The sequence below is a fragment of the Panthera leo genome, chromosome B2 (assembly GCF_018350215.1).
Source record: "Panthera leo isolate Ple1 chromosome B2, P.leo_Ple1_pat1.1, whole genome shotgun sequence".
NCBI classification, from domain to species: Eukaryota; Metazoa; Chordata; class Mammalia; order Carnivora; family Felidae; genus Panthera; species Panthera leo.
In genome coordinates this window covers 57,077,858-57,184,762 of record NC_056683.1, presented here as the reverse complement: position 1 = coordinate 57,184,762, position 106,905 = coordinate 57,077,858, and the positions used below count along the sequence as shown (strand labels likewise).

The following is a 106,905-nucleotide window of genomic DNA, read 5'->3' as shown; positions in this document are numbered from 1 at the left end:
AACAGGGTTGCTGGAGGGGAGGGTGGGCAGGGAGATGGGCTAAATGGGTGATGGGCATTAAGGCGGGGAACCTGCTGGGATGAGCACTGGGTGTTACAGGTGATGAATCACTAAATTCTCCTGAAACCATTATTACACTATATGTTAACTTGATTTAAATAAAAAAATTAAGGCAATGTTTATCTTTTAAAAGATTCAACAAAGTTGCTGCAAAAAATTGACTTGGGGACAGAGGAGGGAAGTATTCTCTTTTAAAATAAGGAATATTTTTAATTTACAGCTTGGGCAGATATGTCCATACACACACTGAATTACTTCACAGAAAAAGGTATTTAGGGATATTGGTAGTTATATTGAATTCACTGCCTCTTCTTTAAGTACTCCGGTTTCCCCCACCCAAAGACTCTGTTCTGCATCTATAAAGTAGACTCGTGTTTTCAAGACCTTTCTAGCTCTTAACCTAAAATTTCTTGCTCTATACATGAATTACTGAAATTCTTTATGAAACAGGAATCAAAGAATCAGGGTTGACACCTTTTTAAAAGTAGTAACCAATTCTATTCAAGATTTGCCTTGGGAGACAAATGTCAATAGTTGATTACAAATATTGTCCTTTGTAGTCATTAGTTAAGTGGTAACTTGACCAGTGTTTTAAAGGGATCTGAGCAGACTGAAATAGTGCAACTGGTATATTTAAATGTTAAAATTACGTAAACTATTCGCTTTAATAAAATCTGGTTCATTAGCAAGCTCTCATAATGCATTTTAACTTGATTCATATCCTTCTTTAAAAACATAGCTACAATTAAAAACTAAGACCATACCTGATTAGAAATTTAGCAGTTAACTAGTTTTATATAGCCAAGTGGTTTAACTGTCACTCCATTTTCTTATCTATTGTTGGTATTTTTCTTAACTTTTAAACATATTTACTATGATCCTAGATGTGTTTTAACTCCAAAAACTTAGTTCACCCACAACTAAGTTACAATCAGCAAGTCAAGAATTGTGGTAAATAGAATGGTCCCTTAAAGCTGTCTACATCCTAATCCCTGGTACCTATAAATAGGTTATATGGCAAGAGGGAATTGAGGTCTCAAATGGAACTCAAGTTCCTCATCAGCGACCTTAAAATAGGAAGGTTATCCTGGATTACCTGGGTGGGCCTAATATATCACAAGGGCCCCTTAAAAGTGGATGAGGGAATCAGAAGGATCAGAGGTGGCTTTGAATTGAAGGAAGGGACCTTGAGGCAAGGAAAGTGAGTGGCCTCTAAAAGCTGGAAAAGACAAGGGGAATGGATTTTTCTCCTAAGGCCTCCAGAGAAGGACACATTGATCTCAACCTGAGATCTGCATCAGACTTCTGATCTATAGAAACGTACGATAATAAAGTGTGGTTTTAGGCCACTAACTTTTTAATAATTTGTCACAGCACCAATAGAGAATAAAAGAGAACTTGAGAATTAGGATTTGAAACGAAGATAAACTTTGCAGATCTATACAAGGGAACCCACACTTTTCATCTTCCTGCTCACTTTGAGGAGTTGGGCTATTCACCACAGACAGGCTGGTGGAATAGAGAGGAAAAGGGCTACGAAAGGCATATACGGTAATCAGGCTTTTGTCCCTCTCTCCTGTTCTCAATTCTCATACAACTGGCATGCAGACTTTGAAGAAAAGTGGAACTGAGCTAAATTCCAGTTCTGACAATAGCAGTCTAACCTTGGGCACTTTTTTTTTTCCTTTCCCCCTAAGTACAAGTTTCCTCAAGAGACCTCTGAGGTAAGTCAGTCTTCACCTTTCAGGCTGCCCAAGGTTTATATAAAGTGCTCCACACAACGTCTGACATAACAGAGGGCTCACAGAGGCTTTCTTATTGCAAGGATGACAAAAGGTGGACTTTTTGGTATTGAGACACCCTGGTACATTTTACTTAAGAGAGGTATGTAGAATCTGTCTGAAGATGGTTCTAAATTTTAAAAAGCATCAAATTTTTTGAAGATTAAGCTGTCCTTAAGACAGGAGAAACAAAGAGGAACCTCATTTAACTCACATTTGTGTTAAGGCTGGTTTGTAGGTAAGACTTTAAAAGACTGAGAATGGCTTTGGATCCACTACTCACTGAAAATTTTTCTCATTTCCCTTCCCTCCCAAGTTAAAACCTCAGTCAAAATGCCTATACTCCCCCTAATCACCACAATGTTTCAGTCAACAAGGGTAAGAGACCTGGTTTTAACACTTAGTAGCCCTGTAATCTCAGGAGATGGCCACCACTAATAGGAGCCTCTATGAGATCAAGCTCCAATGAAATATGAAAGCATCACAATATATATAAGAAACTACTGGCTAAGAAGTAATAAAAAACTAACTTAAAGGCTTTCTTCCATTGGTTAACCCATTTTTACCTTACCAAACAAACAAACAAAAATTCAATGTCTACTCAACTCCCCCACCACCACCCCTATCAGATTAATCAGGGGAAGCAGACTTACTAACATACATAGTTGAAATCAAAAAGGTAATTTTTTTTGGTTTGAGGGATTTGTTTTTGGTTTTTGTTGTTTTTTAAGTAAAACCCTGAACAATTTCTTCATAATGCTGCAAAAGATGACCAACCTTAAGTTTTGTTTGCAAACTGACTAGTTTTCTAACAAGTTAATTTCCAAAAGAAAAGTAGACCAAAATTAAACAAACTTTATTTAAATACAAGTCCTCTGTTTCAGAACTTTTATGATCATTAATTTCAGAGGATAAGGATGACAAAAAAAAGGGTTGCAAGTTATTGCAAGTTAGACAAAATGTTTGGTTTTGAATTTCAGCTCCTTTTCTCTCCAGTGAGAACACCAAAGCTGACTCATTTTCAAAACCTATTTTTAACTGTAATCTTTATACTTTTTAAGAAAATCAACTTTATCTTTTTAATTCTGTAAAGTCATTTATATTTTTCTTCATTAATACAGAGGAGCAAAAATACTGTTTTTTCTTTTTTGGCCTCAAGTGCTAGTAACTTTTGGTAGCTATTGGTTTAAATTATAGCAATCAATACAGTAGGTAATTTAGGGTGTAAGTAAATTTAAATTTGGATTAACAACAGCCTCCAGGTGTTTTCTATTTCAAGAAGTACTAGCATACAAAACTGTAGTTATCCCCTCTCCTCCACCAACAAATTACACATGTTCCAAAGAGATTCACATGTTTCTCTAAAATAAAAGTTCTGAAATGATTAGTCAGTGTACCAAATTTTGATGGTATACAAGTTTTCAGAAACATACCTATAAAGTGAGCTATAGCTACAACAGTTTTTCATTAGTTCTTAATCCATAGCCTCTTTAGAACTACATGATTTACCTCAATAGCCTGTAATCTATGGTACAGAAATCGTTTTTTCCCTCATCTATTGCCTGATTTAGAGAGCTATGGCTCTATGCCCTTGGTGGAGTAAGGGTTTAGCATCTGATGATAATTAAAGCTTTAAAGAATACTTTGACTACTGAATTTCAAATCACACACACAAAATAGGTGAGAAATTCTTTTATCATATTTAGAATCAAAATATCCCTTAAAATATTTACATTTTACAGTAAAAAGGATAGCAAAACACAAGATCATGTACAAGCTTAAGTATTCAAGTTTCCAAAGAGCCAAAAATGAAAAGGAAAGAAATGGCCTACCACAAAGTTGTAGTAATGGTAATAAATGCCTTCAATGAGTGCAGATTAAAGCAAGAAATGTACTCCTTGGGCGTCTGATTCTTGGTCAAAAACTGCTCAACTAAATGATTAATATAATCTGATTATGAAGTTGCTTGGCGTTCTGTTTCTCCTCTACAGTTTCTTTAAAAACAGTGCAATTTAAACAAACTTACAGAGCACACATTACTCTCAAATTAGTCATTATATAAAGGACATTCACTAGAGGCAGTAAATATACTCCATAGTTAACCATATTTACCAAGTAAGGAATAAAACTAAAATTTCTAAGCCTTTATTGCATATTAATAAAACAAATCTTTGAATATACAGCAATGTAAAACTTTTAAAAATATTAAATTCCTAGAACTAGGGACAGTTGGTATGAAGAAGGGATGATGAGCACTGGTACAGAGAGCACTCTGCACCAACACACAGATTTTATTGTTCTGCAAACCACCAATATTAAAAATTTAAAAGATGGCACAATCCTAGCAGGCAATCATAAAGTTTTTAAGATACAACATTTAAGTTATTTAAATGTAATCTTGAAGCAGCCTGCAAATTTTACCTTTTGCTTTTAGCTCTGTCAGTGTGGTCCCTATCTTTGTGGTACCTATCTCTGTCCTTTTCTCCTTCTCTATGTTTACTTTTCTCTCGTTCTTTGTCCTTTTCATGGTCTTCACTTTTAGGTTTATCTGGTTTCTTGTCTACATTCCTACTATCCCGGCTTGCTTTTCCATCTGCTCCTCGATCACCATGTGACAACCGTGCCCTCTCTTTATCTTTGTGCCCTTCCTCCCTTTTTCTGTCTCTGTCCTTGTCTTGGGTTCTGTCTCTGCGTCTATGCCTTTCAGACTCTTGCTCCCATTCCTTTTCATGTCGCTCTCTTTTCAAATGGTGTGAATCACTATAAAATCTCTGTCGATCCCCTTTACCCCTATTAAATGGCCTATCCAGTTGCTGTTGGTCTTGCCTACCCCAAGGGTCACTATGGCGCCTTTCTGGTCTTCGAATGTCTTTAACCTGGTAAAAATTTTGTGGGCCTATATACCTTGATGTTTGTGAAAGGGGACCCATCATACGTTGTGGTTGGCCTGTCAGGTGAACAACAGGTGGCCAGGGAACCATGGGATTTTGAGCAAAGCCAAAGCCTGGAGGGGGAAGTAAAGGAGGTGGTAAATGTGGTGGAAATCCAAACATGCTTTGTGGGGGAAAATTAGGAGGTCCTGGAAATGGAAATCCAGGGGGGCTAGACTTGAGATGCTGAAGGTTGGGCTGCTGTGGCCTCATGGGTGAAAAGTTTGCACTTGTTCTGGGGCTGGTGCTTCTGGAAGTAAAGTTGATGCTTTTAGAAGGAAATTCTGATTGACATGTGTTTCCACCTTCAAAATGAGATGTTGTCGCTGTGGATCCTCTTCGAAATGGGTGCACAGTTTCGATATTTTGCATTAAAATATCCTCCTGTAAGGGTTTTGTTTGTTCTACTTGAGAAGTGTGTATGTTTTCTACTGACGGTGAGTTTTGTGCAACCCCTGAATTATCACCCTGCTGAACACACGAGCTCTTCTCTACAGAAGACAACTTTTCCTCTACATTGATTTGTTCTGTTAAGTGCTCCTTGTGTGACAGACCAGGCAGGGTGTGTTTTTCTCCATTCCGGCAAATATCTCCATCTTTGTTTTCTGAAGCAGTTATCTGCTGACTTCGTCCTGCTGCTTGTCTAGGATCCCGTTTCAAGTTGATAAACTGTGGGGACCTTGTTGTATTAGCAACAAGGTTTTCACTGCAACTGACATTACTATCTATGTTTCCTTTTCCTACATTAGACCTGCATGGAGAACTAGTATTTGAAGTCCGATTATCTTGCAAATTATTCTCTTGATCTTGCAGCAGCTGCCTTTTTAACGTTCTCTCTTTATTCTCCACAGTTTCTTCCTGTTTCGACTGAATTGATAAATTTGTTAAGAATGCTTCTGTAGAAACATCTGGTGGTTTACCTCTGAGGCTAAGACTCGTCAAAGGTCCAGGAGAAATGGAAGAAGAACCCATTACTGATGTTTCTTCTCCTACTACTGAATTACCTGTAGACTCTGAAAGATCATCTACTTTGACCTTTACCTCCTTGGCTTCACCATCAGTTACTTCCACTTTATCTACTTTCTCTGCTTTGGGGTCAGCTTGCTCACTTAGAAAAGGAATTTCTTTAAGAGTGTTTTGTTCTATCACTGATTGAGTCTGTTCATATACCTGACCAGTAGTGCCCAAAAGGCTCTGAAGTATATCATCCACAGGAAGAGGTTTATTTGCTAATTCCAGAGTAGAAGGCTGATTTTCCCAGCCAATCAATACCCCAGGAAGGAATCTTAAAGGTTTTGGTGGCTCTTGTTTGGTGACTTCCACTAAAGGTTCAATTACTGTTGGAAGGTCTTCCTGAAGAGTTTGCTGAGGTTTATTTCTCTGCTTGTGTAATACAGTTGTAAAAGAATTAAAAAAGTCATTTTCTTCCTCTGGTGTTTCTTCTGTGGAAACTTCCATCTTACTTTTTTTGTCAGGTGGCAATGCCACTGGTATGCTTTCAGAAGTCTCGGCTGTATGACTAGTGCTAACACTAGCACTATGTTGCCGCTTCAGTTTTTGACGAATAATTAAGCCCAACAACAGATTGGGTCTATGCAGTTCAAGCCCTGTATAAAATAAAAAACATCAATGAATAGTCATTTTCAACCATTACAACACAGGGTACATTTCTGCATCTAGCTTATTACAGCCTATTAGGTGGGTGCCTGTCCCTGTGAAGTCAGCTCCAGAGGGCTGAAACCCAAGAATGCAAGCAGAGTCTGTCTTCTCACTCTGGTCTCACCTCCCACTTTTTTTTATTCATACTCTTATTATTAAAATGTATACCTACCAGGTCCATCAAAAGGCACAAGAGGGTGTGGAATTTTATCAGCGGCACCCAAAGGAATAAGGTACATATCCTTAACCTGCTTCATGTTGTTAGCAGCTACTCCATAGCGCTTTCTGCTACTGAAGTATGCAAACAGCAAAGTATAAGAAATCTGATCTTCTTCAGTTACAGGTGTGAAGCGAACCACACAAATTTCCTATTCAAGAAAATCATAAATGACTGTTTAAAATAATAACCTAAATAATAGCTGGGTTTTAAATATCATTTCTCAACTAGTAATAATCCAGTAAATTTTATAATGATGATTACTGAAAAACATGATTTGCCAACTTAAATGCAGATAAAAATAGTAAAAGGAAGGAACTCTTAGGAAAAGATGTTTGCTGACCCACTGACAGATCTGTTTTATCTGAAGGTGTCCCATAAGACACTGAGTCCCACAGTAATTAATTTGCTCAAGGTGACACAATTGTCAGTAACAGAGAAGGTATTTAAACCCGAGTCCTTTGATATCTACACTACATCCTTATTTCCTATCTCATAATCTCCACAAATGGTTGCCTGTGTTTTCAGTATACTGAAAATTAATATCACCTACCACCACCCTGCCATGTACACATACACAAAAAAACTCAAATCCAGTGAAAATCCAGAATGGAGACTGGGTGAAAAGAACTGAAATACATAAAAGCCATACGTTTTATGAAATCATTTGGTTTACTCAGGAACTTATTTGTTTGCCTCTAGGTTCTAGAATTTGTTTCCAATAGAAAAGAGAATCCCAATGTAGTATCAATTTGGTAGTGTAAAAAAATGAGATGTCTTTTCATGAACATACATAGTCAAAATGAAGAGAGACAGACCTGCTACAAAGCCTAAATTGATAGAAGTTCCTATACAGAACATGTAAATGAGCTAAACTACAGCTCTCTTATAAAAGGTCTGTCATCTAAACTGTCCTCTTTTAGGGGTGTGTTTCAGTCAGTTCAGGAAGGAGGCATATTATAAAATACTGGGCAGAAGTATATGGGTAGGCCAAGAATGATTCCCAAAATATCCAAGGGAATACCTCCCCAATGCTTTCTTATGACTTTTACTATCATGAGAAAGTGATAGCAAATAAGTGTTGTAACTTTTCTACAATGCTTCAAAGTTTCTTTGTATTCTAATACTGTATTAATTTAAATTCTAAAACCTATATTGAAAAATATATATTCATAACGCCTGGGTGGCTCAGTTGGTTAAGCGTCTGACCCTTGTATCAGGTCAGATCATGATCTCACAGTTCGGGAGTTCGAGACCCACGTCAGGCTCTGCACTGACAGTGTGGAGCTTGCATGAAATTCTCTTTCCCTCTCTCTCTGCCCCTACCCCACTCATGCTCTCTCTCAGAATAAATAAACTTTAAAATTTTTTAAGCAAACAAACTTCAGGGGGTGCCTGGGTGGCTCAGTTGGTTGAGCATCTGATTCTTGGTTTCGGCTCAGGTCATGAGCTCACGGTCATGAGTTAGAGCCCCAAGTCAGGCTCTGCACTGACAGTGAGGGACCTGCTTGAGATTCTCTCTCACTCCCTCTCTTTCTGACCCTCCCCTTCCCCCCTCCCCACTCTCTCAAAATAAATAAATAAACTTTTAAAATTAAATAGGGGCGCCTGGGTGGCTCAGTTGGTTAAGCATCCGACTTTGGCTCAGGTCATGATTTCATGGTTCATGGGTTTGAGTCCCACGTCAGACTCTGCTGACAGCTCTGAGCCTGGAGCCTGCTTTACATTCTCTTTGTCCCTCCCCTGCTCACGCTCTGTCGCTCTCACTCTCCCTCTCTTTCTCTCTCAAAAATAAATAAACATTAAAAAAAATTTTAATAAAAATAAACTTCTATATACTTAGAGCCACTATATTTTTAGGGTCTCTTTGTTGCCACTATATTTTAAGGTCTCTTAGCCTATGCCCTAACTAAACAAATGTCTATAATCAAAGCAAGGCACAATCCCAGGAGGAATCTCAATACTTACTTTAAAACATTTCTTTCAAAACACTGACAGAAATCACTAAGAAAGCATACCAGAAGGAAAGAAAAACCCACAGGAAGAATGCTGAGCTGTTCTGAGCTTTAGCAAATGGCTTTAGTTCAGTTTTGTCAAGCACACTATGTAGATTCAGAATTTGTAGTGGCTCCTACCCCCTAGGGTTCCCTGCATAAGAACTCTCATGATTTACTTTTCAAGTGCTCTCTCATGCAGGTGTAACAAAAGAAATTTTCCTTACCTTGGTTCCTGATGCTTTAATTTTTTCAACATAATCCCAAACTGTCTGAGGTGATATCCTGCCACCTACTTGAATACTATCTGGTAGATCCTATAGTAAAAAATGAAGGTGATCAGTATATACAGAATATCTTTACTGTAATATTCATAATTTACTCTAAGAGTAATTTAAAATTGGTAATAAAAAACAAGTAAATAAAAAGATTTGCATCATAGAACATAAAAAAGTACAGGGATAGATAGCAATCAGGATTTACCTCAAATGTCAACCTCAAATAACCAAGCTGGGTGCCTCAATTGTCAACCTCAAATAACCAAGGTTGGTGCCCAAGATACATGTGAGATAGAATCTGAGGTCATGTCAGTTCCCAGTAGGAAAAACAGGCACAGGAAAGTGAAGCAGTGGCAAGCAAACGACACACCGACAATCCAGGAAGAGTACAACAGATTTCAGAATATTAGAGATTGTTTTTCTATTCCGCCCACTCCTACCCCCTCACCCCTTTTTTGGTGGTAGTGGGCAAGGATATCATTTAATCATTAACAGCTGGATTTCAGAAGTTACCAACTATAATTATAGAGTGTACTTCTCCATGGTACAGAACACTGTAATACTGCAAGTTCATTTTTTTTTAACAGTAGAATTTTCTGAAAACAGATGACTATACCTAAATGAAGTGAAGAACTATGTAACTGAAAATATTTAAAACTTTAATCAGTGTATTTCTATTTTTCTATGAAGCTGAAAAAATTCATAGAAAGCATAATTAATTGATAGTAAATTTGATTTAAGTGTATTTAAATTATTAATTGCTTTAATATTTTATTTGGGACTTTAGTCCTAAACTAAAAGTAGTAAAAAGCAGAGGTGGAATTCTGGAAAGCAACCTTAGAAACTAAGAAAGGAGAATAGTTTTGTTTAAATTCAAATTCCATAATTCAGGACTTCTTTCCAATTTAAAAGAAGAGTTCTCTTCACCACGGACTGATCAAAGACTAAATTTCTAAAGAGATTTGTTCAAAAAGAAAAGCATCATGGGTCCATTTAATTTTCCTCTTATAAAATCAACATTTCTAAAATATTATTTGCCAAGCAAACTAAATGTAGAGGTAATAATTAGGTTGTTTATTAAAACACAATGCTAAACAAATAAACTGATCAACGTTAGGCACCATTACACTTAAACTAATTTCAGCCTAATATAAAGAAAAGTTTGTTAGTCTTTAAAGAAAAATAGGCATATATACAATTTAAGACTTTTGAAATACTGGAAAGAATTTTTTTTTTCTTTTTTAATTTTTGCCTTCATGATCAGGAGACTGAGAATGGATGCAACAGTTTAGATACAAACATAACAGAAAATACAATCTCAACAAAAATACAGTACATGTACTGAATTATTTTCCTACTTCCTAAAACAAAAGAAAAACACAACTTTTCAAAATAGTTCAAAAATGTCATACTTTCTCATTTTTCATAATATAATACTGTAACTGCTTATTTTCCATAAATGTTGCATGACAGTTCCATCCAATTCTTTCAGGTATAAAACCAACCAAGGGTACCTGGAGCAACTATGATCATTGGGTCTCATGGGACTGTCACCTTACTGTAATGTTTCAACTATCACCTACATCTCATTCACAGATAGAGGCAGAAAAGAGCTGTAGTCATGCAGTAGGGGAAACATAAGCAACAGGAGAATTAGACTTGTTAACATGGAAAAAAATCTTCTTGACAGGCTAACACCTTCGAAGTCCATACTAAGTAGGTCAATCCTTTAAAGAAAAACTCATGATATCCATGCAGACTCTCATTAATTTTTAATTCTCTGACATACATCTTACAGTACAGGATTTGTAGGGTGAAAACTTTCAGAATACAATTATCTACAGTTCAAAAACTTCAGTTGTGAACTCAAAATTTCATTAATTGAATGGTTCTAAGCATCACTGTCAACATACTTATGAATGAAATAAAACATTATTATTTATAATATCATTTTCTCTCCTACTTCTTTTGGAAGCACGTATGTCAACCCAAGCAGAAAACGGCAAGAAAAGTTCACAGTACCTCTGTCAAATACTCAGGGGAACCAGATACTGGGTAGGCTTTGGTAACAAATTTTGCTACAGAAGGCATGTTGATAAAACCTTTCCAGATAAAGTTCAATCGAGCCAGGAAGGTAGACTCAACTTCAACAGTTCCAGGCATCTCTGGTCTAAAACAGGACATTAGAAATTTTCAGCCTAAAGATATGGTCATGAATAAATACATTTTCTACTAAGTCATCAATTATTTCTATTTTAGCATGTCAAGAAAGCCAAAATACATAAAGGCTATTGATTAAAGATGAAAGTACGTTCATATTTACATAGTCATGACTTACAATATCCTTCACGGGTGGCTCAGATGAAGGTACAGAGAGGTGCAAGCAATTTTTATTTAATGACCTATCTCCCACCTCTTGGGACCAACATAATTAAAAGGAATTTTAAAGTCAAGTCCCCACACACAGACTCAAATCTCTAAATTAATTTTAAGTCTTATTCTTTTATCTCAATTAGTTTAATGTTTAAGAAGGTACAGTTCTTTTCTCAAAAGAAAGGTTCCTAAGAAATATGTCACTTTTCCATATTTGAAGACATCCAAGTATAATTTGGCAAAGATCTATAATAATTATTGAAGTTACAGCTAAGAGAAAATTACCGTGGGGCAGGAGAGAATGTTGATTTCGGAGACTCTTGTTTTTCCTCTTCAAAGAATTCAGAAGCCAAGATGTTTGAGGTTGAAGACAGTGCATCTGCTATACTTTCTGCTTCATTATCTGAATGTTTACGAGATACTCCAACAACAACTTTAACTTTTTTTGGAGAAAGATCATCTACAGGTGGTGCCATTCGACCTAACATCAGATGACACCAAACAAACCATTTTTGTAAACTGAAATTCCTGTAACTTCATCCATTTCACTTCAAGAGTTATTCAGTGTTTCTGATGGAATTGTTGCATAACCTTAGATTTCCTGGGGTAATTTTTAACTATCATCATTTCTCATGCTGTGTTATATTACATCTCTCTAATTGATGTGAAAAATTAGGGAAAAAGGATATTAAGCAACTTAGATAAGCTGAAATGGAAACATTATAACTAGAATCTAAAATAAGTTTCTTGGGATACCTGGGTGGCTCAGTCGGTTAAGCATCTGACTCTTGCTTTCGGCTCAGGTCACGATCTCACGGTTTCTGAGATGGAGCCCCATACCGGGCTCTGTGCTGACAACATGGAGCCTGCTTGGGATTCTCTCTCCCTCTCTGTCTCTGCCCTTCCTCTGCTTGTGCTATCGCTATCTCTCTCAAAATAAATAAACAAACATTTTTAAACTAAGTTTCTTGATTCCCTAGCAATTTTTCTTTTTTTTTTATTTAGAGAGAGAAAAGGCAAGCAGGGGAGGGGGTCAGGGGGGAGAGAGAGAGAATCCAGGCAGGCTCCACACTCAGCGTAGAACCAGATGCAGGGCTTAATCCCACAATACTGGGAACATGACCCCGAGCTGAAATCAAAAGTCAGATGCTCAACAAACTGAGCCACCCAGGTGACCCCCTACCAATTTTAAACTAAATTAGACCAAATTCCAAGAGAAGTTACTTGAAAAAGAACTGAGTAAAAAAAAATCTGTATCCTACTTTGTGTTACATATAGCAGCACCTCATAACATAAATGCATAGTACAGTTACTAAACATGAAAAATGTTAGTAAAGTTTAAAAAATGACACTGGTTTTAGGCTATAGCACCAAGAAGGAAACAAATCACTCAAACTTTCTGAAAATAGGTTAGGTCTAGTAGTGTTTAACAAATGTTTTTGTGTGCTAACATTACATTTACTAAAATATTACCATGGAAATTATTAAAGTTAATAGAAATCACTAAGTATTTTTTATTAAGATAGAACTACATGGGTGAACTTAAAAATACTATTAGACCATGGATAGCTTTCTTTAAGAATAGTAACGTCTTGGGGAACTTAGGTGGCTTAGTCGGTTAAGCATCCGACTCTTGATTTCAGCTCAGGTCATGATCTCCTGGGTTTTCGTGGGTTCGATCCCCATGTCAGGCTCCAAGCTGACAGTGAGGAGCCTGTCTCCCTCTCTTGCTACCTCTTCCCCCACTTGAGCCATCTCTGTCTCTCTCAAATAAATAAACTTAAAAAAAAGAACAACAAAGTCTAAAAACATTCTCTCTGCCCTTTAAGTCTTTAATCTTGTACAGACGGTAAAATATATAAACACGATTTTGAGAAGATATGATTAAATATAATTTAAATTCTTCCTTATACATCCCTATTTCTTATGCCCTAAATCTAGCCCATCTCTAGCATCTATCAATATTACCTAACGTGATTATCTCAAAGCCTCCACTTACTTCCATCTCCAATTACTGCTCTAATCACTCTAATTAAAACCATCTTCATCTCACATTGGACTAGTGCAGAGGCTTCCTATCGAGTTTCCCTCCTTCCTCCCTTGGCTTCTCCCACTGTAATACCTTCTCACCACAGTCAGAGAGATCTTCATAAAATTCCAATTTGATCATGCCATTCCCTTGCTAAAAAACCCTTCAATCAGTATCCACTGCTCTTAGATAAAAGACCAAAATCTTAAATGTGGCTGTAAAAGTAGATTTTCAGTATTCTGATCATGATCTGTAAAGTCATATTTTATCTCATGATCCATTACTTATACACACACACACACTCAACACATCTGTGTATGTGTGTGTATATACACGTGTGTGTATGTGTGTATTATTTTGGTTATATATAAATAACCAGAATTAAAGTTTCACAAAATGGTACACATCTTTATAAGAGTAATTCACTGTGGTATTTCATATTGTTTTTGTTTTTGAAATGCTAGTAACTACTTACTAACTTGATTTCACTAAGAAGTCACAATCTGAAGTTCGAAAGGCAATAATACAAAATGTGATCCCTAAAGTATCTCTTCAAACAAATCACATGCCTCTCTCCTCTTCTTGAATTCAATTCAAGCTCATGCCATTCCCAGTATTCAGAATGGTCTTCCCCTTTCAGTCTTCATGTCTCAGCTTAAATATCAATTCAAGTCTCCCCAATGCCTCACTCTAGGCTAAGTCTTCCCGCTAGCTAAAGACACTTATGACTGTACTTCTACTCAAATCATCACCTGCCTGTCTTTCCCACTAGGCTTTATGGTTTCTCTTAAAGCCTGTATAATATCTGACTCGTTCACTGCACCAGAAAGTGCTCGGCAAAAAAGATTTCAGTAAATATTTACTGAATGAATGGCCAGATATAAGAATACTAGAGAAAAGATATTTTGGGATTTGTTTCATTTGTTATATATAATAATAAAATATGAATGCTGTTTTATTCCTTCACCTAGTAAATGACAATACCATCACAACTGTGCAACAGTTCTGATGCCTACTCTAATGCTTAAATTCTAGTCTTTTGACTCTGAGTTGGTTAAGTTCAGATCTTACATAATACAATTAATTCTAGTTAGCAAACTATATGATAGTATCAAACTATACCTCAACTCTGAAGAGCAGTCACTCTAAAACTGTGCTACTCCTCAAAAGGAGTGAGCAGGTACCCCACCACCAGTACAGAGAAAACAAAAACCTATTTAGATTACAAATACAAGTATCCCCCTTTCAAAGTGAAAGCAACATTTCAGAATGAAAAATTTCCAAGAGTGCCTCAGTGGCTCAGTCAGTTGAGCATCCAACTCCGGCTCAGGTCATGATCTCACTGTTCCTGAGTTTGAGCCCCATGTTGGGCTGTGCTGATGGCTCAGAGCCTGGAGCCTGCTTCAGATTCTGTGTCTCCCTCTCTCTACCCCTCCCCCCCCAAACTCGTACTGTCTCTCTCTCTCTCTCTAAAATAAACACTAAAAAAAAAGAAGAAAGGAAAAATTTCCAATTACCTATGCAAATTTTACAGTTAAGATCAAAAAGATGTTGTCTATGTTGACTAGTGGTATCTTTAGACATAGAATCAATCTCTTCTTTCTGTTTTTCAGATCCTTCTGTCTTCTCCAATGACTTGTTAGCTGTAGGTTCCTAAAAAAGGAATAAAAAGTTTCAGCAGACAAAATTTTGTCCCGATTATTAAAAATCAACTTATATTTCATATTGATACATGAAAGCTATTCCATTCACAGGTTGTTTTTCACTATTTCTTTATAAAATAAATGCTAGATATTAATTATGACTTAAAGTAGAGCAAAAACTCAAGACATTCTTCAGTCTTCATTCTTTAAGGCCTCTAACAAGATTTCCTATTATTTTCTCACTGATATTTGAAAACAAGAAAAGCTGTACTACACTCTCAAACCAGTCTAAGAAGCACCTACAGATTTATAGGCCTACTGAAGAATTCGCGAAGTCCTACAGATCCTGAGAATCTACATTTAAACAAGTGTTTAAGAGATGCCTGTGATGCAGATAGCCTGCACTTTACATACAGAGAAACAATACTGTAAACACTCTCAAAAAAACCATGAAACCAATGAAATAAACTACTTTAAAATATATATATTTTTAAAAATCTTCTTTCAACTTAAAGAACATCTGAGGCAAATAAATCACTGAATGAATCTTCATGTTTTGAGCACTACAAACATGACACTATTATAATTTTTACCTGAATCTCCATGGCTGCTTCCTGTTCCTTCATTGGGGCATCACTCTCAATTTCTATTTCACCTTTATGAGTTATTTTTGTGATTGGCCGTCTTTCCACTTCTCTCTGCTCTTTCTCAATCATCTCTATGGTCTAAAGGAAATATTTTAAAGAAACATTTCACAATTGAAATATACATATTTCCAAATGTACAACTTTAAATAGTAAGAGCTTATCTAAAAATGAAAAAAATCATCATAGATGATTTTTAATCTTTAGGTGGTCTCTCAAACAACAAATATACACTGAGTACTTACAAATGTCAGAGACTGTTTTAAGTGCTGGGTTTATAAGCCATGAGAAGTTCACACATAAATTAACCAGAAGGAGCTAAAGTGCAATGTAATTTGCAAAGGGTTGAAACATGATATTTACCTGCTTTCTGATTTAGTATAGTAGCAGCTGCCACAGGGAAATGGGAATTATTTTCCTCAGATTCCTAACTTGATGTTCTTAACACTCCCCCAAATAGTGGAAGTTTATTCAAATACCAAAAATTATCAGGTAGTCCCCTATCAGTTTTCTCCTGACCAAGCTTACTTTGTGACGATGAACAAGCCTGGCAACACAATAATAAGCAAGTGTAGCAAAAACTAGTATAGTAAAAAGTAGCTGAGAGTGGAACAGGTTAAGAAAGGTAAAGATGGTCATTTATTTTGCCTGTTATATGCAAATCATCCTTTAAAGAAAGAAATCAGATACATGGCCTAAAGGAAGAACAAGCTGGTCTCCAAAGCAGGTAATACTTGCAGCCACATTTCAATGCAGAAGAGAGGCGTGTACATATTTGGGACATGGAGAGAAAGATGAGGTGATACTATTTTCAAATTAAGAGGAAAAATTACACAGGGTGAAAGTGAAGAAACATGTGAATAAGTGTAATATATGAAATCAAGGCCGGGGTGCCTGGGTGGCTCAGTCGGTTAAGCGGCCGACTTCGGCTCAGGTCATGATCTCGTGGTCCGTGAGTTCAAGCCCCGCGTCGGGCTCTGTGCTGACAGCTCAGAGCCTGGAGCCTGTTTCAGATTCTGTGTCTCCCTCTCTCTGACCTTCCCCCGTTCATGCTCTGTCTCTCTCTGTCTCAAAAATAAATAAACGTTAAAAAAAAATTAAAAAAAAAAAAAAAAAGAAATCAAGGCCCTGTGCTTCAAACTAGATTTAGCAGAAGATCCACATGGAGGCTTAATACCTGAGATGCAAGTATTATGGAAAAAAGAATCAGGTAAATCATGTAGAATTCCTATGAACTGTAAATAACCAATACTTTCTAGAATGAAAAGCTAACATTCTAGGGCACCTGAGTGGCTCAGTCGGTTGAGCCTACAACTCGTGATTTTGCTCAGATCATGGGATCAAGCCCCACGTCAGGCTCTGCACTAAGCATGGAGCCTGCTTACTATTCTCTCTCTCTCTCTGCCCCTCTCCCCTGCTCATGCTCTTTCTCTCTCAAAAATAAAAAATAAGTAAATTTTAAAAAGCCAATATTCTGAGGCCACTGTAATCAAACTAGTAGATAATGTGGTCATCCCACTGCCACAATAACCCTAAGTCACACATTCACTTAATGAATCTTTAAAGGTTATTTCAAGTTCACAACACCTAAATGAAAACTCCTGGCACTGGTGACTTTCAGAACTTTCTAATTTTAAAAATGGACTATGCTGCACATACTATTTATGTTACGTAACACCTCAGTCAGACCTGGGACAGAGCTACTTAAGCCTAAAACATTTCTGTAAATAAGAGCATTCATATGTGACAATTTGGGTCAGGTTTTATCAATAAATGTGTTAAGGGAAAAAAATCCTTGTTTTTCTGACCTTTTGGTGTTTGAAATTTGAATGATAAGGGATTATAAACCTGTAAAATTTTCATTTTGACTTAATCTAGCACTACAAATTACCAATATTCATTATACCTTCAAATCGTGCTTCTGAAAAGTATAGACGTGATTAAGAAAAAATGTGCCTAATTTCCCATCTTTCTGATTTATGAAATATAACAAAACACAAGTTAATTATGTAACCTTCTAACTGAAGAAAATGAGAAAAAAGCAGCAGAGATAGGGAAAACAAAAGATTAAATTTAAGAACTCAGTTAATGGAAGATAAGTAACTTAGAAGAAGCATAGAACAGGAAGTGTGTATTACTGCGCACTCTGTTAAATTACCTCTGTGTATATATATAATTTCTCCCCTATGGCTGAAAAATACAGGTTCTGATATAGCCAAACACATATTCATAGATAATCTTACATGTCTGTTTTCTCTCCGTCTCCAAGCAGCTAACTCTTTAGAAGCTAGTTCTTCTGGACTCATTCTTATAAGATGATCAGGGGTTACTTCTCCTTTCAGTACTTTTTTAAATAATATCTGGAAATATTTAAAAATGGGAATAAAAGGGGAAGAAAACATTTTTAAAAGAAATTGGAACTGCTGTATAAAAATTTGTAATAAATAAAGATGCAATATTTAAACCGGATTTACAAATGTCTATTTATAAATCATCTACTACAAAGAGATTTACTGACAACCTTGTATTCTAGGAACTTCTCATCTAAGGTAACAAACACACCTTTCATATAAAAAATCAACACAGGGGCACCTGCGTAGCTCAGCTGGTTAAACATCTGACTCTTGATTTCAGCTCAGGTCACGATTTCTTGGTTCGTGGGATCACAAACTGCGTTAACAATGCAGAGCTTGCTTGGGATTCTCTCTCTCACTTTCTCTTTCTGACCCTCCCCACTCACACTCCCTCTGTCTCTCTCAAAATAAATAAATAAACATTTAAAAAATAAATGTAAAAATATCAACACATAGTGAAGAAACAGGTACAGTAGAACCATTACAACATCTATCCAAAAATTGTATTAAAACTGTTCCCCTACTCCCACCCTCCCCCAAAAGAAGATTCTGTCTCAGAGCATTCCCAGTGATACACTCTGTCATAATAGCCAACCTGTAGTAAATAGCAAGGTACCACATAAAAGAATTTTATTGAATGTGAGGTCTTTCATATTTTTAAGATTTCATAGTTTAAATTTTAACAGGCTTGGGAGGGACTCCAGAGCAAAGAACCAACTGCAAGAAAGAAACCCAATGGAAATAAATGTTTACTTACTGAAGAAAAGCTTCCAGACTATATAATTCAAGAAGTATCTGATCCCCTGGACTATGATGACAGATTATACAATGTAGATTTCTCTTAAGTAGCTGTTAGTATATACTTTAAGAAAATACCTCATATCACATACTATTGCAACTATCATTATACAAATTGACAAACTGTTATCACTTATGTGAAAATCTTATAAAACTTAAGCAAATACGTAAGGAGTTTGCATTCATATACATAGCTTTTAGATTTCCTCTAAGTCTCGAACAAGAAATGCCAGAAAATGATTAACAGTTCAATTAATATTTGCCTCACTGCTAAAAGATATTTAGAATTAAAGTCTTATTTGAATTAACAAAATGTTTTTTTTTAATGTTTATTTTTGAGAGATAGAGACAGAGTACGAGTGGGGGAGGGGCAGAGAGAGAGAGAGAGAGAGCGAGAGAGAGAGGGGCAGAATCTGAAGCAGGCTCCAGGCTCTGAGCTGTCAGCACAGAGCCCAACACAGCGTTGGAACTTGTGAACTGTGAAATCATGATCCGAGCTGAAGTAAGAAGCTCAGCTGACTGAGGCACCCAGATGCCCCAACGAAACGTTTTAAAATAGTGTTTTTTACATAATTTTTTTTTTAAGTACTGCTGCTCTGTTTTTAGATTCAAATCAGAAGTACCATTATAGTGGGGCGCCTGGGTGGCTCAATAAGTTAAGCATCCAACTCCTGGTGTCAGCTCAGGTCATGATCTCACAATTCCTGAGTTCAGCTGACCGCTCAGAGACTGCTTGGGATTCTCTCTCCCTCTCACCCTGACCCTTCCCCTACCCTCAAAAATAAACAAACAAACAAACAAAAAGAAGTACCATTACAGTATTTGTTATGAATTTTAGCTTAACAGAGTTTTTAAAGAATACATTTGAGTAAATTTTTAATAAATTGGATTAAATAAGGGACATAACGGAAAGAAAATTCACATAAATCAGGTTAAGACAGACTTAGCAGTTTACATTTTAATAGACTCATTATAGAACACTAGTTACCACTATTCAGAATTCATAATTCAGTGCAGTAGCGAAAGACTATTAAAACGACACAGTCTCGGGGCACCTGGGTGGCTCAGTTAAGTGTCCAACTTCACCTCAGGTCATGATTTCACAGTTCATGAGTTTGAGTCCCGTGTCGGGCTCTGTGATGACAGCTCGGAGCCTGGAGCCTGCTTCGAATTCTGTGTCTCCTTCTCTCTCTGCCCCTCACCCATTCATACTCTGTCTCTCTCAAAAATAAATACTGAAAAAAATTTTTTAAAACAATGACACAGTCTCAAGGTGCCAGGGTGGCAGTTAAGTGTTGGACTTCAGCTCAGAGCTCATGCTCTCTCTAGCTCTCAAAACATAAAAAAATGTTAAAAAAATATTTTTTTAAATAAAAAATAATAAATAAAATAAAATGACACATTCTCACTTTAAGAAATAAATTATAGATCTGTTGTATTATAATCTTAAAATTCCAATATATTCAGGAAAGCTGGAAGCTTAAACAGGTATAGACATGAACAAAACATACTTACATTGTTTTTAGGATCTTTCAGATTAAACATCAAACTTCTGTATTTGTTCTTATATTTAGCATCTGTGTCCCGAAAAAAAGAGAAAAGCTCTTTTTCAATTTTTGTGGCAACTTTTGCTGCTTTTTCCTCTGGCACCTTCAAATTGGACTCTGTAAGTCTTAAAATTAGAATAATTCAATTATTCTTCAAATACAATAATAAGCATATAGTAAGCATATGTGATTCAATCCTCTACAATAATAACGTGTGTTACCTTTTCATAAGAATGTCTTTAAGAGAATGTCTGACGCTTTGTCTGATCTGATCTGCAGAAGGCTTGGAAGTAGAAGTAGCAGGAGGATGCACATTAGGCACTCCCTTTTCAATTTTCTTCTTTCTTATCTCTTGCTTCTCATGAGCCCCTAATTTAAACAAATAACAAAATTCATTAAACTGTTTTTAAAAAGATATCTTCCTTTTTAGTGCATACTGTTAAGCTTCTAAACAAAATTGACTGATTAAAAAATCACTATTTAGAAATAAGATCAGGGGGTACCTGGGTGGCTCAATCGGTTAAGCATCTGACCCTTAACTTGGTTCAGGTCATGACCTCATCGTTGGTGAGACTGAGCCCCACAACAGGCTCTGCTCTGACAGCACAGAGCCTGCTTAGGATTCTCTCTCCCTTTTTCTGCCCCTCCCCCGCTTGTGCACATGTACGTGCGCACTCTCTCTCAAAATAAACATTTTTTAAAAAATAGAAATAACATCAGAACCCATATTGAAATATTCCTGACATTAAAATTCTATTCTACATATGGTGACATGTTAACTAGACTTATCGTGACCATTCTGCAATACATACAAATATCAAATTATTGTCATATGCTGGAAACTAATGTTATATGCCAATTATACCTCACCAAAAAAATTCTAATTTAAATGAATTTTAATTATAAATTAAGTGACTAAAAAGTGGCCCTATGAAGTGCATATGCCCTTTACCCATTTTATTTTTTTAATTTAAGTAATCTCTATACCCCATGTGGGGCTCAAACTCACAACCTTGAGATCAAGAGTCACACACTATTCTGACTGAGCCAGCCAAGCACCCCCACCTTTTCCCATTTTAGATAATGGTTTTTAGAGCTAGTTTCTTTTCACATAATATAATATTAAGGGGCTCCAGGCTGGCTCAGTCAGTGGAGCGTGAGACTCTTGATCTTGGGGTTGTGAGTTGGAGCCCCACGTTGGGTGTAGAGACTACTTAAAAATAAAATCTTCAAAAACAAAAATTTTAAAAATTATTTAGAAAATATGATCTGAATTTATTAGGTGAGCAGATAATTTAATGATTTTTCCAGTACCACAAAATTGATGAATCTCTGGTTTTAAAACAATTGTGCTTGATATTGTTAATTTGACATGTTAAGCTTTTCAAATGATTTTTCATTCCAACATTACTAATTCATGTAACATCTCCAAAGTCTCTATGTGAAACATCTCAGTACTCTAACCTTCTACCATACCGACTTATTTATTCTAGAATCTCTTCATTCCAACAGTTCTTTTTTTTTTTTTAGATTTTATTTTTTAAGTAATCTTTACACATGGAGCTTAAATTCACAACCCCAAGATCAAGAGTCGCATGCTCTTCTACTGAGCCAAGGTGCCCCAACTTAAATCTATCATTTTTTACCATTTGTGTCCTCATTTTCCCACATAACCAACTTTAATTAAACAGTCCAACATTGTTACCACACCCTTGCATTCAAAACACCTTTATCCTCTCTGCTTTAAACATCTGTATTTGCAAAACCACAACCTGGTGAAAGCCAGCCTTAACCTTCACCCAAACAGCCTACAAACAGTTGAAGGCAACTGGAGAAAAAACACTGATGCTAACAGATCTCCCTATAAATTCATAACCACAAAACTGAAGTAGATAACTCAATCTGCTGCCCTAATCCTATTAAGTTTTCCTGGTAAACTTGTTTTCCCACTTCCCCAAACATTATTTTACACTTTTTCTCCTCTCTTCACAATCCAACAATACCTCCTTCACCAACTTCAACCTCATTTGATTTTTTTCAAAATCAAAATTCTTTACCCCAATACTATATTTTTTCTTCATAGTGCCTAAATGCCGTGATAGAGCACACCATCTGTCTTCTACTATTCGTATTTAAGAGCCATGAGGGTGGGGTCTTATTAAATTCATTTGTACTTCCCAGAATTTAGAGCAATAGTTTTTAATTTCAAGAAAGGTAAATCACATATTTTTGTTGTCATTAAAATATTAAAATGGTTAAATTTCCCTAAATATACTAATTGATAGTGTATAAAATAAATATAGCTTTATTAGTGTATAATAATTTTTATTAATCTTACTACCTTGTTTGGAACCTTTTTCTCCTGTACAAATAACAGTTGAAGGTTCTTTTGGTATTTTTTCACTTTTTTCTTCTGAGGATCTCCGAGGTAAAACCGGTTGTCCCATCTTTCGAAGAGGAGCTAGCTGCCATTTTTTTATTTCACTATCTCTACAGTCTGATGAGTTTTTGCCTTCACCAGATTCCTGGGGGGGGAAAAAGTATTTAATTCATTAGAATGAAAATTACTAAAGCAAGGCTCAAGAGTATATTGATAAAAAAAAAAAAAAATTAAACCTAATTAGTATTACAATCCATTAAGATAGCAAATATTATATTCTTTTTTTTTTTTAAGTTTATTTATTCTTGAGAAAGAGAGAAAGTGTGAATGGGGGAGGGGCAGAAAGAGAAAGGAAGAGAGAAAACCAGCAGGCTCCACACCATCAACACAGAGCCTGATACAGGGCTCAAAACCACGGACCATGAGATCATGTCCTGAATGGAAGTCAGACGCTTAACTAAGTCACCCAGGCACCCCAGCAAACATTATATTCTTTAGCCCAATACTTAAAAGGTTATTTTTAAAGATGTACACAAATAACTCTCAATTAGTAGCAAAAAGGAGATTTTCCCTTTCATTCAAAATCCATTTGTCAAGCACCTATTTTCTGCAGAACACATAATAGCCTATAAAGGAAAACTTAAAAAACATGGATATCACTTTCCAGGTAGTGATATTAGCAAGAAAATTAGATACAAGATAATAAGAGTTCTCTTAGCTGTGGATATGGAAAAAGGAGGGAGAGATTGTGGAGAAATAGGTATCTATGTTCTTCACCACTTTCTAAAACAAATGAAATCACATCCATCTACAGCAAGTGTTCAATTTTTTTTCATTGTATCTATTAGCAATTTTAGCTCCCATAAAGTAGAACAAACCATCAGGATACCTGCTATTCTCATCCTGATTATAGCCCACAAAGAACTACTACAGAACTAGAATTCTAAAACCCTTTAAAGTAATTAATCACATCATGGTAGTGTTTGAAAGACAGGGAGAAGAACCCTGTGTATAGGCATATATAATCATAGGTTTTAATTAGAGTACATACAAAAAAAAACACTAATTTTCTCTAGACTAGGAATCCTCTCATTTTTTATTTACTCATTTTCTATCTTTCCAACTAGAATTACTTGAGACCAGGAACATATCTTAATCAGTGCTATACACCCAAGCCTGGTACCACACTTGGCACACAATAGGAACTCAACACATGGTTCAACATAAAATCTAGGGATAGGAAGTGATAACTTAAAAAGCAGATTCCAGAAACTAAAATCAGACAAGTGCAAACAAAATTCAACAGAGTTCATCAGTAAAAAGAAAAGGAAGCAGTAATAACCTGAAGGGCACATGTATTTACAAAATCAGACCAACCTCAACTTCTTTTCTGACACAGAGAGTGGACAGAGTGGTCTCTCAAAACATTTACAATGTTTTATGTCTTTTTAGACAGGATGGAAATAACTTAGCTAAATGACAAAACAATGAGCTATATTTCTAAATGGTCAAAATATTATATCCAAGAAGTGATGATTAATAGTTAATGATTAACAGAAGTTTTCCAAAGATGTGCTATAAACTATTCTCAATGGAGTTCTCAATTCTATACCATCAGTGACTTTGGCGCTCATCAAATCAACAGAGAAAGCAATAGCAAATGCCAGAAGGACATAATCTGATTCTCAAAAAGTCTGGTCAGACAGAAATTGCTGGGTGCTACAAGTACTGGCAAACTGCAACTTAATCCAGTTTTGTTATATAAAGAATGTCTCAAAAAACTGAGTTTGTAAATAATGGAGATGACTTTGGAGAAAACATGCTTATATTCTTCAATCTAAATGGCTGAACTAAAAGATTTCCAAACTTCCTTCTTAACTCTCCAATTCATGTTCACTGTCTTTTGGATTATTATAGTTGACTATCCACATATATATGTTGCCACTGTACTCTTCGCTAGCATTATAAAACAACAAATTTCTATAAGAATAGAAAATTCATAGGTAACAAAAAGGCAGACAATAAAACATAAAAATTCAATCAGATATAGCACTGAATCTTTTATACATTTCTCCTGTAATAGATTAAATATCTTGAAATTTCTATTTAGGAAATACTTTCAGAAATCAGTTAAAAATATAAGATTAGGGAAAACTGACAACTCTAAGATAGAAATTCTTAAGTGAAGGTTCCAAGCAAACACTGGGACAATGTCAAAAGAATTAAGTTTACTTTTCCTTACAGAGACAAAATAACTCTTCTACCTGAAGACAATGTCAAATATAGTTTAAGAATTAGTAGATAGATATTTATGAGCTGGAAAACTTTTTTTAAAAAGCTTATTAGCAAGTACACTGTAGAGCTTATTACCACTTAATGCCACAAGATCACATACACATCCTACCACAGAAAATCCAAGTACCAAACTAGAGACTAGAAACTGCATAAGACACTGTTAGAAATAAAATCTATGTGTTTTGATGATTTCACCACCTGGTTTCATCAAGACTGCCAAAATATTTTAAATAAAATTCCATTCATTTTTATGGAAAAATAAATTTGAAAAGGTACTCTTAGAACAATGAAACCCAAAGAGAAATTTATTTGAGAGAACGAGCACGTGCGAGAGAGTGAGAGGGCAGGGAAAAGGGACAGTGGGGAGATGGAGGAAGAATCCCATCCAGGCTCCATACTCAGCATGGAGCCCAATGCGGGGTTTGATCCCAAGATCCTGGAATCATGACCTCAGCCAAAATCAAGAATCAGATGCTCAACGAACTGAGCCATCCAGGAGACCCCAAAGAAATTTCCAATTGTCAGTCCATACAAAGTTCTTAAATAAAAAGAATGCATTAATGAGCACCTTACCCGCTTTAAAATTTTGACCTTGTGCTTCACTGTATCTTCTATGTATTTGGTTTTTTCATTTGTTGGTGTGTGCTTTGATAACCCAAGCTTTTCATATTCCATTGTCCTATCTTCACTATGGACTTCAACTTTAGCCTGGTTTTCCAAAATATCTGCATCTACTATTTCAGTCTTTTTATCTTCTTCAGCACAACATTTCACACACACGTATTCTTTGTCTTCCTCTCCCATTTGTTGTGCTTGGCAAAGACTTAAACCAACACAATCACCATGAAACCAGTCATCACATCTCCCACAGCCAACCATAAACCTGGGGGAAGGGAAAAAACTTTGATTTAATACATTTTTTAAAAACCCAATGTCAAAAATGCCCAAGTTAAATAGTTAATCATTTTCTGACATTGTTTTTCACTCTGTCAGTTCAACATGGAGCAAGTTTTCAAAGAATATTCTATGAAAATGGAACTTTTAAGAAGTCAAATACATCCCCACTTGTATGAATGAGAAAATACAAAAAACCATAATGGTTAAATCAAGTGCAACTGAACTTTGTTAGCATACTACACAGAATAACAAAGCATAGAGTAACGTTTCTCCACTGAGAAGGGTGGTAAGATCTGTGATAGTGTGATCACAGACAATCCATCAAAGTTACCATTACATTTACCCCACACACCTGATATATATAAAACTCAAGAATCATTCATCCAATGAATCATACTGAAATGACAAAAAGAGATAGCAACAAATATAAAACTCAAAAACTAACATAATGGAGACTCTTGCACTGTTTATTAACCACCTTAACTATGTAACTATACTTTGAGGTCAAAATATTCTGGTTTCATGGTATAACAGTGATTATATTAAGCTGAAGAATCTTGTATGTACTTTTGAGTGTGGACTTCCTTACTACACTTGTTTTTCCAAATAAAGATCATTGTTCTTAACATGAAGATATTAATATTCAGGCTGAATTTTTTAAAGTTTCCAATCGACTTACAAGTTTGCCTTTACGGATTTTTATCTAACTTCACTAACCAACGAAAAAGCCTATGGATGGATACAAGATTAAGGACTCTAAAAACCTTGTTTTTCTAACTTGGAAATATCTGGAATTACTTCTGAATGGTAAATCAGATGTACAAACAGCAATTTGAGAGAGAAATTATCTTTTTAAAATACTTTTTACCCCACTGTCAGGAAAACCAGAGAACTCACTTAATCATGTTTAACATTTTCCTTTCTTCTTCAAGTTGGTAATTCATGATATGTTTGAAAGCTTACGATAAAGAGATTTAGGTCTATTCTTTAATGAATTAAAGACTTTCTGCTGATTTTGGTAACAGTGGCACCAACAATGTCAAACCCATTTTAAAAACCTGTGGACCAACAGGAAGATGTTTTAAGGTAATTCAACGGGTGGTACAGCCAACTCTCAAAATATACCAGAGGTTCTGTTTGAAGGTTGAAACTATACAAACAACATTTAATCCTTACAAGAGGTCTTGAAAAAAGTCACAGCAAATATTCATTCCTCAAATGCAGCACATTTTTCTCTTCTTTGTATCCCTTTCTATTGTGTATCAGGCTACTGCTGTCCATTAAGGAAACCTGACTTCTTCCTATGATTCACCATTCTTTACCCTAACTGGTAATGTCTGTGCTATCTTTATCAAATAAGTCATTATCTCCCCAACATGACAAGGGAAAAAACAGAAACAAGAAAACCTTCTGTTTTATGTTAAAATAAAACAAAACACAATGTTTTGGATTCATAAGCCAACAACAAAACTTTCAAACAATGTGTTATTTGTTTGCAAGATAGAAATGGTCTGTCTGTCTAGGCTTGGGGAGATTTTAGATGGGTCCATGTTTCAATGATACAGATCTTCCAGCCAACAGAATAAATAAGTTTGAAAAATCCAAGTGCATAGCTTTTCTACTTCAGGTTTCAAAGTCATAAGAACTATTTCTTGAAAGCAGGTAATATGTCTGTGAAATAGCGAAGGAAAGCTAGTAGTCATTTCCCTTTATTTCCACTATCAGAGCAACATTAGCAAGTCTAGACTAAGTTTCAATGAGACTACTTAAAAAACCTACACACTATGACCATGACTATGCTTTTACCCCAAATTCAACTCTTAAATATTATAAAGCATGGATTTTAAATTTCAAATTTTTATTTCATCAGGGAACTTATTTTATGGTTACAAAACTTATTAACTAATTGTATTTCATTACGCCTCATTTCAAGTCTGTTTTGGAAAGGTCTCCTCAAATGTGAGTCTCTGAAAAGCAAATCTCTAGCGCCATCTACAGATTATCTTAATAGTTTAGGATTTTATATAGAAAAATAAATAAAATTCTAAAAAGTCATTGATAAAAATAATTTCCACATGTTCTAGGGAAAAAATAAATTAACTCACTTGAAAGTAAAACTGATTTTACAAAAATGTAAATCTGGATCATTTTTAGGTCTGAAACTTAGAGGAGTACTACAAATTTTATGGGTATTTATATTGGGGAAAATTTATATTGGGGGGAAAAGGTCTATCACAAAAAGAGAGTATTACTTTCTTCCCTTTTTGTATTATTCCTCATGATTTAAAAATGTGAGGGATAGGGGAGAGAGTATGAATCACATAGCTAACAGAATTACTACCCATCTTCTGTTCTAGCCTTGAATTTCTGATTATTAATAGGCAAAATCACTTACAGAAAAGACTATATAACCTGAATGTTAAATATTTCATTAAAAATAAACAAATAAATAAATAAATAAATACTGTATGGAGTTTACCTCTGGATCAATTAAGTAAACCAAGTAGGCATGCATCAGTTAAATGGATGAGTTCAGAAATATTTGTTTTATCTCCTATTGTTAAATATTCATACACAAAGTTTAAAAGTAAAAAGCTAAACTAGACTTAGTGTAAGATAAAAAACAATTTAAAATTCTAACCTTTTTGGCATAAGCCAAAATATATTCTTAGAAAAGTTTAAAGTTTCTTTAAAGTAAATGAGAGGCAAGCAACAATGAAAACTGTTCTCAGCATGTTCATGTTACAATTACCAACAACGGAGCTGTTACAAGATGGGTCTTCAGTTCTGATTAAGTATTTAAGTGACAATCTAGACCATATTACTATAAATGTATATGTACTCACTCTTTTCTAAAATGATTCTATTCCACATAAATATTAAATCAGTTTTTGTCACTAACAATCTTATCTGCAGATGAAAATACTTATCTGTCAATCTCTTAAAATCTTGAGAAAAACAATCTTATTCTGGAAGAAAATTTCCTTCTCACAAAAACAATTTGAGTATAAAGCCATCATGCTATGGAGATTTTTTGTTTTTAAATTTCATCCAATGTATTAATCATCTATTGCTGGGCAAGAAAATGCAATACAAACTAAAAATACAAACACCTGGAGACGTAGGAAAAAACTAGAAACTACAGGATAGATACTATGAAAAGACTAACACTTCTTCCTTCCAAAATGCCAACTGGTTTATGTAAACACAAGTGCAAAGATGATTTTTTTAAAGGGAGTATTAAGTAGTCCGGTTTTTAAAATAATGAATATGCTTGTGTTGTAAGGCTGATGAAAATAAATGGAAGCAAAAACAACAGTTTGATGTGTAAATTGTTAAGTCAATACCTACTGTCTTTAGGATATGTATAGTGTTGCCTATGGTCAAATATTCATTACATTTGGTGATGTCATGTACAAATCCATACTTAAAAATATAATTTCCAACTGGAAGCACACACAGGAAGCTAACTTTAGTTGTAATACATGTAAAATGCTTAAGAGTTATAAAACAGTCCTTAGAAGCAAAGCTGTCACAAGTGCAAGAAAATGTCATATTAACAAATAGCTTTCCATATGGCTACTGCATGAAATGGACAAAAATTATTTCCAGATATGCCCTTCCTAATAAATTCATAATCTTATTTATACATGGATTAAAATAGGAAAATTACATGCTGTATGACAGGTACATTTTTTGAGTAAAAATGTATACAAGCATGATGTATCAAAAAAAGTAGTGAAGGCTAGTTAATATGTGAAGAAAAAACAATTACTTAGGCTTGCTTCTTTATTCACAAAATGTAATGTGAAATGTTGCTTCCCAATTGTTTCCAATGTCATTATATATTATGCATGTTAATTACATAAAGTAAACTCAAAATCCCTACATATGTATTATTCTAAGTCATTTTCCACACTGAGGCAAAGAAACTCTAGGTTTTATAGAAGAGATACAGAAGGTGGCATTAGGTTAAAAACAAAAAAACAGTAGGATTTAACATTAACACTTAATGTTCATTTTAGGAAAATAACTGTTGATGTTGGTAAAGTGAGCCATCATTAAAAAGCCTTGGCAAACTCCTGAGGGCCAAACCATCAGAAGAGTAGCTTATCTGCAACAAAGCTACACTGTAACACACTTAACACTGTTTGTAACTCTAGGCTCAAGTTTCATTTTAGAAACTCCTTCAAGCTAAGGCTCCTCTTGCATTACTCAGACCACATGTCAGCATGTAATGATTTTTAAAAGATTCTGGCAGAGAAAAAAGTGCTGGCCTAAAAGAACACTTAAAAGCACCACCCAGCCCTTAATTCTGAAAATTTAGCAAGCCCACTTTAGAATATCTGAATAAGGTGTTTTCTATTAAATTTAATTTAATTAAAAAAAAAAAAAAAACTACAACACATATGTGAGGACAAATGTAGCACAATATCCAAAGACACAATTTTTAAAAACTGGAATATGTGGTTATAAAGAATAACCGCCGACACTAAAAATAGGACATGGACTGAATCACAAATAAAGGCATGAAAGTTTGTTATGTCTTTGACATAACAGTTCGACATAAAACTTTAAGTTTTTTACAGAATAGCTCCAACAACTCCCACCCACTCTGCCCAACCACCACCTCCCACACCAAAATAATTACACAACATACTTTACTAAACTGTCCCTACCTAAAAAGCTTCATTTTAATGTAACCTGATAGTGCTGGGAAAACTCATCCTAATATTTACTTTCATGAATGAGTGAGGATAATATTACAAAGTGCAAGTTATAATGTTCTTTCATCATGTCAGTGTTGATAGAAGTTCCAACAGCAATCTCAACACGAACAGGACAATCTTGCAGCTGCAAACTCCACTTCATCTCCTGTTTTCTTAAAACACTAGCAAATAAAAAATACATGGTGGGGGGAGGGGGTCTGGCAGTGTCAAAAAGCTATAAAACACTGAATCCTAAAATCACTTCTATCGGAATTCACGAGAAATCCTTCAAATCACTAAAACATTCAAAAGAGAAATACAGGTTTTCACTCCGTTCCATGTTACATACACAATCTACCCAGGTAATTTTAACAGTTGTTTTAGCTATCAAACTTCATTCCAAGGTCAAGTTTGATAGTTATGAAGTGATGGTGTGCTTGATTTACTAGAATTTTTTATATCTTCAAAAGAAAAATAGAATTTCCATTATGACCTTTACATTTTATTACTAGTTCTTCTCAAGCCAAATAAAATAAAACTTACAGACCCAAAGCAGTGTTAACAATTTTTTGATCAGGAAGTTTTTTTTCTCTTTCAGATGCAACAACTAAATCACACACTCTAACTGGTTACAATGACAAAACATTTCTGTATATACCAGCAGTTGGTCAGGCTACGCTTTTTTTTTTTTTTTTAATGTTCTAGGATGACATATTTATAAATTCAGTAGCTCCATCTATTATTTATCCAGGATTGATGAGGGGTTTTTTTGTTTCTGCAAAAGTCTTTGTATATTAAATAATTTCTTTCTATAAAAAAGTTCTCAAATAACCCTACCTTAAAAAGCAATTTCTCTTTAATGCACATATCACACACACATACACACACACCTGTTGCCATGTGGTTTTTTGCAAAACCCACACTGCTTGCTGGGAGTCCACATATATTTGCTTTCAAATGAAGAGCTATGGTCTGAACCTTCTTTTTTTATAGTAGCTATGTTGTCTGGAATGAACAATGGTGGCTCATCCAAAGAAAAACTTTTGCTGCTTCTTCTCTGGCGGGGTTGTAGGTTCTTCTCAGGTTTTTTTAGTTTCAGTTTATCTTCCTCCTTAAAATGCTCTACACCACCTGCATGTTCAAGCTCTTCCTTCACATGGCTATTGGTTTTCATCCCTGCAGCCAGCTGCTGGGGCTTATGGCATTGTTTCTGGCTGGAATGTAATAAATGTCCAGTTTGTGCAGGATGATGGGGTTCTTTAGAGCCACCAGGGTGACCATGAGGTTTATCACTCAGAGAATGAGTTAAGGGTTTGGAAACCTGCACTAAATTTTGATCCTGTGATGTTTTTTTCAATATAGAATGAGCTTGATTTTTCACAGATTTAACCCCAGAATTGCAACTCTGAATTTTTGAATCCTTATCAACTTGTTTTTTTCTCACTTTGACTGGCCTATGAAAATTTTGCTGAGTTTCTGGTTCATCAACATTTCGTTTCACGCTTTTGACATTAACCTTAGTTTTGTTATGCATTAGTTCATGCTTTGCTGCAACAATTTTTTTCAGAGTATCTGTGGTCATGTTTTGCTTAGAATGAATTACAGGTTTTGTTTGTTTGGATTTTATGTTTTTTGACTCTAAGCAAGAAACACTACTTGACTGGCTGCTTCTGTCATCCTGAAGGTTTGCTATTTCATGAGACTCCATTTTAATACTTTCAACAACATTCAACTGTTCTGAATTTTGGTCAGGTGCATCACAAATAGCATTTTCTAAAATATTACTTTCTGGTTCAAAAGCATTAGCATCAACCATCTCTAAGTTTGATTTATTAAATTCTGTACTCTCCAACTGCTTATCGTTAGACTCTGTGTCATTACAATAACCCAAAGATTCTATTTCATTTCTTTGAAAGGAGTTCTTCGCTTTATCAGCAACTTCCAGGGTATTCTTCAATTCCATATTACATTCATTTACTTCATCCACAGAACCAGACAAACCTGTAAGGTTCTTTTCTGTTTTATTTGGATTTGTACAAGCAGCAGCATCAGAAGGAGAGGCAGAAGATGCAGGCTCCTCAATAATTTGGTCATCTTTACGAGATAATTTTACTGTCTCATTTGATTCTTGTTCAACTTTTCCTTTTTCCCTCCCTTCTTCAACAACAGTGCCATCCATCTTAACTGAAATAGAATCATCCTGTTCTTCTTTATCTGAAAACTTAAACAGTGGGCTACTAACAGTTTTGACTTTACAGTCCATCAGAGCTTCATTCTTCTTCTCTTCAATACTAACACAAGTCTCTGAAAGGAGTGAACAATTTAATTCATGAGATGGCACATTTGCTTCTCCCTGATTATCACACTTCTGCTTAGAATCTAATCCAGCTTCATCCTTCATTTCAAGACAAGACGACACTGAAGAATGACTTGAAGACACTGATACTTCTGGTACCACGTCAATTTGTCCAATATGTCGGCTGCTCCTTCTGCTCTCTTTATGGTATTCAGGTTTTGGTGATACAGAAACTTCTTTAATCTGACACCTTTCTGGATGTTTCACCCCTGCTTTGGGGGCAGATACAGTCTTCCCAGATGCCTTTTTTGTGCTATTTAAAGGTGCTGCATTTGAACGCTTGGCAATAGTGCTTTGTCGCAAACTTCTTACTTGTTCTATCACAAGGGAAAAAAACAAATAAAAATAACTTAGCTATTTTGCCATGTGTTTTTATTTCAATACAATTTAGAATACATCACTTCTTTATTCTGAGCTATAAATTTGCTCATTTCAGTGAAAATGTACTGAAAGTTACTCATGATGATCATATATATATATATATATATATATATATATATATATATATATATATGTATATGTATGTATATATCTCCATGTTAAATTTTACATTTATCAAAGTTCTATAAATTCTGACAGGAGAAAAAACTTCTAGAAAATTCAGACTGATATTATACTTTACTATAAGACAAGAATGTTTTCATCAAGTTTCTTTTCTATAATAAATAAGCAGGGAGCAAAATAAATGAGTTTCCTTTGCATTAATGCCCATCATAAAGCAAGACTGTCATACAGTTTTAAACATTAAGTATCTTTAAATAAAGAATACCAAACAAATTCAGGTGCCAATATAATAAGAACTAAACCACCTATAACAAACAGGATCTGTGTGAGTTTCAAAACACAGCCTCACAACTCAAACTCCTTTATGAATGTGCTTCACTTATATCACCATTTTAGCATATAAGCTATTCCTAAGAAATGAAGTATATGCTATAGTACCACAGATAAAGAGAAATTACAACTAAAGAAGTTTAAGCCAGGAAAATATACCATAAAAGAAAATGGGGAAAGTATGAAAATAATTGAACAAAGCTTCCCACCTTTAACAATATTCCTAACAAAGAATCTACTATTTGAGTTTTTCCTCTTTTCCCTATCTGAATACACCTCCAAGAAAAGGAACACATATGGAGTGCAAGGAAAACAGAAAGAAAGAGAACTAAAGTAGATTCACTAATCAGAAAAACAACCCACAAAATGAAATAGAAAATAAACTATTTCCAAGCCTATGCATATCCAATACCTCCAAATAAACACCATGAAAATTAAATACTATCAATTACCAAAAATAAAGACTCCTTCCTACTCTTCAGTGCAAAACACCACTATGCACCAATACTTAAACACTGCTTATTTGTCATATACCACTTTTACTTTTTTTAATATTTATTTTTGAGAGAGAGAGAGAGAGAACACGAGTGGGGAAGGGATAGAGAGAGAGGGAGTCAAAGGATCTGAAGCAGGCTCTGAGCTGATAGCAGAGGGCTCGATGCGGGGTTTGAACTCACGAACCATGAGATTATGACCTGAGCCGAAGTCAGGCACTTAACCGACAGCCACCCAGGTACCCCTACCACTAAACTTTTAAAGAAGGTATCAGGTGTCTTCACTTGTCTTTAACAGTCCTTGGTGATGCCTACTGTCTTGATGTGATTATTAATAGTACATTCTTTTATTCTCAAAAGTGTCCTAGTTTGAACAAAAAACTATCTGGTTGTCCCAATCTTAGAGACCCTTTCTAATTCCCCCAGGACTCAGCACAGTATTTCTTCATTAGGTAAGCACCCAACAATTTTTAAAAATTTTGTGGATTATTGTGTGGATTACTAACTGTTCACCACATGCTCAGATATATAACATTTTTAAATAACTAAGAACTTAATGGTTCATTATCAATATCTGGATAAGATTTTTATGTATTTTATGCATTTTAAGCTTTGAAGACAGCTTGTAATAGTTTACACTTCTACTTTATTCATCTGCCTTGAAATAAAGTAAAGGAACTTTTAACACCCATTACCTACGTTGTCACAAATAAATAGCATATTCAACCATAAAGGTAATTAAGATTAAAAAAACGTTTTTCAGGGGCGCCTGGGTGGTTCAGTCAGTTATGCATCCAACTTCGACTCAGGTCATAATCTTGCGGCTTGTGAGTTCAAGCACCACGTAGGGCTGTGCTGACAATTCAGAGCTTCAAGCCTGCTTCAGATTCTGTGTCTCCCACTCTCTCTGCCCCTCCCCCGCTCACTCTCGCTCTCTCTTAAACATTAAAAAAAAAAAAAGTTTTCCAATAGTAACTGATTTATTGAGCCAAAGATCAAGTTGTTTTTTTCTCCTCTAAATATAAACTGCCTTAGTTGGAATCCTGGCTGTATAGGCCAAACATTATCATTACCTGTCCATACTGTTCATCCTATTCTTTTCATTGCTTTAAGTTACAAGTATTACCAAATAATTGATTTTAAAAACTGATTAAAAATATATATTGAGGAAAAGATGATAAAAGTAAATAACATGCATCTAACTTAATCCACTTCTCAAAACACCACACTAAAACTATACAAAAGGCATGAATCTAAAATGAATGGAAGAACAGGAGAAAACCTGAATTTTGGAAGCCAAACAAGAGATGATCAAGAAGTGACCCAAAGGAGATAAACCCTAAGATGGCAACGTGGGCAAGAACCAATAGCATTAATACCTCAAAAGGGTTAGGAACTGGTGACCCCAGATGATTCTAAAATGAGGATGAAGACAGGTAGTTAAAATGAAGAGGAGTTAAAAGCTGTTTTAAGAAGCAGTCAGACCACTAGCTCCCTCTCCCTGACTCCATCTGCCAGGCAACTGCCCTTTCCTGGTCCTAATCCAAGATTTGGAGGCTTGCTCTCTGGAAGAGTATAAATCAGGGTTTCTAGACTAAGGAACATCAGGCACAGATAAAAGTGGCAGGAAAGTACACTGAAATGTATGATATTAAGTGAAGTTATATACCTGAGACACCCTGTCAGCTTCCTTGAAGGACTCCCATTACACAATCTAATTGAGCCTAAAGGAATAAATAACCTCAATTCTGACAACAGGGGTTCCTCAAAATAAAAAAATAATAATAATAAAAATAAAAAGCATAGCCAGATAACCACACAGTGAAGCTCACAGTAGACAAAACCCAACCCACACACTCTTGAGTGTTAACCTCTTCAACATGAGCAAGCAATCAAGGATCAGACATTTTAGAAAAGTCCCTAACATGAAAGATGGAGAGAGGGAAAAAAAAAGACAACATGGAGAAAAAAGAAACTATAACTATGAAAGGAGACCAAAAACACCTTTTAAAACACTTTTTAAAGCACAAGTACCTTAGAAAAGACAGAAGATACTGCATCCACAAAACAAGACCACAATGCTACGAAAAGGACTATCCCGAAACAAAAAAAAGAACATTCAAAAATTAGAAATGTAAAATTTGACGGAAAAGTTGGAGGATAAACATGTGAAAATTTCACCAAGGAGAGGAAAAAGATAAAGAGATAGAAAGTAGGCAAGATCAAGAAAATGGAAGGATCAGTCCTTTCTAACACTTGAATAATAAGGAGTTCAAGAAAGCAAGAACTAAGAAAATAGAGGGATTACCAATGAATAATACAAAAAGTTTTCCCAGAATTGAATAATAGTCCTTTTCAGACTAAAAGGAAATATGGAGTACCCAGAGTTCAATATATAAAATACACTTACCCTAAGACACATTATCAGAAATATCAAAACACTAGAGCTGAAGAGAAAGACTCCACAAACTTCCAAAAGAAAGTAGGTAACACTCTACTTAAAAGAAATTAAGGAATTCCTTAAAAGGAATCAGAATAAACTTCTCAACAGCACTGAAATTAGAAGAAAATAGAGGAAAACTTTCAAATTTCTGAAGGAAAACTATGTTCAACCTTGAATCCTACATTCAACCAGACTGTAATTCCAATAGAAGACCAGATTAAATATATCTGCAGACATACAGTTTTAAAATAATATGTCTCCATGTTCTTTTTCCACACAAAACTACTGGAAAAAGTGTCACCAAAATGAAGTAGGCAAGCCAAAAAAGGAGGAAATAAGAACTATAACACCAAACAGAATCCTCAGAAGAATAGAAAAGGGAGATCCCTGGATAACAGCTATGCATCAGGCTTATACAGTGCACATGGGAGCAGATCAGAAAGCTCCAGTTTCTTCAATAAAATGAAAATGACAGAACATCTGATATGCACAAGTATTTTTAGGAAAGATTTAGACACCAGCAGAGTAGGTGAGGTATTACTGATATGTACAAAGAAAGCTATGTACAAATATACAAAACTATAAAGCAAATGAACAACAAAAACAACTATTAAGTCAGAAAGACAAAAAGTTGTATAGGAAAAGTAACCTCAGTTTATTAAAATCGATCATCTCTAACAGCATACAGAGTCACAATAACATAATTACTAGTGACATAACAAAATTAGAGAATGTACTTTTGTGTGATGAGAACAAGAGGAAAAAAAACACTAAATTCATCATCCAGAGTGGGAAGTCAATAAAAATACTTATATCAGAATAATCAAAAAGTAGTAATATGTTACTTAGAGACATGAAACTAAATACCAAAAAATTAATAATACCAGCTGAAAGAATGATTTCCTCTGGGGAAAAAGAAGTATTAGAAACTTACAGAATTAGTGAACCCTTTAAATTTTGTAAATATAGGGGTGCCTGGGTAGCTCAGTCAGTTAAGCATCCAACTTCAGCTCAGGTCATGAGCTCACGGTTTGTGAATTTGAGCTCCGTGTCGAGCTCTGTGCTGGACTCTGTGCTGACAGCTCAGAGCCTAGAGCCTGCTTTGGAGTCTGTGTGTGTCTCTCTCTCTCTGCCCCTCCCCCAACTCGTGCTGTGTTTCTGTCTGTCAAAAATGAATAAACTAAACTAAAATAAACTAAAATAAAATAAACTAAAATTAAATTAAATTAAAATTAAATTAAACTAAACTAAAATTAAATAAATTTTGTAAATATATAATTTCAATGAAAATTCTAAAAACTATACCAACAAATTGATATAATCTCAAAATTGATTATTATCAAAATGCTGAGATTAGCAAGCACCATGAAAATATATCTCTGCTTAGCAAGGTCATGACCTATCACATCTGTCTCTATACCTTTGATTTTCTAGCTAGAACCTCTCTGGAAGGATTACCTTGTGCCATTAAACGAGGTGATTTTCTTGGTGACCTCACTGAATTTTCTTCTACTTTGTCCCTCAAATTCCTGTTAGGTAAAATCAGTTCTTCTTCATCAATGGTATCATTGCCACTTTCTTTAACAACACCTTCGTCCATAATATCGTCAAGACCAACAACTAGAAAAAAAAATAAAAACAAGAAGAAAATTAATTTTAAAAATATCGAGGACCTTAAGTATATAAAGGCAGTACAGAAAACACTGTGAGACAGTTTAATGCAATACTACCCTATAGGGTCATGAAAACTTAGTTCTATTCCTATTGTGTGATATTGCCACTATCAAGCTCCCAATTCAATTTTACAAACTTTTACCTTATGAGGTAACTAGTGTAGAATAGCTACAATTGTTCTTGATTTGGCCTGTGCCGTCACTCTCACTTAATATTCACTGTACCTCTGTGACTATCATAAGCACCTATACCTGAAAACTCAATTATCCCAATTTTGGTTAAAGTAGTACAAAAGTTTAATGCTCTGAAAAGCTTGTGATTCTGAGTTCATGCTAGATGCAAAAGATTCTAGTTCTAAGTGTAATTCTATTCAAGACTTTATGCTGGATGTGTGAAAGTAATATAGGTATACCTTTGAGAGGTAGCGAAAAAATATACACAGAGAAATGAAAAATATAACTTTCCCCTCTCTCAAATGCCAGGTAAAATTGTAGGGGGTTAATATAGCTATATAATTAAATTACCTTCTAGTCAAAAGAGAGAGCATTTCATTTAATGGGAAGGGGGAGATATGGAAAAGGACTGGAGGACACTGAAGAAAATATAAACACTGTATATTCTGAATTATAATAACAAATTTACTTCACTTAACTGGCTGACATATAGCAATTCTAAATGTGCAGTTGAATGAAATCTTGTAAAAAGAATGTGATTATTTAGATCAGAAGGCCTGGATTCAAATCCCAACTAAAACACTTAAATAAAACTTGACCAAGTCACTTAACCTCTCTATCAGTTTCTTTATCTCTAAAATGAGAATAACAATACCTGTCCTACCTACCTCACAGGGCTGTTGTGAGGATCAAGTGAGATGATGTATGAGAACTCACTTTGTAAACTTTAGAGCACTACACAAATGTTAGTTATTATCTTCATCCTAGGGGTTAGAAGGAACCTCAAGAAGTTATCTAGTCCTCATCTTTGTATCCAAGAAGAACTTCAATTAAAAGAGCTCAACAAGATAGTGGTCTATCCTAAAATTTAAAGAGAACAAAATTCTTTATAAATATACTTTCAAATGGTACAATCTTTTTGAAGAGCACTTTGACAACAAACAGAACAATGAAACTGCTTATATACTTTGATCAATAAATTATAAAAAGAATAAATTATGAAAAAAAGCTGGCTAGAAAACAGTGTGATCTTTGTTAGTAAAAAAAAAAAAAACGAAATGCATGTGCATGTACATTCAGACAAACAAAAAAAGATTAGCAAAAAGATGAAAATCATAATAATGGTTATTCTATAAAATATATTTATTTCCTGTTTTCCACATTTCCTGCTATATGCATGTTATCACTCTCAAAAATAGTCTATGCTTTAATCACTATTCCTATGCACTAAAACCTTAAAGAACATACTTTAGGAAAATTCACCAGGACTCATTTAAGATATAATTAGGGGAGAAACGGGTAGGGAGTTCAGTTTAGAAGGCTATTCCATCATGATGAAATACTTGTGTTGCCACAAATTCACACACATTCTCAAAAATGTTTTAACATTCATTTAAAAAAACAAAATGTAAGACGTTTCATCCCAATTTTATATAAAAGCATGTATACAATTTATGCATTACAAATATGCATAGATAGAAATGGACAGGTTGGGGGGGGGGGAAGCACTGGAGTATTACCAGTGATTAGGTCTAGTGGTAAGGTAGATAAGGAATTTAGGTTTTTTACATCATTGTCACGCTGTCTCTTTGTTTTCCAACATTTTCTACAATCAGCATGTATTCTGTATTGTAATCAGGAGAGAAAGAAAAAGTTCAAAAGATAAAAATAGTCCAACAGAAAAGCAAATAAAACCCGATTAACAGTGTTTATTGGCAGGGAGCGAAAACTTATGTTCTGAAATTTAGAGCTATATATTGCAATGCAGAATCAATGGGATTTAGCAAGCCCAATCCAAAAGTCAATTATTACGTTTTCTCTTGCTCCATCTGCTAGTAGCTTCTGACCCAGCTGACCCATCTCCCCTTCCTGAATCCCTTTCCCCTCACTTCACTTGTGAACATCACACTTCTTCCCATCTCACTAGCCACTTCTTAATATCCTTTGACAGAGCCTCTTCTTCTTGCAGATGTCTACGTGCTGGAGGACTTAAGAGTCAATCCTCCCACCTCTCATCTTTATCTACATTCAAACCTCCCCAAGTGCTCTCATCCAGTACCATCTACATTTGTATGACTCCCAAAATTATTTTCTCCAGCCCCAAGTTCACATTTAACCTCTGGAAGAGGATAATTTGACATCTCCACACGAGGTTGTCTAACAGATACCTCAAGCTTAACATACTGAAAATAAACACTGCTTCCACCCATTCCCCCTCTCCCCTAAATAAAACTGCCCCTCCTAAAGTATTTCTGGTAATGGAACCTCCATTCACCCAGTTGTTCAAACCCCAAACTCCTGAACTATCCTTAGCTCTTCTCTCCTCATATACCACATCCAAGTGATCAGCATATCCTGCTAATTCTATCTATAAAACATATTACTCATCTGACCATTTACCATCTCCACAACTAACATTCTACTCCAAATTACCATCATTTCTCATCAAGACCATACTGTAATAGTGTCCCAGGTTCTTCTACTGCCACACACCACCACCACCCCCCCCCACCACCCCATACACATACAGTTTACTCCCCACACAGTCATCACGGTGATCCTTCAAAAATATGAAGTCTTATCTTGTTACCATTCTTCTCTTCAAGACCCTCCAAACTCTTGCCACCACACCACCACACTTAGATTTATGCCCAAAATCCTAACCAGGGCCCACAGGATCCTAAGATCTTCCCCAGCCAACTTCTCTGACTTTTCACCTATCACTCTATAACTCACCCCACTCCAGTCACACAAACCTTTCTTAATACAGGAAAGTATAAGATCTCAGGGTTTCTATTACTTGTTATTCCCTCTGGCTAGGATGCTATTCTCCCAGATATCCATATGGCTCCCTCTCTTGCTTCTTTCGAGTTTTACTCAAATATCACCTTCTCAGAGAAACTTTTCCTAACAATCTTACCCAACACTCTCATCACTGCCTAAAGACCCTTAGTGTACTTTATCCTTTAAAACATGTTTCACACTACCTGATTAATATCTGTTTAATAACTATCTTCTCCACTAGAATGTAAGTCTACAAGTCAGAACTCTCTCTCTCTCTCGTTCAATGCTGAAACTCCAGAACATAGAATAATGACCTGGTATACAAGATGTACTCCAGAAATATTGGTTGAGCAAAAGAATTAGGGAAAAGAAGAGGCCAGGAAAATTTAAATGTTGATAAGTGAGAAAAGGTTTTCACTAACCAGAAGACAGAAGTTGGAAAGAACAAATTTGGAAGTGAAGTAGTGACTTCACTTTTTGGATATACTGATGACATTAAAAAGAGCAGGCAAAGAAGCATCAAGGTAATAAAACATCACAAAAAAAAGGGTAAGGAAAATTTCAATGAAGTAGGGATCAGGAAGGTTAATGCTACAAGAGAAAACAAAGGAAGGAAGAAAATCCACTAATTTGACACACAGAAACAGAGGACCAGATGACAAAGGTTAAAAAGTGAATGAATAAAGAATGACAACTGCAGTCTTTTATTTTTAAGAAGTGTAATGGTAAAAGACAGAAAAGGAGGACAATCAACTAAAGGAAGTTAAAGGGACAAAAAAGACGATTTCTCTATTTAAGTGACAAATGGGGAAGGGAAATGTAAGGAGGTGAGGTAGGGAGAATTACCTTTACAAAAGGAGATGCGGAATGGGAAGGGAAAGAGAATGCGGCAAGAAGGAAGGAAGGAAGGAAGGAAGGAAGGAAGGAAGGAAGGAGAAAAAGGGAAAGAAAGAAAGAAAGAAAGAGAGAAAGGAAGAAAGAAAGAGGGAGAAGAGGAAGAAAGGAGATGGAGAGAGGAAGGGGAGGAGGGAAAAATCAACAAAGATCTCCACAGGTTTGCGTGTATGCTGGAAAATAACTTGGAAGGTAGTGATGCCTTGAGATCCCATCATCATACACAAACCTCCTAAGGCAACAAGCTACAATTACATCTAAGACTGCATTTGAGATGTTTCTCAGAATTGACATTTCCAAGAATGCAGCCTTTTTTGTACTCCTGCTCTACCTGACACATTTCCTTTACCTAAAGAAGTGCATCTTTAGGGGCACTTGAGTGGCTCAGTCGGTTAAAGCGTCCTACTTCAGCTCAGGTCATGATCTCACGGGTCTGGTCCATGAGTTAGAGCCCTGCGTTGGCCCCTGTGCTGTCTGACAGCTCAGAGCCTGGAGCCTGCTTCATATTCTGTGTCTCCTTCTCTCTCTGCTCCTCCCCGACTTGCGCTCTGTCTCTGTCTCCCAAAAATGATTAAACGTTAAAAAAAAAATTTTTTTTTAAAGAAGTGCATCTTTACATTAAATCAAGCTCTACATGGTTTCCAACATACCCAGGGCTCTCATCTAAACAATGCCCCCAACAAGTAAAGCACCTAACGTAACTTCTCTGTGCCTCAAATTCTTCAATAAAATGGAGAAAATACTAGTGGCTCAGAGGGTGGCTGTGATGATTAAATTAGTATGTATAAAATGCTTAGAACAGTATCTGGCACTTAGCTTCTGTTTCAGTCTCCCTGCTCATGTATTTACCCTCAAAAATTATATATTCCTTCCCCTCACTACTTTTCCTCAACTCTCCCCATAACAAATCAAATTTTTAAATGTATCTGAAATTTCTTTCTTTGAATCTATTCATCTAACTAAAGGTAATTCACAATGCAGAATGAATAATCTCTAGCAAAACCCTCCAAATTAGGTATTTGTGTTTTAAAGAGTTTAATCCAACTGTTTGTGCTAAGAAAATGAATAGAAGTAAAGGAGAATCTGGGTTCTTTTCAGAACACTACCTATTTTCAGGGACCTCCCACATCTCCCCCTCCTTCTGCCACAAGGCTAACCAAGATTTAATATTTGACATCCCAACTTTTTAAATTCACTAAAATGGAAACTTTGGGTTACCAAAACAGTGCTATGACCCGGACTCTTTAGAAAACAAGTGTATGGCTATGCCATACAGAAAAAAACAATATGCTTTTTCATCCCTCCCAGATTCCAGAATTAGAGGTCACTCTCATTTTGAAATTTTGGCATGAAATCTATCATCATACTCAGAAATCCCTGAGCTTGAGTTTAAGATCACATTAAAATTCCTCCTAACCTCACCTGCAAATGGCCCTAATTTAATCTGAGTTCTGAGGTCAGTCAAGTCTATGTGAAATCCTCCCAACACTAATATTACTTTATTCCAGACCATTTACTTCTAATCTATCTTTTTGGGAAAAAGAGGTAAATGAGATAAAGAAAATAAAACCAAGCCATTTGGAGTTAAACTTACTGAATTTCTCAAGAACAGGATTAGTTTAAATCACTCTAATACCATATAAAAGGGAGAACCACAGTACAGTATAAAATTCTTCACATTTGACGTGCCTTAATTCATGCTGGCAGTGCAAAAGGCCAAACTCAACTATTTCTAGGACAACTGTTTCCTCTTTTATAGAAGTTGGCATTGGGGCACCTGGGTGGCTCAGTCAGTTAAGTGTCCAACCCATGGCTTTGGCTCCGGTCATGAACTCCTCCTGGTTTGTGAGTTCAAGCCCCACATTGGGCTCTATGCTGGCAGTGCAGGGCCTACTTGGAATCCTCTCTCTCCATCTCTCTGTCTCTACCCTGCTAGTGCTCTTGCTCGCTCTCTCAAAATAAATAAGTAAACTTAAAAGAAAAAGTTGACATTAAGTATCAGACTTCAGAAAAAACTAAAGAGCATGATGTTGCAGCATCACAATAATAAAGGTTAGCTATCTTTTTACAAGGCTTGTGTTCTGAAGTAGAAAAAGAAATTTTATGGTTACATCCTCCTAACAGAGCCCCCACAGCTTTTTCCTCTAATGTTGCAAAATACCACCCAGCCTCTACCTGGACTCCCTTTAGGAAAAGTTATTTCCTTCATGGATGATTCATACTCTCATTCCTCAAAGAGGCTGTGGCATGATATACATCAAGTTGTATGTTACATAAAATTAACCATTTTGGGTGAATATATCATTTTAGATATTAGATGTTCCTAATTTGAAAAAATACAAATACCGCTACTATGCACACATATTTTTTTCTCAGTTCCTTCTTTACAATAAACTTTAACACATAGGTTTACTGAGTCAAAGAATGAGAATATACATATCTTATTATTTTATATATCTCATCACATGGCTTTCCAAAGGGATTACAAACAATTTACAGTGTAAAGAGATTCATATTAAGAACTCACTAGCATTGAGTCTCAGAGTTTTAAAAGAAACACAGTTACTAAAAAACCTTGAACACTTCAGAATGTGTATACTGCCTTTTTGTATTTGTTAGCTTTGCCTACTCTCCCACTCAGGTGTGAAGGTGTTTTTAATGTATTAGAATTCTATATGTAATTATCTATGTTACCTATTTGATGCAAATACTTTCCCTTATTTTACTTTAGTATTCTTTGGTGTCAATCTAAGGTAACTTTTCTTTAGAATGTTACCTTCAGTTACTCCAATACTATCAAATTATCCATCCTTTCTGCCATAATCTAATACATTCTAAAGCCTTATATTTAAATGTGCACAAATATTTCCATTAACAAAGAAGTCTAGAAGACAGACACTGGGTTAAAGCAATTAGAACTGTTTTTTCACCACAGATCTTCGGTCTTCAATATGCTAAACGGGCATTATAGGAGGGAAAGAACTTCACGTGGCATAATACAACTGTTTCCCAAGTTCTATATTCACACATACTAAAAAAACATACACCAAAATGCTAGTAATGGTTATTTCAGAGATTTTTCCCTTTCTTCTTACATTTCCTAATCCATCTCACATTAAAATAGTTCTGTTAAAAAAATTTTTCCAAAATATCTGTGATTGCCTAGAAAATGAAGCTAAAAAGAGACACATTAAACAAAGGTTTTCTATGTAGAAATAAGTAGTATTACTGATGCCACTTTTTAATTTTTTTCCTTTTTATCAAAGTTATCCATGCACAAGGTTTTAAGGAGTGGTGTCTGGTTTCATGAAGTTTGTTAAGAAAAACATTAATGCCAAGCACCCACTTCTCCTCCACTCCCCCCACTAAACTTTAATTACCTCAATGGGAAATGAAGACAAATTAAACCCTTCATTGAAAGGTTGCTGTGAAAACTGAATTAACTAATATCACTTTTTTTTTTTTTTTTTTTTTTTTTTTAGCTAATATAGCTTCTAATACAGTGCTTGGTAGGCAAATAACAAGATATTAAATGGTAGCAGTTATTAAGTATATCTTGGCAGATTTTTTTCAAATAAATTTCTACAGCCCTAAGTGCCCTTCATGTGATCCCTTCTCAACTGTCTAAATAATTTCTCTTATTGCCAAGATCATTCTACTAAGCTAACATAAAAGTGAGATGGTAATCATTCTCTAAAAATTTAACACTTGAATTCCATCCTAGAATACTATATTTACCTTTCAGTTAATGCCTTTAAAAACATTTACTGAGTACCTACTGTATGGCACATGCTGGCCCAGATTATTTTAGACACTCAAAGACAAAATGACCATGTTTCTTCAACAATATTAAAAAAGGACTGGATGGGGGGACTTATACAGACTGATATATACTTACATACTAACCAACTCAATATATTGACATTATTTCAATTCCAATTCAAACTTAAAAAAAAAAAATGTTTAGGGAACTGGGTAAAACTGGAAGCTGACTGACTGCACACTTGAAAATATTAAGAACTATCTTTAAAGTTCTTTTAATATTTGGATAATATTACTGTGGTTATTTCTTAAAATAAAGAATTCTTATATTAGCGATACATGCTGAAATATTTACAAATGAAATTACATGATTTTTGGGCTGTGCTTCAAATAATCCTGGGGTGGGGGCAGGTAAGGAGGAGTGGGGTATAAATGAAATAAAACCAACTATTAACTGTTTAAGCTAAGTAACAGGTACACTGAGCTTCATTATACTCTTCTTTGTTTGATGTTTTCCATAAAATATAAAATTTTTAAAAAACTGTTTCCATAAAGCTTCATTTTAAAATGAGGGTGGGACAAACATACACCATGTTACATGATAAGTCTTAACAATTAAAAGGAAAGAGTAATAGCCTGGAGAGAGGAATGAAGGATGATTTGTAATTTAATAAATAGCCAGCAAAAGCCAGGGATACTTGTACCGGTTGTTTACTGCACAACAGCTTCTGGCCTACAGGAAAAGTGAAGACTGAAATCCAGGCCTCTGTCTGCTCTCCAAGCTTACATAGGAGAAAAGGAGGACTTTTTTTTTAAGTTGATTTATTTGAGAGAGAGAGGGAGAGCACGTGCATGCACATACACACACAGGAGGCACAGGGAGAGGGAGAGAGAGAGAGAGAGGGAGAAAGAGAATCCCAAGCAGGCTCCACGCTACCAGCACAGAGCCTAACGTGGGGCTTGAACTCAGTACTGTGAGATCATGACCTGAGCCAAGATCAAGAGACAGCTGCTTAATCAACTGAGCCACACAGGTACCCCCAAGGATGTCTTTTTCGAATTCCTAAAAAAGTACTATATGGGCTGGAAGGAGCCTGGGAATGGCTCAGTCAGTTAAGTATCTGACTTTGGCTCAGGTCATGATCTCATAGTTCGTGGGTTCAAGCCCCACATGAGGCTCTGCACTGACAGCTCAAAGCCTGGAATCTACCTCGGATTCTGTGTCTCCCTCTCTCTCTATCCCTCCCCATTCGCACTTTGTCTTTCTCTCTCTCCTTCTCTAAAATAAATAAACATTTTTAAAAAAGAAAGAAAAATCTGAACAAGTTGGGACAACAGCTTTTTAGAAGGCATATCAAATACCTAGACCCTGAAGAAGGAACATGACTAGGATATCAGAATAGATTGGGGGCAGGTCTCTGTGGCTAGATTAGGGAAAGTGAGAAGAACAGCAGATAATATTACATACAGAGGTACCAGGGGAAACTAAGAAGGGTCTAGACTACAATGACTTTAGTTTTTTTTTCTTTGTATGAAGCAGAAAGTTACCAGAGCACTGTGAACACACAGGCATGATTATGATCTAACTTTGTAAAGGATTACTTTTGGTACTCTTTTCAGAACAGACTGTAACAAATCCCAAAGGGCAGAAGCTGGGAAGCCACTTACAGGCTAATGCTATAATCCAGGTGAGAGATGGAAATGGCTAAGACCACAATGGTAGTGAAGAAAATGAGAAGTACAAGTAGCCAGATTCTGGATATATCCTGAAAATAAAGCCAACAAGATTTGCTGACCAACTAAATATGAAAATATGAAAGAGAAAATATGAAAGTAAAATAATGACTTCAAAGTTTTTTGCTGAGCAATTCAAAAGGACTTGCCATTTATAGAGATGGGAAAGACTATAGGAAGAATTGGCACTAAGGGAACCGGGGGGTGGGAAAATAGGCAATAAGAGTTCAGACATTAAGTTTAAGATGCCCAATAGACAGCCAAAGACATTAACACAAGTGTCTGGAGTTTAGACCAGAAGTTGAGTCTAAAAATACACATACATATACAGATACATACATGAGTTTAATTATAGAGTATTTTTTAAAGATTTTATTTATTTAATTATTTATTTTATTTTATTTGAGAGAAAGAGAGAGAGAATCTTAAGCTCCACACTCAGAGCCAAGCCCAATGAAGTACTCTATACCATGACCCTGGGATCATGACCAAAGTCGAAATCAAGAGTCAGATGGACACTCAACCAACTGAGCCATCCAGGAGCCCCAAGATTTTTTTTTTAAGTAATCTTTACACCCAACATGGGGCTTGAACTTACAACCCCGAGTTCAAGAGTCACATGGTCTATCGACCAGGCAAGCCAGGTATCCCGTAAAGAGTTTTTTAAGTTATAAAATTGGATAAAATCAGCACAACAGTGAGTAGAAAATAGAAAAGATACCTAAAATCTGAACCCTGAACCCTGAGATAGTGCAGTGCTTAGAGGTCAGGAAAGTGAAGAGGAAGAAGAAGCTGAGAGAAAGAAGACAGGCAGGTGACAAAATAACAGGAGTTCCAATCAAGTGAACAGATCATTTCAAAAGACAGAGATCAACTGATAGAAAGCCACTGATAAAAGAAAAAAGAAAAAGAAAGAAAAGAAACAGCCTTGGGATCTAGCAGAGTCACAATCTGGAAGAAAGATACTGGGGATAAAGAACACAAGAGAATTCCTTCCAGAAGCTGCACTATAAGCAAAGAGCAAAAGAATAGAGTAATACAGATATATGATAAATATATATATATATATATAAATGTATACAAAATGCACTTCCAAATCATGTGTGATAACACTGAAATTCAACTGTAAGGATTTTGGCAGAGTATATATACCCTTCAATTCTACCAAGCACGGATAAAACAAAAAGTAGAGTGGATATCCCATCATGTTAACTACAAATCATGACCATGGAAAACAAGAAAATAAAAACTTAGTCTTGAAACATGAAAATCTAATTTCATAAGTATCTAAATATGTACCTAAATACAAGACATAAGGGCTGAAATCATAAGAAAGCTTTTTTTAACTTCCAGGAAATATTTATTATGAAATTAAGGAAAATATCAAAACACACATAACAAATTTTCAAATGGATTAGCTCCATCCAGTTCTTCTAAAAACAAGCACAGAGAAGAGACACCTGGCCACCTACTGGCCAAATCTGGAAAATTTACAGTGACCAGGTAAACAACGTTAACATGAGTGTTTATGGAGTACTAAGGAGTACTTAGTTGCTTAAGGATTGTTTTTGGTTATCTAAATTTTATTTTTATTTCTTAGTGTTCTTCTTTTTTGGTGGGATAGCACATAAGAAAATCTTTGTCTCCTAGTTCATTTATATATTCTACCAATTACAGACTCTCCTGGGTAAAAAACTAAATATGAATGTAATCATATAATCACAATCCAAGATGATACAAGAATTATTTATTAACAGTGGATTACTTTAATCTGACAAAAGGATTAACTAACCACCACTTAAATCAATGCATACTTTCCATCTGCTATCTCTCTACCAGGAAGGTACTTTACTTATGCAGGAATCCAGGATCTTCAAAAGGCTGGCCACTACATGTCTCTATGAATACTCCAATTTTTTTTTTAATTTATTTATGTATTTTGAGAGACAGTGGGGGGAAGGGCTGGGAGAAAGGGAGATAGAGAATCCTAAACAGGTTCCATGCTGTCAGTGCAGAGCCTGATGTGGGGCTCAATTCCATGAGCTGAGCCAAAATCAAGAGTCAGACGCTTAACTGACTGAGCCACCCAGGCAGCCCTCGAACACTGCCACTTTTAATGCTACCTTCACAGAGATGCCTCCTCTGACCAGCCCAACTCAAATACACCATGGCCTCCACCACCAAACAACCAGACATTCTCTATCACCTTACATTTTTTGTGAGCTCCGTGAGGACAGGGGCCTTATTTGTCTCAAACAAAACTGTACTCTCCAGCACTGGAAACAGTCTGGTACCTGATGGGTATGCAATAAGTATTTATTAAATGAACAAACAGTACCAACCACTTTTATGCCAAAGCAAGTTATTATACCTCACAATTGAGGAGCCATACCATAAGCTGTTGATGCCCGGAATGGTATCTAATGAGAATGATACCATAAAACAAGAATTGCTTGAAAAAAAAATACAACTTAACTGTCTTATAATATGGATCTTACCATTATTTACTGAGTTTCCCATTTGAATGAATCAGATCCCAATTATGCACTTTGTTCCATAACATTTGGATCGCTTTTACTCAAATATAATAGGAAACCAAACATAAATGAGGCCAAGCTAAAAGTTCTCAGAGGATTACACAATTTTCAGTAGGTTAAGACTAACATCACTAATCTGTAATAGCCCAAGAAAAGACTTTTAATGGTATTATACACAATATTAAATAAAACATAAACTTCATGAGAGCAGGAATTTGTCATTATGCTTTCTAATATATCCCTAATTCCTTGAACACAGCTAGACCATACAAGTGTTCAGCCTTAAGCAGTTTAAATGAACAACTACATGAAAGTATACACAAATGTCACTGTTCCCAAGTTTCTATCTCAAGAGATTAGAACTATCACCTTAAACTAGACTCTAATCATGGAATTACCCTTAACAAGCAAAAGAAACAGAATAAAACACCTCTACTCCATCACAGTAGTGCACTGTCCCCTTGCAGTACCTTCCAGAACTCAGGAGTAAGAATGCTAACAGTTTAGAAAACAAAGATCAGAAGTATCCCACCATGGAACTAAACAACAACAAAACATCTACTCACTCAAAAAGATACAATGAGTAGCTTTTTTTCAGGATATATGCATAGGAACTAAATCTTCTTAAGAGTAGAACTGCTAAAGTCTCTATCTAAAAGGAACTTTGGCCAAGTAATATTAAAGATTAAAGATATAACCTTCCATTTACAACTGCATCAAAAAAGAATAAAACAGGAGTAAGTTTAACAAAGGGCGTGAAAGATCTCTACACTGAAAACTATAAGACATTGCTGAAAGAAATGAAGACAACAATAAATGGAAAGATATTCTATGGTAGAAGAATTAATGTTAAAACTCCCAAACTACTCAAAGCAATCTATAGATTCATGCAATCCTTATCAAAATTCCAATGGCATTTATCACAGAAACAGAACAATCAATCCTAAAATTTGTACGGAATCATGAAAGACCCCAAATAGCCAAAGCAATCTTGAGAAGGAAGAACAAAGCTAGAGGCATCATGGTCCCTGATTTCAAGCTACATTACAAAGCTATAGCAATCAAAACAATATCGTACTGGCACAAAAATACACACACATCAGTGGAACAGCATAGAGAACCCAGAAATAAACACATGCATATATAGTCAATTAATTTATGACAGCAGAGCCAAGAATATACAATGGAGAAAGGATTCTCTTCAATCAACAGTGTTGGGAAAACTGGATAGCCACACGCAAAAGAATGAAAATGGACCTCTATCTCATACCATACACAAAAATCAACTCAAAATGAATTAAAGACTGGAATGTAAGACATGAAATCATAAAACTCCTGGAAGAAAATATAGAGAGTAGGCTCTTTTTTTCAGTTTTGGCAGTAATTTTTTGGATTTTGTCACCAAAAGCATGGGCAACAGAAACAAAAATACAAAAGCAGGATTACACCAAACTTAAAAGCTACTCTACAGCAAAGGAAACCATCAACAAAATGAAATAGCAACCTACAGCATGGGAGAAAATATTTGCATATCAAGTATCTGATAAGGGGTTAATATCTAAAGTATATAAAGAACTCACAGAACTCAATAGCAAACAAACAATCCAATGAAGTAATAGGCAGAGGGACTGAACATTTTCCCAAAGAAGAATATGAGGCACCTGGGTGGCTCAGTTGGTTAAGCGTCTGACTTCGGCTTAGGTCATGATCTCTCAGTCTGGGTTCGAGCCCCGCATCAGGCTCTGCTGACAGTGCGAAGCCTGGAGCCTGCTTCAGATTCTGTGTCTCCCTCTCTCTCTGTCCCTCCCCTACTCATTCTCTCTATCAAAAATAAACATTAAAAAATAACAATAATAAAAATACATACGAATAAATGGCCAAATGGCCAGGTATATGAAAGTTGCTTATCAGGGAAATGCAAATCAAAACCAAAACCATGATGAAATATCACCTCACACCTGTTAGGATGAAATACCACCTCACACCTGTTAGTATGGCTACCTTCAAAAAGACAAAAAAGAACAATTATTAGTGAGGATATGGAGAAAAAGGAATCCTTACATACTGTTGGTGTGAACGTAAACTAGTATAGGCACTATGGAAAAGAGTAAGGAGGTTCTTCAAAATACTGAAAATAGAACTAACATATGATCCAGCAAGCCCACTTCTGGGTATATACCAAACCAAATGAAAAGAAGGTATCAAAGAGATACCTGTACTCCCATGTTTGCAGCATTATTCACAATAGTCAAGTGTCCATCAATAGATGAATGGATAAAGATGTGGGGTGCGCGCGCGCGCGCGCGCGCACACACACACACACACACACACACACACACACACACACGAATATTATACAGCCATGAGGAAGAAGGAGAGCCTACCATTTGGGATTACATGGACGGACCTTGAAGATACTATGCTAAGTGAAAGAAGTCAAAAAAAGAGAAGGACAAATACTACACAGTATCACTTATATGTGGAATAAAAAAAAAAAGTCCAACCTATGAAAACAGAGTGTAAAAATGTGGTTGCCAGGGGCTAGGGGGTGGGGGAAATAGGAAGAGGTTGAGGTAGGTAAAAGGTACAAATTTCCAGCTATACAATGAATACGGTCTGAGGATCCACTGTAAAACATGATATAATTGATACCACTTTACTGCATAACTGAAACTTGCTAAAAGAGAAGTGAAATGTTCTCATAAAATAAATATATAAATATGAACATGAATATGCAATGTGATGATGTATTAATTAACACAAGGGGGAATCCTTACTCAAAATATACGTATAACAAATCACCATGATATACACTCTAAATATCTTACAATTTTACATGCCAATTATACCTCAAAAACACTGAAATTTTTAAAAACTATATAATTTTGATAGAATAAAAGTGTCAACTCTGCAATAAATTTAGAACATACAAGACAATTATTAGAACTTGAAAAACACAAGAAGAGAACATAAAAATACCTGATAAACATACCTAAAGGTCTTGATTCAATGAGCAAAACAAGAATTTATTTATTTATTCAATCTTCAAGCAACTGTATATATAGTGAAACATATCTCCTTCCATTTCATAATGTAGATTTAGGAATCAGTACATACTTTGTTATTTCATTAAATCTCTCTGGGTTCTATGGATTGAGGAATTTGGATGAGCAATTTGGACTGGATGATTCCAATCACTCAAATTCATTTCAGTTAAGATTCTAATTCTAAAGCCCTTCATAAGGAAAAGTAAATAGCAGGCTTCAGTGAAGAACTACGTTAATAAAGTTTATTTTTATCTGTGTTACACACACATACCTTAATTTACAAGCATGTATCCTCTTACTTTTATTTCATGTATTTCTAATAATCTCACTTTCCTGAGATTAGACAAAATATATCTTCAGAAAGATACACTGATGGTTCTAAAAACATTGTTATTTTAAAAGGAAAAATAAATCATTAAAAAAATTTTTTCCACAAGTATGTAAGGACCAAAAGCCCCACCTACTAAAATTGTACCTAAGGATATCACTACTAATGAATGACAAAATAATTTATTTCCTAAGAAAATTCAATCATCAGTTAAAAGTTACATTATGTTCACTATTTTTTAAAAAAGACTTATCTAACATGTTTTAGAAAATGACCCACCCAAAATGGTTAAAATAAAAAAATCATTTTAAAACTATCTCTTTCTTGGAAAATACTATACAGGAAAATTGCTTTCCTAAAACATCACATGAATGTTTCTCTATTAGAGACAATACTGCTTATCCATTAGTCAACGTCATTTATTTGACAATTTTCCTACTGTGACCAAAGTGTATCAAATTTGATTTAAAGCATTTTTATCAACGTTAAACCTTAAACCTAGGAAAATTTTTCTACCAAACCCTATCAACAGATAAGCTACCAAAATGACCTCCTTGGATCTACTTTTGTAAAGCTGCTTATCAGGAAATCTTTCATAAAGAAATTGACTGTAATTATACATGTAAACAGGAAAATATGGTTCTAAGGCCAAAATTTAAATCATATTTAATCTCCAAATTTAAAGAGAAATCAGCAAGTGCTTTAAGAAGCACTCCACAATGCCAATGTACGTTAATTCTCCCTGCGTAAATGTATACAACTGGACATGAATACACACATTTAAAGGTACTCCATCCATCTCACTAATTACATCTGGGGCACTTTAAGCATTAAAAAAGAGTGTAACACAATGTATTTTTTAAAATCTATGCATCCATTATGACAATCTAAAAGGAAAGAGCCAAAAAAATAATCTGCCACCTCTGGCACTGGATGTGATCTGGAAACTGATGGTCAAATGTTACTTCTTTCCTTTAATCTGCCTCTTCAATAGGAATGTAGTTAATAACCAGGTAATAAGGGAAAACGTTTCTTTGCCAGACGAATGCCAACAAATAAATGTAAAGGAAAAGACAGAATTGAAAAACCATCACTTTGCTACAACTGATTCTACCAAGTATCATCAATGGATGCATAAAACCATTAGAGGAAAGGTCAATGAAGAACTAATATTTTCATGTTGCCAAAGTTTTATCTCTACAAATTACTTGCTATCTCAAGTATTTAGGAAGCAGAGTTTTGGCTTTTGCCAAATCCAGTAATTGAATTTAACATCAAAACCAAACACTGTAAAACTTCTTGATGTGGTATTATATTAACTACACACATTCACCTATGAAGGAATCTTGTCAAAATGTATAACCAGAATCCAATTAAGCTTTTCAATCTAACTTCCAATTTGCAGGACATAAAAGCAACATACCAAGCTAACTAACATCATAAAGAAATGATATTAAAAATCCAAAACTTAGGACATCAAGAAATATTTGGTCTTATTTCTTCAAAAAATCAGTATCACTGGAAAATATGAGGCTTCAGAAATAGAACTAAATACAACACCTTAAGTCCTTTAATTACATCTTGATTTGAACAAGCCAAATGAAAATGGTATTTTGTGGACAAATGACAAACCTGAATATGGACAGGATATTGGATTTTAGGGAATTACCTATTTTTCAGGTATGCTTATAACATTGTCATGTAGAAATCCTTTTTCCGGAGATGCATGGTGAAATTAAACTCATTAGATGGAAGGAGTGGGAGGATGATGTGGCAGACAGATAAATGGATGCAGCCAATACAGCAAAACATTAACAGCTATCTACGTTGGTGATGGTAAATGTGTGCATACTGTACTATTTTTCCTGTTTCAGTATGTTTTAACTTTTCAAAATCCAAAGTTCAATTTTTAGAAAAAAAGAGAAGTGTGGGGCACCTGGCTGGCTCAGTTGATACAGTGTGCAACTCTTGTTCTCATGGTTTTAAGTTCAAGGTACACACTGGGTATAAAATTACTTAAAAGCAAAATCTTTAAAAAGAAAAAAAAGAGAAGCTCAAAATAAAATATACCCTTAATCAAGTATCTAACAGCATACATTTGTTTTATAAGCTATTTTGTTCCAAAACAGATTTAAAGTAGTCTTCTAAAAGATATATGACATAAGCTAATATGTAAAAAGAAAAAAAGAAAAACTAAAGAAAAAGATGGGACAGAAACTAAGATGAAGTCAAGGATGATTAAGTACCCAGAATGAGTTACAAATATTTATATTTTATGAAGCTTAAAAGTCAAAGTTTGTCAGGTATTTATCAAAACTCTTTAGAAAGAAAAATATGAAAAATGGGCAGTATACATTAAAAAGGTACTGCCTCAAATAAAATACCATTTCAATAGACACCCTTATAACAACTTCCATTAGACTTTAAGTGTGCACTAAGTAGACAGTCTCTTAAGGAAGTATATAGATCTAACGGGGTGTAAACACAATCTCTGTCCAGGAATGAAATAGTATTATGTATATTAACGGTTATCCAAAAACTAAAAAGAAATTAAACTTCACCAATACTTAATCAAACTGACACTACGATCCTTGCTCAATTCATGTCAGTCATAATCTATCTAAAGAGAAATATCCTGAGGCAAAACTGAGAATTCTATAATGTGGTGGCACTGGGCACCCTTAAACCACTTGTCTACCTTCAACGTTTTGCATTGTTACAGGATATCATCAACACAGTTCTTTTTGTATTAAAAAAAAAAAAAAACCTTTAAAAAGAGTGGACTGTTTACAGTAATTTTCAGAAAATGGGAAAAGACTGTTAAAATCTGTGTATTACAGAAAGGTTCTCCATTAATTCACAGCAAAGTCCTTAAGAACTGTTACACTTAAGGATGAGTTATACATTTTTTTTTAATAATACAATGTTTTATAAATGAGACAAGTGTTACAAACATGCTGGCCTTTTCTATTATAAGCAGTTTTAAGCGATGTGTCATATGAAAAAATAAGCACCCTTAATCTGTCCTTTTTTGATAAAAGGTAACATTTAGTAATGAGTAAGAAATTACTTGCTTTTCAAAAAGATACGTGAGCTAACAGACTCTTAACTATAGAGAACAAACTGATGGTTATCAGGGGGTCAGTGGATGAGGGGAATGTGTGAAACAGGTGATGGGGATTAAGGAATACACTTGCAATGAGCACTGGTTAGATATATGGAATTGTTGAATCACTATATTGTATACCTGAAACTAATATAACAGTGTATGTTAACTACACTGGAATTAAAAGAAAAAACTTGGGATAAGAAAACAGAAGTTCAGAAATACTTTCATTATTATGTAATTTGTAACTAAAAATGAAATTTAGCACCTAAAGAACTCTTATCTGGAAACTTTAAAATTTTTCCAAATAAAAAGATTCAGTGAGTTCTGAGTTCAAATGGTAAATATTTTAAAAGGTAATAACAGACACACTGGTTTATTGGTTTAAAAGAACAGACACACTGAAGATGGCAAAAAATGTTCTAGTTTAGCTGCAATAAAAGCCTTTGTACACCTGATAGATAAGGAACAAAAATCTAGGATTGTAATTCGTTATGTAGAGCCTATAGTGAATTTCTTCCATGTAAATACATGTCTCTTTCTTGTATTATGGCTTTCATCCAGAAGAGCCATTAAAATCAAGCATCAAAATAAATTCAACTTGTAACCAAAACATACAACATTGTTATCTAAAGGACAAGATGAATTTTTCAACAATAATGAAGTATGATCAATCATACTGCACTCCAAAAAAGTTCTTGTACAATTGACAATAATTTTTAAAGTGTAAATATCATTTGTTATCTATGGCGTATTTTCAAGTATCTATCATGTATGCTATATAATAAACATTAATATATTAGTATAGTAGGACAAGTATATCAATACACATACAAGTAAAATGTCTTCCTGATAAACATGTATAGTCAAGTTTGGACACCATTATCTTAATGAAATGAAGCCTCAGATATAGAAGCAGCAATCCTGACACCCCCACCTCAGAGTGAAACAAGACAAGAATTTAATATCCCTTAAATGTTTTGATAAAAGCTGGCAATCATGATCTATGAACAGAGACCTGGAACTTTATGAACTGTGACCCAGGTTCCATTAGCTGGGGGTAAGAAATAGATAATGCAGCCTAGAAAAGTCTTTGATGAGTGAGGCAGAATCAACTCTGAAAACAAGCCAGGTAATCAAACCTCCCAGGATAACCTGTATGCTGAGGTCAACTTACCAAGAAAAAAGTCCTGATCTTAGCCTCTTCACAGAGTGAACTACAGAATCTGTGCTTGAGAGGGCTAGCTAACTGTTGCCCAATATCCATTCAGCCACCCTTCCTCACTCACTAGAATTTGTTGTTTAGCTGAGTATTGGTCACCCAAAATAAAGACAACACTTTTCAATGTACCTTACCGCTAGCTATGGCCACTAAGTTACAGCCAATGAAATGAAAGGAGAAATGGTACATACACTCTCAGGATATAATCATAAAAGGAGGGGGGCATACCTTCCTTTCCCCTTTTCTCTTTTACTGACCAGAATCCAACTTCTAGTTGGATACTGGAGAAGCCATCTCACACTATGAGGTGAACCTCGATTTAGGGACATACAAGATAGCACAAGGTAGATGTAGATAGCACAAGTGTCAGGAGCTTATTAGGTCCCTGACACTGGAGGTCCACACCAACTCTCAGTCACCTTCTTCTGAGCTACTATGTAACAAAATAAATGTTTCTTCATACCACTGTTATTTGGAGTTTTCTTGTCACTCCCAGCTGAACTTAATCCTAGGCCAAAAAGCCAAAAATTTTTATTAAGATGCCCCAATAAGTCACAATCCATGAGAACCAAATCTATCACAGCAACAAACTAGAGAAAACAGAGCCTAGAATAGGGAAAGTATTTCTGAGATCAGCCAATAGGCCAAGGATGCCTAGGTCTATGATTTGGGAAATCCAGGTAATTAGGCTTTCCTAATTTCTAATAACAGGAATCTGCCACTGCCAAGGAATTATGAAATTCAACTTCTCTGATTGGCAGGTACACCAATCCCTAAGACAGGGAAGATGGGTAAGAGATAGGGCCTTTAAAACAAGCTTCTGTCTCTTGAGCCACTAACAGCCAAACTGTCTCATCATTGAGATCCCATAACAACTGCAAATGCAGCTCTCACTCTTTTATCAGAAATCCTTTTGGTCAACATTCTCAAGACACAACAAAATACAGGGTTTAGAGATATTTCATTATTCATTTTTCTTCCATGGGAAAAAGATGGTAAGAATAAAAATTATAGAGTTAATTAAACAAAGGAACAGAAGAGCAAAACCAAAGTCAAGAAGTATTTCCTCAAGAAGCATTTCCTCAGTAATCCTTGATTTTCTTTACACCATAATTACTTTAAAACTACAAAGTAGAATAATTTACTGCTTTAAACATTAAAAAGCTGTTCATAAACCATCTCATGTTGATTAAAATAAGTAAATATCACACATCTTATAACAAATATTCTGATTATGAGAAATAAGTATATTTGATCAAATTGCTACCACATTAAACTGTCAAATCAAGAACCCTACTCTTTTAAACTGCAAAATCACAGAATATTAGCCTTCCTGTCCAAAGACTACCCACTACATATACTACAAAAAACTTTGTACCCACATACAGTAGAAAAAACTTTTTTACCCACGTTAAAATGTACAAACATCCAATAAATGCAAGATGATTTACACTAGAAAACATCCTCTTTTAATCATATAAATAGTTCTTCTGTTAAAATGTTTGAGACAGAGAAAGAGTGTGCCAGCACATGCACAGGGGAGGGGGGGAGGGAGAGAGAGAGAGAGAGAGAGAGAGAGAGAGAGAGAATCCCAAGCATGCTCTGTGCCATGAGCACAGAGCCAGCTAAGGGTTCGATCTCATGAACTGTGAGATCATGACCTGGGCCTAAATCAAGAGTAGGCCACTTAACCAACTGAGCCATCCAGGCACCCCAATGATATAAACAGTTCTGGAACTGTTAACGAGTTATCAATTGTGTTTAAATTAACTAGATATAATGTGATAAACTTACTTGTTTAAATTCTGAGCTGAGATCACAGACAAGGTATAGAAACAAATTTTGATTACAGATAGAGTAAGCAGTTAATTCTGGAGAAAAAAAAAACCTCACAGATAAAGAATGAGGCTGAAAGGAATTCAGCTGGGAAGAAAGAGGTTGGAAGGTGAGAGAATTGATAATATATTAAAAATATAAGATCAAAAATAAACATATTACATATTTTCAAAATGCACAAGATGAAGGGTTTAAAAAAAACTTCTCTTCCTACTTCCCCACAAAACCAGGACTCAGAAGTCAGGTTCACTCTATTATTATTCTAAATTTGAACCCAGAGTATGGGTTCATAAAGCATGTGAAAGCTAATATGAAAATGTGACCATTCCTAACCGTATTAATGAGAAAGTAAATTCAAATTTATGTATGATCAGAACAGACTCCTATGTTCTTCATTTTAACTATACTCTAATACAATTAGGATTATTCAAACATTATTCTCTTCAAAATACTATGCCAGCCATATTTTATAAATTTTACATTTTTAAAATAACTTTCCTGTGATGAAAGTTATAAAATTAAAACTAAACTTAGCTCTGGGATGAGAAAAATATACCTTGACTTTCTTACTCAAAACAAAAAGAAGGTATTCTCTTTTCCTCCTCTCACCAGTAGGTGATGGTAGGCCAATCATCATAGACAAAAATCTAGTTTTAGACTAGTTTTCCAATCTAATAGTCTTCCAATGAGATTGGTCAGATATGATGTTTCTCCTATTTAAGAAAATTAAAAACTGGAGTACCTGGATGGCTCAGTAGGTTGTGTCCAACTCCTAATTTCGGCTTGGGTCATGATCTCAAGGTTCATGAGCTTGAGCCCCATGTGGGGCTCTGCGCTGATAGCACAGGGCCTGCCTGGGATTCTCTCTCCCCTCTGCCCCTCCCCTGCTCTCTCTCAAAATAAATAAACAAACATTTAAGAAACAAGGAAAAAAATTAAAAACTACTAAAATAACCATAATGTAACTGAATAACTATCAGACATTACTTTTTTAAAAGTTTATGCACACATTCAGAGGAGGGACAGAGAAAAAGAATTCTAAGCAAGCACATTTTCCAACTAAGGCAAGTAAATATGGAGGGATTTAAGTACAAGGGACAGAAGTAAAACGAACAAACCTAAAGAGTTCCATAGAAATCAAGGCAGTGATAATGGTGAAAATGGCACTAAGGGATTATGCAATCCTTCCATAACTGGAAGAAAACAGCAATAATCAAATGGAACTAAAGGGGGTAGAATCTTACTCAACAAAAGTTGCGACTTAAAACAAGGGCTATAAAACAAAAATTATCAGGGTGCCTGGGTGGCTCAGTCAGCTAAGTGTCCAACTCTTGATTTCAGCTAGGTCATCTCACAATTCCTGAGTTCCAGCCCTGCCACACTGATAGCGAGTAGCCTGCCTGGGACACTGTGTGTGTGTGTGTGTGTGTGTGTGTGTGTGTGTGTGTGTGTGTCTCTCTCTCTCTCTCCCTCTCTGTGCCTCCCTCAGATATCCATGCATGCTCTCTCAAAATAAATAAACACAAAAATTTTAAAACAAAAATTATCTGTGCCAAAATGATCTTCATTTATGTCTGAAATTATGAGGTTCCTACTGTCCATTTATGCAAAATCATTTTCAGGATCCCAAAATCATTTTCTGAGGAAAATAATGGCTCTGTCCTCCTCTGCCCAGGGAGGGCAGAGAAGCATCCTATTCAAACAAATCCCCCATGAGAGCTTTTAAATTTACATAATTCCATACACATCCCTGTGTATTTATAAAGCTGATGTCTATGCATTTTGGCTGGCAAAAAAAAAGGGGGGGGGGTGGACGGGTGAGAACTGCATTCCCACCAGTTCTCTGACAGTGTCATGTAACTCACCTTCCCATCAATACATTTAACAATCTGATATAAGAAATGATATCCAAGGAAAGTTGTTTGAAAGATAACATAAAATCTAACCTAGGATTGGGTCAGGTCATTATATTAGTCCCTATAATACAGCTTATACTGGGATACATACTGAGTGACACTGTAACAAAAAGCTCATGTTCATTGAGAGTATGTTGGTAAGGATTTTCTTTTAGCGTATCACACACTAGGACAAAACTATGGATAATATTTCTTTCTAGTTTTACTATCAGAAAAGGTTTTCCTTTTCCTGGGTACTTTGACTTTGTTTTCACTTTAAGGACAGTAATTTTTCCCCTTGGAATGTTTTCCTCTTCCACAATGACTGCTAGAAATCTGAGAGCCAAAGTTGTGCCCCACCTGCAGCAAACATTGTTTACTATCTTAACTTCTGGTTCCACTACTTGGCCCTAGTTTTTCCCTTTCCTTGAATTGCCCTCCACCCAGTTAAAATTTACTAAGCACCTACTATGTGCTAAGTTAGGTACTACTCTAATGCCTATATGAACAACATACTATATACAGAGCTACCCCAGCCTTCATGGAATAATTTTTTTATCTTTAATAATTAAAGTGCTTGGTAAGCCCCCATATATCATTTCTGAACTTTAACACAGTCATGCTAAGAACTGTGAAGGGTCCGTGATTTTTACCCTACTTGCAAACTAACAAACTAGCTTGTTACTAATACATGGTGTTGACAGGAGACTACCAGGTCAGAGACAATTCTATCATTGTGGCAGAGCAAGCAGCATGACCATGATGTTATGTCAGTTCTCTCTGCCCCCACCACCACCCCAAGTTCCACAGGGCAACAGGTGGGCCTAGACAGATGCCTACATATTGGGGTGAGATACAAGAGAGGAACAGTGTGGGGAATTTATCACTTTCATTGCAAGCAGTACACAAGTCTGCAATTTGTCTGGGGTAAGAGGTGATCGGGTGAAGGAGCAAGTGTTATCCTATTCTTCAAAGTTGTATGCTTCAAACACAACCCTAAAAAATGGCCCAGTTTAAGAGTGATCAAGACCTTTCATTCTTGGCACACTCAGCAGGAATGTTCAAGAACACACAAGACCCATGGGAGGCCACCTCTCCCAGTAAGTGAATGTTAAATAAATAACTAGACTTACTAAGCATCCTCAAAACATCATAAAACATCAAAACATCCATGCTAAACTTTAAGCTCCATAAAAAGAGAAACTAAGCACAACCTGATATGAAACACACAACTCAGTAAGTGAATAAAACCAGAACAACCCACTTTTAACAAACCTTCTTCAAGTTAATGTTTATTTTTAAGTCTCAATTTCTTCAACTGCAAAATGAGAAGACGTTAGACTGGCCAATGACACTCTCTCTCTAAAACATGTAGTCTTTAATAATGAAGAGCCATATCAGGCATTCATAAATCTTATAAAAATGCAAAAATGCATACATTCTTTGAAAGGGAAAGACGAGAACTATCCCCTTTGGTCCTTTAAAAACGGAACTTAAAACCACTCCTCATCCTAATTTTGCTGACTATGAAGCCAAATGAAATTTGGGATACAGTTTTAGAGCCCTGATCTTAAGAACACTCATGTGCTTGATGACAAGAAGACTAAAAATCTTTTCTAGTCTATGACCTACGTATTAGTGAACGTGCAAATCACTTAACCGACTCTCAAAATTTCAGTTTAGCTATAAAATGGGATTGATAGTTACTTACAGCTTTTAAGGCTTTTGTGAAACTAATGAAATAATGTTGGCCAAGTACTTTTGTGCAGTACCTGTTACATTAACATCCACACATATTAGCTATTTTTCAACTTCCTTTATATATAATCCCTTATAAAAGAAAAGAACTTGGGGTTTTATAAGCTCCTCTGCCTGCAAACTCCCCATGAAACTCTGAGATTAAAAGCAGTTTCATGGGGTGACTGGGTGGCTCAGTCGGTTAAGCGGCCGACTTCAGCTCGGGTCATGATTTCACGGTCCATGAGTTCGAGCCCCGCGTCGGGATCTGTGCTGACAGCTCGGAGCCTGGAGCCTGTTTCAGATTCTGTGTCTCCCTCTCTCTCTGACCCTCCCCCCGTTCATGCTCTGTCTCTCCTTGTCTCAAAAATAAATAAACGTTAAAAAAAAAAATTTAAAAAAAAAAGCAGTTTCGTGACAACATATATAAACTAGCAGTAATAGTTCAAAGAATAATCTATCATGTTCTGAGTTTGGTACCTTGCTCTCATGGGTAATAAGTACCAACTTCATTATGCCACAGAACCCAGTTATTTGGTGAAATGCCTGTCTAAATGTTACTGTGAATATATTTTTTGATGAAATTAACATTTACACCAGTAGCCTCTGAATAAAACAGATTATCCTCCATAACATGGATGCACCCCAACAAATCGGTTGAAAAACTTAAGAGAAAAAAGATGGAGGTCCCCTGAGTAAGAAGGAATTCTATCTTCAGACTCAAGACACAACATCAATTCTTCCCTGGGTCTTCAGTCTACCAGCCTACCCTGCAGATTTTGGGCTTGCCAGCCTCCACAATCACATAAACCAATTTCTTAAAATAAAACAATCTTAACTTCATTATCTCTGTCTCCCCCTATATTACACACACACACACACACACACACACACACACACCTATTGGTTCTTCTTTGGAAAATTCTAACACACGTGCAAACTCTAAGAAGTTTGTTAATAGCTTTGTTACTAACAAAAAACTAGCAATTAAGATTAATACTACTAATAGGTTAAGAAATCTTAAAAAGGAGAGAACAAGTACAAACTGACCATGGAAGAAATAAACAACAGGGTAAAATTCAACACTGACAAAGGCAAGATAATAAGAGCGTTCCAAATTCTTTTTTTTTTTTTTTAAATACAAGTTATTGTCAAGTGAGCTAACATACAGTGTATGCAGTGTGCTCTTGGCTTCAGGAGTAGATTCCCATGATTCTTCAATTACATATAATACCCAATGCTCATCCCAACAAGTGCCCTCCCTCAATGTCCATCACCCATTTCCCCTACCCCGCACCCTCCCCTGTGAACTCTCAGTTTGTTCTCTGTATTCAAGAGTCTCTTACGGTTTGCCTCCCTCTGAAACTATTTTTCCCCCTTCCTTTCCCCCCATGGTCTTTTGTTAAGTTTCTCAAATTCCATATATGAGTGAAAACATGGTATCTGCCCTTCTCTGACTGACGTACTTCACTTAGCATAATACCCTCCAGTTCCATCGGTGTTGTTACAAATGGCAAGATTTCATGCTTTCTCATTACCAAGAAATATTCCACTATATATGTATACCATATCTTTATCCATTCATCAGTTGATGGACATTTGGGTTCTTTCCATAATTTGGCTATCATTGATAGAGCTGTTATGAACATTGGGGTACATATGCCCCTATGAATCATCTCCTATATCCTTTGGATAAATTCCTAGGTCATAAAGTAATTCTATTTTTAATTTGTTGAGGAACCTCAACACTGGTTCCCAGAGTGGCTGCACCAGTTTGCATTCCTACCAATAGTGGAAGGGGGTTCCCCTTTCTCCAAATCCTCACCAACTTCTGTTGCTTCCTGAGTTGTTAATTTTTGCCATTCTGAGACGTGTGAGGTAGTATCTCAGTGTGGTTTTGATTTGTATTTCCCTGATGATGAGCATCTTTTCATGTATCTGTTGGCCATCTGGATGTCTTCTTTGGAAAAGTGTCTGTTCATGTCTTCTGCTCATTTCTTCACCAGATTACTTGTTTTTCTGGGGTTGAGTTTGGTAAGTCCTTCATAGATTTTGGATACTAAGGGTTCCAAAATTCTTAAGAAGGAATTACTGGGTATCAGAAATTTTCTACCTGACCTAATTAAAAAAGTCATTGGCTCCCTAGGGCCAAATTTTATCTCCTATTCTTCCCTAAATCCCATTAAAATGAGAATAAAGGAATAAAAGGTAAAAGCCCATAATAACAAAGAATAAAAGGAAGCCCAAAAGCTGATGAAAGATTTTAACACACTTCTGAAAGATGAAAAGAAACCTGAATAGATTAATGAAACAGAGCATGAAAAAGTTACAACCTAGAGCCAAAGGGAGCTGTAACTTAAGAGGGAACAACCCCACCCAACAAAGGGTATTGGCAGTGACCTGGGCTAGAAAATAAAAGAATTACCTTAAGGACTAACATACTAAGAGGTCAACCTCATCCCTTCCCCTGACTTCAATACTACCCAATAAGGCTTAAAGCCAAGCAATGAACTGCAAGCAAGAAAATCTTTTCTTAACCCTGAAGTGAAACCGAATGAACACCTAATGATAAAGTGCTTCTCATCCTGGTATTCAGAAGTTCCCCAAAATAACCGCAGGCTATCTAACGAATACTCACTTATCCCACAGCAAACCTGACATACATTTCCTATTCTCCCATTTTAAACATCAACAAACCAAAAATAATTAGACATTTGGAAAAAGCTTACAACACAGTAAGACCAAAATATACAAATAAAAAATTAATTCAGACTATAAAGAGACTCTCACTATAACCCTATAACAAACAGAATACTATTTAAAAATGGTATGAATAGGGGCACCCGGCTGGCTCAGTAGATAGAGCAGGCAACTCTTGTCTTGAGGGTGGAGTTCAAGCCCCACACTGGGTATAAAGCTTAATTTAAATAAATAAATAAATTAATTAATTAATTTAAAAATTAAAAATGGTATGAATGAACATAAGAGTTCTTAGAAACAGTAATACAATTGTCAAAATTAAATATTCAAAGAAATGGAAAATATGACAGTGACTCTCTAAAAAGACATAAAGCAAAAGATGGTAAATATTCAAGAAAGAGATGAAAAATGTGTCCTCTAGAAAGGGCAAAATCTGTCTACTAGGAGTTGCAGAGAAAACAGAAGAAAATTTCACAGAGCTGAAGGGATCACTCTCCAAACTGAAAACCCACCAAGGGCCCAGCAAAAATTAAAGATGAAACACCAAAAGATACAGAAAAGATTCTAAAGCAGGAGTGCAAGAATGGCCACCTAACAAAGCAAAAGTCTCATACAAGAATCAGGCAACCTAACCACAATACTAGATGCTAGAAGGCTAATAATGCCTTAAAATTTTAAGAAAGGTGGTATTCAAATAAAAGCAAATTATTACTCAAATATGGTATGACCAGAAACTGACCTAGGATGTCATTAAGAGGGAACAGATGAAATACAGAAAAGTAATAGCTCTAATAGCTCTACTCAAGGAGCGCAGTGAAGCTCAGGGATGACAGATGTTCAACAGGTCAAGAGAATGACAAGCCTAGACAGGAAAAGATAAGGACAGAGGGCTCTGGGATTTCCAGAAAAAAGGTAGATTGAATAGAACCAAATATCCCAGATCTTGAGAAAAGAAGCCCGTTATGAGAACACACATATGCAAGTTAAATTTTAAAAGATTCAGTAACCCAAAGAATAAAAACTGTTCTAGTCTTGATCCAAGGTTTGTATTTTAAGTGAAATATGCAATGGGCTTCAGAAATAATAATGAAATGAATTTTAAGTAATAGATAAAAGGAATAAACTGAAAGACATTACTTAGGGATATAATGATGAAGACATGATTAATTTTCAGATTTTAAATTAAGACAGAAAATTAAATGTTCAACGCGAAGTAAAATTAAAATATACTTGGCTTTATATTACATCAAGTTGAAGAGAGGAAAAGTCAAATGTAAAAAAAAAAAAAAAAAGTGTAAATTTCATATTCCCAGGGAACTATTACTCTATCTGATGAACCCTAAGTTCTTCCTTTTAGCCAATCAAACTGTACCTCTCTCTAACTGCTCCCTAATGGATCTAAGCTCTTTCCCATTATTCATAATATAGTCAAATTTCTTGGGGCACCTGGGTGGCTCAGTCGTTAAACATCCAACTCTTGATTTCAGCTCAGGTCATGACCTCACAGTTCATGGGATCGAGCCCTGTGCCAGGCTCTGCCCTGGCAGTGCACAGCCTGCTTGGGATTCTCTCTTCTCTCTCTCTGTTTCCACCCCCAAATAAATAAACATTAAAAAAAAAAAAAAAGTCAAATCTCTTGCCAATGTGACAAACTTTCAAGGATCTATGGCTATTATATCCTACTCTTTCCATCTTCCAGCATTTTCTCTCCTCCACTAAGGTTACATCTCTAATTCTACAAATTTTTGCCTCTCTTTTCTGTTAGCTCTCTTCTAAACATACTCATTTTCACCAAAATCACTCAAATTATAACTCAAAATGATATTTAATATTAACCATCACTTATGGAAATGTTTTATTCTTAAAGGCTCTGCATGTTCTTACAAGGATGATCAGTTACTCTAACAATTAACAGTATACAATCTGTCTTAGTATTTCATCACATTTGTATTACTACTTTGCTTACATGTATTGTATTTTCTTGTTCAAATGCCAATTCTCAAAAATAAGATAAACGGCACAAGAGGTTCACTGATTGTGACTTCTTGTGATGGCACAAGAGGTTAAAAAAAAAAAAAAAGCTACCACTCAGAATAATAAAAACAGTGAAAAAAGACCCCAGTGCAAATATGGAATGAATTTATATGTGTAGCTGGATCCACATTTCTAATTAATCTGAACAGTTTGCCACCCCCACAAATCAAGTATGAATAAGAAGAATAATAATTAAAATCTGAAAACAGGATTTTATTGGATCAAAGGTCCACTGTGTTTAGTTAAATGTAATGTCTGATTGAAAATGCTGTCCAAGAGAAGCATGAAGCCATAAAAACTTGTGAAAAGGGGCAGCTGGCTGACTCAGTCAGAGGGAGCATGCAACTCTTGATCTTGGGCTGTTGGGTTTGAATTCACGCTCTACACTGAGTGCTGAGATTACTTAAATAAATACTTTTTAAACATTTTTAAAAAGGGATGCCTGGGTGGCTCAGTCAGTTAAGCATCCGGTTTCAGCTCAGGTCATGATCTCACCGTTTCTTGAGTTCCAGCCCTGCACTGGGCTCTGTGCAGGCAGTGTGGAGCCTGCTTAGGATTCTCGGTCTCCCTCTCTCTCTCTGCCCCTCCCTGACTCGTGCTGTCTCTGTCACTCTCAAAATAAATCAAAATAAACTGAAAAAACAAAAAAAATTGTAAACACCTTTTAATAAATCTCAGTAATGCACTAAGACACCAATTTTTTCAGGACAAGTGTCAGGACAACACAATTTTTCTGATTTTACATAGATAAATTCTGCCTCTAATGGTGAAGATGCCCCAAAACTATGAGCTATGACCGAAGTTAAAACTTGTGTGCCAAAAAAGGGACCAAATCACACATTGCTAAGAGGCTTATAAAACCAGTCTTAACATGTATTACAATACTTTGCTGTGAGGAAAGCAGCACAAACTAAAATTCTTACTAAACAAAACTGCTTGAATGTCATTCATGACAGGAAAGTGACTATCACATATGCATGCTACTAGAAATTTTCCTTTACATTTGAAAAAAGTACTTAAATGCACAATATGAATCAATTTTTAGCAAATATGCAAGATACCAGTAAGATTTTAATGACTTTCTAAAATGTTTAATCTCCAAAAACCATGTACAGGAGGGGCTTCCTCTTATTTTAGTCAATGATCATTTTGTAAGCCATGACGTAGCCTGCAAAGAACACCTTGGTTTCACTGAAGAGCACAAGAGCTATGAGTAAGTACTATTTGAATAAAAGGTATTCTGCGTACCCACATATCTACAATATATGTCTTCCTGGTCTTAAATAAATCAAATTACAGCCACTAAACATTTCTTTTCAATATACCATATAAAGAAATGGTTAAATACAAGACTTCCTTCACATTTATGAATTAGAGCCATCCATGTAAAAGGGGAACATGTTTGTAAAAGGAGAGAAAAAATATTTCTCCTTGACACTATGTATTGCCAGTTTTTCAAAAACCATTTCAATGATTTTACATACATGGTATATATAAACAAGTGGTATATGTAAACAATATATTCAAGTGGTATATACAATATATTTGGTATCAACAACCTATTACTTGGGCAAATATTTTAATTTTAAGGATAACAAGATTTTTAAAGAATTCCGATAACTGTTGTGATTATCAAGATCAGACATTTCTCCAATACTTAATGATTTTCCTCACTGGAGTTAAAAAAAAAAAATTTACTGGGCAATCTAAAAACCATATGCAAATACTGCAATTATGTACATAAATACTTTGGTGTCCAAAGCATTCTAAAACAGACCAGAAATCTATTGGTGATCTCCCAACATGAAATGATCAGAATCCTAATTTTTTTGCCTCAAACAGAGCCCTAAAAGTAATCTTCAACATTTCTTTCCTATTTTTGTAATTTTTAAAGCTATTCTATGACTTCCGGATACAGATTAAATATATGCAAGCCATTCAACTATGTCAACAAAAAACTGGTCTTTAACAACTACAGCAAATCAACTTGGTTAAGCATAGTAGAGAACAAGACATAGCAGTTATTGGTTTGCTAGTTTTAGCACTGTCAAAACCAAAGTTACAAAATTACCACAATCTATAACTGTCATTGATGTGAGGAATAGTGACAGGGTCATTTCCCTGCTAAAGATCCAGTAAGACAATTAATAAAAGCATACAGACCCATGTACAAAACATCTGGATAAAAACTATATCCTTTTTATTTTATAACAAAAAGCTGAAGTGGTATGTGAATAGCTGAAACTTATAAAAATTATCCATATAAGGTTTTCACTAAATGGTTTATAATTTCTTCTTCCCAACTGTCTCTGAAATCTAAAATTATGTCAAAACAAACTTTTCAAAAATTTAAATGATGTCCATTTTGCTATCATTAGAAAATATATAGGCCTTTTACTCAACCAAATATCCCAAAGGGCAAATGGAACTCTGAAGCAATCAAGATAAATGCCCTACCTGACCGCATAAAGAAATCTAAACGATCCTAGACAGAAGAGCTTTATTACTTAAAATTTCCTCCACAAATTCCCTTACTATCTTAAGAACATATATACTACATACACATTAATAAAAACAGTTCCACTTCAGAGCCAAGGTAAATAATTATAACACACAAATTTAAAATAAATTTAGAAAATAATTCTACTTAAGTTCTTAAATAAAAAAGTTAAAGTTTATAAGATAACAGAATCACAAACAAGTATTAATTATACCTCAAAAAACTGTTAAGTACTTCAGTAGAGATGTTCTCAGTCTTCTATTAAGAAAAGAAATGTTCACCAAACTGAAGAGACTTTTCACAATAGAAAGTTTTCAGATCAATAAAAATCAATTCTTTAAAAAAGGGGGACAGCAAGTAGGAATACTGGTATTATAAAAGGGCTGAAATTTTATAAATAAAGAAGTCTAACAAGATGATACATTTGCTAATTTCAGAACCAATTAACATCCTAAAGAGTAACCATATTTCCAGTAATAAGCACATAAGTATTCAATAAATGTTTTTCCTGAATTTAGACTGAGATGTGCGACTCTGTATACAACCAAGAACTGTCAAAAGCACTTGACAATAAAGATAATTAGGTACACTGTACTGACACAGGAACCAAAGTAAAAAACTTGAACAGTGCATACATAAAACAGAATTTTAAAAGGCTTAAAACATTTAAAATACAACAAAAACAATGTAAACCTACGCAATAACACAACACCAGGTATGTAATTCAGAGATATACCATTAGCAAACAACTCAAAAGACCTCAGTATTAAAGAGCTGTTAAAATGAAGATTCCTAGTAGGCAAAATGTTGAGGTCTTCAAGCAGAGTAATCTGAAAAATTTATGGATGAATAGCAGGCCAGCCTAATATAAATTTAAATATTGTTATATTAAAATATTAGGCAGAAAATATTAAAACGAAACAAAAATTATTCTGAAAAATCGTAGTGCAGAAGTCTAGACTCATTGAAAGGCAGATCAACACCACATAAACCTGTGAACTACTCTATGGAACAGTGATGGGAAGCCTAAATTCTCCAGTGAAGCTGATTTTCCTTTAGTTAATTTTAGCTTACAGAATAGCTAGCTAATTGCCCCAAAGTCTGCTGTAATATTTGCTTTGCTTTATAAAAGAAAACCTACATATTTTCCCACATATTAATGTATCTCAGATAATTTCATATTAAGAATTTGTTTAGCTTTACAGAAAGTTGCTATCCTTAATCTTCCAGTTACTTCAACTACAGAACCTAGATCAGTGCTATCCAATAGAAATATAATGCAAGCCACATATGTAATTTTAAATTTTCAAGTAGCCACTTTTAAAAAAAGGTAAAAAGAGATGAAATTAATTTTAACCATATATTTTATTTTACTCAAAGTATACAAAATATCATAAATGTAATCAACATTAAAAAACTCCAATGGGGCACCTGGGTAGCTCAGTTGGTTAAGCATCCAACTCTTGATTTCGGCTCAGATTATCATCTCACAGTTTGTGAGACTGAGCCTTGCATAGGGCTCTGTGTTGTCAGCACAGAGATTCCCGCTCTCCCTCTCCCTCTGCCCCTCCCCCGCTCTCTCTCTCTTCAAAAATAAACATTAAAAAAACAGAACAAAACAAAAAAACCCTCTGACAAAATATATTTGATATTCTTTTTTCATATTAAGTCTTTAAAATGTAATGTGCAGGAGGTACTTTGGTGGCTGAAGTCAGTTAAGCATCTGACTCTTGATCTCAGCTCAGATCTTAACTTCAGGGTCCTGAGTTCAAGTCCCACAGTGGGCTCTGCACTGGGCATGGAGCCTACTTAAACAAACAAATCTAATGTGCACTTCACAGCACATCTCAGTTAGGACTGCACTCCTCTAAAGTGATTTAACAGTTTTATGTGGCTAGTAGTTACTATGCTGGACAGCACAGGTCTAGAGTTCTTTCTCTGGTTTTGAGATACATGTACAAAATACCAAAATATCTGAAATGAAAGTATACAATATATTAAATATGAAGGTCTGGGAGGGGTACTGAGAAAGGTCAATTCAGCACTTCCCCTTGACTCCAGCAGGCCTATAGTGACATAATGTTCCAATTTGCTAAGCAATCCCTATATACTAGAGAGAGTCCCAACTTATACTTTTTGTCATAATGTAACAAACAGCACCGCTGTAATTCTCAAAAAGTGTCCCCCTTTGGATAATAAATTATATGGTCACCCTATCCATATCCATAATATCCTCAAAGATAATTCCACACTCCTTGGAAGAAAATTTAAAGTCTAATTCTGATGTCTAGAACAGCAGCTCTAAATTGAAAGTAAAGAATCCTAAATTCACTACCCTCACCAAAAAAACAAAAAAACAAAAAACAAAAAAACAAAAAAAAGAAAAAGAAAAAAAAGAAAAAGAATAAAAAAGATGCTGCTGAAAATTCTTTTTATTTTAAATTGCAGACTAAAAAAAAAAAAAAAAAAGTAAGAATTACCTGTTGAACAAGGCATCTGGAAATTGGGATCATTGCTATCCAAAACAGGCAAACAGAACTGGTTACTTGCAGATCCTAGCATAGGATCCTTATCGCTGAGCATGTTCTTCAGCGAGTCCTCTAAGACATTTTGACTTGTACTAAAATCCTCACAGACTTCATTCTCCAGGTTGGATCCTAGAAATAGGGCATCATCTAAGTGTTCAGTAGGAATTAAATGATTAAATGTATCAACTATATCCATGAAGACTTCTGTGTGTCTTTCAGCCCTATAGAAAGACAAAAAAAATACCATAAGAAATAAAGCTATCAATTGATAATCACCTAAAACCAAATTATTTTAATAGTTTTGAGTCTAAGAACACACTTAGGTATTTCTGAATTGTTTTTAAAAAAAAACCCTCACTGTTGTTAGAATAAACATTTGGACATGTAGAACGAATCTTTACTAAATAATGTTTCTTCATTATACATGTAGAATATCATTTTACCAGAAATCCTATTAAATGTTTACTCAGTTTATTATTTTGAGGGAAAAACTATGTATATAATTCATTAATTTGATACAATTGAAAGAATGACATGGCTTAAACCATAAAAACCGTGTGTTTTTAACCATAATCTGTTCATAAATTAAGAATAAAACACTGCTTTCACAATAAGACCACATAAAAGAGCCAAAATCAAATCATATTTGTCCCATACCTATTAAGACGGTAAAATAGCCTTGTGTCATTTACAAAGCATTTAAATCATTTAAAGAAAGGTAATACAGAGAGAAAAAGGTCGTTTGTAGGGGTCGAGGGGGAAATGAAAAGACACTATTAATTAAACCCAACAAATCAAAACTCAAAAAAATACACACATACACAGGCAGAGACATGCACATACACACATTTTAGTGGGGGGACTCCTTTTAGGATAAAATGGGATAAATGACAAGAAAACAATATATCAGAGATTTAAATTTATTTTAGTGAGTTATGTGAGGTACATACAGATGTCAAGCTAGTCTCCTACTATATATACTACACACTGCTCAGAAAGATCATCTCATGCCCTGAAGAGCCTCAATTAATCAAAAGTTGAATTATGAAAATAAGACTGGTTTCAGAAAAAACGGAACCAATGTATTTTGGAAGGTGGGAGAGGAAGGGCATCAGCAAAAACATCTAATAATACTCAGTTAGCTAGAAATTCAACTAACCCAGAACATCTTGGGTTCCAAAATTCCAAGATTTTTTAGATCGGCTCCAAATCTACCAAAATTTCCTCAAACTGTCCTTGATTCTTTCCCCTATAAAAATGAAGGAAGAGGAAGTTCAAAGATATTTGACAATTTACTGGGTATATATCATATGCTGCCAACCATTTCACCCATATTTAGCCCATTTATGCCCAATCATAATAATAGACTCTACATAGAAAATACGTTTAAATAACTGGGGCGCCTGGGTGACTCAATCAGTTGAGCCTCTGACTTCGGCTCAAGTCATGATCTCACAGTTTTCGAGTCCCGCATTGGGCTCACTTTTATCAGCATGAAGCCCGCTTTGGAACCTCTCGGTCTGCCCCTCCCCCCACTCGTTCTCATTCTCTCTCTCTCTAAAATAAATGAACACTTAACAAATAATTTTTTACAAGACAATTCATTTAAATAATGTAAATATTGGGGCACCTGGGTGGCTCAGTCGGTTGAGCATCTGACTTCAGCTCAGATCATGATCTCATAGCTCGTGAGTTCGAGCCCCACATCGGGCTCTGTGCTGCCAGCTCAGAGCCTGGAGCCTGCTTTGGATTCTGTGTCTGCCTCTCTCTCTCTGCCCTCCCCCACTCACTCTCTCTCTCTCTCTCTAAAATAAACATTAAAAATAATAATAATAATAAAATAATATTATAATAAAAATAATAAAAGTAAACAAATAAATAATGTAAATATCTCCCCACCCCAAACCATAAAACAGCCAAGATTCAAACCTAGGTTCCTAGGCTCCACAGCCTATAGCCATACCTCTTCCTCTTTCACACTAAGCTCCCAAACTAGAAATTGACTAGATTTGACTCATTAAAGGCTCTTCTTTAAAAATAATTTTCTAACAAACCGGTAGTTACCTGGGTCCTTGGATAACAGAAGGATACACTGCAAAGGGACAGGAAGATACTTTGGGGAATGATAAAAATTTCCTAAATCATGAATGTATACATCCACTGGAATTCATCAATCTGTTCATTTTAAGTAGAAAGTTTATTGTAACTCAATTTAAAATCCTAAAAAAAAATGAAAGAAAATTTCCTCATTCTCACAAAAGTTAATCCCCTTCTAAATGAAGGATTTCAGTATCTCTTATCAAATTTTGGAATTTTACGTATATTAAAATATTAATAGGGGCGCCTGGGTGGCTCAGTCAGTTAAGCATCCAGCTTTGGCTCAGATTATGATCTCAGATTATGATCTCGTGGCTCGTGAGTTCCAGCTCCACATGGGGCTCTGTGCTAACAGCTCAGAGCCTGGAGCCTGCTTTGGGGTCTGTGTCTCCCTTTCTCTCTACCCCTCCCCCACTCACACTCTCTCTTTCTCTCTCTCTCTCAAAAATAAAACATTTTTTAAAATTAATTAATTAATATTCATAAAACACTAAAATGTTAATGATTTGATTGACATGCTGGCTATTTTATATGCATTCTCTAACTGTAACATTAAAAGAAAATTACAGCTCACAATGCTGATGAAAACTCAGGAAAACTTTTAATTCTCTAATACTACCTGATCTCAGTACCTAAAAAAGGCTCAATTATATCACCAATACTTCCACTAATATGTTTTTAGGTTCCAAAAAATTTTAGTATAATAAATTTCTGGTATTTAATTTACAAAAATGTTATTAAATGCTTACAAATTACGTAGCTAAAACTACTGACAAATTAGTTTATCTACATATGATGGAATCCAAAGCCACAGGTCAAGACTACCTACATCCTTTTCAAAGTTGCATCCCACTTAGTAATCTTTTTTTCTCAGATGAATCAAAAAGAAAAAAAGGTTAATTCCAGCTCTAAAAGCAAATAGTAAACTTTCCTTCTAAAAAAAGTATGCTGAATCTACTGAAAAATGCACTCATTCCCATAGCAACACGAGTCTGATAAATTCTACAAACTTCACCTGAAGTCCATCTTTCTGTTACTACTGGTTGTGTGATTTCAAGTGATGGAGACATTAAGAACATTCAAAATTATGATCATATAGCTCAAAATCACAAAGCTATATGGAAGACCAACCCATTCTAAATATTCATTCACATTATTTAATAACATTCACAATATTTAGTAAATAGTGATCTAAATAAGCAGTATGTTTTTTTCAATAGCACTATTAGTGAACCATCCCAAAACTCCTTTACAAAAAGTACTTTAAGAGCTTGTGACATATTTTTTTATCTCGAAGGTAGACAATAGTCTTTAAAGACAAATTTTAAAAAATATAAAAAGCAAAACATTGTGTAAATAAGATGGGTGAACCAAACTTTCCACTACAGCTTTTTGGCCAAACTGGTATGACTTGTAAAGTGTGTTTTATCTGAATTTAAATAAGCACATCAGGGAAAAGGCTTCCATAGTCAAATATTGAAAAGGACTAGCATAACAAAATTACATTTATTTAATAATACTTTTAACTCATTCAACACATGTTTACTAAGCAGTTACCATTGAAACATCTTAATGCCAACAAGACCAGGATTCTTCCAACACAGAATAGGCTATAAAATTAGGGACCCAAAGAAGACAATTTCTACAGGAGACATCACAAGACCAGTTTTCTTGTAAATCTATTATAAATTAGTAAGACTGACTTTTCATAAGCAGTACTAAGTGGTTCTTGGGGCAATTCCAAGGAAAAATTCCAAAAATGATAGTATACAGCCATCTCACAAGACTACCTTGAAAGTAATATTTAATGGAAGCATAAAGCAATTCATTTTAAAAGATCAGTTTCAGATATCAAGTTCTCAGTATCAAAAATAAAATGATAAAATTTTCCATGCTAAATTGGAAAACAAACGTTAAGTCAACTGCAGAAATATTAACTCAATTAACATGAACACACTTATCTACTAAATGCAATGTGGTAAACTGGGTTGGATCATGAAACAGAAAAAGGACAGTAAAAGAAAAACCAGTAAAATCAGAATAAAGTCTGCAAGTTAGTTAATAGCAATGTACCAATGTTAATCTCTAGTTCTAATAAAGGCACTAGCATTATGTCAGATGTAACAATCAGGAAACTGGATGAAGGAATACAGAAACTCTATACAATGTCTGCAATTTTTCTATAAGTCTGAAGTTATTATAAAAATAAGTCTTTTTAAAAACATGAACACTAATCTAAAATTACTCTAAAATTAGAGGAGGCACCTGGTTGGCTCAGTCAGAAGAACACACAACTCTTGATCTAGGCGCCGTGAATTTGATCCCCACATTGCGTGTACAAATTAAATAAATAAATAAATAAATAAGTAAACTTAAAAAAAAAAAAAAAGAATTTTGAAAAGTATATTTAAAAATAATAATAGGTGCGCCTAGGTGGCTCAGTAGGTTAAGCATCTGACTTTAGCTCAGGTCATGATCTCACAGTTCCTGAGTTCAAGCCCCGCATCAGGCTCTGGGCTGATGGCTCAGGTCCTGGAGCCTGCTTCGGATTCTGTGTCTCGCTCTCTCTCTGCTCCTCCCCAACTCGTGCTCTGTCTCTCTCTCTCTCTCTCTCTCTCTCTCTCTCAAAGATAAACATTAAAAGAAATAATAAAAATAAAAATAAAAATAAAATTAGAGGAGATACCTAGTAATGTAGATAGACAAAGAAGATCTTTAAAATCTTCAAAAAAATAAATAAAAATAAAACAACAAGTCCATCTACAGTGTATGTTAAATGGATAATGATATGTACATATTCAATTAAATCGATACTAATAATTTGGGTATATATTGAAACCAGGAATTAGTTCTTAGATCACAGTAATGTCTCATGTTTCCAGACCATAAAATATCTCCAGCTAAGTCAGAGAACTGGGTAATCTACTTAATTCAAAATTACTCATTTATTCACATATTTATTAAGCATCTACTTATAAAGTATTATTATAGGTACCAGTGAAACAAGTACCATTCAAATCCAAGGAACTCACAATATAAGAGTATAGACATATAAACAACATGTAAACATCACAACAAAATAGGACAGTGTCATAATAAGGACTGCAAACAGTTATTACAGAGGAAGGTGAAACTCATGAGGCCAAGAATATCTAAGCAAGTGATGTATGAGCTGGATCCTAAAGATCCAGAAGATACTCCAGGCAAAGGGAAGAACAGCATGTGCTAATCATGAATGACAGAGTCTGGTCCTAACAGACCATTTAGAAAGACTCAGAATACAATTAAAAAATAAGTATTACTACCAACATTCTGAATAAAATGAGTTTGAAGATATGTCCCGCTTTAAAATACTTTATCTGTAACTCTCAAAAATTATACTGCAAACAAATTTAGTTTACACTGATAAAATCAGCATGTATTCTGTTTCATGGAATGGAAAGCAAAAAAGATTTAGAAAACACCAACAGCAAAAAAGAAAAAAAAGTTATATTTCTACAAAATCCCCTTTTAATTAAGAATACATTGAAACTATCTCAACTTTTCAGAAGCATCTTCAAAGTAAAACTATGTTTTATCATGTCATCTCCTTTAAAAAAAATAGATATAAACCTAACAATAAATCATTAAAGCTACCAAAGACCCTAACAGTTTATACTATGAAGAAGCTCTGTCTCATGCAGTCTGTATTCACATATATGTGTATGGGGGTGGCATGGGGGGAGTTACAAATATATTCAGGAGATTGTAAAATCTATGACAAAAAATTAAACAGGGTAATAGTGATGGGGAGAGGAAGAGTGTTTCTATGTACAATGGTAAATGAACATGTAAGCCAAAACCTGAAAAGAGGGAGTGATCCATGCACAAATGAGGAAATGCAATCCAGGCAAAGACCTAAATGCAAAGGCCCTGGGAATGGAAGCTTGGTGCCTTATAGCCCCTATCCTATAGTCTAAATTAAGCTGTCAATTCATCAGGCTTGCTTACCGTGAACATATTTCTAATAGGCACTAGTAGTAGAAAAATAAAAGTACCACTACTAATAGTGACTAAAAACCTAAAACGATGTGCTCTAATTTCACACCAGGCAATGGTCTACATGCTTTACATCAGTAATTCTCAATCAGAGGTGAGTATGTCCCTCCAGAGGACATTTGGCCATATATGGAGACATTTCTGGTCATCACAAAAGGAGGGCAGGCTACTGGCATCCAGTAAATATACTACCATACACAAGGAAAGCCCCACAACAAAGAATTATCCAGCCAGAAAACTGCTAAGGTTAAGAAACCCTGCCCTACATTTATTAATTTAATCCTCACAACAATGCTATATTATAATTCAGTAAACAAAGAAAGAAGAAGAAACGAAGGGAGGGAAGAATTGGGATCAAAGAGATTAAATTACTTGCTATAGTAAGTGGTGGAGCTGAAATTTGAACCCAGAAAATTTCCTTCAAGAATCAATGCACTTACCACTACACTATATTATCTATTTATAAAGCAAAATGCATTGAGTATTTATTATGTGCCAGGCACAGTGTAAACTTAATGTATGCATGATGTCACTTAATCTTCACAACCATACAATTAGGCAGGTACCATTATTATTTCAAGTTATAAGAGTGGGGCTAAAGCTTAGCAAAGTTACACCCAGTATTATAGAATAAATAAGTGACACAGCTGGGACTCAATTCTGCTCTGACACAAAGGTCAGTTCTTAACCACCATAATATGAAAACATTAAAGATGAGTAACAGGTTATCTTTCCAGGATAGAGAAAAGGAAAATCACTAAATGGTTAAACAATGTAGTACAACACAATTCTAGAAAGTACAATTCTATAGAGCAATGCAACCTAATCAACTGCTCTAAACACACTTCAAATTCTACTCCAGTTGCATTGGTTAGAATCTATAAGAAAAAGCAAAGCTCGAAACTTTTCTAAATCAGGTAAAAGAACAGGTAAGATTCCAAGGTGTCTGCCATACTAAGACTAAAGCTGACCTAAGAATCCAGAAAAAGAACTATCAAGTACAAGCTGAATCTGGCAAAAGCAGAATTACACTAGCCAACTGCACTAACTCCAAAGTTTACAACCATATCCTACTGATATTAGCAGTTTGGACTGACCATACAACCAGTGGAAGTAGCTCATCATTAAAACTATGGAGTAGGTCCTAACAGTACAAGCTAACATGTACTTTTAGCATGCACTATGTTTCAGGCCCTATGCTAAGTGTATTGTATGCCTTATCTCATTAGTTCCTCCCAACAACCCTGCGAGGAAGGTGCAATTACTCTATCTATTTTACAGACAAGCAAATTGAGGCCCAGACCATTATGTAATGTTCCCCAAACTGAAACCCAAGCAGCGTGATTACTGAATCCGCACATTTATACTATACTATATGCACTCTTCTTGTGTAACACATACTAATTTTTATGTTCTTAATAATTAATAAAATCTTAAAAATACTAAAAAGAAAGTGGCCTACCCTTCTTCCAAAATAAGTTAGAAAATACACACTTAGCCACTCCCTACACATAAAAAACACAATGGCTATCCTCAGTGTGTATAAACATCATTTTGGAAGTTATCGACTACAAACTCTGCAATTTATTTTCACAGTCTACAATTTTAGAATGTTTTCACATGGCCAACTCGCACAAATTATGAATGAACCAAAAAAACATTAAGTTTAGCCTTTCTGTACAATCTACTATGCCATTCAAAACGTCATCTAATAAAGTTAGATCATGCTAAAACTAATTAAAACTTCTGGATAGCATTTTGAAATTTTTATTAAACTATTTCTCTTCATTCTTTCTCTTCACTGTACAACTGATCATAAAAATGAAAATTCCCTGACCATTAAAAAATGATCTAAAGGCACCTGGGTAGCTCAGTTGGTTAAACGTTTCAGCTTCAGCTCAGGTCATAATCTTGTAGTTCTTGAGTTCAAGCCCCGCATTAGGCTCTGTGCTGACAGCTCAGAGCCTGGAACCTGCTTCAGATTCTGTGTCTCCCTCTCTCTGCCCCTTCCCCATGCATGCTTGCACTCCCTCTCTCAAAAATAAACATTAAAAAAAATTGTTTTAATGATATAAATTAACACACAATGCATAGGAGTGAGTGTCCGGTCTACACATTTGGCAATTTCTCACACAATGCCTTTTGTAATTCTTGAAATATCATCTTTTTACTTTAATATAATGATTTAACATCTTGAGTCTTTGAATCTTGTTTCTCAACCTAGACAATGTTTCTTGAGCGTAAAAACAGCCCCTGGGTCTCACATATTTTGAATCAAACCAATACCCTCAATACCTTTTCCCAGTATTCAAAGAGCAGCAAATAAAAGGGAGTATCTTTCTCAAACATGCAACTATACTGTAAGTGTCTAACAATTTGCCAAGTCATATTTGTAGTTAAAAAATAAAATGTCTATCCTTCTGAAAACATACTCCAGGATTCTCGGAGGTGCTCCAAGAAAAAATAAGAGAAATAGAGCCCAAGATGTACTGCTCCACAAAAGAAAGAAATCCAACAGCCCTCATCAGAAAGATTTCCTGAAATGTGGATGAAAGAAAATAGAAATCTGCACTCCAAGAACCCTAATAGTTCCTGACACTGTGAAGTAGTTATGGGTAATCCACAAACCTGAGATACTGATCAATGAAGCTCATTATCTCATTAAAGAGGAGAAAAGACCTTATCTCCAGACAAAAATTATTAAGTAAAAAGGATTTCATGAGCTATGTGTCAAAAACAAAAAAAGTGCACATTTAAGAAAGCAAAATGTATTAAAAAGGCAATGCCATATTACCAAGGAAGATAACCATTATGTTTCAGTACTTAAAAAAAAAAAAAAAAAAAAAAAGAATTGTATGCATAATTAACATTCACCAGTTTTTTCCAAGTATAATACATATTATGTGAAAATCTAAACTCAGGATAATTTTGCAGTAATCCAACTGTCACCTTGTTGCCTTCCAACTTTTAACAACAGAGTTTTATTAATAAGCTATTACATAAATCAAAGATTATCAACCTTTCTTAACTAATTCCAATCTGAATACAATTTAAATTTTAATACTATGGTTTTAAACGATTTGAACATAGAGACAACTTTCTTTCCACTTTTCTATCCTGAAATTTGCATTTAATTAATGCTAACTTTCACCTACATTTACAGACTGCTTCTCTTAGATTTGACTTATTTGAACATGCAACAGATGAGTATACCAAAGGATCAACTAAAGTTATGTGAAGTCCATCCCAACAGCATAGAATGCATAACTAACACAATGTGACAGACAAGGAAGTCCACTGCCCTGCCCGAAGGATGCAAAAGCAGTATATCACGTTTTCATGTTCTTCAATAAACGGACCTATAAAGCATGCAAGGAACAAGGGAAAACTGGTCCCATCAACTAACTCTTGTTATCCTTTTGACAAATTAACAGTACAGCTATCAAATAAAGCTTAAAATCTATGGTTGTAATTCTGCATACTTAAAAAGCAGCCCAGTTCAGTTGAGAAGTCTTTCTGTTACTAATTGAACTGTGTATGGCTCAATCAGACCAATAATAGCTCCTAAGTCCTCTCTGAAATTATGTTACTATCATGGGGAAATGGAGTATGTATTTTAAAATAGTAATGGGTATAATGATGATGGAGGAAAAATTCATTATCGTAATATAGGGCAAATAAACAGAAAAACTGGACAGAAAATAATAGTAATAAAAAGGTCGAGTGGTAGCAAAAACTACTATTCGGAATAATCTTTATACAACACCTCTTGAGCTCTGGAATGAGGATACAAATTCAAAAACAGAAGAATCCTGCAAAGACTTCTTGGTTCTTTTGACTCGTGTCTCTTTACCACAAACACATCTAAAAACATTTTCACAATCCCAAACACTTCATTCAAGAATCCAAAAATGGTAGGAAATGAATGAGTAAAGAAGGCGTAGTTTTGCAAGATCTCAAACAACCAGTTTTGTAAAAAGGAAAACAAAAATCGACCCCCAAATCGTAACTAAGTAGAACAATGTACTAAGTACTCCCTAAATAGTTTACTGTATCTTTTTTTTTTTTTTTTTGGCTTAAAATAAGGTAGTATTTGGGAAAGGCTCAATAACCAATGTCTCATTTCAAATTAAGTATTTCTACATGTAATGAAGATTAGTAAAGGTAGATATCAAAGTGCTGTTACCACTTACATTAATGATTATCCATGATCATAATCTGCAAATGATTCCTGAATAGCACCAATAATCATGCATTCAAACTACCTCGAATCATAGTCTCTAGAAAATGGCATTTAAAAATCCAAAGATGGGAAAAGGTCATCGGACCCGGCAACACATTGCTGGGGGAAAGAAGGGTGAAACAGGGCTATGCGCGGTACTAACATTCTCTCTCTTTCTCCCTCCTCCCTGCCCCCCTCCCCGTGTCAGGTGATCAGTTATTTAGCACCATTAACACGCACGAATCGACAAGTGGTTCATTAAATTACTCATATTATTCCGAAAGCCACATTCTAGGCTTCCTTTTTCAAACTAAGCAAAAGGAGTCGACAGTTTGGGTCCCGAGCACAAAAGCGCGCGGTAGCAGGAGGATGGATAGAGCGCCAACTCCCCCCTCTCCAAAAGCTGGGACAGGGTTCGGCCTCGCGGCAGGGCCCAAAGCTCGATGCCGAGCTCGCTCCCTTGGAGGGAAGAGGTACGAAGGGCCAGGTCCGGGGGCCTGCGGGCCGGGCCTTCCTGGCAGCGCCCGCGGTGCCTCCGGGCCTGCGCGCCCGCGCGACGGCGGCAGTGGGGCACACTCACCGCGGAAGGCCCGGGAGCAGAAGCCGGGGAGAGGCCGCGGTCCAGACCCTCCGCCTGGCCACCTCGCCGCCGCGGCTCCCTCCCACCCCGCGATCCAAACGGTCCGGGGAGACAGAGGCACGGCCCGGGCAGGCCGGGGACGTTGCGCAAGAGGCCGGAGAGGTTTCCCGGCTGCGCGGGAGAAAGGCGCGGAGTGTCCGCCGCGGGAGGGGCGGGGAGGCCCGCGGAGGCGCTGTGCGTGTGGAAAGGGATGGGGGAGGGGAGAATTGCCCGTCTCCCTGGCCGCGGCCAGAGCCGCAACTCACCCAGCTCCGCCAGACGAGCGCTACCACTGGCAGCAAGAGGAAGATGGTGGCCGCTGCCGCCGCCGCCGCCGCCGAGGAGGAGGGGGCCCGGTGGGTGCCGAGGAGAGGGGGTACGCGCAGGACGTCGGCGTCGCTGCCACAGCCTCTTTTGCTCACAGGGCCGAGCGGCTGCTGCTGACGACACTAGCCTGGCTTCCGCGCCGCCCTTTTTATCCTCGTAGCAGCCGCCGCCGCCCAGGGCCCGAGGGTCGCTCGCCTCGTGGGGACCGTGCGGCGGCGCGAGACCCCGCAGCCATCGGCGTGCGGCGGCGGCGCGGGGGCAGGAGCCGGGCCGCGTCACGTGACCCCACTGTTTACCGTTCCGGGGGCCGCGGCCTGCACGCTGCGCCTGCGCAATGTGGGCTCTCCAGTGCCGCGCCTCCGCGGGGCCCGGGCTGTAGCACTCGGCTGCGCTTCCGCGCCGCTCCCAGTCTTGTCAGGGCGCGGCACGCCTGAGGGCCTTGAGCTATTACCTCGCTCGCGGGGTGAGGCACAGATAGATTTTTCTCGATTGTAATGAGCACTAAGGCTTCATAGTGCAATATTGATAGTCAAATCTGCCCCCCCCCATACGTTTCATTAATTGGGTGTGCTTTCAAGAATGGTAGGCTGCAGGGGAGTACATGAGCCCCTTGCCCAAGAATCCCGGCTGGCTATACACAACAGCCCCATCATTAACCACCTCCGTTCTCGCCTTTTCTGTAAATAGATGGTCTTTTTCAGGACTCAAGTTGCCTACAAGAATCATTCCTGGTCAAAGTCAACAGATTCCAAAATATGGCAAGAGGATCCTCTGAAGGGTTCCCTAGACCTTTCAGAGGAGCGTCAATTCTTTAACAAATTTTCTTCATCTCCTTCAACCAAAACATGTAGCAGCTGATTAAATGCAAAAGGAGATATGAGAATCCAGCCACCTATTAAGCCAGACATTGAAGAAATGTGCAAAAATGTAAAGTGATGCCACTCTTCTCATTAAATTTTGTTGGGAAAAAATTCATAATAAATTATTTATGATAACATATAATGAATTTTGTTATTTTGTGTTTTATTATTCTTAGGTTTAATTCCTACGATAGTAAATAACTAACCCACATAAACAAAAGCTCTTAGAAGTCCCTCAGTAATTTTTAAGAATATATATAGGTTCTGAGACCAAAACCTTTGAACTCCACTGGTCTTGATTAATGTTTCCACAGCAGTCTGTGCTGACTTCTATCTCAGCCCTTAATAAACATTGTGAGGTAATGTTGTTAGTCATCACTCCAACCAAAACAAGCCCCTTTGAGGACAGGGATTGTGCCTTCTCTTGGCAAGGAACATTACAGTACCCACTAAAGAATGATAGCCAGCACCTGCTGTGCTCTTCAGAAACCTTTACTTGTTGATTTAAGTTTCATGCCAACCTAGGCCACATTGTAAGATTTGTGCAGAGTAGAATAATAGCTTACAGGCATGTGGTGATGAGCTGTTCTTTACTCTCTCCAGTCTTCCGGTATTTTGAGCACTCCCAATACCCAATGCTCTTCCACAAAGGAAGTTTAGATTGTTCCAATTCTACTGGAATCCTAGAATTCCATCCCCTGCCTTGACTCATTGATCCCTCAAAACTTGGTTTTGTAATCTCTTTTTTTATGTTGTTGTTTTGTTTTGTTTTGACAAAGGGAAATAGAAATGGGTAATCAAAATTTTTTTCTCACTTGGAATGTCTGGGATGAATTGCTAAAATAAACCTTAACTTTATTTTTACTCTTCTTCTGGACCTCAATGTGAAATTTGAAAAAGGCATTAGGAAAGAATAAGATTATGAACAAAATCCAATCCTAAGGGATTTAATATAGTAGAGCTCAAATAGAAAATCATTATTTGGAAAATTCCCTTGGAAGACCTGGGGAAAACTTATCTTCTTAAAGAAATTTTAGTAAATTTGTGAAAAAAACACAATGAAGGTTAAAAGAAACTATAGCAGGTGCGCCTGGGTGGCTCAGTCGGTTGAATGTCCAACTTTGGCTCAGGTCATGATATCATGGTTTGCAAGTTCAAGCCCTGCATGGCGCTCTCTGCTGTTTTCGTGGAGCTGGCTTCAGATCCTCTGTCCCCCTCTTGCTCTCTGCTCCTCCCCCACTTGTATGCATACTTTCTCAAAAATAAATAAATATTAAAAAAAAAAAAAGAAAAAGTACAGGAATGGTAAGCTTGTCACATTTACAAAACAGATTTCTAATCCTAAAAAAGCCAACAAGCTTACCACAAAGCGTGAATTTTGACCATATTATTTTGAACCAGGCAAGAACCCAGTTCACATTTGTTCATTAATGATCTTTTCTTTTTGTTTCCAGATATAAACACAATCTGTCTTTTATCCAGTCTATAAAAAGATTACTAGAAGAAAGAACCATCATAATAATACTGAGAATGGCTCTCACAGCATGCAGGACGTTGTTTTAGTTAAAAGACCTATTGGAAAATCAGATTGTATTGATAGCATTAAAAACTCCAAATTAACTCGGGAAAATTAAATTTGGTAGAAAACAAGACAAGACAACTAACAATGGCAAATACTGACCAATAGGATTGTAAATTGACCAAAACCAAACCAAAACAAAACAAAACATGTGGAAAAATGAAAAATTGACAAAATTTGGATGCTGCAAAACTTTACCCAAGAAAATTGAGCCTGGCAGAGAGTGGGGCCATGGAAGACAGCTCACAGTGCTGGTATGGAAGTTAAGTCTGATATGAACAATGCTTGTCATCATGGAAACATTGGTTCCTACAGTATCAGTTCACTGGAGTAAAGATGAAAAAAGTGGGATGTTAACTGCAGCAAATAGAAAATCAATAAAAATATCAAATATACTTAATGTCTTTTTTTTCTGGAAAACACTTTTTATATACACAGACACACTTTCACGTTAGTTTGAATAGATATAAATGGTGTTATTCTTAAACATGACATCAAAGCAGTAGAATCAAAATATTCTGAATTCATTTTACTAAGATCATTGTGAAATTTAGAGGCTTAACCCAGAACACCTTGTTCCTTATGTCAGGCTTGCTCCCTTCCCACACAGTTTTTTTACCTACTTTCTCCAGAAAGATAGCTCCCAACTAAGGGCATGTCCTGATCCAGGGTAAATAATTTGCACAACGTACCAGAGATCAGGGGGTGCCTAGAGGGGCTGGGTCAAACAGTAAAATAAAAGTTTTCCATGTACCTGGTCTGCACAGGGCATAAAAGCACCTATGCAGACTTTAGCAACTATAAGGTACAGGGAAGGAGCAATTCTGTCATTCAGTGCTTTGACACTGGTGGGCACAGAGGACATGTATTCATGCTTTACCTGGCCTGGAGTGGAGACCAGGCATTTCTGACAGTAGATGCCCTCAAGGACAAGAAAGTTCTAGCGAATCTGTGTGGTTCTGGAGCTACAAATCTTTCATTATCTGGTTGGACATATTGCATCAATGAAATAATCAAAATTCTTTTATTTTTTTAATGTTTATTTATTTTGAGAGAAAGCACGAGCAGGGGAGGGACAGAAAGAGAGGAGAGAGAGAGTCCCAAACAGTGTCCACACTGTCAGCGCAGAGCCCAACACAGGGCTTGAACTCACAAACCATGAGATCATGACCTAAGCAGAAATCAAGAGTCAGATGCTTAACAGACTGAGTCCCCCAGGAGCCCTTCAAAATTCTTTTAACAAAGAAAGTGTTTGTGATAGGGTCCCTCGGTGACAATGTCCCTTCCTTACTTGAAATTTTTCTGTGGTTCTCCAAAATAAAAAGAATAAAACCCAAACCTCTTAATATAGCCATTAAGACACTTTGGGATTAGTCCTTATCCAGCTCTTCAGCTTCTCTTCTCACGATTCCCTGATTTTTAAATTTATGACATAGCAACATCTAACTTCTATTTCCTACACACATCCATACTTCCTCTTAACCTAAAGTCTTTGCTCATGCTGTTACCTCTGACAGGAATGTTCTCTTCTGAACTGACCCTAAACACCACTACAGACCCTCCCACCACTTTTAGATTGCTTCTGAATCCTTTTTTTTTTTAAGTTTATTTATTTATTTTCAGAGAGACAGAGACAGCATGAGTGAGGGAGGGGCAGAGAAAGGGAGAGAGAGAGAATCTCAGGTAGGCTCCTCATTTTCAGCACAGAGCCCGATACAGGGCTCAAACTCACAAAATCACAAGATCTTGACATGAGCTGCAACCGAGAGTCCAGCCCGAGGCTCAACCAACTCAGCCACCCAGGCGCCCCACTTCTGAATCCTTTTAAGATGCAGCTCAGTGATAGCTGTCTGAATCCATCAAACTAAATGGTGAAATATTAGAAGCATCCCCACTCAAGCTAGGGATGAGCAAGACTGAGACTATGACTACCATTATTCAATATTAGCTGATACAGAAAGGTCAGAGAAGAAATGAAAGATAGATATAAGAAAATAAAAGATACAATGATTATTATTTGCATACGCTATAAATGCATATCAAACAGAATCAATTAAATGACTACTAGCATTAAGGAGTTACCTGAGTACTAGGCCAGTTGTTCAAAAATCAGTTAAAAGAAATTAATAGGTTTCCCATAAACAGCAATCTTGGTTACAATTTGTTGGGAAAACAAATTCCAACAAAAATATGTAGCTCTTAAACAGCCTAACAAGAAAAAATTGTGCATTTCTTCACTATAAGGAAAAAGAAAAACCTTACTTAAAAGGAAACCTGACCTAGAATAACCAAAATTATCTTGAAAAAGAAGAATAAAGTTGGAGGACACACATTTCCCAGTTTTAAAACTTACCCACAAAGCAACAGTAATCAAGATAGTGTGCTAATGAGATAGGATAGAGTTATTAACCAATGGAATAAAGTTGAGAGTCCAGAAATAAATCCATGTGTCATGGTCCACTAATTTTGAACAAAGATCCCAATATCATCCAATGAAGAGAAAGAATGGTCTCTTCAGCAAATGTACCGGACCAACTGGATGATGGATGCATGCAAAAGAATGGAGTTGGACCCTTACCTCAAACCATATACAAAAGTTAACTCAAAATGGAGTAAAGACCTAAATGTAAGAGTAAAAATTATAGAACTCCTAAAAGAAACCATAAGGGTAAATCTTTATGATCTCAGAATTGGCAATGGATTATTAGATATGACACCAAAGTAAAAACAACAGAAGAAAAAAAAAATAGATAAATTGAATTTCATCGAAGTTAAAAACTTCCGTGCTTCAAAGGGCACAATCAGGAAAGTGAAATGACAACTCAGAAAGTGGGAAAAAATGTTTGCGAATCACATTATCTGATGAGGGACTTGTATCCAGAATGTACATATATAAAGAACACTTAAAACTGAATAAAAGACAACCCAATTTAAAAAGAAGGATGAGGCACCTGACTGGTTCAGTCGGTAGGGTATGTGACTCTAGATCTCAGGGTCATGAATTCAAGCCCCACGTTAAGTATAGAACTTACTTTAAAAAAAAGTGGGGGAGGGGGGCAAAGGATCTACATACACATTTCTTCAAAGCAGATATACAAATAGCCAGTAAATGAGAGGCTCAGTTCCCTAATTAGTCATTAGGGGAATACAAACCAAAACCATAATAAGACACTACTGTACAAATACTAGGATGTCTATGATAAAAAAGATAGAAAATAACAATTATTGGTGAGGCTATGGAAAATCAGAACACTCATATACTGCTGGTGGGAATGTAAAATCATGCAGCTGCTTTAGAAAATAGTCTGGCAGTTCCTCAAACTGTTAAACATAGAGCTACCATATGATCCATCAACTCCACTCCTATACGTATACCGAAGAGATATGAAAACATATGTCCATGCAAAATATTGTACATGAATGTTCAAAGCAGCATAATTCGTAACAGCAAAAGGTGGAAACAAAATAAATGTACATCAACTGATTAATAGATAAAATGTGGTATAGCCGTACAACGGTATACGATATGGCAATAAAAAAGAATAAAGTACCAATGTTCTGTAGCATGGGTAGACCTTGAAAACGTTATGCTACCTGAAAGATACAGTCCCAAAATATATATTTTATGAAATAAAATTTGCCTTATTTTCAGAATAGGCAAACAAGTCCCAAAATATATTTTATGAAGTAAAATTTGCCTATTTTCAGATGAGGCAAATCTATAGTCAGAAAGTAGATTAGGACTTAGAACTGGGGTGAAGGGATGGATGATAGAGGGATGATGTGTAAAGGTGTAGAGTTTCTTTTCAAAGTGATGAAAATGTCCCAAAATTGACTGTCATAATGGTCACACCTATCTGTGAATCTCCTAAAAACAATCAAATTGTACACTTTGAATGGATGAATTGTATGGTATATAAATTTTATGTCAGTAAAACTATTATTTTTTTAAACAGAATCTTGAATAAAGATTGTATGTTCTAGGTAGCGAAAAACAATATAATGAAGATGTCGATTCTCCTCAAAATAACCATGAATGTATTGCCATTCCTTTTATAATTTGGCAAATTAAAGTTAATCTAAGAGGGGACACCTGGGTGGCTCAGCTGGTTAAGCATCCGACTCCGACTCACGTCATGATCTTGTGGTTCCTGAGTTCAAGCCCCGCATGGGGCTCTGTGCTAGCAGCTCAGAGCCTGGAGCCTGCTTCGGATTCTGTGTCTCCCTCTCTCCCTCTCTGTCTCTCTGTCCCTCCTCCACTGGTGCTTTATCTCTCTCTCAAAAATAAATAAACATTAAAAAGAATTTTAAAAATTAAATTAATTTAAGAGAATGGAAAAGCTAATATAGTCGGCGAAGTTAAAAATAAAAAGTAATGTGCGGGAGTGGGATGTGGACATTCAATTTAAGCATAAGAATATATAAATTTATCATAATAAAAATACACAAAAATTAACAAAATAGGAAAAATAGACAAAGAAAAATTAACAAAATAGAAAGGCCAGGAACAGGGGGAATGAGGATTTGCTGTTTAATGGTTACAGGATTTCTATTTGGATGATGAAAAGGTTTTAGAAATAATGCAACATTCTGGATGTAATTAATGTCACGGAATTGTAGATTGAAACATGGTTAAAATGGCTGTTTTTATAGATGCTTTACCATGGTTTAAAAAAATTAATAATAGAGTATACCAAAAACCATTAAATTGCACAGTTTAGATGGGTTAATTGTGTGGTATGTGAATTTACATCTCAACAAAGCTGTTAAAAAAGTCAAGAAGCAGAAAAATAAACAAAAATAAAATTTTTGTCTGTAGTAAAGATGCCATCTCAAGTCTATAAGAAGAGGATTATTTGCTACATGGCAAATAAATAAACATTAAAAAAATTTTTTTTGAAGTGTCCAACTTCAGCTCAGGTCATGATCTCACTGTTTGTGAGTTCGAGCCCCACAGTGGGCTGTCTCCTATCAGCACAGAACCTGCTTTTGATCCTCTGTCTCCCTCTCTCTCTGCCTCTCCCCCGCTCATGTGCACTCACATACTCTCTCTCTCAAAAAAAAAAAAAAAAAGGCTTCAGCAGAAAACAAATCTTTAATAAATGTATCAGAAAATTATCAACTTCATACCATGTATCATTAGGCAGATAGGTAAAATATTTTGAAAGTCATCATTTAGTGTTGACGTGGGCATGGATAAACTGTCATATACTAAGAATAGAATACAAATTGATAGTTTTCTAGAGAAAAATTGGTAAGATGTATCAAAAGCCTTTAAATATGCACATTTTTTGATGCAGAATTTCTGTTCTTAGGGCTGCATATAAAGAAATAATAGAGCAGGACTCTAAAATTTTATGTACAAGGATGCTCATAATATAAGACTGAAAACAATCTACAAGTTCAATAATCATATTGTATATATCTTACAGACTTTTGTTCTATATAATAATGTATATGCACACACACACCTGCACCTCACCCCATATGTATTTTAACCTTTTAATCCTCTGACTCTAGAATTAAACCTCTGGAAATTTATCTTAAGAAAATAAAAAGTTGAGGGTGCCTGGGTGGCTTAGTCAGTTAAGTGACTGACTTCGGCTCAGGTCATGATCTCATAGTTCTTGATTTCCAGCTCTGCATCAGGGTCTCAGCACAGAACCTGCTTCAGATATTCTGCCTCCCTCTCTCTCTGCCTCTCTCTCTCTCTCTCTCTCTCAAAAATAAAGAAAAGAAAAGAAAAGAAAAGAAAACAAAACAAAAGGAAAGAAAAGGAAAGGAAAGGAAAGAAAACAAAAGAAAGAAAAAAGTTTGAATATGCAAAGATTTGTATACCAAATGGGATTTTAATATACGTACTGCTTTAAGTTTGCTTTTAAAAAATCAACAATATACAGTAAAAATTCCTGTTAATCATGTAGCTCTATAGCAGCATTTTAAAGGATATGTAAAACTTTATTTACAACTTCTGGATATTTAGAACACTTCCTCTGAAGTTGTGACTAAGTTATTTGAATGACCAAATGAATAGATTGGTGCTAAATCCTATCCATTCTTCCCCCTAGAGATCTCCAGAATCTCCCCTCCTCTGTACTTAATTGTGGAAATAATCTCCCATCTTGTCTCCCTTCAATCTGTTGACCACATGCCAGGACGTAATCTTTCTCAAAGGTCAAGGCTAATTTAATAACATTATTCCTCTGCTTGTGACCTTTCAAAGTTCCCCCCTGAATAAATACAATCCTATGTTTAACTTCTTAGCATGATTTATAAGATCATTCATGATCTCATCTCAATTCACCAATATCTTTTTCTTGCTTCTTATAGTCCAGCTACCAAATTCCTCATAATTCTGTGGTGCAATCTCATGCTTCCATTCCTTTGTACATGCTGCTTCCTCTACTGGAAAGTCTTATCTGGCAAACTCTTATTCAGATATCTCCTCCATAAAATCTTTCCTAATTGTCTCCCTCCCAAAGCAGAATATTTCACTCTCCTCTTTGTATCCTGTACACACTTCTGCTATCGAACTTATGAGGCTGCTGTCTTTCCCATTAGAATTTGAGCTTTTTTTTTAAATGTTTATTTATTTATTTAGGGCGAGGGGGCAGAGAGAGAGACAGAGAGAGAGAGAGAGAGAGAGAGAGAGAATCCCAAGCAGGCTCTACACTGTCAGCACAGAGCCCAATACAGGGTTCCATCTCATGAACCATGAGATCATGACCCGAGCTGAAATCAAGAATCCAACACTTAACCCACTGAGCTACTCCGACACCCCTAGAATTTGAGCTCTTGGAGGACCAAGACACCATTTCATTTCTGTATCACTAGCAGTAAGCGCATTTATTGTCTGTCTTCTCTGGTTAATGTTGTCCCACACAGCCCTGATTTTTATGTTACTTGATTCTGAAATGTTTTTCTTTAGAGATATTTAAAGCATATTGAAAGATATTTAAAGTATATTTAAAGCATCCCATTAATAGATATTGATATATTTATGTAGTTACATATGTTCTGAGTGCTGTTGCACACACTAAGACATTGAGAGCTAACATTGGGTAGACTGAAATGTAAACCTTTCATCAATGTGCATTAGCACAAATCATACTGAACACTCCTGAGCACTACAGTTTCTGCTGCTCTTCTCATAACTATGTTCTACAAAGGGCATGCTTTGCTGGAAATTTCTTTCTGTAATTTATTTTAGGTTAATTGAGAACAGTTTTGACTCACAGTGTCTAATAAAAGATGCATAATTCATCGTGATGGCTATGCCACATAAGAAACAAAGGAATAGTATCAAGCTGATATTTAAAAACTAGCTGATTTTCCCCTAAAGCTCTCTCCATAGAAATAGAAGAAACAGTAGTGATCACTAAATAGATATTGAAGCAGTGATAAGTGTATAGCAGCTGATTTGAGAAGCTTTGTTGTTAAGTTAGAAACGGAGCAAGAGCAGGAGGCAACAGAGATCTGCTCAAAGGAGAGTTGTGTATATGAGGGTTTAGTTTGTTTGCTGGTTTGAGTGCTAACACTGAACTTCTGGAGATTGGCCTTATATAGGCATAAGGATACGCTCCCCATTTTAAAGAAAGGAAGAGTGGGTAAGGCTACAGTTGAAAGTGTTGGTTGGTGGAGCTCCTGGGTGGCTCAGTCGGTTAAGACACCGACTCTTGGTTTCAGCTCAGATCATGATCTCGAGGTTTGTGAGTTCAAGCCCCTCATCCCACCTCCATCCCACCCTCCCACCCCCACTGTCAGTGCAGAGCCTGCTTGAGATTCTCTCTCTTTCCCTCTCTCTGCCCTCTGTGGTGCATGCACTCTCTGTCTCTCTCTCAAAATAAATAAATAAACTTAAAAAAAGTGTTGGTTTGCTGTTATGAGGTGATGGAGGACTGATTGGAAGCAAAGGAGGCATATTGGAATATTTGAGGAGAAAGAAGAAGCAATGAAGTTGATGTCTCTAAGAGTAGAAAAGAAAGCTTACCAAGGAAAATGGAAGAGATGTTTTGGGTAGTGTTGGGTGTCATTTAAAGTTTGTGATGATAAAATGAAGCCAGTTAGCCCAGTTGTGCGATTTCCCTCAGCAACAGTCTACTGCTTAGCAATACACATTGAAAATACGGACAATTGGATTCAATTAGAGTTGAGATTTTGCCAGACAAGTGCAGTGGAAGAAGAGAGAACCAATGAGTTGTAGATCATTTTTAGGGAATAATAACAATGACAGACCTTGGACTATAAACCAGGGACACAGGAAATAAAGACAAGAAGAAGATGATAGATAATGAGAAACTAGTGGGGTTCAATAGTTTGGCATCTGAGTGAGATAGAAAAATTGTTACTATGGATAGTAAAGTAAAGTTTTGGAAAGCAAGGCTGGTGTCTAGATTGAGGATTTCTGAAATCAAGACTCTTGGAAGTGGTATAATTTTAGGTGAAGACAAGTTTTCAGATATGACTACAGAAATGAATAGTTAAGGTGAAGTGAAAGTGAGTGTCAAGGATTTGAGACTTCAGTGTATTAAATGAGTCCTTCACATGAAAACTGACATCATGAAAATTATATGATGGTATGAGTGCAGAAGGTGAGCTAGAAGCTAAAGCCACCATGAAAAGACTAGGAAGAGATAGATGATGACAACAAGGAGGGGGATAGAATGGTAGCAGTCTGTTGTTGTTTGTTTCCCTAGAAGGGAGAGAGATGAATGATCTAGAAGAAGCTGCAGTTGAGGAAAGGAAAGCCTAGTTTAAGGTAAGAGGGGTGTGAAAAATATATAGCCTCTACTTGGGAGGGTTGCAGAGCAAATAAGGTTCTCAGGGAATATCAAATTTCAGTTAAGTCAATGACAGTGAAAGGTATCTGCTAAGAGGCAGTTAACTATAACTTTCAACCAATTAGAAACTGATCTCCCAGTTGCTAGAGTTGTTATTTGTACTCTGAGTACATACAGAACCAGATTCATCAGGTGCGATTAAGAGAAGATTAAGTTTTATGCTGCCTACACTAGGCCCGGTCACAGTGGGAAGGCAAAAGGGTAAGTACATAGCCCAAAAGCACAGGAAGGTTTACAGCTCTCTACACACCAAGCACAAGATAAAGAAGGGGGTGGTAGTCATTTCTGTACATTGCATTTTCCCAAGATGCACTAAGTCTATGTCACTCACTCCATCAGTGGAGAAGCAAGTTCAAAAGGAAGCTCAGCAAATTACAGCAACAACAGAACATAGGTCCATGAGGCAAGACTGCCTTGGAATGAGGTCTGAGAGACCTTTCTTATGGGACTAAATGTAGTCATGTAGGGACCAGTCCTAACATTCCTAGGCTAGGTTGGCCATTTATAACTTTTTCAAATTATAGCGCCAAAAGCTAATAACTTGTTTATAATTTATGTTTGAATTAAAATTATTGCTGAAGAACAGAGTTACAAAATATTATAAACAACTTAATGTGTACAGAGACAGAACCTCAAGAAAGTGTAGCATTTGCTAGAAGCATCCAGGCTTTATGAGAAAACTTCTCTCATGTAGTCCCATCAATGGAAATATGTAGGAAACTTTTAAAAAGGGGAGGGGAGCTCCTGGTTGGCTTAGTTGGTAGACCGTGCAACTCTTGATCTCGGAGTTGTGAGTCGAAGCCCCATGCTGGGTGTACAGATTATTTAAGAAACATAATTTGTTTAAATTAAAAAAGAAATATGTCGAAAACTTTACTGATCCCAAGTTGGAATTTAGAGCCCATATTGGAAAGTTGGAAGGGGGGACCAGGGAAAACGATTTCACAAGACTAGAGAAAGTAAGGGGATGAGACTGTGTGACAACAGACAACTAAGGAGGTCACAACTAAGGAGCTCTAGAGAACAAAAATGTTAATTCAAGACTGTGATAGTAATGAATTTGGGATGCTCTAGAAACAGAAAAGGCTAGTGTGAATAGAGCATACGGTGCAAGACAGAAAGCCAACAGATTGGCACGAACCTGGTAGGCTAAAGCAGGGAATTTAGAACGTATTACAAACAAAAGTAGACGCCACTGGGGAATTTGTTATGCAAGGAATGACATGATCTGTTTTGTTTTTTTTTTGTTTTGTTTTTTGGTAACAGGTTTATTGAGATGTAATTCACATATCACACAATTAGCCCATTTAAAGTATACAATTCAATAGTTTTTAGCACATTCACAGTTGCATACCATACCACAATCAGTTTTAGAAGATTTAGATCATTTCAAAGAGTCATCTCATATCTTTTAGCCATCACCACTGAACTCCCATCCTCCCACAGTCCTAAGCACCCAGTAATCACTTTCATTAATCTAATTTTTCTGTCTCTAGATTTCTTTATTCTGGACATTTCATGTAAATGGAATCATGAAACTACACAGTTTTTTGGTTATAGCTCAAACATCACTTCAGGAAACCTCCTCTAACTCCCTATACCACAGACCCTCCATTATTTTCTCTTGGGCACCCCTCAACTTTTTTCTAACTGTGCCCACTTGTAATTATTTTATTACGCATGTGTTTACTAATTGTTTAATGTTCCTTCTCTATCCTGGATTGTAGGTTTCAAAAGAGCAGAGACTATATACTGCTCAAATCTTTATCCCTAGCCCTCAGCACAATATTTGGCTCATAGTAGTAATTTAATAGATTTTCTATGGCGGCGCCTGGTGGTCAGTTAAGCGTCTGACTCTTGGTTTCGGCTCAGGTCATGAACTCACAGTCTGTGAGTCCAAGCCCCACGTTGGGCTCCACTCCATGCTGCTGGTGCAGAGCCTGCTTAGGATTCTCCTTCTCCTTCTTTCTCTGCCCCTCTCCCACTCGTTCTCTCTCTCTCTCTCTCTCTCTCTCTTCCTCTCTCTCTCTCTCTCAAAATAAGCAAATAAACTTAAAAAAAAAATAAACATTCCATGACTTGATGACTTAAATATGCCAGGAATGGATTTGCAGAAAGACTGGCCTCTACAAAAAGATTTTTGTTGTGTCTCACAGTCATGCTTTCCTCTGTCTTTATCCCATCAGTGCCACAATCACCCCACTCCAACATCCCCCAGGCCAGGGGTCAAAAAGAGTGGAGTCTGAACAGTATATTGTCTCATGAGCCAAGGAGAGTATAATTCTGTCCCAATGCTTCCACAGGCAGAAGCCAAAGGAGTTGTTTTCAATGAAGGAGTTCATAAAATGTGAAGATACAAAGCACTGCTTCTTTGGTATCCATAAGACTAAGTGTGGTGTAGAAGGGGGAGAAGAGCATTCCTCCATGCCTGGAGTAGAACATAAACAGTTTTGGCACCTATCTTCAGGTAATGTGGTTTTTTGTTGGTACCTTAAGTGTCACAGGTTTGTATTTTTTTAATTTGTTTGTTTGTTTAGAGACACAGAGAGCACGGGAAGGGCAGAGAGGGAGACAGAGAATCCCAAGCAGCTTCCACGCTGTCAGCGCAGAGCCTGATGAAGGGTTCAAACTCATGAACCCATGAGATCATGACCTGAGCAGAAATCAAGAGTTGGACGCTTAACCAACAGAGTCACCCAGGCTTCCCCTTATTTAGATTCTGATTTGAACAAGCTAATAAATGGTTGAACAAACTAATAACTGAGCCACAAAAAAGACTTTTAAGGTAATTGGTGAAAATTGAACACATACTGGGTGTTCATGAAATTTAAAAATATAAGTATGATAATTTTTTTTCTTTTTTAGAGAAAGAGAATACAAGCAGGGGAGGGGCAGAGAGAGGAAGACACAGAATCTGAGGCAGGCTCCAGGCTCTGAGCTGTCAGCATAGAGCCCAATACAGGGCTTGAACCCACAAACCATGAGATCATGACCTGAACTGAAGTTGGACACTCAACTGACTGAGCCACCTAGGCACCCCTGATACTGGTATTTTTAAAGAATCCTTATTTTTTAGAGACACATGTGGAAATTCATATGGGTGAAACCATATGATATCTGGAAATTTATTTATTTATTTATTTATTTATTTATTTATTTATTTATTTATTTTAAGTGGGCTCCACACCCAGTGTGGGGCTTGAACTCATGACTTTGAGATAAAGAGTCGCATGCTCTACTTCCTGAGCTAGCCAGGAGCCCCTGGAATTTTATTTAAAAGACTCTAGAAAATATAAATAGATTTAAAAGTTAGTGAATGGAGATTAGATAAGAGTAGTAACATGCTAGTAATTGTAGATTTTAGGTGACCAGTTCTAAAGGGTTTCTTCTACTGTTTTTTCTTATGTGTATTTGAAAAGTTTTAGGATAAAAAGTGAATTAAAAAAAGTTTTCTTTTACAGATACACATTTGAAAAATATATTTTTGTGAACTACTTCCTTTCCACAAAAATTTGGTCTGTATGCTTTGGATTTAAAACTGTGGCAATGGAAATGGATTTGGTTTTAAGGAAAACAGAATCACCATTGAATTTCCATTTCCTTCTCAGCATTCATGACAAGCATACCAATTCCAGAATCTTCTTGGAGTTAAATGACAAGAGGATCTTTACACTAGGTATCATGTGAGAAAGGCTTGCCTTCTCCAGGAACATCATTTTATTTCTTCAGCAGCAAATGAACTTCTTCTACAGGCAATTAGTGGGTGTTAGTAAACCTTGCTATGCTTGTATTTTAATCTGAAAAGTATGAGAAAAGGCTTTATTTGGTTCCATCAGCCTTTTATATATGTACTACCAGAGATTCCATCTTGCTTGAATAGTTTGTAAACAAGCAACTCCAAAACTGAGTTGACAAAATTAATATCCTGTTTAATTCTGCCTCACAGAAATAAAAAATTCTCCAAAGCGTTTTTTTTCTTCAAAGATTTTTTAATATAAATCAAATTAAATAGCTAAAAGTAAAATTCAATTCTTGAAGATTATTTTGTTTGATGCTATGAATTCTAATATGTCAAATGGTTCTACCAAAGTTCTACAAAGATTACAACTATGATGATGATAAAATGCAATCTTTATTATTTATTATTATTCACATTTTTAAAAGTTTATTTATTTATTTTGAGTAAGAGAGAAAGCACGATTGGGTGAGGGACAGAGAGAGAAGAGAGAGGAAGAATCTAAAGCAGGCTCTGCTCTGTCAGTGTGGATCCCAATGAGGGACTCGCACTCAAAAACCATGAGATCTTGACCTAAACCAAAACAAAGAGTTGGACGCTGAACTGACTGAGCCACCCAGACACCCCATATTATTCACTTTTTAATTAACATTTGTTAGCTAAAAATTGATATAACATTCTTCTTAAAGTTAGCAAATATTTTCTCTTAACAAAATTCAGACGTTGAAGCCCAAACTTTCAATGGGACTGTATTTGATTAAGGTCTTTAAAGAGAGAATTAAGGTTAAATGAAGTAATAAGGATGGGACCCTAATCCACTATGACTGAGTCTTTATAAGAAGAGGAAGAATCCCCAGAAATGCAAGAGCACAAAGAAAAGGCCATGTGAAGACACAGACAGAAGGCAAACATCTGCAAGCCAAGGAGTGAGGTCTTAGGAGAAACCAATCCAGCTGACACCTTAATCCTGGATTTCCATCTTCCAGACTGTGGGAAATTAATTGCTGTTGTTTAAGTCACCCCATCTGTGGTATTTTGCTTTGGCAGCCCTAACAGACTAAAATATCTGACATATAGTAAGTGTTCAGATTCTGCCAGCTCTTGCTAATATCTATTATTTTCTAAGCCCCTTAGGGGTCTAGTACCTCTCTTGTTAGGTTCTCAAGATTAAAAGGCTGCTCTAGGATGGAATTAAGATGGCGAAGTAGTATGGGGACCCTGAACTTGTCTCGTCCTAAAAGGCTGCCCTATCTTCCATACTGACCTAACCCCAGGTATCACTTTTTACAGTTTTCTACTCTCTGAAGATATCTTTGATTCTGTATTCATTCCTTTAAATGGTCAGTATCATGTTTTTAGAGTCTTCATGTGGTAATTCCAATATCTGAATTCTCTGAGGATCCGCTTCTTGCTCATGGCAGTTAATTTTTTGAGGTGCTTGGTTACGTATGGTTCCTGGGCATTATGTTTGAAAATAAAATACTTTGAAGTTATGTTCTTCCAGAAAAATTAGTATTTGTGTGCAGGCATGTTATAAGTCCTGCTCAAGTTCATGTCTTGACTTTTTCTGGACTTACCAGGGAATCTGACTGGGCTATAATTCTACATGGGCTCTTTCTCAGTTTGAAAGAAGTCCCTGTTTATTGCAGGGATGATCCTTTAGAGCACAGCACAACCTCCAAACCCTTGTTCCAGAACTGGTGGATTTATCTGCCATGCAGTCCATAAAAATGTCAAATTCTACTCTCACTCTTGATCTTGGGAAATGTTTTTGGCCAAAAGCAGCTTCCTTTTTAGAGTAACTCTGTAGATGTTTGCTTTTTCCTTCAAATTTGGCCTAATAATTATTTTCAATAGCTTGCTATTTATTCCATATTTTTAAGAATATGTGGAAGCCAGACTGGAAAGGAAGGGCAGGGTTCTAGAAAGGTAACAAACACCTAAAGGAAAGGTAGAAGGGAGAGAGAGAGAGTTTGGCAGCTGGTTCAGACAGAGAGTTAATCAGCTCCATTGAGTTTTTCTTCAAGGGAGCTGTGGTTAGGAGGTAGGCTACAGGACTCTTTGTGTCTCACACACATGAAATAAGAAGAAAAATTGCCCCTGGGCTGCATTCAAGATGTCAAAGCAAGGACATGATGGGTCTTTGGGTGCAAAGTTCCAGATTTCCCTGGGTCTTCTGGTAGGAGCTGTGATCAGCTCTGCTGACAACAAAGGAGCCAAAAATCTGTGTATCATCTTTGTGAAGGGGATCAAAGGATGACTCAATAGACTTCCTGCTGCTGGTGTGGGTGACATGGCGATAGCCACAGTGAAGAAAGGCAAACTAGACCTCAGAAAGAAGGTACATTTTACAGTGGTAATTCAACAGTGAAAGTCATACCAGAGAAAAGATGGTGTGTTTCTTTTTTTTTTTTTTGAAAAGGATGTGGAGTTCATAGCAAACCATAAAGACAAAATGAAAGGTTCTGCTGTCACAAGACCAGTTTCAAAGGAGTGTGTGGACTTGTGGCCCAGGATTGTATCCAATGCTGGCAGCATTGCATGACTCTTTGGTATATTTTTTTTAAAAAATTAAAAATGATTTGCTCCCCCAAAAATGGCCTTCCAAGAGTGAGAAAATCTACAGCCCAACAAACCAATTTTATGTTAATACTGACACCTGATATACACTCAGTAAATATTTGTAAAATGAGTAAATAAAGATAATAGACTGATTACACTTATTTAATGCTCCTCCCCCCCTCCATTATCATCAACTAAATGACAGTAAAGAAATGCATAACAGTAAATAAAATGGGAAAGTGGTTGATTACTTAACCAGAGTTTTCAATGAACTTCTGAAAGATGGAAAATGTTTGGTAGTTTCTTGACAAATGATACTTGGAGAAGCTTTACAAGGAATAGAAAACTATAGTGTGATGGAATCTGAACTTTCCAGTGGAAACTAGAGAGGCTCTAGTTGTGGAATTGGCATGTTCTGTCAGGATAGTTGTAAGTTCACTTCTGAAATAGCTGTTCAGTTTGTCCTGACTTTACTCTCCCTGTAGGAACAGAGTAATTAAAAGCCCTGAATTTACCAGTAGGGCTGAGTGGAGGCAGTTTTCTAAAGAAATTTAAAGAACTTCCTAAGGAGGTCCAAGGCTTCTAGTATAAGAGTTCTATCCCAGAGCAAAGTAACCCCCTCCCCACTCTTGACTTTTTAGTGGTTCTCCAAACTGTCTTCTTGCTCTCTATGTGAAAAGCCTAAATAAAGTTGGCCAATGAATACCTTTAACTCATCTGCATATACTAGTCAGGCCTACTGGAGAAACAGCACACAGCAGTAGAAACCCATGCAAGCGTGTATAAATCAATCTACTCTTTTATAAATATAAAAGGACAAATATATATCCCAGAAATATGAAGAAAATTAACAGTCTAAATGCAAAAGGGCAAGATGAACAAACAAACAAACAAACAAACAAACAGAAAAGCTGGCAAAAACAGAGCCAGTTTGTGATAGAGAACCTATAACACTAATAAAACTTGGGTATGGGGGCACCTGGTGGCTCATTCGGAGCCTGCTTGGGATTCTCTCTCTCTCTCTCTCTCTCTTCCTCTCTTTCCCCCTCCACCCACTTGAGAGCGTGCTCTCTCTTTCTCAAAATAAACAAACAAATAAACATTTTAAAAATTGGGTCTGTACTCTCTGAAAAGTTCAAAATGATATTTTATTCATAAAACTACTATGGACTATGCCAGAAACTATGAAAAATAATCAGAAGACACAAAAACTTTTGAAAAAAAATTATTTTTAAAAAATCAGTAGAAGGACTGCAAGAAAGTCTCCCAGAATGAGAAGGAAAAAGATAAAGATGGAAAGATGGTATTCAGAGGCTCATTCCAAGAACTCCAACATTTGACAAACCTATATTTCTGAAAAAGAGAATTGAAGAATTAGGGTGGAGGAAATTATAAAAGAAAAGAAATGTTTGGGGACTGAAAACAAAGTTTTTGTTTTATTTATTTATTTAAATGCTAATTTACTTTGAGAGAGAGAGAGAGTGTGCGTGAGTAGGGTGAGAGGCATACAGAAAGAGAGGAGAGAAAGAGACGAGAGACAGAATTCCAATCAGGCTCCATGCTGTCAGCACCAAACACTCAGGACTCAAAGCTCCATCTAACAAACTGAGATCATGACCTGAGCCGAAATCAAAATTTGGACACTCAACCAAATAAGCCACCCAGGTGCCCCTGAAAACAAAGTTTTAAATAGAAAATACCTATGAAGAATTGAGTAAGCTACATGTATATAATATATATATTATATATAATCTATATTATGTATAGAATATATAATATGTATATAATACAAAGTTATATATATAATTACGTACACATATGTCCTCTTTATATTTCAATTTACCAAGAAGAAAGATAAAATTCTAAAAGCCTCCACAAAGAAAATCCAGGTTCACTAACAGAGTAATGAGTATCCAACTGGGATCTGTCTTCTAATTAGCAGCACTGGATATGAGCAAATAATAAAGAAATACGTTTATAAACTTCTGGGGGAAATGATTTTGGACTCAGTATTTTATGTCCAGTTAAATTTCAGTATTTCATGTCCAGTTAAATTATCAGACAATTATGAGGGCAAAGAATACATTTTCAGACATGCAAGACCTCAGAAGTTTACCTCCCAATCATCTTTTTTTGAGGACGTTACTTGAATATGTACTTTAGCAAAACAAGGAATAAAGTGAAAGATGTGGAAAGCATTAAAACAATGAAACTAAGCCATAGGAAAATCAAGACAAAGTTTGTCCAGATGGAAGCAGGAAATCAGAAGATTCCTGGGATAGTAATACAACAGATAGTAGTACGTACAAGGTGGGTAATCTACAGCATACAGTGGAAGGTTATGTTTCTTTTACCAGCAAGGCAAAAGGAAAGCAATTAGAAATAACAGTGAAAAGTAAGAGCCTTATGAGAAACAATGGTTTAGGGGCGCCTGGGTGGCTCAGTCGGTTAAGCGGCGGACTTCGGCTTAGGTCGTGATCTCGCGGTCTGTGAGTTCGAGCCCCGCGTCGGGCTCTGTGCTGACAGCTCAGAGCCTGGAGCCTGTTTCAGATTCTGTGTCTCCCTCTCTCCGACCCTCCCCTGTTCATGCTCTGTCTCTCTCTGTCTCAAAAATAAATAAATGTTTAAAAAATAAATTAAAAAAAAAAAAAAAGAAACAATGGTTTAGGGGTGCCTGGGTGGCTCAGTCAGTTGAGTGCTGATTCTTGGTTTCTGCCCAGGGCATGATCCCAGGGTTGTGGAATTGAGCCCTCTGTGGGGCTCTGCACTGACAGTGGAGCCTGCTTGGGATTCTCTATCTTCCTCTCTCTCTCTGACCCTCCCCTGCTCAGGCACGCATGCTATCTCTCAAAATTAAGAAATAAACATTAAAAAAAAAAAAAAAAGATTCTCTCCTTCTCTCTCACTCACTTGCACTCTCTCTAAAAAAACAAAACAAAACAAAAAGAAAAAAAAAACAGAATCACAATCCCCCCCAAACAAAATAAAACAAGTTTAAATATAGTAAACTAAAATATGGAATGATTTGAATATATGATTGAATGTGAGAAGAGGAAATATTTTATCAATGTGTGGAATATCATTTTTTGATTGGTGCATGGTAATGATTTTGGACTTATAAAGATGTATATCATCTAGTTTACTATTTAGTAAACAATGTTCACATCATTACCATAATGTAAATGCTGTCTTTTGCGGGGAGGGGTTCAATTTTTAAGATCATTCCTTACAAAACACAGAAACCTCAATTGGTTACAAAGCAGAATTAATTATTGGATTAAATTAACACATTTAATTAAATTAATTATTTTAATTCCTATACACTTGGAAGGGCAAAATCAGAGGCCAGATGGAGGAAAATGCAAGAATAGCTCATTGAGTAGGGAGCCAGTATATATTTTCTAAACTGATGGAATGAGAAGTCAATATTTCAGAATATAATGTTAATTATAAATGTAACCATTTGAAGGAAAACAGCAACAAGAAGTCATTACTTATATAATATTTACTGTGTGCTAAACACAGTTCTTTACATATGTATTAACTCATTTAATTTCCACAGCAATTACATGAAGTACTCAGATTTTATTTGGGAGTCAGTAAAACAGAGGCAACAGAGGGTTAAGTAACTTACCCATGTTTACCTAGTAATGGTGGATCAATAATGGAAATAAAGCAACAACTTAATTTGGCAGAAGGTATGGATGGGAAAATTAGTATGATAAGTAATTTGTATTAGGGGTCAAGATGTAGTGCATATTAAACAAAGATGATAAATCTCGAAGTAATGAACTATTTAGAGTTATGGAGCTATAAAGATAATTATTAGAAGGACTGGGGGCAGAGCAGCAGAGTATTTTCTGTTTTAAACATTTACTTAATAAGTGCATAATAAGTTTTTCTTTAAATTTAAACTCATCGCTTCCTCCCAAACTTCCCACTCAGTCACATTTAATAAAATGTCTCATAACTGAAAGACAGCTTCCTCTCAACTTAAGTATTAAACTATGGTCATACTTGGGAAGATTGCAAATAACAAAATAGAGCTCTTTTGTAAATGGCCTCTTCTGCCATGTGTCTGCATAGAATTCATTTTATGTTCATAAGAGATGACATTAAAAATATAGTACAAAGCTATGAAAGTGTGTCATCATATCACAGCAGTTATAAAGGTAGCACAGAGAAGATCTCATAGCCTTAGAAAGTTAAGATGATGGAGGCATTATAGCAAGAGCCATACAGTAAAACTACTAAAGAGTTAAAGATGCCAAATGAAAGAGAAACCAAAGCAGTCATCACAGAGTTGTAGAAAGAAAGAGAATGTTTATTCACCCTCTTTTTCAACCAATATTTCTTTATTTATATGTTCTTAATATTGATCAGATGTCAAGTGGTGGGCTTATAAAAAATTAAAAATACAACTTGTTCTTAGCTTACAGTCTAGCAGAGAATATGAAGGATGTGTGTATACATACCTTTTTTATATGAGGGAAATTGATAAGTACCATCAGGTGGTAAAAATTGGGTATGATATCAAAAGTAAGGGAAAGATGATCCAGGAGATAATAAAGAGAGCAATTTAGCAGCTGTGTTTGCATTATGTGCTCCATGACACTCAGAAATCAAGGTAAGGTCTATCACTGGGGTGGACAAATATGAGTTACGAGATAAGAAAATATTATGTGATGCTGCTAATAAACCAACCACGTGCAAAAGTAACATGTATTCTTGGCAAAAGACTCTATTTCCTCCCATTCTTTTTCTAGGACAGGATAGTTACCCACAACTCTGCTGGAGACGTGGCTTACCCAAAGCAGGG

The 106,905-nt window shown here is 35.9% G+C and overlaps 1 protein-coding gene and 1 pseudogene across 8 annotated transcripts; one reads left to right on the top strand and one right to left on the bottom strand.

Annotated features, from left to right (window-relative positions):
• Positions 1 to 631: 631 nt before the first annotated feature.
• On the bottom strand, positions 632 to 84,758 carry PHF3 (PHD finger protein 3). Of its 8 annotated transcripts, none has more exons than XM_042939116.1 (17): positions 75,271 to 75,557; positions 74,366 to 74,455; positions 73,159 to 73,427; positions 38,174 to 38,335; positions 31,479 to 33,261; positions 25,556 to 25,865; positions 22,649 to 22,832; positions 20,529 to 20,676; positions 20,276 to 20,432; positions 17,852 to 17,968; positions 15,558 to 15,689; positions 14,839 to 14,974; positions 11,578 to 11,773; positions 10,942 to 11,089; positions 8,869 to 8,958; positions 6,603 to 6,798; positions 632 to 6,378 (listed from the first exon to the last, which is right to left on the bottom strand). In XM_042939116.1, the coding sequence occupies exons 3-17, from the start codon at positions 73,400 to 73,402 to the stop codon at positions 4,259 to 4,261; spliced, it is 6,123 nt and encodes a 2,040-aa protein (XP_042795050.1). In that variant the 5' UTR covers positions 73,403 to 73,427; positions 74,366 to 74,455; positions 75,271 to 75,557; the 3' UTR covers positions 632 to 4,258. The 8 variants fall into 8 exon arrangements, with proteins under 8 accessions (XP_042795050.1, XP_042795053.1, XP_042795051.1 ...); XM_042939119.1 differs by having other exon boundaries at positions 73,159 to 73,335; positions 75,271 to 75,556; XM_042939117.1 differs by lacking the exons at positions 74,366 to 74,455; positions 75,271 to 75,557 and adding an exon at positions 84,449 to 84,758.
• Positions 84,759 to 101,640: 16,882 nt separating this feature from the next.
• On the top strand, positions 101,641 to 102,069 carry LOC122219063 (annotated as a pseudogene).
• The last annotated feature ends 4,836 nt before the right edge of the window (positions 102,070 to 106,905 follow it).

Excerpts from the sequence above, each read along its gene's own strand:
- PHF3 (XM_042939117.1), bottom strand. The coding sequence starts at position 73,402 with ATGGATATAGTTGATACATTTAATCATTTAATTCCTACTGAACACTTA. Across the intron at positions 20,433-20,528 it reads AAAGACATTCTTATGAAAAG|ACTTACAGAGTCCAATTTGA; the intron begins GTAACACACGTT and ends TCTAATTTTAAG. Across the intron at positions 11,090-11,577 it reads ACATTCTCTCCTGCCCCACG|ACCAGAGATGCCTGGAACTG; the intron begins GTAATTTTCTCT and ends GTCCTGTTTTAG.